Source organism: Dryobates pubescens, chromosome 28 (genome assembly GCF_014839835.1).
Source record: "Dryobates pubescens isolate bDryPub1 chromosome 28, bDryPub1.pri, whole genome shotgun sequence".
Taxonomy (NCBI): domain Eukaryota; kingdom Metazoa; phylum Chordata; class Aves; order Piciformes; family Picidae; genus Dryobates; species Dryobates pubescens.
The window spans coordinates 10,376,202-10,491,965 of NC_071639.1; the positions used below are offsets into that span (position 1 = coordinate 10,376,202).

At 42.8% G+C, this 115,764-nt stretch overlaps 1 protein-coding gene across 1 annotated transcript; it reads left to right on the forward strand.

Moving 5' to 3' along the window:
- The first annotated feature begins 25,068 nt into the window (after positions 1 to 25,068).
- On the forward strand, positions 25,069 to 108,290 carry CDK19 (cyclin dependent kinase 19). Its single transcript, XM_054174006.1, has 13 exons — positions 25,069 to 25,346; positions 39,266 to 39,341; positions 56,593 to 56,703; positions 62,946 to 63,086; positions 85,277 to 85,334; positions 86,277 to 86,408; positions 97,272 to 97,415; positions 97,674 to 97,743; positions 98,810 to 98,882; positions 99,415 to 99,512; positions 100,384 to 100,462; positions 104,419 to 104,685; positions 107,508 to 108,290. Exons 1-13 carry the CDS (start codon positions 25,219 to 25,221, stop codon positions 107,637 to 107,639), a joined length of 1,509 nt encoding a protein of 502 aa, XP_054029981.1. The 5' UTR covers positions 25,069 to 25,218; the 3' UTR covers positions 107,640 to 108,290.
- Positions 108,291 to 115,764: the final 7,474 nt, after the last annotated feature.

The following is a 115,764-nucleotide window of genomic DNA, read 5'->3' on the forward strand; positions in this document are numbered from 1 at the left end:
CTGAAAGCTCTTTTTTGAACTTGACTGACAACTAGACATGAACAAAGTATTGTCTGAGAGACAGGCTGAGGTTTCAGGAAGGACAGAAAGAGATTGTTGTGGGTTGGAGGGAGGTTCTGTGAGTCATAGTTGGAGAGATGGTCTCTGAATTCATGTTTACAACTGAGATTACCCAGAGATAAAGGGCAGAGCAGGAGCTGAAGGACTAGCAGGTTTGAAAACGTCCATTTGAAGGGTTGCATAGGTTTAACTAGAGAAGTTTTAAAATTCATTTAATAATAGAAAGCAGACATTTGAATCTGGAGGCAGGAATGCTTGGGAAGACAGGAAGGCTCACACATCATCATACGACTGCAAGACACAGGACCAAAAATTGTTTATGGTCGCTTTGTAGTAATCTGCTGGCACAACAGGCCATGACCAGCCAGGTACATTACCCTATGTGCAGGAGGAGAGTAAAGAACTGTTGTAGCTGTATCAGTGGTTTGATGTTAGCTGTGTAACAAAGCCCAACAGCCAGAGTAGTTCAGAGTTCCTGCATTCCATAAACAGAGCTTCGAGGCAGTTGGAAAGAGGATGCAAGCCTGTATGGTGCTGAAGCTGCTCCCTGTTTCCATTGCTAAACCATCTGCAGGACACAGAGCTCATGGAACGTGAAACAATCTTTGCTCTTACCCATATTGTTGTACAGGGCAAGCTTGGGGGTCAACAGATAACCAAGTCCAGAAAGAAAGATGGGGAAGTATTAATCTTTTATTGTGTGGAAAGGGCAATAATGAATTCTATATTCTTATCCAGTCTCTTTACACTTGCCCATTAGCACAAAGGGGCTGTAGAGTTCTTAACATCTCTCCCTAGGGAATACTCCTCGTGTAGAGGTTTCCTCACTTTGAACAGCTATTTTGAGCTGCTGCAATGATCCATAGGGGGCTGTGGCAGCAAAGTAATTTAGAGCTGCCAACTTGCATGAGAGGCATTGCCAAGAAAAATGAAGATTCCAATCTGGAATAAAGCTGCCTTTACCAGCCCTCCACCCAACAGGCAGGAAAGAATCCTGCTTGCTCTTTGTGAAGGAGAACGTTCATTGTTAATATTTATGTAAAGGTCATGTTACACTAATTCTATGCACCCCTGGTATGTGACTGTGAGAAGTGAAAACTGTTGTGTGCTGTGAGGAGGAGCACTTTTGCTGTCTTGCTCTGATGATTGCTACTTAAAAGAACAGAAAAGTAAGTTGCTGCAGAGCCAGAGTGGGCACAGCGACTGCATTACTTTCAAGGCATTTTTCCCCCCTTCTTTTAGAACCAAAATCATTCATCTCTAATATGGCCAACCTGGCCCCACTCCTTCATTCCCATTCTGATTTACTTGCCCCACTTCTCAGATTTCTGCTTACAGAGAAGACAGCAACCACAGCCAGCTTCACACATCAGAGAGTCATGGAACAGAATTTCCCAGCAAGTCTAGGCTGTTCTTCCACATGAGAGAAATTCTAAGTTGTGTCATTATAGCAACAAGCAGCAGTGATCTTTCAGTAACTTGAGCTACCTTCAGCTCAAAATAGTGATTGCAAGCACCTCAAATGGTCATTTCCTATTGAATCAATTAATGTATTCAACCAGGAGCAAATACTTGGCAATCAGAATAATCCCTTGGAAAAGGTGACTGAAATAAAAAGGATAGAGTTTCAATTTTGGTCTAAACTACAATTTCTGCTGCTTTGTGTGTGTTCTGCAGGCCTGGATGTGATGGTGGTGGGCTATAACCACCTTCTTGGTCACAGGTGTGAAGGCTGCTCCTCTCCACTCACCTGGCAGTAGCCCCATGAGGTCATGTGTTAGTTCCTATCAGGAATGGGGTGGAGAGGATGTGGTCTCTTGAACAGGCTGCATTCATTTTCTTGAGTTCTGCTACACCTGTGTTCTGAACCATGCTTTTCCCACACACCCCTCACATTATCTAAACTATCTTTGCTCCCATGATCAGTCATTGCACTCATTAAAACCCAAGGCAGAGAATTTGTTTCAGATCAGAAGTGAAGTGCAATTTATCTTTTGCCAAGATTATCTTCCATCTCTCTCCATTTCATATCCCATAGCACTACAGTCCTTTCTTTATTGCCTTTTGTTTATGGGGATGAAGACTCTTTCTTGTTTGCTTTTCATATCTTTTTGGAAGCCTAACTCAGCTTGACTTTTGGCAATTCTCACTTTGCCCTTCCTCTTCTTGATCCCTCAGATAACGTTTCCTTTGTGCTTAATCCTCTTTGCTATTTTGTAAATGTTTTGGGTTTTGCTTGTGGTTATTTATTCAACTAGCTCTCTTCAGCAGAGCTTTCCCCACTTTCTTGAGACACGAAATCCACATGCTTTCATCCCTTTCACTTGAAAAATAACTATATTAGCCTCAATATTTGAAGTCCTTGGTTTTTAAAGCTTGTCCTTTTGAAACTCAGAATATTGTTTACTTTTCATAGAATCATAGAATTGGCAGGGTTGGAAAGGGGCCTCAAGGATCATCCAGTTCCAAACCCCCTGCCATGGGGACACCTCACACTAGATCAGATTGCTCAGAGCTACATCCAGCCTGGCCTTAAAAACCTCCAGGGATGAGGCTTCCGCCACCTCCCTGGGCAACCTGTTCCAGTGTCTCACCACCCTCATGGGGAAGAACTTCTTCCTGACATCCAGTCTGAATCTACCCACTTCTAGTTTTGCTACAAGAAGTCTGCAGCAACAGGACAAGGGACAATGGTTTGAAATTAGAGAAGAGCAGATGTAGATTGGATGTTAGGAACAAGTTCTGCACCATGAGGGTGGTGGAACACTGGAACAGGCTGCCCACAGAGGTAGTTGAGGCCCCATCCCTGGAGATATTGAAGGTCAGGCTCAACAAGGCTCTGAGCAACCTGATGTGGTGGAGGATGTCCCTGCTCACTGCAGGGACGTTGGACTAGATGACCTTTGGAGGTCCCTTCCAACCCAAACCAAATTGACTGTACTGAAGAGAGCCAGCCTGTGTCCTCTTTGTAGTGGTCACTTCTGCAGAGACATCTGATTGTGATTGATTTATAATCAGCCTTCCACAGGGAAAATCTCATCAGATTTATCACAGAAGTAGTGACAAAATACTTACACAGCTTGTAATTGCTTACATTGTTTCTAATTGCTCATTTATATCAAGAAGGGATTTACATTGGTTATATTCTTATCAATTTTAATAAGCCTAAGCATAAAAAATCACTGGTTAGGTCTTAAACTAATGAGATTTGTTCAAAAGTAATGAGATTGCAGGCATTAATAAATTGGGATTTGGCCTCTGGGGGGTATTTGTCAGTGTGTACATTCAAAACTTCAAAACTCTGAAGCCAAAGCCAAGGGAAAACACAAGGCTATCACATGAATAAAACCATAAATCTTAAAATGAGACACTGAGCCACACTGAGATGATGAAACAAAAGAAGTCTTTATGTGGCTTTATCCACACTGCTACATTTCATCCATAGAAGGAAAAAAAATGTTTCTTCTACCAAAGAGGAGCAGATACCAGGTTTAATGGATAATTAGCAAGTTAAGTCTCTCTGTAGTAGCATCCCCACAGGCTGCCCAGAGACGCTGTGGAGTCTCCTTCCCTGGAGACTTTCAAGACCCACCTGGATGCATTCCTGCGCTGGATTCTATGGTCCTGCTCTGGCAGGGGGTTTGGACTCGAAGACCTCCAGAGGTGCCAGCCAATCTCCTCAGTCTCCAGTTTTAGAAGGGAAATGGCCAGATTTGGACAGGTAATCTAAGAATTTATTTACCTATCTTTATATCCAGATCTGTTTTTGTCAGGAAAATTCCGTAGTTTAGCATGCTGACACTGTGTCATCTGACAGGACTGCTGGAGTGAGGAAGCTTGACTACTTTCTCAGTTTAATATTCTAGCCTAGAACAGGATATAGTTCAGTCTGAGAAGCACTCCAGACTGAGGTTTACACAGAAAACTAGAAAATATTCCTTATATGGAAGAGAAGAGAGAAGAGAAGAGAAGAGAAGAGAAGAGAAGAGAAGAGAAGAGAAGAGAAGAGAAGAGAAGAGAAGAGAAGAGAAGAGAAGAGAAGAGAAGAGAAGAGAAGAGAAGAGAGAAGAGAAGAGAAGAGAAGAGAAGAGAGAAGAGAAGAGAAGAGAGAAGAGAAGAGAAGAGAGAAGAGAGAAGAGAGAGAAGAGAATTAACCAGGTTGGAAAAGACCTTCGAGATCATTAAGTCCAACCTATCACCCAGCACCATCTAATCAACTAAACCATGGCACCAAGTGCCTCATCCAGTCTCTTCCTACACACCTCCAGTGATGGTGACTCCACCACCGCCCTGGGCAGCCCATTCCAATGACCAGACCCTCAGTAAGTTCTCTCAAAGTTTTGCCTGTACCCCTGCCTCAGATCATCTGCTCCAGATCTCAGCACCTTCTAAATTCTTCTATATTATTTCTGTGTGCATCTACTTTGTGGACTTTTTTAAGATGTTAATCGCTCTGTGGCAAAAAAAAAGATTCATGAAAAGGCTGATCTACAATTTCTTTTGGTCAAAGAACTTTCAGGTCCTGTCTTGGCTTTCAAAACCCAAGTATCTGAGCTCTCTGGAAGGTGCCATGGTTCATTTTTGCTACGAAATGGCTGAGGCAATGACAGACACCACCAGGGAAATGACTCTTGTGTAAGTTTTACATGTGCAATGCAGATGCTGATAACTGAGATGTGTCACCCAGGGCTTCCCTTGGTGGTCAGTGTAGGAGAACTGGTAGGTTTGGGGCATGAATCACCTGAACTATTTTAAACAAGGATTCATTACATTTTCCAGGTACACCAAAGAGTCTACTTGTTCTACTGGAAGAGTAGGAATATGGGTTGCAGTGAAACTCCATGGCAGGTCTGGGAAGAGTGAGCAGGGAACTGAGCTACCTGTGCAGCAACAGCAACAGTTTCGGGGCACATTCCCAGGAACATCAGAAAGTGTGTTGTGATAAATCATAACCTATGGGATATGAACTTATTCACATAACTTACTTGAACTGCTACGAATTGTGCATGAATGCTGTATGAAATGGCTGCACAAAAGCAGGCCTTTCTCTTTTCAGGGATTGAAAGATTGATGCATCTTTACTGCAGGGAAAATATTCCTAAGTTTCTTAGAAAATTCTTAAAGACTGGCAACAAAGACCCCTGCTGAACACTGAGCTGAGAGCATTTGTCTTCCATCTTCACAGCGTCAGCACTGGAATTTTTATTACCTAACTTCAGATGTCTGCAGCACTGATGTGAAGCATCTGAGCTGGGTCTCTAGGCTTGGAGTCAAAGCAGAGCAACTGACAGGGTTTAAAGATATGACTACCTGAGAAAGCATGCTGGCAGCCTGCAACAGCTGACACTGCAACATCTGTATGGAGCTGCTCAGCCTGACACAACCCAGCTTCACCCAGTGTGGTTCTACTGGGTGGAGCCACACCAAAATGTGAGGAGGTCTCTCTCTGCTAGCTTGCATTGCACTCCTCTGCAGATTTTTCCCCAGTGTCAAGACAGCAGAATCAGTTTCCCACAGTTCTCCATAGCACATTCTAAAATACAGTTCCTTCCGCCCCTTTCTCTCCTTGTAAATCCATTTCTCTCTGCAGAGAGCTGAGAAAGGCAACACACCTTACATTTCTGCTTTACCTCTCTTTCATATATGTGGAACTGAAGCTAAAATGCTGATTAGTATTGGGACAAGAATAATGACATTCTGAGGAGGAGGAAGCAATAACTCCATGCTATGGAATAATGTTTCTGGGGCTAAAAAGCCACATCAGAAGGTGAAACTGTGTGCTGTAGGGTTTGGGTGACTAGCAGCAGATGAAGAAATTCTGAGTGAAGGAAGCCACATAAATGAAACTGCATACTGAAGAGGTACTGGCCCTGGGCTTCTTCAAAGAGACTCCAGAGAGAGAGCCACTCTGATGACAGATAGGCAAATAACTTTCACACTCTGGAAGTGAGCAATGCTGGCCTGCTCACCAGAGAGTGGGCAGTCAGCTGTGCTGGAAAATCCGCAGGGAAAATAGTTGCCATGCAGGTCTGCAAGATCATCAAGCATCTCCTACTTTCTTGAGATTATGAATCAGGGTGGTGCCTGGGGAACAGAGGAATCTGAAGCAGGGGATGACGAGGTTGTGGTAGGGAAATAGGTTGGATGCATCCTGTGTCTGCGTCCTCTGAATACAAATGGGCACATTTGCCCGTGATGTAAATCTCGGCTGCTGAAGGAAGGTGCCTGGCACTCACAGGAAACATTTTTCTCTGGCTGTGTTTTACTGAAGTGTGGATATTGAAATTGAGCTTTTGCTTCCCCAATGCAGAAACCAAAGGGAAGAGGTTCAACATTTGTGTCAGCAAATGCAAGGTGACTTTGGGTAACTTACTTAAAACTCACAAGTAACACATCCTATTAATCCTAGTCTGAGTGAAATAAGCACCCTGTTGTAACTGACTGCTGTGTACTTTAATTCGGGGGTTGTGAGCCCTGCTTTAAGCATTAGGGAAAGCTTAGCAGCAGAGTGGCAGGTTGAGTAGGCAAACATCCAGTTAGTCACAATGCATTGTTTGCTTAAGGGAAGCATTAGGTCCTTCTGGAGCTGTGTTCTCAGGAGGACTGTTTGCTGATAGTCACTTTTCCCATTATTGACCTTAGAAACAATGATCAGTTTCAAATTAACTACATTCATTGCTGAATTCTCCTCGCTTGGAGGTCAGAGTCCAGAAGAGGGGGCAGAGCTTGGAAACATCCAGGAGCACAAGAGCACACTTTGAAACCAAAGAGAACATAGAGCGCTGATGCAGGGTACTTCTGGAAGGTCCTGGTCTCGATTGCCGAGCACACCTCTAGGAACGCATCTCCACAAGGAAAGACCTCCCAAACCGGAATAGTAATGTGGATTCTCCCTGAGGTTCCCTCCCTGAGGTTTATCACTTCAGGCCCCACTGTCCTTGCAAGAACTGCCAGAGGAACATGATGTCAGAGCAGCAAGTGCCAGGAACCACATTGCCTGCTTTAATCCAGAGAGGACAAATGGGCTGCCTGGAATTAGAGATAAGGTGCCTGGATACCTGAGGCAGCTAGGAATACGGAGGGAGCTGGGGACCAGGAGCCAGAAGTGGGGAGCCTAAGGACTGGGGTGTTGTAGGAGGATTTGTGCTCAAGCTTTAAATGCAAATGCTTTTACAGAAACTTTTGCCATTCAGCCAGCATTGTCACTACAAAGCAAACCCACTCTCACGCTAAGGAAACTGCTGGGGTATGATTGCTTTTAGCATTAGCATTGTATATAATCACTCAGTGTATGGTAAGGTAGCCTGCAGTTTCAGAGTCTCGGGGAGAAAAGCTGAATTGGTACTACAGACAACTCTGCAGGGATTTAATCCTGTAATTCCAATATGCTTATTGAAAGCAAACAAACAATGCAAACAAACAAAGGCAAAACATGAATGCCTGAGTACCTCCCTGAGCAGGAACTGAACAGTGCTTTGTGGTTTGGTTAACTTAATAGGCTAAACCTGTTAATGTCCTGCTAAGGTGTGTCCTTTCCTAGCTGGCCAGTATGGTTCTTGTAGAGGTAGTCACATTTTTGCTGGGCTGTCAAGCTGGTGAAGAGGCTGGAAATAGCTTGCTGCTCGCAGGGTGAATCAGGAATTACAGCTCTGCTGCCATGGACATTTGAGAAATTCCAAGGAGGAATTTGAGCCCGAGGGAAGGCTTGTTTCTCTTCCTCCATGACTCCTGAACTTGTTCTCTAAGGAGCTGATTGATAACAGATGCACCTCTCTGCTTTCTGTTTTTCTTGAGGAATATTGGTTTTCAGCAACAGCATTTTCCCTGTGATCTCCCCAGGATGTTGTCCCTCTACTGTGTGTGCTGCTGATCAGCACTCTGTGGAATAAAGAGTCTCTGGAAGTGTGTTACACCTTGTTAAACCCCTTTTCCTACTTAATCTGCATCAGTCCCTCACCAGGCTGTGTTTTCTGGACCCTCTGTGAAAGGACAGATTGTTAGATTGCCTCAGTAACAGGAAGGAGAAGGAATCTGGAGATTCCTAAGATTTCTTTCACTGCAGGAAGATCTTTCAGATACCAGGCAAAGGGGCTGTCTGCTTCCAGACAGCTTGCTCTGGGTAACTGGCATGCCTGCAGCAGTGCTAAATTGCCAGGGATTGCCTGTGAGTCCTATGGAAGGGGAAAATGATAGAGGGGATCTTAAAGTATGAGCAGTGGAACAGAGTGAAACTGAGAACAGGAAGCAGTGGCTATGCCACCATACTGTCTCCAGCAGTGACAAAAGCACGCAGTTGCAGGTTCCCAACCACATATCCTGGAAAGATCCAGGGGCACATCTTCATGGGGTGAAGGTAAGAAAAGCATGGAAACCTAAGAAAATTATGTGGAGTATTACCAGGGAGATAAAACCCCAACATTTTGCTGTGGGGAAAATCTGCATTCGGAGAAAATCCGAATTTTTCCCTTGCCCAAAAGCCAAAGAAAAGCAAGCTACCGTTAAAAGCCTAGTCCTTTGTTATGCTAAGCCACAGGAGAAAAGGCTGTTCCTTTCAAGAGGGGAAAAAAAGGCAAGTTCAAGTATTGCCACAAAGAGAAAAGCATAGCTTTTACAGAAAAATGGAGTAGGACATCCTTCAGCTCCTGTGCCCTTTCCTTGCTGTACTCTTCCACCCTCTTTCAAAGACCCCCTGTATTTCCACACTGCTCGCTGCTTGCTCTTCAGGGGTGGCCCTTTTGTTCCATTGCAAGTGCCAGTTGCTTGGGGAGATTATATTATTCATGCAACACTCAAGCTGAGTTTTTTTTTCACCTCAGCCTGGTGGTAGAAATATGGTTAAACATGACAAAAGCAACCCTTGAATCGGGGCAGGGGATGCACATTTTCTTTACAGGTCCAAGAGAATAAATAAAAAGGAACTCAGTGCTGTGGCATCACTCTGAAGGTGGAGCAGCAGAGCATGCTCTCTGCAGTCTTCTCTTACATGCTGCTCATGATGATACATTAATTGAAAGCAAATAGATTTATGATCAATAGTCAGTCTGCCTGTGGGTCATAGAATGAATGAATAAATAAATAAATAGAAGGTAGGCTCTTCCAAAACCTGCTGCACCAGGAAAATGAGGCACAAAATATCCCTAAACTTGATCAGGGCCTTTGGCTTCTGCAGTTACCTCCAGCTTTAGCAGAAACTGCAGCTACTAATGGCCTCTCACATAATACAACAGAATTGCTGTGAGCAGGATTGGTTATTCCCAATCCTACCAAAAGCTCTGGGTGAGCCCAGTTTAGTCAGGTGTTAAATATGATTAACTGTGGTGGCTTAGGGTGGCTTAACATTTTATTTCCAACACCTAGTTTGGTCTTACAGTGCTGCAACAGATGAGGCAATCTGAAGATTAGACAGCTGTTGATTTTTTCAGATGGCACAAATGCATCTCATGGAAAAAAACAGTAGAAAAAAACCCAGCACACCACCACATTTATGATGATTATTAGTATATAAGACAATGGAATAAACATAATATACAAACAACATCTTTATTGTGAGACTGAAGTGGTTAATTTTGCCATATCATTGCAGCTGATAGCAAGAGACTACACAAAGGTTGAAACCATCCTATTTCTGCCCACATCTTAGGTGCCACGTTGGGTCCAAAATCAACAGAGACAACAAACTCCTCATTCTCTGGATTTCATGCTAAATCTCTGGAGTTCACAGCTGGCTCCCAAATACCTGAAGTGTGTCAGTTTAATGACAATCTACCTGTCACACCCTACGGCCAACAGAGCTTCTTTCAAGGAACAGCAGAGCTTGTGTGCAGATGTGATGCTCTGAGCAGTGGGTTTGTTTAGCTCTTCTGGGGCACGGAGCTCCCTGTGCTGATTTAACACAGTATGTGAGGCTCTATGCAAATGGCTGCAAGGTATTTACGTCTGTCAGGGACACACCTAGGAGCAGCTGCTGAGCATTCCTGCATTTCCTGCATCGATGCAGCAGCAGGAGCAGGCAGGCATCTCACCCAGGCAGTGTGAAGGCGAAGGGTCTGTGGTGCCCGGTGCAGCACAGCCACACATTGATCTGCTTGAAGTCAGGGCAGTGAGAAGCGCAGATGAGACGCTCCGTGCCAGGAGCTGAGATCATCTGTTTTGAAAGAGAGGGATATACCACTCCCTGATTTTCTATCAACAAGGATGATGGTGCAAGGTGGCCTCTCCTACGGAAGCGAGTGAGCAACAATGGGACCTGCTGCAGCCTAACCCAGGCGGGGCACCGAGTGCTCTGGGTGCTTGGAGCTGCAGACCAGCATGGAGATGTGTTTTGTCAAACCCTTTCCGAGTCAGGGTGGATGTCAAGTTGTCTTTGTGTCCTGGCTTCTAACAGGAAGCACTGAGGGTTTGCCTCAGGGATAGTTTGCCTTTGGAGTCCTTCTTGTGGGCTTTGGATCCCTGAGCTGAGAAGATGTGCACATTCCCCATCTGTGGTAGTTTCAGGCTGTGCCTGGAAAATTTTCCACAGATCTTGAGCAGAAAGTGGCAGAATGTAAATAAATCACTCTTGGATGTAAAAGGGAAAATAATACATAGTGAAGCTTTCAGAATGGCTTAAGCTTCAAATCCTCTGACTAAGAAAGTTATCTGAGTTTGCTATTTGCATGCTGAAATTGTCCCACAGGATAAAATGATTTGATTTGGATTTGTTATAAGATTGCAAAGAAGGAACCTCCTACCAGGATCAGAGTGCTGCAAAATATTTGCATTCCTAAGATGTGTATTGTGCCTAGGTGGAGCTTTTGCTAAGTATTAAGTCCCTTCTGCAATCTCTGACACTGCCTTTGGGAAGACTGTCACAGAATCATAGAATGGTTTGTATTGAAAGGGGCCTCCAAAGGTCACCTAGTCCAGCCTGTGTGCACTCAGCAGGGGCATCCTCCACCACATCAGGCTGCTCAGAGCCTCATTGAACCTCACCTTCAGTATCTCCAGGGATGGGGCCCCAACCACCTCCCCGGGCAGCCTGTTGCAGTGTTCCACCATCCTCATGGTGCAGAACTTGTTCCTAACATCCCGTCTAATTCTGCTCTTCTCTCTTTTCAAACCATTGCCTCTCATCCTATCACCACAGGCCTTTGCAAACAGACCCTCTGCAGCCCTCTTGTAGCCCCCTTCAGGTATTGGAAGGGTGCTATTAGGTCTGCCCAGAGCCTTCTATTCTCCAGGCTGAACAACCCCAGCTCTGTTCTGGCTCTGTTAGGGACTTGGGCGTCTGCCTACCACAGTGTGGGATTAGTTGTTCACCATGCAGTCACAGGCATGTTACTTGCCTGCAAGTGTCATTTCAGAGCCTGGTGAGTGTGTTTATAGCTTTACAACCCCCTCCAGGCAGCAGGGTGGTCATTCCTGAGGACTTTGAGATTCAGGTGAAGTGGAAGGGAAGAGCAGAACCTTGTGACAAGTAAGCACATGGAAGGCATGGTGCTAAACTGCACCTGAAGGTTACACTTCAGGCAATAATTCACCAGGTATAAAACTGATAACATGCAATAGTACTGTAAAGCACACCCACAGAGTGAATGCAGAGACAGAAGAATCCAAGCAGGTAAAGCAGCCTTACCCCTGTTAATGCAATGTCACCATTCAAACAAACAAACAAACAAACAGAATTATTGTATATGTTATCTATTTAGGCATTCAATATTTATCCTTCCAAATGCCACAGAAGGGGATTGAGGAGTCCTGGCTCCAGCTGAGGGCTATTAGCATCCCTCAGTGTGACACTCTCCATGCCACACAGCACAGGAACAGCATATCATAACTCACAGCCTGTCCCTCCCAGCTGTGCTGCAGCATCATCTGCCCTGCTCAGGAGGTGTTTTGGTGGTCCTTTTGCTGCACTAAGCTAATAAAGGCCTCCTAGAACTACTTTAAAAATGCTCTATTTTACATTACAGTATAATTAGATAGGAACAAATTAAAATGGTCTAGTGAGATGACAGATAAAGAAAAGATGTAGGTAAAAGATAAATGAAGACATTCATCTTCTTTTGTGCTTCTATACTGGCTCAGGATGCAACACAACTTCCTGCTGTAGATTATGATAAAATGAATTATTGCATTAAAGGTAAATGAATAACCAACTTATTGTATTAGAGATAAAGTAATAAATAGCTTATTATATTACAGATAAAATAATAAATATTTTATTGTGTTTGAGGGGGTTTTTTTTCACTGATGTGAAAAAAACTTTGGAATAGTATAGAAGTTTTTTATACTAGGGGTTAGCAAAATGATTTCCAAATCACTATGAAACAAATAAATAACCACACACATATTTATATTGGGGTTATCTCTGCTTGCTGCAGGGGGATTGGACTAGATGACCTTTAGAGGTGTCCTCCCACCCCGTAGATTCTGATTCCATGATTCTATAGTACACAAGGCTGTGGGCAGTCAAGGTTTTAGCATGGTTTAGATCTGTTTATCCTGGTTTAGCCATCAGCAGGGCAGCAGACTGCTGCTCCTTTCCCAGCATAGCTGGAACAGCTGAAGATGCAACGTTCTCAGTGCCTGTTACCATCCAGCAGCAGGGTTACTGCACCCACATCTGCTGTGTAGGTGCTCCTTGGCCTCTCTGGAGGTTGCTCACCAGCCTCACTGGCACCGAGGGACCCATTCTGGAGCCGGCTGGCAGAACTGTGGGTGGAAGTGGCCTTTTGCTAAAGGTCAGTGATGGAGGGCTGGGGAGTAGCAACAGCTCTGAATGGAGCAATTGTTTGCAATCTTCATTTGTGCTTATGATCTAAAGGGATAGTCATAAACAAAGCATTAAAACGGCTTTAAGTCAATATTAAGAGAAACTACACACAAAAAAATCAAACTTGTTGAGTTAATATTGCTTGGATTAAGTCCATATAGCTTCTGTATGTAGGAAAAGGCTCCTGAAGGGGATTTTATTGGATCTGGCCTGCTTGAAAGCTCGGCAGTGGTCACAGCACAGCACGTCCAGCTGCTTTTTATACATGAGCAGTCTGAGCTGGTAAACAGAATTCCTCAAATTCTAGGGCTTTTCTTCATCTTTTATCTTCATTTTCAGTGTTGTTTCTCACAGAGATGTGCAGAACTTCTCTGCTGGCTCCTTTCTCTGTGGCAGTGTGCCCTGCTGCCTGGCCAATATGAGCTAGAGTCACTGCATAGTTTTGATCAGCCATTTACCAAATCTAATTCTCTGTTTTCACTCCATCCAGGAGTGTTGCTTGCAGGCACTAGGTCCTTCTGGAACATCTTTTTGACACTAGATGGCTTTTTTCTACCATTTTGGTGACCTGACGTGCTTTCAATGAAATCTGAATTAGTGATAGACAGAAAGAAATCAATTTGCAATGCCACTGAGTTCAGCTCATGTCTTTGTCTTCTTTCCATCAAAGTCATGTCAAGGTGAATCCGATGTTTGCCTGCCTCCACCCCCCCGTGCTTTAAATGTGTTCTGGAAGGGATAAGGATGACATGTGGTATCAATATTGAAGTGATAACCAAGAAAAGAGATTACACACAGAAGAAAGCATGCAGTTTTATCAGACTTCAATTTTAAACAGGTATCATGTTACCTGCACTGGTGCCAAAACCAGTTCTTTTTGCATCTGAATTTAAGTTGGATACAGTCTGGGATGTTGGAAATGTGGAAACAAAAAACCCCACCACAAGCCAACAACTTAACACAGGCAGAAAACGCACTCATACATACACAGCATGTGATTCTCATCCGTGGATGCTCAAGGAAAAGATCTTTCATATGCAGGAAGTCCTAAAGGCAATGTAAACCTCTCCCTCAGCAGGGTTGTATAGGATGGACCTAGAAATCCTCTTGTTTTAAAAAAAAATATTTATATATATATATTTCAGTTTACAAATAACACCTCCCAGGTTCTGACAACAAGCTACCATTTAATATGTCTGGGAAATGATGCCTAACTGCTGCAGAAGAGACACAGATTCATACGTTCATAGCATGATTTGGGCTGGAAAGGAACCTTCAAGATCATCTAGTTCCAATCCCCTGCCATGGGCGGGGAAACCTCAGGCTGGACCAGGTCCCTGGCAGGGGACACATGTTCTGACTCCTGAAATGCAGTCCTGCTCTCTACTAATTTCAGTATGAACCCCTGTAAATCAAAACAACTGTCGTTTGTCTGCTGTGATGCCACTCAGTGCCTTCCTCCTCAATGTTGTAAATGGTATGGAACCTCCTGAGACCAATATTTTGCGTGCTTCCAGCCTCAAAACTTGCTTTTAACCTACTGGGAATTGGATCTGTTGTATATTAAAAGGGTATTTCTCTGTGATTATAAGCCCCAGGAAAGCAGGGCTGAGGTGATAGTGCTGTCTGCCTGCCCATCTTGTCAGACCCTCTCTGATAACTTTTGAACTCCTGAGTTCATTTTAGTTGCATTTGACACAGAAATATAGAACTTCAGGCTATGAAATTCTTCCAAGTTTCACGAAATGTAACAGCTCAGTGAGGGAAAGACTGCTTCCTTCAAATCACTGCCATGACTGAGAGGCTGTTGCCCAAGCTAAAAGGTATTTATTATGTTTAGTTTGCTGGCAGCCAGCACATGCCTAGCTCAGAAGCAGCCACATCCCCTTGGTTCTCACCCAGCTGGTAGCTGGGAGGCAGAAGGAAGGAGCTGTGAACACTGGGGGGAAGGGAAGATTTATGATGGGCAGAGAGCTTGAGCTGTGGACACTGGAAAAGGGCAAAGAACAGGATGAGGATCTGAAGAAGTCAGGACTTAATTTCTGCCACTTCTTAACAACATAACTTGATCTCTACCTGGGAATGACTCGAGTCAAAAACAACACATCAAAATTAAACAGACTGAAGGGAGCTTGGCACCCAGAAGGAATTCTTAGTGAAATCAGTACAACAATCACCATTGTAACAAATTTTCTTTGCATTAGTTTGCCTTTGCTTTCCATAAGCACTCCAGTTTCCATCAGCATTCCAAGTCACAGGCATCAGTGTTCAGCATTTCACCACCCAGAACTGTTTGGCAAGGTGATGCCAGCCTGCTGCTCTTGTTTGTTGCCACTGATATCAGAGTTATTTCTCTTTTGAGCATGCTTGCGTCTGTAACAAGCATGCTAAAGTTACAGCTCCTTGTGTTTTATCTCATACCAAAGAGCACACAGCAAGTGATAGACTCAGTCAGCTGTATAAAGAAAGTTTTCTTTGCACTGGCAACATTCATTTTGCAAAATAAAAAACCCCCAATAAAATAATGGTTAATAGTCAGTGTCCAAAGTTACTGATTGGGTTTGACACGGGCCTGTGAAGAGTGTCTAAATATTATTGTCTCTACTTTATAAACACAAGAACTGAAACATGCCAAGTGGGTTTTTCTCACTGTAACAATGAAGTTTGGAACAGACTTTGGGGTAAACATGGCTCCATGAAGTTACTGTTGTAGTTCTGTTTGATTCAGAGAGCATCATCTGTTTCACTCCCTAAAATTTGAGTCTACTTACTCTCAGGTATTACACAACAAGCAACACTTCCCACCACCACCTTTCCATGTGTTTCACTATCAGACAGTCCTGTAAAGCTCTCACCCCCCTAGAATCCAAATTCCTGCAGTTCCTCAGCAGTCACAGGGTTAGCAGAGGAACCTGTTTTGCCATGGGGTTGCCCAATGCTATGGGAACTTCAGTCAGAGATTTTTTTTGTTGTGTTGGCTGTCATGGTATCAGGCTGTGGCTGTGCAGAATCAAACCCAACAGCTTCAGACTGAGGAAAGTGAGAGATGAAAGCTCAAGTTCAACATTCTAAGGAGTGGACAAGCTCTGTAAAATGCCATTGTAGGCTGCTAGTAACCATTCTGCAGGAGAGCAGAGCTAGGTCCAAGGAGACAGGGAAACTTTGGCTTTAGAACTGTTGTCAATTTGTTAGTCCTTTTCAGATCCATACTGCCTTCTTCATCTACTGCCACCAGTTGATGGGAAACAGAAAATGAATGGTGACCTCTTCCACTGAGTTGTAACAATAGGGATTTGGTAGTTTCCACATGCTGAGTAGAGGATGAGAGCCACAGCAAAGCAATTGGCCTGGTAAGATTCATCTTACTTCCTTCTCATTTCCTCCTCAGGGCTTTCTTAAGGGAGGCAGGTTGACCCTGGCCAGCAGCCAAACACCCACCCAGCTGCTTGCTTACTCCCCATAAAGTGGGATGGGGGAAAGAACTGAAAGGGCAAAAGCAAGAAATATGCATGTGTCAAGGTAAAGACATCTTCGTAGGTCAAGCAAAGAAAAGAAAGGAAACAAGAGATGGAAAAGCACTCACTCACCACCTCCCACCAGCAGGATGCCCAACCAGTCTGCAAGCAATGCAGCTTTGCAAACCCTCCCCCCGGTGTTATTGCTGAGCATGATGTTACACAGTGGCTCTTTGGTCAGCTCCTGTCAGCCTACTCACTGTGGGGGCAAAGTGGGAAACAGAGGAGGCCTTGGTGATGCACAACCATTGCTCAGCAGTTACTAAAATGCTGGTGTGCTGTATTGCTGGCACTGTTTCGGTCACAGAGCGAAGCCACAGCACCGCTAGGGCTGCTACACTGAAAATTAACCCCACCCCAAGCAGATGCAATACACTATCAGAGGCCACAGGGAACCAAGGGCACTTTGTCCTTCGAAGAAACATTAACACAGGAGCTGAAAGAACTGCAGCTTAGGGGTATTAATTTAATACCTTTGATGCCTTTATTTTGCTGATTTCCTGTGTGTAAAGTTGGAGTGAGGATAACACAGAAGGTAGTGATAAGATGTCTTAGCAGCAAGGGCAGTATTGAGAGCTGCTAGTGATGGTCTATGGATGCATTATCCCCATGCTTGCCTTGCATCAGCTCTTATCTCTGCATCTCCTGTGAGGCCAAAGCCACACTCACCTTCTAGGTATTTTGATGCACTGTAGAGGTTTGACAACAAAATATCCAAGGTCTGGCAGCACGTGTTTAAGAAGTATTTTTGCTCCAACAGCCAGAGCTTAGCCTTTTCCTCTACGTGGCCTTAACAACGGTGCTTAGCCTTTTCTCTATGTGGGCTTAACAACAAGTACTTATTCTAGGATAATATCTTTGATAATGATGATGATGATGATGATCTTCGAGTTGCAGGGGCAAGATCATAGCCCGAGGTATACAAAGATTTTGGTCAGTTCACTCGTTCAAGCTGACTGAAAGCTTGCAAATTCTTCACTGATGGATGGACATAGCTAGCAGAGCTACCCGATAGGTTTAGCAATACTTTCATCCAAAACTCTTCCTAAAGATGGGGAAATACTCTGCCTCACGTTCCAGAGAGAAAACCTGATCACAAAAGAGACAAATCCATGCAGGACAATGGAACTCCTGGTTCCTGCTCTCGTTAGACCATCTGGCTTTCTTTTAGAATTCAGAGTTGCTCAACTTCTTCAGCATAGTGAGCCAGCAGCTGATGCTGTCATTTCCTATTTGGCTATAAATACAGTTCTGGAATCTAGATAATTTAGGATTTTGCCACTGAGGCACAGATGGAGTTAAGAAATAATAAAATTAGAGTGGAAATAAGAAAACCAGAACTTCAGTAACATATTGAGAGGCTCTCAGCATATTAATTCTTCCTAGGTTTTCCTAAATCTAATTCCTCCATAGTTTCAGGAAGCTCAAAATCATTCACAGGCAGGAGAGATTCAGCTCTTGGACCACTCATTTCTTTTGTTATTACATCTTGTTAGCTTCTAACAGACTGTGTTGTAGTAAATTCCTGAGCTGGAAGTTCCCTCTGGACCATGGTATGCAATTGCCACAAATGACACACAATTAATTCTGTCCTTTGGATCAGTTTATTTCTTATCATTTATCACCCTCCTCATCACTTATTCTCCCAGCCAACAAATCTAAATGTATTTGGCTTCTCCTTGCAGGACCATAAGAATGGCTGTAACAGACGAGACCAGAGGCTCATCCAGCACATAATGAAAAGGGCAGGCTGATAGTAAGGATCCCTTCTGATCCCTTCCCAGCTTCCAGAAAATGAGTCCTGCAGACTTAGTGAGACAGAGGCAATATCCTGTGTTTAATAGCTGCTAATATGTTTGTATCTGTGTACCATTCTTTTCCCATTTCATATTTCTGAGTTTGGATTATCCCAGAACTAGAACCAACAGCGGTGCATGAGTAGTGCACCATAGTCGTGTGCAGCGCTGTGTAAGTGTGGTTTATGCTTTGTTATCTTACCCTTTTCCTACAAAAGTTTACCTTTCTTGGCCTGTTTACTTTGGAGCACTGAACTTCTGTTCAGAGATCTGCTCACAGCGACTTCAAGACATTTTCCTGACTGACACCAGCTTTTAGAGTTCATCGCCGTGCCTGGTTTTACCCTCATGCATTACACTGCGCTTTGGAACACTGCTGTTCAACTACCACTCACGCAGCGTCTTGGGAGCCTCCTGCAGTACTTTTCAGTCAGCTTTAGATCTGAGTCATTAGATATGCTCTTCAAATGTTGTCACATCATCACTCATTCCTTTTCCCAGTTCACTTATGAACTGTGAACAGCTCAGATTTAAGTATGACTCCTTGTGGGATAACCTTCCCGACAGGAAAACTCGTGGCTCACTTCTGTCTTTTTAGGTTTTGACTTCTAATTTTTTTGCCATAGTGCATGAAATGAGGCTCTTTCTTAAGTCATATAGAATAACAGAGCCATAGAAAAATAGGGCTGAAAAGAAAGCAAGAGTTGCCAGCACTCTCCTCATCACATTAATGTGACCTTATCTACAGAATTAGCTAAACTTTACTTCCAAATATCTAATGGCATTTAGTGTAATGATTGCACAGTACCTCCAGACAATTTCACTGTGTAACTGTATCTAGCACTCCAAGGTTTTCCTATACATAAATCTCACTTAAGACTGTTATTCCTTGCCCTATGTGTCCTAGCCAAAACCAATTTATTACAAGCCTTTTGAACATTTGTTGTTGAAAGCACTTGTAATAGGGCATCACAATCTACTGAAGTAGAATAGTTCTGTATGTGAAATACAGTGAAATGTTATGGTGTTATTGTGTTGCCATATGGTGTTATTGTGCAGCCATAACTTGTCTTTAGGATGGATTCTGCCAGTGCAGTGGTATAAAACTTACTATATCCAGTGGGAAACATAACAGTGGAACTTGAGACAGTTCAGGTTACCTGTTGAGCACAGTTTCTCCTGTGGGAATTCATTTTACTTCAGGAAGGTATCAGACAGTGCAGTTTTGCTGTATTCTCCTTTGTATGCATTAAGGACAAATAAATAACCATCCTTCCTTTTCCATTACATACTACCCTTTCCCAGTTCATGGATTCTACAGGGAAGTTCAGAATTATTTTAGCTTCTGAAAACTTTTACAACCAGCAAGGAGAGGTGGTGGAGTCACCATCCCTGGGGGTGTTCAAAAAGGGACTGGATGTGGCACTTGAAGCCATGGTTTAGTAGTCACGAGGTGTTGGGTGACAGGTTGGACTTAATGATCTTTCAGGTCTTTTCTAGTCTTCTTGATTCCATGATTCTATGAAATAGAATAGGTGCAATGCAGTGGTGCTGGAATGAGGATGTCAACAGTGCAGGTAGTCTGAACCCATGTATACCACCAAAGCCAAGGGAACTCAGTCACACTGTGCCTGTGTGGCTCCAGTGTAGGACATTTTGGGCTGCTATATTCAGAATTAGAGTTTATGCTTTCTCCATAATTATGGGCAGCTTCTATATTTTTAGAATTTAAAGCTTTCTGCAAATCTGACTTCTGGAGGTATTGGCTGGTCCTCTAAACCAGCTGTCGTGCTGATGCTCAGATGCGAACACAACGGCATCAGCTCACAGTACCCTCTGGCTTTTTTGGTTTGGTATGTTTTTTCTGACCTACCAAAGCCAGGCCACTACTACACTGCATGCTGTACCCCAAATAAAAATGAAATGAGCTTCACAGTTGGCAGGGAGGAAGTGGCTATAGTAAGAAAGAGACACCCACGGCCACACGTCTGGATCAGCGCTAAGGCTGAGTCGTAGCTGTGCGGGGCTGCACCGAGGCACACACCATGCAATGCAGAATGATTTCACTTTCACTTTGCCATGTCCCATTTTTCTCTAGTTGCTGAATGCTGAATTCTCTTGTGTTTTTTTTCTCTTTCTCTCTCTCTCTCTGTATTTTTTTTTGTGGTCAGGGAACTCTTCAATCTTCCCAGCCTGTAAAGAGAAGGTAGGGAAGAGCTTTTGTGATTTTTGTGAGGGTTTGCTTTTCCTCAAGGAAAAAAACAAAACCATGGTGAAAAGCAGTACAGACTATTCTAAGAGCAGGTTCCTGGATTATACTCAAGAAAAGCAGCAAAAGGCTTCTATTTTAGTGCTATTTGAACTATGGTACTATAAAAATGAATTAAAACAAAACCAGAGCTAACCAAATGATTACACCATGAGAGCAGAAGTCAGAACTCCCATCTTCCACTCCTAGCATGCTCTCTAGTTTCACTGTACAATGTTGAGAGATCCCCTTAGTTATGCACTTCATTTTCTAAGCCTATAAAATAATGTTAATAATTTCATTATAGTCTAAACTTCATTTAGAAGTTAACTGACTTAAGTTAGCTGACATAAAAGACTCCCAAAATTCACAGTTTTACTGGGAATGATAACATATGAGCTAATCAATCCCTATTAGAAATCCTCTGATGTGCTGTCCCACTTTCATGAGGCTCTTCACACTCCCACAATGGTATGTTTAAAATCCCCAAATATATGTCTAGGTTCTTTGGAATAGAGCTATTATTATTTTCTCTGCTTCTGTAGAGCTAATGATACAGTTCATGTGAGACCTCTGTTTATTCTGAATATTCTTTGCTTTAACTCATCAGACTTCTGAGAAGATGCCTCCTTCCCCCCTGAAGTGAAGCAACATCAGCTTAAATGCAACTGACACAAGTAAACACTGTTTGTCTGTGTTTATTAATACTCCACTCAAGAGCGACTGGAAAAAGGCTATCTTGATCCCTAAGAATCCAAAGTTTCCCTCTGTATTAACAAGTAAAAGCTTGCAAAGAGAGGAAGTTTGGAAAAAAGGTGCAACTGCTTCCAGAGGTGGCCTGGAGAAATTAGAAAAAGAAAAAAACCAACCCACAAATATTTTTGGGGTCTCACTAGTACACAAAGAGAGACCTGCGAGGGATTGTCTGTGACAGAGCTTTCCAAGCCAAAGAACAAAGTTAAGACAAGCTGGAAAGAAAACAAACCGGTGTGTTTTACATGCACAGCACTCTGTAAAGAAGAAATATGGTCTGTGTGTATCACTTCCTTGATGTTGAAGTGTTAAAGACCAAATTCTTCCCTTTTACATTAGAAATGCAAGTCTTACCTGTCTTTTAGAGAACCGGTGACTATGTTCTCTTTCAGGCTTGCCTAAAACACCTGTCCTCTCCACCAGCCTGGGCATTATTGAACTGCAGTGACTTGAGATTTAGAAGACATGGTGATTCTAACCAGCAACATCCTGGCACCTTCAGCCAGGCTGGCAGGCTGGAAGAGCCGTGCCTGCAGTCTGCAAGCCTGTCATTTTCTGTTTTCTTTGGTGGGGCTGCTCAGACTTTCTGCATCAGCACAATTAACAAATGATGGAGCATAACATATTAAAAATGCTCCAGTCATTTATCTTCTGATGAGTAGGGAAGAGCAATGGAAATGCCACAGTACTGCCTTTTTCCTCTCATGCCATTTGTCACCACTCAAAGATTCATCCTGGTTCTCCAAATGGCTGCCTGAAACTTCTTCTCTGGGAACCACCTGGAAAGGAGATGCCACGCAGCTGTTCTCCAGCAGGCTTGACACTGTGCGCCCACATAAACAATTTTCTCCATCTTTATGAAGTGGGATCCTGCCAAGTGCTCCAATCCCAAGAAGAGACAAAAGTGTCCATTTCCATCTTTTAACCACAAACTGGAAAATGTTCTTGAGTGAAAGGGTTGCCAGGCATTGGAACAGGCTGTGCAGGGAGGTGGTGAAGTCACCATCTCCGGATGTGTTTAACAGCTGTGTAGATGTGGAGCTTGGGGATACGGCTCAGTGGTGGACTTGGTAGAGTAGGGTTAAAGGTTGGACTTGATGATCTTGAAGGTCTTTTCTGATCTAAATGATTCTATGACTGATAAAACATTTCCATCAAATGAGAAGGTAGCCTCATTCTTAACAGCCTCTGAGCTGGTCTACCCTTGTAGCTGCTTAGCTGTTTCTATGCTTTCAGTGGTTTTATGTAAGGATTCAGAAACGTTAAGTCGGGCAGTGTCACAAGGGAAGAGCCCAGGGCACAGACCACATTCTGTATTTCCCATCACCAGCTTTGTGCCAGTCCAGTTTCCACTGTGGGGGCTCACGAGGGGAACAAGGAGAGCGTGGCTTGTTTAGTTCAGCAAAGTAACGGCCGTGTGGGGATGAGATTGCTCTCTATAAATACTTTTGGCAGGAGATACGCAGAGGAGAGCAGGAAAGGCTACTTCAGGACAGTATTTGCACAGGAAGAAAAGATGGACGCAGGCTGGTCACGGGGAAATGTAACTTTGAGATTTTCAAAAGGCTTCCAGCTGTTAAGAGAGGTTTCTCCCGGACAGCCTCCCAGTAGCAGCAGTGAGGGCCAAAATATTCACTGGCAAAGCACAATCAGTTAATGAAGAAAAGTTAAAATGGCTGCTTGGGGAGTTGGGTACAGTACAGGGTAGAGGAGAATTGCCATGGGCTGCAAATGCCAGGCTAGCTGGGCTTCCATAATGAGGGATGCTGTTAGCCCTCTCTCACCCGTGCTGTGGAGCTCAATGGTTCATGCTGAAAGCTAGACTGGGCATTATATGGTGGAATTGAAATAAAATAAAACAAGAGCTTTGGTGATGAAAATGGACAGTAACAGCTATTTTTTTTTTTTTTCAAAACCAATAATGACAACCACTTGCAGAGTTTATTATTGCCAGCAGCAAGGTAGTCCTTATTGCACGTGCCTTTAGGACTGAGTGGATACATCTGGGCAGCATAACCTTCTACAGCTAGATGCTTACCTTTTTAAGCCTATGTCTCTTTCTTCTTGGTGTTGTCTTTGATTACTAGGTGACCAAAGATGCAAAGCTTTGCAGAACTGAAATGATAGCTCTGATTTTAACATATATCTTTAAGGCTGACACTGAAAGATCAATGATCCTCTCTCTCTCCTGTATTTAGGAAATTTGCCAGCTCATGATCGAGCCTTGTTCACAAAGAGCTGTATCTGTGACTGCGGAGAAAAGCACTTGGAGTCCTCTGGAAAATATTACTTTGGTAAAGGAGTTATGAAGTTCCCTGAGAATTTTGGTTGTTAGCTACCTAGCAGTAGGGAAATTCTGAATCATCTGGTGCCTTCTGGAAGAAATAATCACTTCAAAATGGTTACACTCCTTCTGCCATTACTTGGGAAACAAACTTCTGGTTAGGATCTCATGACTTAGCTATGCACTAGTAATCACATGTAGTACCTTACCTTGTAGTGCAGCGGACCCCTCCCTTTGCTCTGTCAGCAATGACAGCTTGCCATCAGCTCATCTACCCCTCCCACCCAGTGTGTTAGGCAGTGGAAAAACTTTTCCATTTAGGTAACCAAAGCTGGCAGGGCAGGTGATGAACAGAGATGTGCTCAGCATGTGGACAGCCTCTGGCTTTAACTCTTCCCTTCTCTAATTTTGTTCTTTCAATTGCTGCCGACTTGAAAACTCAGGATGAACACACAAAGTGAGGATATTACTTGCTTGTATGACAAGGTATGACCTTAGTGTTTGGTTAGCTCTGTGGGGTCCTTACATAATGCAAATACACTCCAACAGATGCTCTTTACAAAGGAAGCTCTCAATGAGAGATCTCCAAAAGCAGCATCGTGTTTTCCTACAGCTGTGCTTGGAGCCGAACAGAGCTTTGCTGCCATATCGAAGCAGAAAGCCTCAGCGATAAGCCTGGGTCGGTATCTGAATGCAAACGCTGTAATCGGCCGCTGTCGATCTGTGAAAAATTAGTTTATTTAGCAGCGCCTGGCTACATCCAGCCCCTTTCTGAACATTCCCGTTCCAATATAGACCTGCAGCGACACAAAGGTGACACCCGCGTGGTCGCCACCTTCTCCGGCTTCTCGCCGGTTTCTCGCTCGGCGCCTCCGAAGCGGCGCACCCGAAACTGAGTCTCGGCTCCACTGCCGAGCCGTTTGCTCTGGGTGGGCCAGGGCCCGGGTGGTGACAGCATCGGACGCGGCAACCGCCGCTCCCGGGGCTGCACCTCCGCCCTCCAGGCGAGCAGGAGCTCTTCCCTTACGCCGCCAACTCCCGGGTTCGAGCTGCCTCGAATCAGCCGCCCGCCCGAGCTCTGCTGTCGCGCGGGACGCCTCCACGATCCCACCCGAACCCGCCGCCGGCGGCGGCGCCCCGCGGCCCAACCACGGCAGGGCGGGGCGACAGCGGCCAATCAGAGGGCAGCATCCAGCGCAGGGCGGGGCTGAGCCATGAGTGGCAGCTGGCGAGATAAACAAGTTGCCGCACTATTCGGTGCCCCACGGCTTGGGGCTATGCGTGGTGCGGCCCTGGTTGCGGTGAGGCGTGCGGCCTCGCTCCCTCCGCCCCAGCGAGAGTAGGCAAGCCCGGCTACGCTCGCCGCTCCCGTCTCTGCCCGCAATGTGAAGAGTCAGCAAGTTCCCAGCGGCCGCTGAAACACTCAGTGCCTCCGGGGAGCCAAGTGCGCCGACGCCGCCTGGCCGGAGCGGCCCGGGGCATACCGGGAGTTGTAGTTCTGCCGCCACCATGTCCGGCCCATGGTGCCGGGGCTGTCTCCCGCAGCCGCACTACGACTCCCGGCATCCCCCGCGCCGCGCGGCGAGGAGCCGAGTTGAAGCGGGTGGCGGCGGAGCGCACCCCCTCCCCCGCCAAAAAGCCCCAAACCAAAACAAAAACAAACCGCCCCCTCACCCCCCTCTGCTTGCCCGCCCGCCGCCCCCCGCCGAGCCCCGGAAATGGCGGCGCCGGGAGGGGGCTCCGCCAGCCGGGGGTGCTGATCCGGCCGTCGCGTCCCTTGCCCGTCCCTCCCCGCCCATGGGCGAGACATGGACTACGAGTTCAAGTCGAAGCTGGCGGCCGAGCGCGAGCGGGTGGAGGACCTGTTCGAGTATGAGGGCTGCAAAGTGGGCAGAGGCACCTACGGGCACGTCTACAAGGCCCGCCGCAAGGACGGGTAAGGGCCGCGCCGCGCCGCCGGGCCCCGCCGCCAACGGCCGGCTGGGCCCCCCTCCACCCCCCTCCCCCCGCCCTCCTCTCTCCGGAAAGTTTCTGGCAGCCGGCGGGGGCCAGAGCGCGGAGTCCGCCCAGGCAGCCCTCAGCCCGCGCCGGGAGCGGGCCCCGGTGCCTCGGCCCTGCGGCGGGGGCGGTCCGCGGCCCTGCGGTGCGGTGCCTGTGTAAGCGCGGGTCGGTGCTCGGCGAGCCCCGGCGTGGCGTGAGGGGCAGACGAGCCCGACCGCCCGTCTCTGCCCGGTGGCAGCGCCCGCCGCCCTGCTGTGGCGGTCTCCCGCCGTGCCCGCCGTCCTGGCGGCCGTGGGACGCGGCGGCGCTCCGCCGCCGGCGGTGACGATCGCGGCCGAGGCCCCGGTGGCGCGTCCCGCGCTGCCCCCTCCACCGGCGCAGCGGGCGAGGGGTGCTGTGTCAGCAGGCTGTGTCGTTGGGATCGCCTTTGGTTTCCATACCGGGTTTCAGGTCATCGCTTTCACCCTTTGTGTGACTGCAGTCGTGCTTTGACATGCTGCTCCGAGAACTTGCAGAGGATTGGAGACGGAGCGAGTTTGATGCGAGCAGCGCCTGGCTACCGACCGCCTCTCCAGAGCTCTCCCGTTCAGGCCGATGCACCCGAGGGGGCCAGGAAACCCCCGGGGAATGTGGTGGTCCCTGGTTTGGCCCCAACCCCGGTGCCCGGGGGCTGAACACAGAGCCGGGCAGGCTTGGCTTGGTGGCGTGTCCAGCAGGCTCCTCGCTGGCAGGGCTGGCAGCTTCTGTCAGTGCCAGCGCAGGGGTGTGCGGCGGGAGGTGTGTCTGCATCGGGCCTCGTTTTCCATGCGAAAGCTCCATGCCTGACCTTGCCTCCTAATACCTGTCTGCTGGCTACATCCAGAGAGGCCATTCGGCCGTGAAACCCATGTATCTTGCTAAAGCAGGCCTTCTTTCTTTGCCCTGGTGTAAAGACAGCTGGCACCGTGGGATGCGTGTCCTGTGGATGCCGTTGTCACTGTACTGTGGTTGAGAAAGTGATGGCAAACGATTCAGAATTGCTTAGGTGGGATGCAGCTGTTGGAGAGGAGCAGTCCTGAGGCCTGGGTAAGGCTCCAGCATGCAGGTTCCAAATGCAACCCTTTTCTTCTGGAAGAACCATCAAGTGCTTTTTCAGAGTGGTGTGTGAAGAGTGCACAAACACAGACTGCATTTGTAGAACTGTCTTGGAATACTGTAGAGTTAGATTAAAACATACTTGCAGATCAGAGGTGACAGCCTTCTAGCAGAAAGCCAAAGAGTAATAGCCTCCATCCTAGGCAACTGAAACTTTGAAAAAGAAAGAAAACCCCAAAACTGGATAGGGATAAATGGCAATTTTCAAAATACAGTTTTGAAAGTGGTTTATGGAAGGCTGTAGGTTAATGGAGAAGTCCAGGGATTTTTATGTAGGGGTAAATTGCATTCATGTGTGTCTTGAAAAATGTAAAAAGAGTTAAAAGGATGTAGTGTCGAAGTGATGGATAGCAGAGAAGGTAGCACAGTAATTAGGTGGTAGATCAGGTGCTGGGAAGGGAGCTCTGATTCTGACTGGTTTGTTCTGCAACCTTAGAACGCTAGAGCACGGCCAGCTTTGAAAAAGAAGTGTTAAAGCCTCTTGGTGGATTGTTGCTGCCACTGAGCTCTTCTGATATTTGTGGGTTTGGTGGTTTGTAAAAATTGTATGTATTTATTAATTATTTATTAATGCCATATATACATGAGAGGAAGGGGTAGCAAATCCACCCAAAATGCTGGCGAAATGTGGGTTTTGATATGGCAATCTTAAAATTATTGCTTGCAAGAATAGCATGAAAGAGGCAGATCTTTGGAGTTCTCTGTTTTGTGAAAAACAAATGAGCTTTGATGTCTGTTTCTAACTTAACCTCTTCAGTGATCGTCGTTGTCAATGTGATACGAAGGCAAATGAGTGGCAAAGGAAAGGTAAACACAGTAACAGGATAGATAATATGTCTGAGCTGGGAATCATCAGACATTGAGCCTTAAGAAAACTTGGCTGGTAAAAATACATGCAAAGATTGAGTAGGCAGATCGAAATGCAATGTGATAGGGCACAAACATATAAAACTTGTGGGTACATAGTACAGTTACTTCATGAAGCTGGAAAGCTGGGGTTTGGTTTTCCTTCTCGTGGCATTGGAGAGTTCAGTCTCAGTTGCTGTTGTATGACTTCAGGACCTTGGGTGAATGCAAGGTGTGAACAAGTCAGGAAAAAAACCCCAAACCTAAATTATTGAGTGGAGATGAGTTCCTTATGAAAATAGCTGAAATATCTTCATGGGGTGGAGGACATTTAGCATTAGTTCTTAGCTGTAAGGTGTCCTTGAGGAGGGAGAGAAACGTTTCCCAGTGATGGCAACAGAAACCCAGCAGCGATTTGTATTTACAGCGTGCTGATCACAGGGGGATTTTGAGCCTCATGTTGAGGAATTCTTCTTTGGCTGATCGTAGAGACTGCTTCATTCTTCCAGATTTGCAAGGCACTCCTGTATGAGAGAAAAGAAATCTGGCTAGTGGCTTCTTACAGACAATTTACAGTCTCAGGAGGCTGCAGGCAATAAAGAACCTCGTAGCTCTGCAGAAATTGCACTGAGAGCCTGTCACTTCACGTTTCAAAAACTTGGCATATAAACTTTATGAAATAGTAAAATGTGTTTATACGGAGCCTGGCAAGCTCTTGGATAAAATGCTTGTAAAAGAAGTGGCTGCATTGCTTAGATCTCTCTGAATAGCTTGGGCATAAAAGCAGTTCTTGAACAAAGTAGCAGCTTAGTTTGGCTTTTCCCAGCCGTTTGGGCCTGTTTCTAGAGAGCTTGATTGATTTCTGTGAAAGCAAAAAGATTATTATTGATGAGTGAATGAATTCATTTATTTTTAATAGCCATTCAGATTTGAACACAATGTTAGACTCGTAGAATCAGTCAGGGTTGGAAGGGACCACAAGGATCATCTAGTTCCAACCCCCCTGCCATGGGCAGGGACACCCCACACTAGATCAGGCTGGGCGAAGCCTCATCCAGCCTGGTCTTAAACACCTCCAGGGATGGGGCCTCAACCACCTCCCTGGACAACCCATTCCAGGGCTTCACCACTCTCATGGGGAAGAACTTCCTCCTCACATCCGGCCTGAATCTCCCCACCTCCAGCTTCATTCCATTCCCCCTAGTCCTATCACTACCTGGTATCCTAGTTGGTGTGACATTTGCATGCCCTGCCTGAGCACCTGCAGCTTCCATTTGCTTTGGTTGTGTTTGTGTGCTCTGAGCTCTGGTGGTATCACCTGCTTTAGGCATGTACCCAGGCCTCTGAGTTTACAAAACATATTAATATCTTCGTAGTCCTGAAGGGCTAGAAAATAGGGGTCTCTAGACAGGCAATCTAGTGGTGTATTTCAGTGTACACAAACCCAGGATCAGTGTCTGAGAGGGGGAATGCTGATGTAAGCCTCATGATTGCAATTCAGTTGTCCTTGTTGAGTTTTTAGCTCTTTATGTAGCTGGGAAATCTATTGTGATGTTTTTGGTGTGTCTGTAATACCTCAGTGTCATCTTTTGCTAACTTTTTTTGGACCTTTGTTCACATTTATGCAGTTTTTCCAGCCATGGTTAGGGAAGTGAGGTTTTTGTTTTTTATCTTACCTCTCCTTCTTACATTTCTTGCTGCTGCTTTGGTCACAGTTGTGCTTAGTTGTTTCACTTCCTATATCTCCTTATCGTATGGGAGGCAATTTTTAGGATGAAGCAAGGATTGGAAATTCTGTTTATTTGTTGTGTTTGCCTCAATTATTTCACTTTACTCGTCAGGAAAATTCCTCCTGTCAGTCCAAGCCACTACAAAGTGTTTCAGTAGCCTCACCAGGATGTCAGCTCACCTGCAGGAGGATGTTTGGACAAGTCAACAAGCTGAAAAGATAACCTCTGTTGATTAGTCAGGAGCCTGCAAGGAATAATGGGATGCAGGAGTCAAGTAGGAAATAGGCCACTTCATTCTTCATTCTGTAGCAGCCACAGCAAACATAACACTTGCCAAAGCTGAAATCTTGGTGTGAACAATACCTTTCCTAGTTATTGCTGATTCTGCTTACCTTTACACAAACAACTGAGCTGGCTGCTTTCTCTCAAGACATGGCTGTGTTAATTTTAATTTGGCTTTTGGTTATTAAAATAAAGTGACAGCTTTTGTGGTGGTGTTTTTTTCTTCTGGGTAACCAAGTAGATAGCCTTTTTAATCTCCACTATTCAAAATACATTTTAAAAAGCAGATATGTGCTTTTAAGTCTTGTGACAGAGGGAATGACAGGAAAGGAGGGTGAGCAAGATGATGGCAGGGGAAGGACCAGGGGCTGTACTCTGGGCAGCTCCCAGGCTCACTGCTCTGCAGATGGCACTGCCCTGGCAGACCATCCTGCCCTGTTAACCTCTGACAAGTATAAAATGTTTGGCACTGCCCTGAACTGTACAACGTATCAGCTGAGTGAAATGTGTAGATTTGTAGGCTGCTGCAGGGATACACTTTGAAAAACCCAAACAGCTCACTAGTTGTAACTTGTCAGATTACTTAGTTCTTAATTTATCCCTAACTTTCAAACAAGAGGGCTGAACAAGAGAACTGCTATAAACCAGGCTTCTCCTCAGCTGCCAAATATGGAATTCTCTTTTGGAAGAGGGGCAACATTCATGCAAGTGCAAAAAGATCACTGTGAAGTACATGCATAGGAGGGGGGAGACTAATACAATCTTCTGCTCCCTCCCTCCATTTTTGAGTACTGTGAGCTTGTTACTAAAGAGGACAGTCTGTTTTCTTTCTTGGGCTGATACTGGTGTGCAGGAGCATTAATGTAAATTCTTAACACGGATCTGAAGTGCTTACAGCATCCAGGCCCACGCAGGAGTCAGGTGAAAGTTGGGCCATAGGAAGAGGAAAGGAGATGAAGTACACACAGCCAGGGCAAGTGTGTAATGTAATGTGGGAATGCTGGCTGTGGTCCTGGCCACAGAACCTTTTGGTTTTAGTATTTTTTTATTTGATGCATCTTACTTGTTTGCAGCAGATGTAGAAACATCCCAAAATACTGATTAAGAGAGGAAAAAGTAGCCTGCTCTGGGGGAAAAACCACCTTTCTCCTGGGGCCACTCGCTGCAGTTGGGGCTTCTGCTAATATTGTTGTGTTGTTCAGAGGTTGCAGCTGGTCACGCTCATGACTGAGATTACTGTGGTGGTAGAGAGCTGTCAGTGTAGAGGAGGCAAAGGTAATCTGCTTATTTTCTTAAATCAGTATTTGTACAGCAATAATTTGTGTGCTGTTCTCTCCACATTGTTGTTCTGCAGTGTTTTAATTACTGAAGCAGAATAGCAGGAGTGTGTCGGGAGCTGCAGTGTTCTGTACCAATGCTAATTCATACTTGTAAGGTGTTTGAGAGTCTGTAACAATTGATGTATTTGCATATTTCCTCTATCTGACATTGTCTTGAATGTAAGCAATTTGGCTTTTCAGCTGCAGTTGTTGATTACTAATGTAATCCTGTGGCAGGCTAAAGCACAGAAATATTGACCCAAGTAAGGAGGCAATGCATTTGATCCTGAATGCAGAAATTCTGCTGCTGATGGTATCTGAAAAGCTATGTCTTGCTCCTCAATTTAATACTTTTCATTCTTGATGGAACTTATTATCTTGAGGCAGGTAAAATGGCTCAAAGTGTTCATGCCTCACTATGTTCATGCCTCACTATAATCTCCCAATAGCTAAGAAAACTTAAATACTGGATTTACCTGCAAATCCTGAAAATACCTTTTACCACTGAGTGCTCTTAATGTGTGAGAAGGAGCAGCAGAACTAACCCAAACCTGTTTAGCTAGTTGCCTGCAAAGCAGTCTAATAACTCCTCTAATCTAGGCAGGGGCTGTTAGTATTTCGTAACTGTGCCTTACTGCGAGCTGCCAGTGCAGCTACACGGTGGCTTTGCTTCCTGCCCAAGAGCATAGTGCAAGTGGTGAGCAGTCGTTTTTAGTGCTTCTTGCATATGGTCTCTTCCATGGCTATTTTGGCCTTTCTTCTGTTCCTCTCCCTGGAACCAAGTGTAGAAATGAGCTGTACAGCCTGTAGCCTTTCAGAAAGCCAATGGCATTCAGCTTGGTATTTAGTGTGCTGCTGTGGGAAGCACTCAGGTATTGTGGTGGTGATAGGAGCTTGAGAAAGAAAGGAGTTGATGCTGATGAGATGTAGAAGAGGTTGTGTTTGAGAGTGAAACAGATGAAGATTTTTGCCAAGTGTGCAGAAGAAGTCCTGTGCATAAATTAGCCCATAAGAAGCTATGAAGGAAGACCTCTCAAGATTTAGTGGTGCTTTTTTAAAGAGATGAAGAGGATAAGAAGTTTCCTGTTGCAGAGTGAGGGGGTTAAGAATTTTCCAACAGTGATGCAGTAAGAGCTTGAAGGAGAAAAAAAGAGATTCCTTTCTGCCCCCAAGAAGGGTGCAAAGCAAGGCATGACAGGGGTTAGGTTAGAAGCTAAATACTTCTCATGTGAACTGCTGCACATACAGAAGTTTCATATGTTGATGTATTTCTGGGTCATCCAGTCTAATCTGTGTTGTAGGCACAAGTGTTGCACAGTTTCTTTCATAAGCTTACTTTCAAGATGAGTATTTTCACATCATGCATGATGTAAAAACCGACCAGAAAAAAAACCCCCAAGCAAAAACCCCCAATCCCCACAAACTGCAGTGATTGAGAACACTACAGATGTGCTTGCACAAGCACCCAGGTTTTCTGGGCAACCTACTTCAGAGTCTGACCACCCTTGTACTGAAGAAATTCTTCTTAAAATCTAGCCTAAACTTACTCTTCCTCGCCTTACAAAGGCCATTCATTCATGAAGTTCCAGTAGCACGGATTTACTGCTTGACTCCTAAGCAGAGTGTTTTGAGAAAGGCACTTCGTATCTTCTGACTCATGGAATCTGCTAATTCAAAGGTGCTTCAAGAAAATTCTCACTGTTTTAGTACCTCCATGGATTATCACAGATTCCTGCTCAGCTTTGACACCTTCTCACTCAGAACTGCCACGTTCGGTGCTTTGGTTCACTCTCGTTCACACAGCTGAGGCTGGGTTTCAGCCTGTGTCTTTGAGTGTCTATTCCTGCTACAGAGTTCCTATATGAGTGTTTGCTGTGTTCTCAAGGGTCTTGTAGGCTTCAGAAGTTATCTTTATCACAGAATGGTCTGGGTTGGAAGGGACCTCAGAAGGTCATCCAGTCCAACCCCCTCTGCAGTCAGCAGGGGCATCCTCAATTCGATCAGGCTGCCCAGAACCCTGACAAGCTCCGCTTTGAGTATCTCCAGGGATGGGACCTCAGCCACCTCCCTTGGCAGCCCATTCCAGTGTTCCACTACCCTCATAGTAAAGAACCTTTGTACCTTTTGATTAAAACCATTCATTGCACTGCACAGCCAGTTGTTCTTTTGCCCAGTTCTGTCGTGCTCCAAATGAGAAACAGAGGTAGACAAATTACCAAATTCGATTTGACCTTCGGTTCAGAACAACCAAAAAGACCATTATGAATTGAATGCCATTTATTCTACTTTTAGCTTGAGTTCAATGGTGGGAAACAATGTTAGTGCAAAACTTTATCCAAGTGATGATCTTAAGCTACAGGAAGAGCATGAGAGAAGTTCTGTCTGTGGGACATGGCTTTTTAAAGTTCAAAGGAAGCAGGACATGGGTCACGTTCCCCAGGAGCAGATACGGTTGTTGCTGACTAGAGACCTTGTTTGTTGCTGGGAAAGTAGCAAGGCTGAAGAAAAGACATCTGTAACTTTGTGAGATCCTAACTGCCTGACATTAAAGTGAGGAGAAAAAAAAAGGGAGATGCTCTATTACCAGTGATGATTTCCCTTCCCTCCCCCCTGTTTTGGACTGAATTGAATGATCATAGAATCGTTTTGGTTGAAAAAAAACTGTTAAGATCAAGTCCAACTAGCATCTAACTCTACCAAGTCTGGTGCTAAACTGTGTCCATCATCACCCAAGTGAACCATGCTTCAAAGATTCCAACCCAGTGCATTCCATGATTCTGTGCGCTGGGGAACATGCCCAAACCCCACATTGTTCAGCACACAACCTGAGCGAGACCCCAGGAGCTCAGCTGCAAGCAGAACACCTTCTCTGCCTTTCCTACACCCATCCCTGACAACAAGCATAGCAACTAGACCGTGCTCCAAACTGGCATTATCCTTTCAGTGTCCTGGTGCCCCAAGAAGAACCCAGCTGGGGGTTTCAGCAGCGTAAGAAGTTGGATGTGTTGTAGGAGGTGGAGAATTTGTGCTAAAGAAAAGCTGGCTCTTGGTGACTTTGTATCATTTAGTTGCAGCCTTTACACCTTCTTCTGGGGGTGTTTTTTCAACTGGGCAATTTTCCAGCTGTAACAAATGTGTGCAGTGTCTCACTCTGCCCATACGAAATGTTTGGTCTTGCTTCTTACCCATGATTTGGGTGGCAGCTTTTGTACCTAAAGGCTAGTTTAGAGAGAATTACATCCACATAGTGTTAGTGAGCTTTCATGTAGGTCTGGCTATGAGAAGTGGAGATTTCACCTCACATCATTTGAGTTGGCAAGTCTGAAGGAAAAGAACAGAAATTGTGTGGCAGGTCTCTCTGATAAATCTGAGCTTTCTATATGCTGTAGAGGAAGCATTTGTCATGAGCTGGAAAAGGAAAGCTGAGTAACTTTCAAGCTTTAGGCCATTGTCCTTCTGATAGGTGCTACACTGAGCTTTCTTTTCTGTTCTTTCCTCCTCTTCCCCGCTTTTAATTTTTCCCCTGCAGATGAAGCTCATGCATGGTAATGATTTAGGAAGAAAATAACTAGATCTACACTTGGTGTTTGAAACAGGCTCTCACCAAAGAGACTCCAAACAAATGTGGGCTTCCCAACACTTGGTGATTTAATAGTAATTGCCCACTTAACGAGGTTGCACTATTTAGCACTGCAGAGGAGATGTGATGCACATGAAGCTGGGACTGTGGAGTTAACAGCATGCTTTTTACACCGTGGCTTTAGGACCTCTACTTATAAAATTGCCAAACCCAGACAGCTAATGTTCTTGACACTTGTAGTTAGTCACAAACATTCTTCTTCTAAGTGATTTTTACGAAGCACGACACAGATGTATTTTTGTCGTAGTCTAAACAACTTTGTGGCCTTGGTACACAGTTCACTGATAAATACAAGTTTATTTCCTCCTTATTTCAGAAGAATTTTTCTCCTTACTTTAAGGTAGCAAATCTTCACATGGAGTATCCTTTCTGGAAGGGAGGTATTTCCTAGATCTAGTCATTATCTCTCATCAAGCCTGTCTATAAAGAGATAGAGCTCAACCTGATCCTATCTCCTGCAAATGGTAGAAGAAATTACCTGGAGCAGCAGAGTAATTTTGCAGCTTTCATGGTTGGATGTGAACATTTAAATTTTTTACCTTTACAAACAGGCTGCTAAGTCTGCTTATGCCAATCTGTTATAAAAGAAGCCTGCTCACATGAAATTCACAGTTCTCAATCACTCAAGATACTTTGGAGCCTAATTTTAGCAATGGCAACAACCTTGTAGCTGCTTGAGATATCTGTGAATCTTCATCAATAAATTCAGAGAAAGTGTGGCACTGACTGAAGCTGTGCTCTCTTTCCTTACAATTAGGAAATGTTGCACTGTAAAGGTTAAATTCTATTAAGATTGAGGTTAGTAAGATTTCCAGGGGTCTGTTATTACAGAGATCTTAAAAATCTGTCTGTGGTTGTGACTGTGAAATAGTCTGAAGCTGTAGTTAACAGAAGGTATCTATACTTATCTGTTTGCTTGTTGAAGAACATGGACAGCATGTGTAGATTTTGTTGGACTTGTAATTGGTTTGGGCTAGTGGCTGTTTGTGTATGCATGAAAAACACTGAAGGGTAGGAATTCATCGTGGTTTAGTGGGCATGGTGGTGTTGGGGTGATGGTTGGATTTGATGATCCTGGGGTCTTTTCCAACCTTAATGAGTACATGATTAAGTCCTTTTCCCAGTCAATCATAGGGACTTTTACTGGTACTGTTGCATTTGTAAGGGGCTGTGGCTATGTGCAGTGTTACCATGAGGGTAGTGGAACACTGGAACAGGTTGCTCAGGGCCCCATTCCTGGACATATTCAAGGTGAAGCTCAGCAGGGCTCTGAGCAACCTGATCTAGTTGAGGACGCCCCTGCTGACTGCAGAGAGGGTTGGACTAGATGACCTTTGGAGGTGCCTTCCAACCCAGACCATTCTGTGAGCAGCTTGTTCACAGCCCTGAATGTGATCAGTTTTGTGGCTCTGCTGCCAGGCTCCTGATACCATGGAAGGTTTTTCAGTTAAATTCAGGTGCACTTCATTGTCACAGTTTTGCCTTATCTTGCAGGGGAGGGGAAGTTTGTAACTCTGTGGTGTTAATCACTCCTGCTGAGTGATTTAATTTGTGCTGTATGGCAGCAATAAACCAAAATGATTAGAGCATCACACGGTATCTGTGTGAATACTGTGTTGGGGGCAGCACCCTGTCTGGAGGACTCTGAGCTCCACACTCTTTGCAGGCTTTGTCCTACAGTGTCACAAATGTTTGAATTCCATCAGTGGTGCTTTCAAGGAGGAATTGTTGTTGTTTTCTATTAGGTTTTTCTATCTGTATCTTGGAATGCTTTTATGGTGCACTTAATTTAAGAAAATGTGCACTTTCTTTACTTCTGTTCATGATACTGTGCACTTAAGGAAGTTATGCCTGATGTATACTGCAATGGTAATATCAATATTCACTGATGTGATACTCTCAGTTGTAGCTTCGGTGTGACTGCAGTCTTTCAAGCCACTTCCTTGATGTGGATATTCTGAAATTGGGATGTATTTTAAATTTGATAACTGAATTCAAGACAGATCATCATTAAAAGTTTAAACATTTGAATAGTAGAGATAAAACAATACTTTGAACCATGCACTACTTTTGAATCCTCCTGTTCTTCTTATGGTCTTGGGCAAGTTGTTTCTAGTTTTCCATTGGCTTGTTTGTAAAGTAGTTTCTCTTATGATGGGAACACCACGAAGTACAACTGCAGTAGCTGAGACAGTTGAACTCCTTTGAAATGTTTTAATTAGCTTCTGAACTGCACCCTTCTGAAGTGAATTCAGTACTTTGTTCTTTTCAAAGCTTTGGGAAAATGGAAAGTGCTACCTAGAAGCAGCAGTAGTCGTATTTCCATTTTCTGCGTCGAATGTGGCAGTTGGATGCCAGCCAGCTGAGTAAATTTTTGGGGGGCAAGAGGGCAGAAGTTTCCTTTGCACTGTACAAATTAAAATGTTAACATTAACCTTAAAGATTACAGAATGGCATAGTTATTGCTGAGGGGGAAAAGCTTAACCTCAGAGACCAAACTACAGCCTTACGCTGGCATGGATGTTTGTGACGGAGGGATCTTCTCAGTTACTGCTGATAGGTGTGAGGCCCCTTGCATTTGGATGCTGCCTATGGCAATCTGAAATGGAGAGTCAGGAAGCTCTCAGCATGAGGGCATCTCCTATCAGAAGTTTCATTTTTGTAAACAGCTAATAACTTGTAAATTAGCATGAATGGGAGTGCTGCTGGAACGAGAAACAATGTTGATTTTAGCCTTTATCCCCTAGTTTGGAATGAGGGAACTTGAAGCCTGGCAGTGGTGTGATGTGATACTTGTTTTAGCAGGCAAATAAATCCTTCTACACTGGTTTTGAACAGCTTTAATAAAAGTGGTTATCTCACACCCTCTGAGGAAGCAGATTCCCTTTCAGCTCTGTTTTGCTGTGCTTTTCACTTGGATTCAGTGAGCACACTGGCACTGTTAGCCTGGGGTGGTGGCTGTTCAATAGAATCGACTTGATTAAACCTTGGTCTGTGCTGCTTGCTCCCTGCCCTCAGGCAAACCCCCACACAGCAGGACCTTGAAGTTAGTTGGCTTGCTCCCAAGCCACTATTTCTGTGGACCAGATGAAAATGATTACGGACAAAGACCTTGCTTCTGCTTGGCTATCCCTGGCATGGGTGCCTTTTGCCTCATACCAGAGCTGTGCAGTTTGTTGTTGTAAAGGACTGGGGTTTAATCTTAATCACACTTGCTCCACTCTCTAGTGAAAAATGTACTTACACAGGATCTGTCAGAAAAGGATTTATGAAACCTTTCCTGCTATTTAATTCTGCACAAGCTCTTGAAATGTGTTCAGGGTTCACCAGAGTTTTTCTGTGTATTCAACACGAAGTAGAAATACTTCGTCCTGCCTCAAGTGTTTCATAAGAGCACAGGTCTTGAGGGAGTTGAGCAGTATACTTGCCTATTACACACATCATTTGATGTTATTTATTGAGTTCTTACAAGTGGGGAAATAGCTAATAAAGCACCATTTTTTCTTTCCCTTTGGCTACTTAATATTGTTTTATTGAGTATCTAGAATTGCAGATGTCATTAGATTGCATTGACTGACTCAGTGTTGGAGTTTTAAATGCATTTCTCTCTTTCTTCACTATGAAACAGGAAATATTAGTTAAAATACCACTTGGTGGAGATCTTTTGGCTATTATGTTTGCATAAGAAGAACAGTTAACTTTGGAAGAGTAGTCACACAGACCTGCATTTCTGCCAGAGCAAGTAAATGGTATTTATGTCTTTCAGGGGGGTTACGTTTATGATTCCAATGCTGTTGGTAAAAAACATTTTGGGAGGTCTAGAATATGGTATTTGGATCCTTGATACTCATTCATTTTAGGTAGTATTTAATGATCTCCTTTCTTGCTTGATGCTCCCAAAACCCCGTGTCCTAGAAGCATCCTGTTTGCAGCTCGGTAAAGTTGCAGCCTTTTCCTACACGCTCTAGGACCTGAAGTTGTTCTTTGTTTTGTGGCTGGCTAAGTGCTGACAGGCTCTCAGTGATGTGAAGCAATGCTGCTGAAGGCAGTGTGCGCCAGCCGGAATCCCTGGTCTCTGCAGTGACCTTCAGACTGTGAAGGTCTGAGGAGCTGAATGCAGAGCTTGCGTCTGTAGAACTAGTTCAAGGATAGCTGTGCCAGTGGGGTGCTGTGCCTGCTCGAGCAGATGTGCCAAAAGAAGGGTGTACTGCAGTGCTGTAGTGGCTGCACTGTTCTGGATTCAAAGTGATGATGTGTGCACAGGATTGTTCTGTGCCATGTGGTTTAAACATGACCAGAGTTTAAAAGCCATGACCAATCCTTCATGTCCAGAGTTGGTCTTGGTTCTGCAGACAATAGAATTTTGTCTTCACAATCTCACTAAGCAATCTGAGTTAGGGAGTTACTAATTTGCAGTTTGTGTAAGCCTTTGACATAGCAGAACTGTGTATGAGAGGGGATGGACTGCAAATTAATGAAATTTAAAGCAGTTTCTGTGAGACAGGTCTGAGCTTACTGCCTGTACAGTTACACATTGCCTGGTTCTGCATCTGGATGTCGAGCAGAGTTCTTGTAAATGACTGATTCCTGAAAACAAAGGGCTGCTTAGTGGGGAGCTGAGAAGGAACCTGCATTGTGGTGTCAGTAGGTCCTGTTGAGTCCTGCTTAGGAAGCAGACATGTCCACTTCTGAAGTTACTCCTGAAAACATGGATCCTGAACAGCTCTTAGGAGCTTTTGCTGGGAATGTTTGGAGTCTGTTGGAAAGAAACTTGCTTTTAATATCGAAGTGTAGGTTCTGCATGAAAACAGATTGGCTTTTCAGCCTCTTGTTTGTATTGATCCATGCAACAGAACTCAGAGCTAAATGTATTCCTCTCTTTGTTTTGTTTTCCTGTGTGCAGAAAAGATGAGAAGGAGTATGCACTGAAGCAGATTGAAGGTACAGGGATATCCATGTCGGCCTGTAGAGAGATTGCAGTAAGTGTACATCAATGAAAGCATTTTTACTGACTTCTATTTTCTCTGAATTAAGTGACAAAGATTATCTAAATGTTTTCTCTGAAGTATGCAAACATGAAAATTATTCAAACCTGAGCTTCTCTTGAAATGTTTTCTGAATAATGCAGTGTTTTTAAGTGGAGAGAGATGTTCTTGCTCCATAATAGTAATGCCTCTTCCTGGTATAATTCTGTTTTATTTGCTTTTATGTGCTGAGAGGGAAATCTGTGTGAACCTTTTAATGATGATTTATTTCACAAAAGGATGTTTTTAAAATGACTTCAAGGAAAATGGTTCTGAAAGATTACAAGTGCCATTACACATCTGCTTGCTAGTAATGTATTTTACTTCAGACTAATGGTAGCTTAGTCTTTAGTACCTGAAAACAGTTTGTTCTCCTCATTCCTTGTTTGTTTTGCTAAGTACAGGGAAACTGCAAAGCCAAATAAAAACCAGCTTTAATTGCATTTTTATTACAAGTGTCTTAGGAGAAAAAAATGGATTTGGAAATTGCACACTTTTGAGCACTCTAGTGCCCATCATTCCTTCAGTGTTGCTTAAATGCAGTTGTTTGTGTATGAAAGTAGAGTTTAATCTTTCAATGTTTCTTTTATGACTGAAAATGTGCATTACAGTCCAAGGGCTGGATAGCAACTTCAATTTTGTAACCCAAGAATTTCTTGCATTGCAAAGGAAGTGCACTTGGTGATTAAATATTTACCTTGCTTTAATGCTGTCACTTCTGAGAGCTGTTGCAGTGTATGTGAGGATTGTGCCTAAAAGCTTTTGATATAATCCAATAGTGGTGCACTGAAATAAACAGCATTCAGGTGTGCAGTGCAGCGTGAGGCAGGAGAAACTGTTGGTGTTCATGGACTGAACAAACCAGTGTATTGTGTTCAGAGTAGTGCCCACAGTAAGGCTGTATGAAGAGACTTAGCAGATAAAACTGCTGTCCTTTTAAAGTGCTTGTCACTGTAAGGTCAAGGTCACTTGTGGATCTGAGAGGTGGCTGCATTGCTGGCAGTCACTTCACACAAAATCTGCCCAGTGCTAATTTTTCTGCCTCTGGAGGAAATAAGAAATCCTCTTTTGTCACCAGTACCAGATTATGTTCTGGTTACTATGAAGCTGATTTTGACAGCATTGGAATTTATTTTTATTTTAAATCTCTTTGATTCTTGTCCTTTGTCTGTTTCAAATTGTACTATTATGGGGATGATGTGTGGAATAGTATGAAGGAGGCTTCCCTACTGTCACGTTCACATTGTGATATGGAGCTGGTTCTGTCCTATGTGGACATAACATCATAAGGAAATAGAGAGGATCAAATTACATTTATTTCTTTGATATATCACCATTTCAATCTTGATTCTGCTTCTTTGTTAAACTGTTTTATCATTATTGGTGAAGCTTTGTGCAAAGCTTAATACAGCCTGGGAAATTCCTCAGTTGCTGTGTAAGTTGCTTAAATCCTCTCAATGGTTCTTCCTGTAATTGTTCCTCAAATGATATTTTACTCTTCTTGAGACTTCATTGCAAAACCCTGTCACCTGAGGTAATGTAGCAAATCACTGTTTGCCTCAGTGAAATTTGAAATTGGTCTGTGAAAGAGGTGAAGGTGAAATAGTTGAAAAAGAAATAAGAACTTTTTGTCTCACAGAAACAAGCAGAATCAAGTAATCTTATGTTATCTAGTATCCAGACTTACAATGGATGTATTAATAGCTCATCTTGTATTTAAAGGCTTAGATAGGTAACAAAGAGGGTAATGTTTACTGATTAAGTAAAGATTATTAGCCAGAAAGAGGCCACATTAAAATGTCAGAAACAGTTCTCTTGACATTTAAACCCCCTGCCTAAACCAACCCCCCCCAACCCCAGAAAACCCCCAAACCCTACTCATATTTTATGGAAGCCAGGAACATGAAAGAAGCAGCAATGTCCTGGTTGTGTGAGTGATCAGAACATTTTAATAGTTCTGTATCCTGAAGACATTTGACAATATGCTCAAGAAATTTATTGCTGAACTAAAAACTGTTTGGTTTTGCAGTCCAAGACCATTTTGTGTGTCACACTGCCTAGACACTCAGAATAAGACCTAATGGCCAACTTTCCCTAAGAGGGGAAAAAAACCCAAACAACTTCCCCTCTCTTCTGTCATTACAGATCAAATTGGTCTGTTTTTGCTTAGAACTTTGAAAAACATAAAGCCTCTTTTACCATTATTAGTGTGAGCTTTTCCTGGAAGGAGGCTTATGTCAGTGAAAACATCATAAAGGCAGTAATTCCTGGGGCAAGTGATGATTACTTACTTTCAACTTTTCAACTCTAAATATTGTTTCATTTTTCTATATCAGGGTTAGTTTTTGTTTCATTTTATAGCTCAGTAGTCTTTTTCTGTTAGAAAAAATAATTAGCCTAAGCTATTAGAGGTGATTTAAATTGGAGTAGTAGAGCCAGAAACCAGCAGCATTTCTCTCCTAGCCTTGCTTTAAGGAGTGCCCTGGGTGAGTGCTGGGTCTGGGACGCAACCATTTCAGTTGCCACATCCTGTGCCTGTGTGTGCTAGTCCTTAGTGAAGCTGCTAAAGGCTGCTCCTTCTGGGAGACCTTGAAACAATGCCAGCACACTGTGGGACGCTGGTGGGAGCATTAGTTGGCCTTTGTGTTCATAGTTGCATTTATGGGTACAGGCTAAAATAATTCAGACTGTAATGTTAAATGAGTTACTGAAAGCTCTTTTGAACAATGTAGCATGCACAAATTATTCTGAGGCCTTTTGCCTATTAATGCAATGTGTGTTACAAAGAGCTAGAGGGTACAAATATTTTGGCATCCTCAGTTTCTGAGGGTGGGCAAGGTTTTTAGAAGCCTCCCAGGTTAAATGATAGGTTTGTGTAACCTTTTGGTGTTTGTCAGCTGGCTTGAGCAAGGCTGTGGCTCACTATTTATGTTCTCCCCTTCCTTTGTGCACAGGCAACTCTTCTGGGGCTGTGTCTCCCTCCTCCTGTCTTTGGGGATCTGTGGTGGTGTGATGTTGAAGCTGAGCCAGGGAGGTCCAGCTAGACTTACCGTCACTGCCTTGAAACACTTTGTGCCTTTGCTGTGTGCTGCTCAAGCAGTGCTGCTGGCAGCCTGGCACGGGGACGCCCAAGGGGTTGAGCCTTGCTGGTGGAGCTGGAGCAGCTTACTTGCTTTTCCTTCTGTCAGGTGCTGCATGTCACTTCCAATGTCACCTCCCTGGTCGGGAGCTTCTTAGTCAAATCAACTCAGTGTGAAGCTACTTGATTTGAGCCTGTGGACCAGGCTGGCCTTAGAACCTGTTTGACCTGTCTGCATCACTTAGGAGTGCAGGAAAGAGCAGCTCTACAGGAGTAATGATAACTTTTCAGTATTAGTAAAACACTTTGAAGATTTGTAATACCATTGGCTCACTTCAAGTACAGTTACATAGAATTTCATAATAGGTACAGGTCCTCTGCTTTGGATCTATTGATATGTGACCATGGCTGTCACAGCAGCTTGCAGTATTTATTGCTATGTGGAAAAAGAGGTTTCTGACCTTGGCCTCTGGCTTTGCTTAAGGCCAGGTTGGGTAAAACAAGGCTTAATAAAGTCCATGTCCCTGAGTACATTTGCTGTAGGAGATTCCTTTTGAATGTCTGAATTTCTTTTCCCTTGCCAAGATAATACAAATGTGTAGGATATTTGGCAGTGTAAAGTCTGCCCATAAATTTTCTACCACCTAATTAGAAAAGATGGGGAGATTTGTTTTTGGAAACTTTGAAACTCCGCTCCCTCTTTCAATAGCTGCAGGTAGTGAAACAAGCTGGGGGGGTGGAAAAGGTATTTTCTGAAGGGATTTTTATTAGAGAGTTAAGGCATGTGTTGGCTGGAAGTATGTGCAGCATGATTTTTTAAGTGTGAATCAGCTGGAAGGAGGTTGTTTTTTTGATTCAGCTACATGACAACTCATGTTTTGCATGCCATAGGAAGAATAGGAGCGCTCTGTGTTACATGGCCTAATCTTGTATAATCTGTGTAATTTAAATCCTTTTTGTTTAAGGGAGTACTTAAATTCCTACTTGGGTTATTCTTCAAAAGAGTTATGTGGACTTTTTTTTCCCACCCCCCCCCCCCTGCCTTTTTTGTATTTCATGGTATCTGAAAGAACAATCAGCTTCATAAAATAAAACGTACACAAGTTGTAAATCAGTGGAATGAAAAGCAACTTTTGTTTTGATCAATTAAGTTGACTTCTTATCAGCCTGTAAATGCACTGAAATGTTCCTGAAAATAAGTCTCACAGCCTGAAGTATAATTTTTTTGTCAAGTAATTGTAAGGAAAGTAGAGCATCATCTGAAGCAGCTAATCAGTTCTATTGTCTGGCTGCAGCTACCTCCTTCAGATATTTGACAACAACATCAAGGAGCGTGCAGAGGAGGAAGGGAAAGGGGAGCACTGCTTTTACCACACCACTGCTTTCTAAATGCAGAATTTGAAACTTCATCTTTGCACACAGAGCTCATGTACTAAACTGTATGCAAATGCATGTGCTCAGTATTCTTGGCCTTGAGCTTTTTCGTATGCAGCCACCCAAGGATACTGCAGTTAGGGTAGTCCTGACAGACTGTGCTGTGGGAAAAAGTCATCAGTGTTTTGAGTATGTGAACAGCATATTGAAAGGAGCTATCAGTAGAATAATTTTGGTTATAGACAGTTAGGAAATGTGAGATCTGCTGCCAGTTCTTGAAGACATTTGAGGAAGCCTCTGCCTGTTCTTTCTGTGCTAATGAATTTATCCCACCCCACAGCCCCTGCGGAGTTTGTTTCTCAACTCTCATTGTCTTGCCGTGTTTTCACTCCCTCATTAGATTAGTTTCTTTTTCACCTCAGTTGCCTTTTGTATTATTTTCCTTGCTTTCTTCTCCCTTTATCTCCAGATGCTTTTAATATTTACAAGCAGTACAATGGTTTCCTTGCCACTAGCTCTGTCTGAGATCCATTTTGATTTGACTTCTCTGAGTTTCTACTCCAGAAAAGCTTCTTGCTCTGATGAATGATCTGTCTCTGACCAAGCTCCAGTATTTGTTTGGTATCCTCATCTGCCTTAGTATCTTTGCTCTAGTAATTGTTCCTTCTTTTTTGCCATGTGATTGTTTTGTATGAATGACCTTATTCTTGCCCAGGTTTATCTAGTCTGTTTTATTGTGCTGAGGGTGGGTGATCCTCTAGCTTTACATTCTATCACTGAGTATTTATTATGCTTGTGGCCTGTAAAAATATTTTACTGCTACTGAATTGTTTGTTGTAGTGTTCCACATCTGAAATTCACTGATCTTGCTCAAAACCTTGTAGCCTATATAAGGAATTAGACTGTGATTTTAAGTTCTCCTCATTTTCAGCTATTTTCATTGTTCAGCTTTTTTTTGGTCTGGGGCCAGATGGATATTTCCTCCTTCTAGGCATCTCAAATCCAGACCATTTCCAAGCTCTTATTTTCTTTCTTCATTACTTAGAGGATTCATGGATTATTTTTTTTTCCAACACAGATGGGCCTGAAAAACAGATCTATATCCTTGTCCCACTGGGATTATTTCAAATGTTATCTTATTCCTGAGAGACACTGCTCCAGAGGTGCTGCTATAAAGGTGCTGCTATCGAAGCCTTCCTTTAAACAATTCCATTTCTGTCTTACCAAATTAAGTGGCCTTGAAATCCCCTCTGAAAATGCAGACTCTGCAAAGCAAAACAACCCCATGCTTATCTTCTGTGGTTAAATTTAATGGTCCTGGTTACTCCAGTTAGTGCTCAGAATGCCATCTACTCGCTTATCAGTTGTTCATCTAATTATTTCTGTGTTGTTCTGCATGCTAGTGGAAATAGAACTTGTCAGAGCATTCCCAGAGAAGTAGCAGTCATGTTTGCATTAGTGGAGTCCTCAAATGTTCAGTTCTCTTGTGTGGTCTGTGGTGAACTGATTGCTTCTATTTTGGTTTAATAGCCTTTTCTCCTCTTCTTGGTGGCATATTCTGGCGCTATTGACTCACACTGACTGACTTGAAGCACACACCCAGGGCATGGTTGCAATTGCTTGTGCAAGACCAACTGCATAAAAACTACAGGGGTTTTCCTACAGAAGCTTCCCCCCCTAGCAGGGACAGCTAGAGCATATTTGAGGACAGATAGGGCTGCTCCTCTTCTTCCAGCCAAGAAGCGGGGAAGAAAGTGAAGAAGCTAAAGTTGGTTTAGGGTATTGTCACAAAGGAGATGAAGTGAGGTGAATTTAGGGTGATGGCTGAGTGGTGGTGATTGTTTTGTGGCTTATTCTGCCCCACTGAGCTCTGTTTTCCTTTCTGAGTGCTTAATCTACATTTCACACATCAGTTGAGCTTCCATGTTTGTTGGTCCTCCATCCCATGCACACAGGAAAAAAGAAAATAAATCCATGCCACTAAAGCACACAGAGGAATTTGCCATCTAATGCACTTCTTTTTAGTTTATTTGATCACTATTTATAAAAATGTGGCCAATTTACTAAAGCAACAAAGGGCACCTTCTGAAGGTGAAATCTGCTGCTATTCTCCTTACTTTGGCTTGGGAGCACTAGTAAGGGCTGGTGTCCCGTGAGCACTTGAATAGCTCTGCTAATCCAAGGCCTTGGTGGTGAAGGTGACTGTTTCTGCAGCACATTCAGGGGGACTGAGCTGAGATTTCAAGATCTGATAAAACATTGCTCTCAGAGTACTGATAAAGTGCAGCATTCTCTGCTTGGCATCTTGGCAAGTCACAGCAGTGGAAACTGGCCAGATACGAAGGCTCAAAGTGACTGTTGCCTGGCCAAAGGGCAGTAGCACAGCTGTTGCTTTTAATGGATGTGGAAGTGGGTTGAGTTTGTGGTCTTACAAATATGGGCTTAAGAAGTCAAGGCCCTGAGTTGCATTAATGATAAGGGAGCAGTGGGGAGAAGGAAAATGAAGTGTGACTTGGGTTGATATTGCCCTTTTATAGTGCGTGATGCTCAGAAGGATTCTGTTGTCTAGGTAACAGGGTCTGTACTTCATTTCTTAGGAAAGATGGAACAGATGTTCTTGCAAGAAGCAACCAATTATCACCAGTGAGAATATTGGCAGTATTTAAACTAATTGCTCTGTTGTTGCATGCAGTCCAATTCAGATGCTATGAATAGTAAAGAAAATGCAAATGAGGGAATCTTCCTTGCATGGCTTTTCCTGAATGAGGTTTTTAAACAATATTGGGGGGTGGGGGGGTGGGTTATAAAATAGCACTCATCAGTGTGCCTTTTCACACTTCCATTTATCATTGCATTTTGTTCAGTATAATTTAGTCCTTTTATTTGGGCTTTGTAATGTCTCTTTCATGCTCCATCATGCCCCTTGCTCTCTCAAATCTGTGTCATACCGTGTTCATTTATTTTGTTCATTTAAAAGACCTAAAAATCTGAAGGCAATGGGCTAAAAGGGTGCTCCTGGTGGAATGAGAGACTCTGAGGGCTTTTTCCAAATAATGTAAGTCTGTTCTGGGATTTGGTGGATTGAGTCATTGATTTAGGGGGGCAAAATCCAGACACAGCTACTCAGATGGGGGACAGTGCCGTGAAAAGCTGGGGCAAAGGAAAGCCATATGGACACATCTATACCTGAAACCCCACCATGTGCCACTTAAGTGGGGACCTAGCTTATGTGTAGTGGGATAGCAGGTGGTGACAGTGCCAAGAAAAAGAAGAGAGCTGAAGGGGACAGTGTAGAACAAGGAGAGCTGCCCAAGCACTCAGCGGTGTGCTGTGTTTTTATGAAGGATTATGCTGAGGTAACTTCATGTATGAGTTAAAGTGTTTGGGTTTTTTTGCTTATGGATTTGGCTTTGTCTTCCTGGGAGATTGTTGCAGCCTTTACAGCACAGGACAAGGTGGTGGGACTGGAGTAGGTTGCCCTAGGGAGGTTGTGGGTGCCTCCTCCCCGGGAGTGTTCAAAGCCATGTTCAATGAAGCTTTGAGTGTCTGAGTTGAGGTGAGAGGTGTCCCTGCACAAGGTGGGGAGGTTGGACTAGATGATCTTTTAAGGTGCCTTCCAACCTAAGCCATCCTATGATTCTGTGACATGCTCTTGGCTATTATAAGAGATGTTGAGGGAAGTGGCTTTATAAATTCAGGCTAAAATCTGATGTTGAGTATTAAGTAAGAAGAGAGGACATTAGGCCTGGATTCTCAGGCTACTGTTTGTGGGTCCTTAGCAAAGCTAAGCCATACCCTTATGCATTTAACAAAACATCTAGCTTCTTCCCTGAACTTTTCCATGCTTCTTGCCAAATACAAAAGATCTATTCTATGTTTTTAGGTAGGGCATTGCAAAAACATGTTTTTCTGCCTTGGCAATAATAGGATAAAGGAAGAGCCGTTGACCTACTCTCTTTTTATTGACTCCGATAAAGGACACACTGTTTTGATTTTTATCTAACTGTGGAAAATGTCATAATGAGTGGAAACAAAGTGCATGTTGCACTTCTTGGATTATTTGGCTGAATTATCCTATTGTATAGCAGGGACATGTTGATTGGGACAAAATGTCTTACTACATTCAGTTATTTCAATAACCATTGTAAAGCATTCGCTGGTCGAGTAGGGAAAAAATACTATTTGTGGTTGGGGTTTTTTTTTGTTTGGTGGGGGTTTTTTTAATCCTTTTTTTACAAGGCTACTTTGCATGTAACTTCTAATCTTTTGGCTGCTGTTCTTCCTCTGACTGCCTCCTGGCTCTTCTTCTGTGAGCTCTTCCCGTTCATCATTTGTAATTTAGTGCGGTCGATGCACCTTGTCACTTAGCTGTAGGTGTTAGCTTGTCTTTGCCCTCTCAGCCAGGGACAGCACCACTTCAGTGTTTGTGTTCACTAACAGAGCTGCTCATTTGTTGTCCTTCTTAAATGCCCTTGTCTCTAATTCCTATTCTAAGCCTATTTTTTGGTTGTGTAGTTTCTTCATTGTGTAGCATCCTTCGTATTCTGTTGCTTAGACTTCCTTACAATGCCTGGTGTGTAAGTATCTGTGACTTCTCGTACTTTCTTCTTCCTCCTTGCTTTTCTTTCCTTGATACACTTTCTGATTCTCCTGGTGCTTCCCTATTTGACCACAGTCTGTCAGCAGCAATGTTTCCTAATTTTACTTCTTCTTCTGTATGCTGCTTGTAGTGAAATCTGACCATCAGCAGATTTTTCGCCTGCTTTCAGGAGAGTTTTCTGGTTTTACAGTTTAATTGTATCACATGTCACCAGTCCCAGGTTCTTTTTACCACCCTTGACATACTCTTTGAGCTCTCCTCTTTTCCTGCCTTCCTTTTTGATACAAATCTGACTGATTTGATTCCTGAAGGTCGTGCAGAGAGGATAAAAGAATTTGACAGGTACTATGCTTTCCCATTTTCTGTCCTTAGAAGCTCCTTCTTTGTGCCTCTTTTCTCTGCAATGGTTCTGTTTCCTTATGCCTTGTTTTCTGCTTTCTGACCTTCTGCTCATGACACGGACATTACCCTGCTGTCTTAACTGACCTCACTTTCATGGCAACTAAAGCTTAAAGGAGAAGAGGAGGGCACTTTTGCCAGAGAGCTGTCGGGCCTCTGGACCTCTTGCCAAGGTTAGGAGGGGTGTTGGCTGTGTTGGACACTTTTCTCTGCATCTCTTCCTCCTTCACATTTTCTCTATTTGCCTTTTGCTTTGTGTGAACAATCAGATGTTCATCAGTGCTCAGACTGGAAAATCTCAGCCCAAACAATTAGTTTGGCAAAGTTAGGAGCAACAAACTTGCAGGAGGCTTGCTGTAGTCCCAGGGCTTCTTCGAGGTGGGTGATGGCATAAATGTGAAAGAAAATATTGTAGCTTCTTAATAAGGTATTTCTTTTTCTCTAGGCAGTTGTTTTTCCACAAGGGAGATGCATGTAAATGAACTCTGTCATTTTGGCTGGGACTATAAAAATATTACTTGCTACCACTAATTGCATGCTTAATGAGATACACCAAATCTGGAAGAGTTCTGCTGCAGGTCTTGAGAGTGACTTCCAATTACTCAATTCTGCATAATTTGTGGGACAATATCTGCACTTAGTTCTCAGGAAGAAGGTCTAACATGAGTGTATGTAGAGCCACATGGCTTTTGCTGCCTTGGGCAGAAAGTCAGTTCAGTACCCATCTGCTTGCAGTAAAAGTTCTATTCAGTGGAGAATTAAATGCAGAAACACTCTATGCCTAGTCCCTTGTGGTGGTAAATGCTAACAGGTTACTACTTTCTACTAGTCACTGGTTTCTTCATTTTATTACTTACTGTTTGAAAACCTCTCCTACAAAACTGGTGGCATATTTACCATCCCTCCTTTAGAATAGAATAGAATTAACCAGGTTGGAAAAGACCTTTGAGATCATTGAGTCCAACCTATCACCCAACACCATCTCATCAACTAAACCATGGCACCAAGCACCCCATCCAGTCTCTTCCTAAACACCTCCAGTGATGGTGACTCCACCACCTCCCTGGGCAGCACATTCCAATGGCCAATCTCTCTTTCTGTGAAGAACTTCTTCCTAACATCCAGCCTAAACCTCCCCTGGTGCAGCTTGAGACTGTGCCCTCTTGTTGTGGTGCTGGTTGCCTGGGAGAAGGGACCACCCCCCCACCTGGCTACTTCATTTATGTTTCTGTCTCTTTGCTCACCAAATTTTGTGAATTACATCTAACCACTTTTTGAGCCTTCCTGAGCTGCATCAGTCCTTACTGGGGGAAGTGCTGCTTTTGCTACATTCATTGCCTTGTTGAAGGATTTTTTGATATTTAATAGAAGAATGAGGAAACAGCAGCATTTGGAGTACCAACTGACTTTCTTCTTTAAATCCAGTTGCAGCCTGATCCTGAGAGTATGAGAGGAATCTTGTGGTAGGCGTTTAATGACTTGGGAGATGGCCAATGAACATCTTGTTTTAGCTTGCTTCACACATTAGGTTTGTCTAATGTGTGGCTCAAAGGATTGCAGAAAATTGGGGTAAAAAGTGAAAACCTTTGAGCAAAAGCAGAGCAAATTTAACAGGTAATTTTGTAATGAACACTTAAGAACATTCTATCCTTGTGCTTCCAGAGTGAAAGGCTGAATTTGTTGTGAATAGCTGTCAACAGACCAATTACTTCTATAATTCTGGAGTAAAAGCTTTGAGAGAGGAAGATTCTTAAAGGAAACAGTATGCAAGAAACCCAATTGTAAAACTATGTGCAAAATGTTTGCTATTTGAACAGACCCAAGTTAATGAAAGGATGTTAAGAACCCCAAAAGACTCTCATCCTCTTCCCCAGTCTGCAGGCACGTTTCTGACTTCCAGCAAGGTATTGGAATCAGTTTTTACTTGCAGCTATAGGTTTGTCTGTTAGGTTGTTAACTAGAGGGTAAGACATTAAAGCAGATTGGGTGAAGTACATCAAACTTTAATGGATGCTGTCATTCAGAACTAAAGCAGCTCTAACTTGATTCCCATAAGGAACAGAGCTTTAATGTGTTTAATATGTTTTGAGTTCATATCTCTGAATTGATTTAATTTTCCATTTAAAGAAGACTTCAACTATAAATTATGTATCTAAACTCCTGCCTCCCAGTCTGGACTAAGTAGAAAGAGATCATATGAAGGACAGTCACTAGTTTTTGCTTTTTTTCTTTTGCTCTAACTGTATGAGGGATTTATTTATTTTCCCCCTTTTAACTTGGAGATGCTGAAGTATATACCCTTTATGTCCCATGCTAAGGTCACGGAGGATGTGCTGTGTGATCTGCAAGATTGTATTATTCTTTCTGAAAAAGTCTACCATTTCTGTGGTTCAACATCATGGAAATGGGACCTAGCAGAATTGTGTTAGGCTGTTTGTGTTCCTGGGTCAGCCAGTGGTGTCAGGCACAGGCACTTGATTTCATTTCTTTGGAGTTTTGCGGAGTGTGGACTTCCTTCTGGCTTCAGGCTCACTGCAGGGTGGCTGATAGCAGATCCAGCATACAACCAGTGGATACAAAGTGAAGTCATTGTCCTGCTTTGAGTTAGAGCCGAACAAGATCTGTTTGGTGCTTTTGCTTTTCAGCTCAGGCTCTTCTCAGTAACTGCACTTTCCAAAGTAAATGATACATTTCTGCAGACAGGGTCTGCCTCTAGCAGTGATAACCCTGATGTTTGTAGTTAGCACCAAGGGTTGGGGTGCAGACCAAGGTCACTGCTAGGTTATGTGTACTGCATTGGGGATGCAGAGTGAAAGGTCACAGCTACAGGGAGGAGAGGACAGGACAGGTGACCCTAAACTGACCAACAAGGGATTCCAGTCCATACATGTCATACTCAGTACAACACTGAGGAGTCATGAGAGTCAAGTTGTCCTCTTCAGTGGCCAGCATCCAAGAAAGGCTCTGTCCATTCTGCCTGAATTCCTGAACCTAGTTCCTGTGTGTGCTGTTGAGTCCAGTCTAGGACCTCTCCAGTGCCTGCCACAGCATCAGTGGTGATGCTGTAATTGCCATCAGGGGTGTTTGGTTCAATATTGGTTTTGAATCTATTTGTATATATTCTATTTTATTGTTATTGTTTTCATTAAAAGCTTTAGTTTTCTTTTCCAGTTGATGTCTCTCTCCTTTACTCCATTTCTCATCCCTTTGGGGAAGGAGAGAGCTTAATAGAGAGCATCTGCCACTCGTTTAGTGGCCAGCCCAGCCCTAACCCCTGACAGCCATCATTGTTTTTTTCCCAAACAATTTTGAATACCAGGAGAGTGTTGGATTAATACTTTGTATTATGAGAAGAATGCCTTTTCAATATGCTATTGGAAATTCTAAATTATTGTTAGGCTGTTGCCTAATTATAACACTTGATTTATCTTCCTGTGTATTTTTGCATTGGAGAAATAATTATATGCAAGTTGAGGACTTGGATGTGGCACTACTCAGTAGCAGCTTATTTGCTGCCCTTGAATAATACTCCAGGTCCTTTCCAAAGCAGAGGTAGGGCTAAATTCTGTAGATGGATTCATAATAGTCAGCATGCACACTTGAAAAGCTGTGTAGGATTTAAGTTTCATGATGTATGCCATTTCTGGGCTCTTTCCAGGGCTGGGTACCTTCCTTCAGGCTGCAGAGAGTCACCTCTATTTACATGGAATATTGTCATGATATCTTATGTGCTTGAGCTCTGTCCTTTCAGGCACTATGCCCATTCCATTCAGCAGGTCAGAGCAGTGGGAGAAGGCTGAAGCCAGGTTTGCCACTCGGTGGGAGTGCTTTGATTATTGAGCTGTCACACCAATGCTCCCTCCTAGCTTAGCATCATCTGCAGACTTACTGAGAGCGCCCTCGGTCCCCTCACTGGTAAATATATTAGAGAGACCTTGTCCCACAACTGAGCCCTAGTAGGATACAAGAAGTTACTGGATAGAAGTTTTCTCAAGGTCCAGATTTTATTTTCATGGTGGCTGTCAGATACCTTGTATTAAAATTTGTGTTGTGTAGTTTGTAATGTATGGAAGAGAGGCACAGGAATGAGAATGTGACTTGCAACAGTAATCAAAACATTAATTAGAGGAGATAATAAGTAAGCATGATGAACAAGGAGGGGAAAGCAGGTTGTAAAAATCTTTTCTATGGGGATTCTTTTCAGAATAGCTTTGCAGTCACTGCCCAGACCAGTCCCTTGCATAAGCTGGGAATTTATTGCCTCTTGAGAGATGCATCTCTGTGGTGCCGTAATTAATGATGTTGAGGTTGGAGAAGCATACTTTTTGGCCAGTCTCTTGCTAAAACAATCTTCCTCTTCCTTCATATAATATTTATCTTTCTGAATTCTTTGTGATAGGAAAACCTACACTGAGAAATGCACAATAGATGAGAGTGGTTGTCTAGGTTTGGTAGTTTCCTTTCTACAAGGATTTTGGAAAACCTCAGTTGCTGTCACTGTTTATTCCCTGTGAGATACAGTGCAAGAGCAAGGTGGTAACAGTGGCCAGGAAATCAGAAAAAGGCAGAAGTATTAGAATGAGCACTGCAAGAACAAACTAGTTGCAGTTAAGAATCCCAGATGGAATGTGGAGGTTTGTGGAATTCTGTGGTGATGCTTCTGAATTTTTAAGGGATCTAAGCCTAGAGTGTTGTTCCCCCTGCCCCACTGTAAAGACCAGTCTGTTATAGCTTGAGGTTAAGAGTCGCCCAAAAAGTGAATTCAAGGTATCCTGAAGTCTTGAGAAATGACAGACGTTCCATGTTGCTTTTTAGCAGGTTAGTTTCTATAGGCCTCTACAATGTAGTTGGTGTTCTCTGAATGAATGAATGTTGTTTTATTGCAGGCTAAAAAGGAGAAAAATCTCTGGAAGAGACAGAGCTTAAACTTCTCTGTAACTTTCAATTGGAAGGGAAATGGTTTTTGTTAAACCTTGTCAGACTGCCCAAACTGACAGAGCTGTGTTCAACAGAAACACAGAATGGCTTAGGTTGGAATGGAGCTCAGAGATCATCTCCAACCCCACCATGGGCAGGGATGCATCTTAACTCAGCTGCTCAAAGCCTCATCCAGCCTGGCCTTGAACACCCCAGGGAGGAGGCATCCACAACCTCCCTAGGCAGCCTATTCCAGAGTCTCACCACCCTTGTACTGAAGAACTTCCCAAGATCCAGCCTAAACCTGCTCTCCCTCAGCTTCCAACCATTCCCCTTGTCCTTCTTCTAGACACCCAAAAAAGCCCCTCACCAGCCTTCCTGTAGGAGCCTTTCAGGTACTGGAAGGCAGCTGTAACGTTCCCTTGGAGCCTTCTCTAGGTTGCACACCCCCAGCTCCCTCAGCCTATCCTCATAGCAAAGGTGCTCCAGTCCTTGGATCATCTTCGTGGCCTCCTCTGGACTCGCTCCAACAGCTCTGTGTCCTTGTGCTGGGGACACCAGAACTGGATGCACTATTTGAGGTGGGGTCTTACAGAGCAGAATAAAGGAGAAGATGAGAGCATAGGATTTTATCATCCTAGAGCAAATGAGGTTTCAGGTAGGAAGATGCTGGAATTCAATCATAATTCAGATGTATTTTATAGAAAAGGCATGAAAATGAATTACCTATTTAGTATGTGCCCTGGAGTGAAGTTGGTACTGTATGATCTTAACCTTGGCATTTCCTTATGTAGTTGTATTGAAAATCCACAAATTTCTTGGTTTGGAAGTTACTGTACACTAGATCTTTCTTTCTTTCTCTTTAAACATCTGTCCCATGGCGTATACCATGTTGGGAACTAAGAAATGGGGGGAAGAAAACCCAAACCCCAAAGTAATGATTGTGTTTCTGCCTGCATTTGTCAAGAAAAAGGCTAAAGCTGAATTTCCTCTTTGCTCAGAACCTCCAGAATGGAAAATGCAGTTACCCTACTTTCTATTCCTTTATATTGCTTAAAATGTAGCACTTTTGAAAGCTCTTTTTTTGCCAAGCTTTTGTTTCAGCAGAATAATGTTATTTAGAAATGCCAGACCCTTTTCAGCTCCTGAAATGAAAATATTTGTAGAATAAATAGCTTCTTAATCCTTGTCTTAGGAGGAGGGTGGGGCAGGGTTTTGTCCTCTTCCTTTCCTGACATTTGGCAATTCGCTGGCTAGATTCTGTTCAATGTCTTTTATTTATTTAGGTTTTAAAACTTACTTTATCTCTCTCGTGTGGGAACTTGGAGCCCTCACAGTTTGAGGGCTGTGTGCGTTAAAGAGGCGGAAGTGTGAAGAGGAGGGTTGAAGGATGTGTAGTGCAGGCTTGGAGGTGTGTTTCAGTATGAAGGACTGCTTGGGATAAAACTGATGAAAATTCAGTGCTTGTACAGGAGAATTGGAGGGAAGAGGAGAGTCTGCTTGGACTTAGGTTTTAACACATTTTTAGCTTGTTGCAGTATCCCAGAAGGGTAGGGGTTGGGAGGGACTTACTGTTGGAAGTGTCTCTATCTCCTCAGTGATACTTGGGCATGACTGCTGGGCAGTTCATGAGGGAGCTAGAAATGCTTAGCGCTAGGGAAAGAGAGAGGAAGAAACAAAAAGAAGAACCCCCTTCCTGCATGATAGAAAATGAAATCAAAATTGCTTTATTTGCTGGGAAACTGGGATGGATTTAAGCAGTTGTGATATTCCTTAGAAGATTTCTTATCTTGACAGATATCTGTATGATGTAATTTTAAATGGTTCCCCCCCCCCCTCCCCTTTTTTTTTTCTCCCCCAAAATAAATGTCTTGACTCTTTTTCTCTAAGGTGAAACAAAAGGGAAGGTTCATTTCTCTAAAGTGTGCCTTGCATCCTGCTTCATTTACTATTTCACCATTAAATTGATTCTTGGCAATTTATATACTGGTGCTACAGATGCAAGCAATTTTCAGATAAAACAGGAGTGATCAATCATTCTTGTGACTGCAGTTGGAAGGGGAAAAAAAGTGATTCCATGGAAATGGTATTTTTGGGAGTACCACTTCCCAACACCACCTGAGTCTGATTTAGTCTGGCAGAAGGATGACTTCAAACAGCTTTAATGTGCTGTATAATTAGTCATGAGACCTAGTTTTCTTTCTGGCAAGCAGTAAATAAGCTTTGGTTTATTTCTGGATTACAGGACAGCAGTTGAAACAGTCATTAGAAAAATGATTTGGGTCAGCTTCTTTGAAAACACCCTCACATTCTGAGGCAACCACCCCGTGGCCTTTGAGACAGGAATCCAGTGCAAAAGCAAGTTGTTGATAATACAGTAATCATGTGGTGATCAAGAGCTGCTTTGTTCACACAGAGAGCTGGACCAGCTGCACAACCTTCATTCTGACCTCCTTAAATCCTGATGTTCACTTTTCATAAGAGAACTCCTATGTTTATGTGAAATAACTTTATTTTAAGCTAGAAGCTGAGGGCGAGTGAAATGAATAGGTGCGATGGGCAGCTATGTCCTGAGTGTGGGACAGAGGAGGGCAGCTGAAGGCAGGGATGGTCAACTGTGCTGTCAGAAGAGCAACCTGTGCCACAGGGGCTCTGTGTGTGTCCTGATTTTGACAGCTTGAGGACTGTGCTGAATCAGTAGCATCTTTTCTTCTAGGGCCTGTTTTCAGATCACTTACTTGCTATTTGTGCCAAGACCTGTTTCAGGGCTTTTTGCTGTTGTGTTTGCTTTCCTTAACAAGCACAGAAGTGACAAAAGCTTCTCTGTTCCTCTGCAGCTTTTACGAGAGCTGAAGCACCCCAACGTGATTGCATTGCAGAAGGTTTTCCTTTCTCACAGTGACAGGAAGGTTTGGCTGCTGTTTGATTATGCTGAACATGATTTGTGGGTAAGTACAGGTTTCCCTGAGTGTTTTAGTTTAATAGGAGCTTGTTCAAACCAACATCTGTGTGCTGTATACCTTCATCTAGAGCAGAGATGCATCAATCTTTTGCTCTGTATTTAAGGATCAAACTGACAACCTATTCCTTGTACATTGGAGAACCTGCAAAAGGCTATGTAGAAATTAGTTTTTTAAGTCAGATTTCATTTTGTAGCTAAAGTAATTTCCTCACAAGCTTTAATTTGAGACAAAGAAAGCATTCCTAAGTTGAGACCTTCTGAAATAGAGTTTGGAAATGTGTTTAATGTTTTCTTTTTCCTGCAGTTTTACACACATGACACACACCAAAAAGGAGAGGGACTGCTTTACTGAGACCTCTCACTGATCACCTAGTTGATAGTGAAATTGTGACAGTATGAGTGAAAGGAAAATAGGGAAAAGAAGCAAGCATTGCTAATTTGGCCTATTGATGGACTATCTCTGGCTGGAAGAGTAGAGACTTGGCAATCAGGTTGCAAGTTTACAGCAAAATATGATTTAATCTGTTGTAGAGGTGAACAACAATGCCATCATGAATTGGACTCAGAGACAAATACTCAAGTGCCACATCTATTGATAGGATGCGAATTGCTTGGACCAGCATTTGTGTTTCTAACCCAAAAGGTACCAAACACTAATAGGCATCAATATGTTCAGAATTCCTTTGAAAATACCAGCAAGGAGAAGAAGTGGGAATATTAATTCCAAGATTACTTTTTAAGGCTTCAGAAACACGGAAGTTGCTGTTACTGATGGTAGGGTCACATTGCTCTGGTTTTCAGTACTTGGCTCTCGAGCTGACGAATGTGTACTTATAAAATGACACAAAATTGTCATCTGGAAGGAAAGTAAAACTTAGACCATGCAAAAAGATACTTCTGGCTCAGAACATGGTATTTCATTCCCCCCCTCATATGCTTCAAAATATTTAATCTGGTTTCTCTTCTAGGGAGAGCAGCTTTGTGTTTTAGAAGTTTCCTTCGTCAGAGTTCAGTGTGCACTGCGTTTGGGTGTTTCTCACAACTGGTGACAGTGATGATGAGTAGGAATGCAGCAGCTAAAACCCTGTGTAGGCAGAATTTATTTGTGCATCAAATGAGTTCACTCATTCTGTACAACAACCACAGCAACCACATTTTACTGCCATACTTAATGGCACATTTAAACTAGCTTTTTTCCTAAGCTTTTTCCATTTGAATTTATTTTGGGCGTGTGGATTTTACCCTGGACGGAGTTTGGGGGCTTTTTACACTCTCTTAACAGCTGTAGGCAAAGAATCAGTGCAGTCTGATGTTCTTCCCACTCCCCACATCTGGCTGGGTACTGGTCAAAATCTCAGGGAAGTTAATTTTTTTTCTAGTATGTGAGCCTGAAATGTTTGTTACAGTAGTTATTTGGTGTGAACTGCTCTCCCACTCCCTAACTCTCCTTTTTCTATGGGACATGCTGCACAAATCATTTCTCCTTTCCTGTATAACTGCCCATGTTTCCTTGCTTCTTAAACCTTTGCCAGGAATTCTTTTTCCTCCCTTGCATACAGTTAGCCATGTTCAAGGCACTCTTGGTTCTGGCTTAACCTTGGTCCTCATTTCCTTTACTGTCAGCACTTCCCAAGCATCGCTCTTAATTCCCCTTTTGTCTCTTTTGCTCACTCCCAACTTTGTGTCTTTTTCCACGCTGCCTCCTACACATGGAACAGCCTCCCAATTAACGTACGTAAAGATCCTTCACTATCCTCCTTCAAAGAGCTCCTGAAAATCCACTTTTTTGTTTTTGTACTGCATTTCAGTAATAACAACCACTTGTCATTCTGTCTGTGTTGTGTCGTGTTTTGCATTTCCTGTGCTTTACAGCTTGTGCCCTTCCAGCTCCTTGGGGTAGAACCTGTAGTAGGGGATCGGCACATTTTTGTTCCTGCTTAGCACCATGAGCTCCCCAAGCACTACCATAAAGCCAAAATAAGTCTGTTTACTGTGGGTGTCAGTTGAGGAGGATTTGAGTTGTGGAATTCTAGATGTGCTGTCACTAGAGAGATGTAGATTCACAGGGGAGAGTTTTCAGATGTAGGTAGCTTAGAGCTGCTTAGGAAAAATTGTCTGTACGTATGGGAATCATCCTTCTGTTCCAAGCTGCTCAGCTTTAGTAACTCCTATTGGCTTCCATCAGGAGAGTAAATGCTCATCACTTAACAAACATCAGATTAATTAAAACCATTACGTTTTTCAGCTTCTGCACTGGAAATGTTTGGCAAGAGATGAAGAAGCTATATAAGATGCTATCTTATTCTGTTCATTTTGTAATACTGAAAAAAAAGAAGATTGTCCTCTTCTAATGAGGAAAAGTAATGGTGCCAATTAAGCTTATTAAAAAGTTCTTTTATGGTGAGCAAGAGTTTCTTTTTTTCACTTTGCCTTTAATTCTTGAAGATTAGACTGCTCCAATCTGAAATTGGAGTATAGATAGCAGCATACTTTATAATTTGATGTAGCTGTTGATATCATTGCCAAGAGAGGAAGAAAACTATGCTAGTGCAAACCCTTTTGACAGGTATTGATGAAGACTTATTGTATTGTCCTTGCCTGCAAACATATTCACCGATAATAATTTAGCCTACCAAGGGATTTTCCTTCATCACCTCTCAAGTCACGTTTCACAAACCAATGCAAAGCCATTCATCACGTTGCAATAAGGATTGTTTAAGGTACAGGGATTCTTTTTTCCCTTTTTGTATCAGGGGGGTTTTGGGCTGGATGTTAGGAAGAAGATTTTCATGGAAAGAGTGATTGGCCATTGGAATGGGCTGCCCAGGGAGGTGGTAGAGTCACCATCACTGGAGGTGTTTAAAAAGAATCACAGAATCACCAAGGTTGGAAGAGACCTCAAAGATCATCAAGTCCAACCTGTCACCACAGACCTCATGACTAAACCATGGTACTGAGTGCCACGTCCAGTCCCCTCTTGAACACCTCCAGGGATGGGGACTCCGCTGCCTCCCTGGGCAGCACATTCCAATGGCTAACAACTCTCTCAGTGAAGAACTTTCTCCTCACCTCCAGCCTAGACTTCCCCTGGTGCAGCTTGAGACTGTGTCCTCTTGTTCTGGTGCTGGTTGCTTGAGAGAAGAGAACAACTCCCTCCTGGCTTCAGCCATCCTTCAGCTAGTTGTAGACAGCAAAAAGGTCTCCCCTTAGAGACTGCATGAGACACTTAGTGCCATGGTTTAGTTGATTAGATGGTGTTGGGTGATGATAGGTTGGACTTGATGATCTCAAAGGTCTTTTCCAGCCTGGTTAATTCTGTGATTTCTTTTGACCAATTGATTAATAACTCTTGTTTGCTTTCATTACCAAAATTCATAGTAGAATCCACCAATAATTTCCCAATGACTTTTCTAGTCTCTGTCAATTGGTGAAGCTCTTAGACCGCTGGCTGTGCCACATATATTAATCTATAATGTATTGTCTACACTGTCATCACTACTTGTATATGCTCATGCTGTGAGGTAAATGTGAGATTCCTTTGCTTGGACCTCAGTGTCAAAGCATCATCTGATGGAAGGTTAAAAATCTGTGGATGCCATTGAGCATCTCATACACTATAGGCCCCATCCTTTCTTAATTCCTGGTAACTTGCTTCAGTCTCAGAACTTTATATTTCAGTTGCTTGAAACTTTCAGATGTTTATAGCCCCAGAACCAAGCTTCTCCTGTTCCTTCTCTTCAGAGGGACATTGTTTTTTCAGTATCTACTCCTAAGGTCTTGGATGCTTGTAATTTAAATTGTATCCAGGTTTTCTACCTTGATTAATTGAAAAGAAGGTAATACAGTTAGCACATAGCTTGAGCCCATGAGAGGAATGGATGCTATTTTTAAGTTACCTTTTCTAGGACACACTTAGAGCTTCATAGTCTTACAAAACTATGCATGGTTGAAATCTTTCCAAGAGAAGTTGTAATTACTTCAGCCAATGTGTGTATTTCTCTGCTGTGTTAACTTTTGACCTTTAAAAAAAGTGTTTTATATACATGAGTTTCTGCTGTTTAATCACTAAGGAGTAGCTTATTTTCCTATTCAGCTTCCATGTATGTTCTTATTTTACCTTAGTAGAAGTTGTATACTGCTGTCCAGAACTTGTGTAAAGCTTATGCACTTCAAGACATTCAAATTTATATTATAAAGGCATGATGAATATTTAATTGGACTTTAGGAAAAGTTTGATACCAATGGGATGTGAGTTCTATTATTATTTTCTGTCAGTGTAGTTAATTTTAGCCACTGGAGAGGCTGTAACTCACACTCGTACAGCGTGTGTGGAGCTCACACTACCTTCATTCAGTCAGACATGCATCAAGTCTCTCCTTTCTAGCTTCTTACTTCCATGAAAGCATTCCAGGTCTGACTTTGTTTGTTTTAACCTCTGTAATACTTGAAGAGCAATTCTCAGAACTAAGGATGGGATGACATAGACGCAGAGTCTGTTTAAATCAGACTTCCATGGAAGCAGGCTAAAATTAGAATCTTTTGGAGTGCTCGTTTATCTGCTGGCTATCTACTAGGGGTATTTATGAAACAAGCTAAATGAGTTTGCTTTATATTGTCATGCCTGATGTTTGCTTTGTTTATGGTGGGGGATTTAGAACATGCACATAGTTCATCACCAGCCAATTTTCAAACCAATTTCAACACACTAGGTAACACAGGAGGCAGATGAACTAAATAGATTGAATATTGTGTCATGAGTCACCACTGTATTTTCCTTCCAGTGCTTAGCTGTGTTTCACTTCTCTGTCAGTTACAGTTTATATGGTCCTGACTCTTGCAAAAGCTAAAATGGTCTTTCCCTATCAATTTCAACACATTTTTCTGATGTTGAAGATTTGGAGTAAGCAGTTAGCAAATAAAACCAATAGTCCTTGAGGTTGCAAACAGCAAATGATGAAGCTTCCAGAGGCTTGCTGTTACCTTTCTATAGCATTAATAAATGTGTACTTTAATGTTGGTCAGTGAAGTATTAATTCAGTTGAGAATACAGACTTCAAGCCACTGCTGCAAAGGTGATGCCTTCTTTAAGTTCAAACCAAAGTATGTAAAAGCAATAGTAATATTACTACTTTTTATGTTACTTTTCCAAAGTTACCTGATTATCTCACAGCATCTTTGGAATCCAATCAGTGACAGCAGGTCTTTAAGCTTCAGGAAGGTGAAAACACAGAGAGGGAGAGTGACTTGGCTGCTTTTGCTGAATAGATTTGGGATTTCATTTACCTTATGAGACATGTTCTTCCTTTGTTGTGAAGCACTTCAGATACACCAGAAGGAGAGCTTGTGTCTGCAGTGTTCTAATGGACTATTAAAGTGAAATAATGGCTGGATAACATTATTATGAGTGGCTTTCTGCTCCATAGCACCTGACTGGTGTAGGGCACACTGAGAGTTAAGGCTTCCCTAAACATTTACTGAATGGTGTGGATATTCTCCAGCTCTTGTGGTCAGGTGGTCTATCAGAACACAGGAAATAAGTTATCTTTAGAGAATGGCAGTGAAAAAAGGATGTGGAGAATGCTGAAGCCGTTTGACCCACTGTCTGATTATCTTGCTACAAATACGCCCCCCCTGACTTGACTCGATTATGGAAGTCATAGAATCATAGAAACAGAGTGGTTTGAGTTGGAAGGGACCTCCAAAGGTCATCTAGTCCAATCTCCGTGCAGTTAGCAGGGACATCCTCCGCTAGATCTGGTTGCTCAGAGCCTTATCGAGCCTGATCTTGATATCTGCCTAAAGTAGTTGCTAGTGCACTGTCCTCAGTGTTTTGTGAGAGGAGGAGGGAAGATGTGAAAGTGTAGTGTGGTCCTCTTTCTGGTAGATACTGCTGGTTTGGAAGCTTTTGCTGTAGCATCTGAGGATAAGAGGATCTCAAATGGGGAAGTGAGAGGGAGGACAATGACTAAGACCCTTTTCTGGAGGTAAGTAGTCAGCTTTTAGATATTAACAAAAGCTTGACAGCTGTTTGTTTTTTTACAAAAACTACTGGAAGAGTGAATACAACAAGAAAATGGTGAGCACATCATGATTACTTCTGGTTGCAATTTCAACAGATCCTGTATTTCATTCCATTATTTAGTGTTAGTAGTTCAAACAAAGGCAACACCACAAAAGCCCTTCCTACTTATCTAACGTGCGGCCTGTTTCTACTTGTTTTGTTTCTAGCATATTATCAAGTTTCACCGTGCCTCAAAAGCAAATAAAAAGCCCATGCAGTTGCCAAGATCTATGGTTAAATCCCTACTCTACCAGATCCTCGATGGAATCCATTACCTCCATGCAAACTGGGTGCTTCACAGAGATCTGGTAAGCGTCGCACGCGCTCCCTGGTGCGAGTTTCACGCGCGCGTGGTTGGGTGGAAGAGAAGTCCCTGTTAGTAATCTGCGTATCGATCCCTACAGCTCTTCCTGTTATTGTTGCAGGAGGCTGATGGAGACTTAAAGCATGAAAACAAACTCTGTTTTCACATTGTTTTTATCTGAGTCATCAGAGCTCAGACAATGATGCTAGATCCGGTTAAAGGAGCGTAGATATCAATATCTGCGAACAGTACATGGGCCAGCTGACATATGTTGGTTGAATGTTCTGACAAGCCTGTGCATGGCTCTGAGAAGGCATTGAGGTAGGAAAGTGATTGATACTCTTGTGCATTGTTTGGCTTACGTGCAAGTTACCAGAAAAGCTAGTGAAAGAGGTAGGGTTTTTTTCATGGACTATTTCTTTTCCATGTGGTATTTTTTATGACCGTGGGAAGAGAACAGTGAAAGAGTTGTCGTCTTGAGATTTCTCATGACCTGAAGTGGCTCTTCTATGTTGACTGCAGATCTCAAGGGCAGCCAGTTGCCTTGTCTTAGTTACCCTTTTCCCCTTTAAAGTTCCCACCCCTCCTCATACTTCACTGAAGTGCTACCAAGGTTTGCAAAGAGGAATACTGCTAAAGGTGTAGTGCTTGCTGTCACTTCAATCCCAACTGGAATGTTTGGCAGGAGGCAAACAACCTGACGGCTAATAAGTGAGATCTGTTCCAACAGCAATGCCATTGTAACATCACTAGGAACAGTGTAACATCATGGCAGGAAATACATCTGCTTACATGTAATTTGCTTATAGAGCCACTGCTTTGACTTGGGTGTATTTCACGGTTACCCCAGTACATCAAAACAGAGATGTGTCTCCAGAAACTTAGAATCACTCATTAAGTTTTGTGAGTCATGGATTCTTCTGGAGTCTTTAATAATAAAATAGGAGCTTGGGTTGAGATTTGGATGTAGCAAATGGGTTTTTAAAATACATGAACAAACCAAGGCAGGACTGGAAGAGGAGTCACAAGCATCTTCTGAAATAAAAGGATTGATTTTTTTTTTTATTTCATAGTACCTTATAGCAGTGTCCAGAAGTGGGGATTTGGGTGTTATTTTCTGGTTGGGTGGGTGAGTGTTTTTTTGCTTTTAGTTTTGTGTGTGTGTGTTTTTACTTCATTCCTTGGTGTTTATTACCAGTTTTTCTGTTAACTTCCAAATGTTAGTGTGTTTGTAGCTATGAGCAAAAGCAAGAAGCAACTACGACCCTGATGTTCATGTACACGATTATGACTTTCCTAAGGAGACAGCTGTTGTTTAAGCAGAGTGCTGAGATGCAGTTAGAGCTTGAGAAGCAATCCCTGAAGAGTTTATATTCAGCTATGTTTAAGGAAAGCATTATGTATTCCTGGAACTATTAAATGCTTACACGCTTGTGCCATACCTGAGCTTGGTATCTTGATGGGAAATACAAGATATATCTAAGATAATTATAGCAAATACCCTGGAGAATTTTCTTGCTGGTGTTGCTATTTCCAGCCTGCAGCACCAGGTGTTTTGTGTGAGTAGGGCTGCTAATTCACAGGTGGTGTTGTTGAAGAGTTGCAGCAAAGCTCGTGGCTAATGTGTCTTTTTCTGTTGGAACTTGGGGAGGTGATGGTTGTTGGTATGAAAAACATGGCTCTTTTCCTGGCTTTGGAATGATACTGCTTGACTCATGTTGGCAAAATCAAGATGGGAGAACAGAAATTTATTGAGTTTGAATGTGTTTTTGATAAGTGAATAAATCTAAGCTAATGCATTGGGGGATACTTCAGTAAGAGAAAGGAAACCATTACAAATATTACTTTGGTGTGCTGGTGATTTAAAGGTGCATTCAGAATCTTTTGCCTTTTATGAAGTGATTGCAGATTTCTGAAGAGTTCAGGTATTTCAAATAGCTTTTTTGTGTCTTGAGCACGCTAAGAGCAACCTGATGTTTTTCTGGATGTGTCTGGTTTGCCCTTGGGGCTGGCACTTCATGTAATCACTTTGTAACCAGTTCAAATTCTCAGGTAACCAAAAATTTCAATCTATCTCTAATTTTTCTTCAAGTGCCTATACTTGTGATTTTGCTTCTCAGAATGTTACCTCAGGCACGATTTCAATGTCCTGCATAACATGTAAATAAAAACTCTTCTCAAGATGGGGAGCAGTTTGGTGTTTCTCCCTTATCTCTTTTAATTTACATCCACTGGAAAAATATTTCTGGTTTATGTAAACCAACTTTTGCATCAAGACACCTTGTACTTTTCCTGGTTTAATATAACCCTGTTCTTGCTATTTTTAGCATGAATTTGGATGTAGCCCAGAGATGGTGACATCCATAAAAGTCTTGTTTTGCTTATTTCATTGCCTTGTTTTTAAATTAAAAAACCAAAACAGATTCTCCAAGAATATTTATCATGCTATTAGTCAAAACTCTCCTGAGCCATGGAAGTGACCTTTGGAATTTATTTAACAAATGTGAAAAGGAAATAACAGGAACATGGGAGGTCAGGTATTGGCAAGAGTACTTTCTAGGAGGTGGAGATAGTTGAAGAATGTTGTTTAAATCTTAATTTGGTCCTCTCAGATCAAAGAATTTTTAGAGAAGCAGGACTACCAAATGTGCTGTTGAAAACCTCTGGTTGGCAATGGATCCTTATTTGTAGATACCTTAACATTGTTACTCTAAAGTTGTTTTTAAGATCAGCAGCAGCCAGCAACAGTCTGACAGAGTAAACAAAGCTGGGGAGCAATGTGAACTTGCAGACCTGCAGTACATGTCCTGGCCCTGGGCTGAGCTCATGGATAGCTTCTACCACAAGGAGACAGTCTCGTTCCCCTCTTCGCTGCCACCCATTGCAGTGGGCTGGCAGGTGGCAGTCGCCCGGCTCAGGATGAGCTCCTTCAAGGGGTTAAACCCCCAGACAGTGTTCATTCTTCTCCTGCAGAGCTTGGTTTTTGCAGGTCTGGCTCTGAGAGATCTCAGGGGGAGTTGAAATGTACCTGGGGAGTGGTGCACAAGAGTGAGGCTGGAGGTGGTGGCAGAAAGCTCATTCCAGCATCATCTGTCATTAAGTCTGATCATTTTATTGTCAAAATGCACCTTTTTAATTCAGAGATGGAACTGAAGGTGTTTCAAACAGATCAAATTCAGTTGTGGTTATAAATTAGGATAACTTTTATGTTTACCTTGAATCTCTTTTGAGCTAAGAATTATGTCAGCTTAAACTCTCCCACAAGAAGTCCAAATTTAGGGAAGTTTTCAAACCGAGGTAAATTATATGGCCAGATACACTCATAGTCCTAGTAAATAATTTAGTGTTGTGCATCTTTCAATTGCTTAGGATATTTGGGTTATTTTGTTTCTGGCTTTGTTATCCTGAAGATACAAAGTGACTTTGTATAGATGTTTGTTTGCTAAGCTGTGAATTTCTGCCAGTTGCAAGTGGCAGAAGTGGTGCCTCCATGTCTCTGTGTGGTTTTCTCAGAGTAATCCTTTCTATCAAAGTCAACCTCCTCACTCTAATTTCACTACAGGGTGGAAGAGAAGAGGAATCCAACTATGGCAACTGCTGTGCCACTGGTTTCCTATCTCCAGCTTTTTTCTCACCATTCTCTTGTCTCTTAAAGCTGGAGGTCATGTGCGTGTTCTGTAGTTTGCTTCACTACGTTGTCTGTATCAGCAGCAGCTATTTTCATTGTGTCCTGAAACTAATCAGTTTGTGTTTCTTCCTGGAGTGGATGATGGAGTTTCCATCCGCTTCTGCCACCTGCAGAATTTATGGAGTGCTAATCTGGCCATTTTTGGTGGAAGGACATAGCAGACAGCTGAGGTTTGATAGCATTTTGACTCCACATGTCTGTTTATATAGCGAATGTCTATAGACAGCCTTTAGGATGATCAGATGTGAGCTCTTGGATTTAGACTTCTTAACAGGTCCTCTGAATATCCAGACACTGCAGTAACAGTACACTCAGTATCTTTCTGAGGGTAAATCTTTAGCAGAGCCAAGAGACAACTGTGTGGTGAGCAGTGCTGGCTCCAGCTGGCATTGATTGCACTCAAAGCAAGCGGTCTTCTCTGGTGCCCCAGCTCCACATCTATGGTGGAGTGATGTGTAGTGGACAGTGCAGTAGTTCTTTCTCAGGGCTGTCTGGAAACATCTGGAGAGCGTGGATTTTCCCCTGTCAGAGGTAAAGCAGAAAGGGAAAGCCCAACCTGAAAGGGCCAGACACATGACTTCCTGTGGGAACTGACAACTTCTGACTTCCTCAAAGGCACAGCTTATTCAGAAATGAGTAAACTAATTAGTGTTTCATGCTCTAACCCTTATAATTTGTGACTTAAAAGACTCAGTCTATTTAAAATTAATCTATTTAGACTATTTTAAATGATCCATCATGATGTTTGTCAGGAACACCAAGAGGTGAGTAAATCTTCAGTAATTCATTTATAGGAATTCAATAATGCTCCAACAGTTTTCAGATTTTCAGTTGATTGATTGACTTTTAGTTTAGGAGTTAATTAAAACCCCAGTCATTTTCTCATAGTAATCCTCCTGTAGCCGATATGTAAATCTGCAGTCTCTCACCGTGGGCCTGTACCTGGATTCTGCTCTAAAACTTTGCTGCCACATTGCACAGCATCCTCAACCTGTCTCTTCCTCTGCTTCCCAATCTGTTAGCTATTTATGGGTCTCATTTGTAGCTTGCTGTTTTATGTGCTATGAAATCTTTGAGTGAGTGCAGTGTAATCTGTGTAGGTTATGCAGTAAAGTATTTGTTGTTGTTTGAGACTCTTCTTCTAACGAGCTAAGAATTAAAATACATTGTATGTTATATGGAAGCATTAGAAAATGTCTTAAGTGGATACTGACCTTTTATGTCTGTCTTGTCAAAGCCTTAGAGAAATGAGAAAAATCTCTCAGTGCTTATTGCTAGTTTCTACTATTTAACTGTTTTGTCCCTTTCTCCCTGTGCCCTCCCAAGAAGGTTTTCCAGACCCATAAATAATTAGGAAAGTTACCTAAAAAGCATCAGAACTGGCTTGGTTTTCAAATGGTCCCCTTGCATTTTGCTAAGCAAGCAAACTGGGGGTTCAAATGATAAAATGTAACATGATGAGTGTGGGAAACTCCCCTTTCAGCAGCATTCCTATAAAAGGATTTTTATGTGCTGATATCAGAAGTAAATTTAGACGTAGGTCCATGCATCCCTCTCCTGACAGGCAGCTGCTGCAGGGGAGAGCAGAACTGTTGGGTCCTGCCTTCAGCCTGTCATTTCGCACTGGCTTGAAAAGCTTCTTGGCCCTGCTCACCCCTTTGGGCACGCACACAGCTCCTATAAATAAATAACGAGTCGACCTGTCTGCCAGCTTCTTTAGACTTTGTAAGAGTACTCTTAATTGTAATCCCCACCGTCCCCTGCCGTCCTTTGTGTGCGCTACAGCAGGGTGCGCGAATGCCTACAGACACGCACTCCCCACTCACCTCCTGCCCTCGCTGGGTGTGGGTTTGACCCTCCTAATGCTTTATTATTCCACCTGCATGATCCCTTTGGGGTGAAGGGAACGTTCTGTGCTGTCAAAGAACATTATGACCGTATTCAGCTTGCAAGTTTCCCCAAAGAAGGGCAATGTAAGCTAAACCTATGCATTTTGAGGGATTAGGCTCCCTGATGACTTCAGAAAGTTACTTCAGCTAATTAGCTGAAATGTTAACACATTTTTCCTTTTGTGTGTCTGGTTAGAGAGAGGACACACTGGTTTTATTTACTGCTGGGAAACAACACTATATATGTCCCCTATGGGGACGGGCTGAGAGAGTTGGGGCAGTTCAGCCATGAGAGAAGGTGGCTCTGGGGACCCCTTATAAGGTGCCTTCCAGTACCTTAAGGGGGCTACAAGAAAGCTGAGGAGGGACTTTTTACAAGAGCTTGTAGAGACAGGATGAGAGGGAATGGATTGAAGCTCAAGGAGAGCAGATACAGACTGGTTGTTAGAAAGAAATTCCTTACAGTGAGGGTGATAAGACACTGGAACGAGCTGCCCAAGGAGATTGTGGATGCCCCCTCCCTGGAGGTGTTCAAAGCCAGATTCTATGAGGACTTGAGCAACTATGGGCAACATGGTCCCTGCCTCATGGCTGGGGAGTTGGAACTAGGTGATCTTCAAGGTCCCTTCCAACCCAACCCATTCTGTGCATCTCTGTGGCTATATTTATGGTGCTTATAGATGTATCTGGAGGGATCCGTGCTCCCAGATAGATAAGTGAGCCAGAAATTGTACCTGCTGAAGAGCAAACTGTGTTTTATCAGCCTTTGCTTTTCTCTTTTATTTATTTATTTTTTCTATTTAAATATTAAGTGTATATTGAGAGGCACCTACTCAAAAATGGTGCTTTTCTCTTCACTCAGTGCTTTGCTTTTCTCCTTCAGTTGTAAAATCTTCAGATGCTTGAGAAAGGTGTATGGAAACACACTCCCCCGTGAGCCCGTGGAGACAGCAGTTTTTCTGAGACTGACTAATGCATACCTTTTGGTTTGTGGCAAGAGTATTAAGATGTTTATAGATTAATTTTTGCTAATAAAAATAATTACAGTTGAAGAAAAATGTTTTACCTCGGGTTCTGAAACAAGCTTATGCCCATAAAACCCTGACTGGATATAAATTCAGATGAGTCAGAAGAGACAAAGGGACTGATTTAATGTTCTTTTGGCTGTGTTTTGCTGCTAAAGTCAACAGATGACATATGGCTCCTCTGAGCTTCATATCTCTTTTCCTGAGGTGGAAAAAGGGCAAGAAGGAAGGAAAAATATTGAAGTTATTCTAGTATTATTCTCTTTTCCCCCTCCCACCCTGATACAGACTGGGAAGGGAGGATAATTTCTTTCCTAATAGCCCCAGTTCAGTTGCCATCTGCAGTGTGTAGGTTTCTAGTAATCACTTGATGCATTTAGCTTACTGCTGCAGCTGACCCTCTGAAGTGAGCAAACTAGGGGTTGTGTTTTAAGTGAAAAATGCAAAGTTTATGATCTTTCATAAAAGGCTTACTGCTACTTTTTTGCTTTCTGTTGGAGAAAGTGCCCTTGGAATAATGGAATTGGACTCATTGCCCCTTCTGCGTAAGGTTACAAAGGCTGGCCCCACGTTCTTGACCTGGTCTATTACAAGCACAGAAATTAATGAGGGAATATGGGAAAAATAGTGCACACCACTAATATGGCAACACATAATCAAGAAAAAAAATGAAACCACTGCTTTTGTTCTTCGTGTTGCTTGCATCTGGAGCTTCCTCTTCATTTGCAAACTTGCTCTGGTTCTTACTGCTCTACTAAGGCGCTGCAAGAACGTTGCACCTTGTCTTGCATTTAAATTAGGCGTCTTTTGATCAGTGATCCAGGAGGATCCAGGACTAGCAAAGGATGTTAGTTTATGCCTCGGTTTTGTTATGTGTGAACCTTATCACACAAACTGGCTGAGCTGCAGAAAATGCCTGATCAGTTGGTGTTTCACTGGTAGCTTATCTCAGAGCCTCTTTGTCTTCTGATCTGTCTTTTCCATAGCACTTCCCCAGCAGTTCAAGTAACTTTCCTGTGCTGCCTTTTAACATAATAACAGTGTGGAAATTCTTTTACTCTCTTTGAGTAAATCTGATGACATCTGAAAAATGTGGGGTTGTTTTATACTGAGGTGATGGTTTTGCATACTCCACCCCTCCCTCCCACCTTCAAGCTAGCCCCCCTCCAGTGACTTTTGGGTTCCTGTTGCTACAATGAACTCTGAATATAAATTTTGGATACTTTTGTTTGCTTTATTTCTCTTTGACCACTCCTGGCTTTGTTTGGGTTTTGGATTTTATAGTTTGGTTGGGATTTTTTTGTGGTGTTTGTTTTTTTTTTTTTCCCCCCATGTCTTTTATTCTTTTTGTTCTGTTTGTTTCTCTGTTTTTGAACTCTCTGACCTAAAAATACTTTTAAAAAAATTAAAATAAAATTAAAATTGTTATAAAAATGAAGTGGTGCAAAGGTTTTACATTTGTTTATTCTGCTAGCTTAAATATGGAGCCCCCAAGCTTGATGTAATAGTGTTGTGTGTTGCTGGTGTTCTTGACTGTAACTCATGTCTCAGACAACAATTCTGTAGAAAATGTTTTGCATTCCTGAAATTCCACTTGGAATGGGGGATTTTAGCTTCTGGAGCCATTTTGTCTTACACTGTAGTTGTTGCCAAAGAGTGGGTTTCTCACAAGCAGACACATTTCTCTTTAATCCACGAAACGTGCTTGTACGTTTTCACTTCGATTTGCCTTTCGTATAGGTGCTTTGGATGTAAGTTGTGGATGATGATTGTTAGAATGATGAATTAAATGCAAACTCCAGTAGGGTACATTTTAATGAGCTGATGCTGACTTCCAGTGCTATGAAAAGCATTTTGTGGCTGTTGAACAGCAAGTGTGATTAGCTGTTTGCCAGCTCAGTTCAAATTAAGTCTCTTAAATGGGATGTTAAAGCTTGGTTTGCTTCTTGAAATTCAGGATGAGAATTCCAGTCTCAGCCCGAAAACTATTGCTGATCAAATAAATATTGATTTGGATCCTTGACAGTTAAAACCAAGAGAGTTGCAGACCTCTTTAGGGTTTGGGTGATGGGCAAGCTTGAAATTCTGGGTATCTGGATAGTGTAGTAATTTTGCAGTAGCTTCTTATTAATTTTGCTGACAGCAAGTACATATGCTGTAGCTGGCTGACTGCCTCTGTTTGCTAGGACACAGGACTGACTTGGAAGCCAATTTCACTGTGCCTCCATGCTCTACTGGGGAGCTGCTGTTCCTTGGCACCAGCTTGTGTAGTGGGATGGAAAGGGCTTGCAGTAGCAGTGAACCTATTAGGAGACCTGAATGTCATCTTTGCTATGTGACATGAACATAGCTGTCTGTATATTGCAAGTGGTGTGTTAAGTTTGAAAAAATGTGAAACACATGGAGCTGTCTTCCAGTTTCTCTCATTTTCAACTGTTCCAAGCTACTTTTTGTTTCACTGGAAAAATCTTAGGTGCCGATTCCTGTCTGTTTTCCCTCTCTGGGAGGGTGTACACGGGGAGCACTCAGTAAAGTCTGCATGAACTGTTGCAATAGATCAACTGAATCATGTTAAACTTCTTGGTGGCTTTTCTGAGCTGTGCTCATTTCAGCTGTGCCAGTACAAACTGGTGCTGCCTTGGACTGCCAGCTCTGCTGCGCTGGAGGTGATGCTGGACACCATGAGGTCACTGCTGCGAGTCTGCTGCTTCTCTGCTGTGTCTGTCCCAGCCTGTGGTCCCGGTGCTAACTTTTGCCCTTGACATGGGTACATTTATTCCTTATGAAGTGACAAAGTGGTTTGGAAGCTGCAGCAGAGGAGCCTGTCTGCTGTCTGGGTGATTATCTCCAGCGGAGAGACAGCCATGGACTGCTGGAGGCAGTAACGCTTGAAACTGTCCAGCTGTTTTTCTTGGTGCTCACCACTTGGATCCCTGCTTCAGTGTTTAGGGAGTTTTAATTTAGCTGAAAAACTTAAACTAAACAGAGGGTATGGCTACAGGAACAAGTTACAGCAAGGAAGTCTAGGGTGTGGATTTACTCTGCATTAGTTGCTCAGTAGTAACTGCTCATCTTCAGAAAATGCACAGTCCTTTGATATCTAACTCCTGAGTGAGAGCGAGATAAAATTGCCTAATGTACCATTGTTAAACCTGGACAGCCACAGCATGCATTTCCAAGTGCCTTCCTTGCCTTGTTTCTGAGGAGGATTTCATTAAAATGCTGGCAACTCCAATGCTGATATAATGATGACTGTATGGTGTTTGATTTTTCCTGACTGGTACCCAGATGTTGAGCTTGTAGAACAATTCAACCTTTTGGGTACAGTCCTCCTACAGTGGATGTCTGCTTTAGTCTGTAGCATGCAAGAATCACCCCAGTCTTACAAAAAGCTGTGTTCAGAACTGGGGAGCTGGGAATGGGGTGAGTGTGAGTATCACACTCGGGTATCAGATTTCAAGTTGTCAAATCAGTTGATTTTATTATTTTACTTTTAATAGCAAGTACATTGCAGCCTTTAAATCTGTATTAAAGCTATTGCTGCCTCTAATAAAGCTTCCCTGCACTTGCACCCTGCTCCCAGGATTGTATTGTGAGTGTTTTCAAAATGGATCTTGCACCTATGGAGAAAATGACATCTTAATGGACATAGCACATGCAAGACATGGGATGGAGTAACAGGGAGTAGAAGGTGCTCTGGTGGCACTTTGTGAGAGCAAGGGCTTTTGTCTGAGGCATTTCATTGCATAATAGGTTTTTCAAATCTGGATTTGAAGAACAGGAGGTTAGCACCTAACCTGTCCATGCAGTTTGAAAGGAAGAAAACTACCTGTGGGAATTGTTATTGATTTGCATTTTGAGCACTTTGTTTTGTGAGGACACCCAAGGGCTTCTTGGTCACATCCACAGTGATAATAAACCTTGAGCGCTGAACCCAGAGACATTTTCCCATGTAAATTGGGGCAGGTTTGCTGTAGCAAGGACAGCCCTGTCTTTCTTTAGAAGTGGACTGTGTGTTTGGAGTTGTTTAATTTAAAACATAAATAATAATAATAATAAAATAAAAATGAGGGCAACTTGACCTGCCGCGCTTTAACATGCTCGTGGCTTTTGGCATGAATCACAGAGCCTTTCCCAGGAATTGGCAGCAGCTCACAACCACTGCATGTCTATGCAGGTTGCCCTTCATACTTTAAAAAGGGCATAACTGTTGAATGGAAAAATATTCTAATTATTTCTGAAGGATTTCAGGCTCTGTTTTCGGCACGTAGAGCCTTCCTCACAACTCTTCCTCTGTTTTCTTTCTTGACGCAAAGCTTTCATTTGCTTCCAGCTTCCTGCTCCTCTGCCCACTTTCCTGTATCTCTTGATCTGCCTTTTGCCACCTCTTTAACATTACTCATGCAACCTTGACTCAGCTTTGGCTTTCCCGAAATACTCCTCTTTCTTCATCTTTACAACTTTAATTATTGCTCTTCCCTTTGGCCTTTGCAGCTTGGAGCTCTGCAGTGCCTGGTACAAGTAGAGCGCCGCATCTCCATACCTCGACTGACGCAGAGGGCAAAAGCTCGCTCGTTCCAGATAGAGTGACCCTCCTTTATTTTAGGATCTTGTTAAAAATTCACTCAAAAACTTCATGGGCTCATTAAAACCTATGGGTCAGTGGATTCTGAAGTTGATAACAGTCTCTGCTGTGGTGGTTCTGCCTCAGAAAAAATGTTGAGACTGGCTTGCTTAAGGCCTTTGCCTCCCCCAAAACAGCTTTTCTGTGTTTCCCAACTCAAAATTGTGTCTTTCCTTATACTTTCTAGCTCTTAACTTCTATTAGTAGCTTTAAGAATCAATAGTGTGAGAATGGTCATGTGTGTGTAAGCTGCTGAAGTCTGTTGTTCTTCCATGTCTTAGTTTATATATATATAGTGCAGCATTGGGAAAATCCTTTGTGAAATAAAAAGGAGGGGTCATCAGCTTGGAGTTGGGCAGGCTTCTTTTTCTAACAACACATCAGGGGTTATTTTTGTCCTTAAACTTTAAAAAAACCCAAACAAACCCAAACAAACAAAAAAGATCTTTCAAGAAATGTTTGTGTTATTTGTATTATTGGAAGTATATCTATCAATGGCTACAGGGATATTTTGGAGGGCTCAAGCTGATCCCATAGCATGATTAGATAACTTGCAGTTATTTTGCACAGCAGGTTTGTAAATGTGTTTGAAAGTCTTCAGTCACAGACTTCAGTCCAGGATTGGCCCTGGTTGGTGATTAATTGAAAAACCTTTTGAAAGTTGCTGCTGGAAACTACCTGTAGGCATTCTACGTCAATAACTAATTAGCTCTTCCACATTCAGATACGATACAGCAACTTCAACGTGTAAGAGAGGTCTTCTGTATAAATACTATGAAAGTGTAGCAATTAACTCCAGAGACATGAACAAGTTAATAAATATTTGATGAAGTGTTAGGTGAAGTTTTTCTAACATGACTTCATGATTCTTTGGTTTTGTGCTGCATGTGTCATACGGAAAAAGCCTCATCTTCAAAAGCAGTTAGCAATCAGACTCCCACACCTTGTCGTAAGTTGGCTACTTGAAATATTTAAGCACCACCTGTTTATGCCCTGCCAAGAACTGTCTTTTGTTTTGCATTAATGAGAACAAGTAATACTAACACCTAATGTATTTGTTCATGAAAGCCTCTGTTAACAAAATTGTCTTCTGAGCTGTTTGTATTAGGTAGCAAAATAAAACTGAAGGCACCATCTGTATACTAAAGAAACAAACTGAGGTCCCTTCCAACCCTAACAAGTCTATGACTCCATGATTTTGTAGCTGTACATTATACTCAGTAGTGTAAAGTAAATACTTACTGTACCCATTTCCCACCCAAAAATATAAATAATGATCTTGCACACTCCTGAACTTAGGAAAGGAAGAAACTATTTGCTTCTTGTGTAAATTATTTTGGCCTGGTTCCTCTCCTTGCTTGTTCCCATGTCTCTTTTTGTTGTTACAAAAGAAAACCTCAAACAAACAGTTTTCCTTTTGTTTGCATTCACCAACCAAGATACTTGTAGGACAGAAGGTAAACACTGTGCAGCTTTTAATAAATTGTAGTTATTTCTATGGACACTTCAAGTTGCTCTATCAAATGTGTTCAATGCCAACACTCTTTTTTTAATCTTACCTGGGTTATTTTAAATTTGAGGGCAGGTAAAATGCCATAAATATTAGGCAAGGCTTAATGGATTCATCCTGAACTTGCCAAAATGCCATTGCCTCAATCTTGCGTTGATTTTGTAAGAGCTCAAGGCGGACAGATAAGCTCATTGTAACTCTAAAGAGATTTCTCCACTGCTTTGCTATGCTTTGATATACTATGTGTAGTCTCTAAAGTAAGGAACCTCTTCATTTGAGCCTTGTAGGTTAGAGTATAAGCCCATTTCCTTCGTGGAGACAACTTTGAGTGCAAGGGTGATTGTGAACTTGAAATGCTGTGGCTGCACTACTTGCCTGTGGGCAACACTTTCACCAGTGTAGTATCTTGCAGTACATAAGAGATATCTTTATTCTTTCATGAAGAGGAACAAGTTGCTTAGTGCTTGCTGCCAGATCCCACAGGATAAGAGTGTGCCCATGGCAGTTACCCACAATATTAACAGAGATGCTGACAGCTCCCACTTCTGCTTGGCCTAGTTAAATCATTGCACAAATTTCTAAGGCTACTCCAAGTGTGTTACTCTGCACGTGCAAATGCCTGTAGAAAATACTAAGGATGAAACCAGGACTGTTTAACAGATGTAGGTACAAACTTGTTTCTCAAGTGAGATCTCGCACCTCATTTCTGCTGTTGAGAGGTACTAAGCCTACGACACTTGATTGCTCAAGAAGATGTATGAGGGAACCAGGCGTTTCTCAATAGCATCAAAGTGCCTTGTGAGCTCTTTGTGGCCAGGGGCTTCAGGTTCAAGGAGTGGATGCCTAAACTCGTGGAGTTTTTACTTTCAGGCACTAGTAAGAGATTCATAGACGGAAAGGAAGGAGCAGTGGTCACGGGTCTGAAGTGGTGATGTTGTGGAGTTACAGATCTTCCTTAGCTGTGTCCAGCATACTTTGCCTCAGTATCAGCAGAATATTTACTTTGAAGTTTTGGAGGTTGAAGTTTGGAATGAAAAGCTGCAAAGCTTTCTGCAGAAAGAAAAACCTTGGGACAAGGAGATCTTTCTCTGAGTGAAAACCAGGAAATCTAAGAAGCACTTAAGGGTAGGGAAAAATACTTCTTGTGCCCAAGACAGCAGCCTTTACTTTCAGCTTGTCTTAGGCTGTGACTGTTGAAACTAAACCACAAATTACAGATGTCACTCTGCACAGTGAAACTGTTTTATGCAAAAATAAAGGTTATTGAAAAATCAGTATTTATCAGACTGTGTAAATACTATGGGAGCTGAGAAACCAAAGGTAATTTCTCTTTTCCACGCCAAGAAAACTATCTTGGACTATACCCAGAGCTGCTCAGTAACTGAGATAAATGCTTGAGACTCTTAAAAGATAATTTGTGGTCTCCATAACTTTTTAATTGCCATATTAAATCTTAACTTAAAATAGTTTTTCTTTTCTTGAACCAAGTGCAGGTTTTCAGTTTCTGTATTCTGAGCCAAGACTTTTCCCTTTGCCTTTCCCAGCCTCTACCAGCTATGCCTGTGGCTGCAGATGCTTTGCTTGGTCTCTGTCCCTTGCTTCCTGTGTTTGGAATAGCATTTTTCTAGATCTATAACTTTCAGTTATTTATGGTTATTAATGAAAAGATACTGTAGATTCAGATGGCTTATGTCTGTTTCTGTCTGCTCTGTTAGAAAATGATTTAGATTTGATGGGAAATCTGCTTAAACATCCAGGGACTTGAATTTGTCTGAAAAGTTGTCCTGCTGAGAAGGTTTCAAATTGTTTTGAGAAGCTGGTCATTCCAAATTACTGTTGATTTAAGCATTACATCTTCAATTCTTCAGTCAGATCTAGCCCATATAGACCTTGATTGTCTGGCTGGGCTTATGCTGCAGTAAAGGAGTAACATGAAATGGTGACTGCCAGCTGAACATTAGGCTCCTTTCCATGGCAGTTACTGGTGAAAGGAGCAGAACGGGAATGAAGTATTCTGAATTTTACAGAGGGTGCACACATTAAAAGTCCTTGGTGTTGGGAAATGCTATCAAGTCATGATTAACTTAAACACAGGCAGATGTGCCACTTAATATCTCTTAATCTCATTTGTGTGGGGGAGTAAAACTGGCAGGTAATGAATACATCTTTCAGTCTTCAGAAAGCAAGTTGAAATATTATAAGTAGAAATATTATAACTTATGAGTCTGTCTCTAAACATATCCTTTGATATCTTTGCCTAACTTCTTCTTAAACTTGAAAGTAGCCTAAAAAGGGTGTTGGAGTGGTAGTGTAAATTATTTGCACATGAAAGAGAAGTTGGTGCTGTACTGTAACAGACATTTAAACTGATCATAGATTAGATTTTCTATTCTTTAGATTCAGCATGAAAGAAAGGGAGGAGAGCTGGGTCATCTTTTATTAGTATTGTTGTTATTTTCTTCTTACTCTCTTGAGATTAAAGGCATAGGAAAAGATTTTGTATGAAAAGTAGCTAAATAATGTGACCTAATGCTGCAAAATAATGTGTGTAATGAACTGACAAGAGCTATTTAAACAACATGAAATATTTGTGGACATAAAGCTTTGTTAAAAACCTATAAAGCTGAATGTGTTTATTACTTTTCTAAATCTTATCAAAAGCTTATATCCTCAAATAATAAAATGTATTCCATAGTTCTGTTCTGGGTCCCTTAAGCTATATTCTTATGTCTGTGCAGACAAAAAGGGACTCTTAAGACCCACTCAGCATGGAAGTAAGCTCTGTAGATAACCATGCTACCTTTTTTCTTTTCCTCTTTTGAAATTTCCATTAAAGAACTTCTAGTATTTCAACCTAATTCACTCAGTCAAAGCTATCCAAGCAGAAGCTGGCTTGTAATGAAAATGGGTCACATTTATTTCTATTAGTTTGGTGCTATATTGTTTATTGCAGTCAGAAAAGCTTTATTAATTCCTTGACTCTGCCAGGCTCTCAGGGGAATGGAGGTATTGGAGTTTTACTGCCAGAGATACTTTGTGAAAGGCAATTAACAAAATGTTTTATGGCAGTGTCAGCAGTCTCACTTTCAGTCATTTGTCCTTTGTTTGGCTACAGGCTTCATCCTCCTGTCTCAATGACCCACCTAAACCAAGAGTAGTCAAACTATGGTATAAAACAAACACCAGGAGTTGGCAGTGGTGGAATCCAGTCAGACTTTTGTCACAGCTTTTGCTTTTAGATAAACGAAGGCAGTAGTAGTCTTTGTCATGTTTCACATGTGAAAAGTCTTCTTAGTTCATTTGCCTTTGGGTAATTCTGAATAAAGATCATGTGTGAAGAATAACTTCGATGGCCTGGATAGCAGAGATGCATAGACTTGGCTTGACCGCAGTGTCTTGGGGCACTCAGGTTGTTGCCAGGAGCCCCAACAGATGAAGAGTTTGACCATGCTGTTAAGCAATGAAATTTATTCCTCTGTTTCCATTTTGTAATCAATTAAAAAGCAGAACATTCTTCCAAATTATTTGAAGTGAGTCTTCCTTATGTTCTCATGCACCTGCATGGACCTGCACATCCATTGCCAGGCTGGATGGGGCCTTGAGCAACCTGGTCTAGTAGATGTCCTTGCCCATTGGATGATTTTTTTAAGGTCCCTTCCAACCCAAACCATTTTATGGTTCTATGATGTGCACTGCTGAGAAATGAGGTGGCAGAGGCTGAGCAATCTCTCTTGTCCTGTGTTGTGCTTGGTACTCCCGAAGAGCTCAGACAAGGTCTAAACACAAGGTCCTAGATAATTGCTGAGCAGCTTCATGGTCATTTTGCTGGAGTGTGTTGAGAATCCCATGGACAATGTGAACTCAGTGTAGTATTTAAACATGCTTTATGACAATATAGTTTTCATTGATAACTCAGGATCATATTTTTCCCTTTGTTTCCATCTTCCTCCTTTGTCCTCCTCGAGGTTGCATGTGACACAGTAAGTTCGAGTCTGCTATTGCAGTTCTAGCACCAGCAGAATGCTTTGGATAATGTTGCATAGCAACATAAAATTTAATTTCTGTCAAATGTTTGGTATTCTCCTGATTTGAGTGGGATTTTTTTTCATTCTTTTCTTGTTCACTTGAACCACGTTGCTACTGACTGGGGGACAGACCACTGGTACACTGTGTTCTAATAGAAGCAATGCCTGGCACCCAAAGTTGTCTGGAGTTTTCATCTTTGTCTCACAGTAATTTAATGCTCTGCCAGCCATAAGAACCCTGGAAGAAATGATGTGTGAAAAGAAGATTGTTTCATTTCTGAACTTTTATGTAGCTCAGAGTTATATTCTCCTCTTGTGATTACTCTTCTTTCACATTCCCCTTGTGTTTGCAGCCCATTTGCCGTTGACATAACTGCAACTGTATTATGCATTGATTAACCAGGGAATAGAGTTTGGTGAATAGTCTCTGCTTCAACAGTGATCAAACACATTTGGTTTATAAATTAAGTGTAATATTTAGCAATTGCCTAAGAAACCATTGTTTCAAATTGATTTTGAAGCAGAGCATTCTTATGAGGAACACAAATGCTTTGGCATTGCTGGGGAGTGCCACAATAGCACTGAGGAGAGTGAATTGGATGTTGAGATGCATGCTTGTTTACCTCTCAAGAGAATATCCAGCCTGTGAAAAATGAAGTAAAACAGAGCAAGGAATACTTCACCTACCCACTGATTTCATGATCATAAGCATGGTTATATCTGAGTAACTGAAGGCTTGGCATCTTCAACAGAACATGCTGGGTAGCTTGTCTGTGTGTGACTTGCTTAAAATGAAGAGGAGGGGAGAAGCTCTTTTTTTCCCCACAATAAAACATATTTGTAGTGAGTGTGTTCCACCTCAGAGATGTGTCCAGTGTTAAATGTACACATAACTGTTCAGCCAGAGCTGAAATAGAAGCATTACAGGGTGATGGAAATAGCTCTGCCTGCTTCAGCTTTGCTGCCACTGCAACATTTGCAGTGTGGACTTTACTGCCTCCTGGGAGGCTGTAGAGAAGATGAGGCTATTTTGAGAGGTATACAGAGGGAGGGGCACAACACACATTTTCCCAAGAGATGTTTTGCTTGGGTGATGGGAAACAATTTTTCCTTGTGAGAGTGGTGAGATGGTGCAAGGAGTTGCCCACCAGAAAGGCTGAAGAAGCACTGTCCTTGGAGAATTGTCCTTGGCTATGACACTCAGCAACCTGTTAAAGCTTCAAACTCGGCTCTGTCTTTGAAGTTGGCACAGTTTTGAGCAGGATGACCACTCAGTTTTGACAAGCACATGGCATCTAGAAGTCTAGTTCAGCCCAATAGATTCTGTGCTTTTGACTGGTTCACCGAAGAGCATCCGGAGTCAGGGGCAGGTTCTAATCAGTCTGTACTGAAGGCTGCATAGTCACATCTTTGCTGATGCAGTAGGCTAAACAATCTGAAGTTTATTTGAATAAACTTCTTTTTTTACTAAACTTTCTTTTTTCTTTCCATTAAGTGCAAATGTATGGTTGCACTGTAGCTGTAGATTTAGTACTGCTTTCTTTTGCTTTCTCTGTCCAGAGGAGTTTTGTAAGAGCATATGAGCATGAAAAGCTTCCAGTGATGGCTAACTTCAATACGGAAACAAGGCATTTCCCCTCTCGACATGTAACAGGTACAGGCAAGGAATGCTTCAGCAAAGCCTTCATCTAAGGCATTCCAAATGAACATCTCGGGTCTCTTCTGTATAGTTTGTTCCTACTTCTAGCTACTTAGCATCAGTTCCACAGCTTGAGGTAAACTGTACTTCTGGTTGCTATTAGAATATCTGGTACCTGGAATTAATGACTTTTTGTTTTGTTTGACTATATCACTTCAGCAGCTATGAACTCTGTAAGTCCCTGACATAATTTGACACCATGGATTATGGTGGAATATCTAGATTCCATTCTTCTGAATTATGCAAAAGATGTTTTTCCTTCCCAACAGTGTCACACACTTCCATATCTTTATTTTTTTCCCCTGTATATATTTCATTTTAAAATTGCTTTTATAAGAAGCACTTTTGTCTAGTGGTCCAGTACCAGAAAGGTGATTTCCTCAAAAACAAAAGGAAAGTGATAATCAATTTTCTCTGCAGTTTTCAATCTATGGAATTGATGTGAATGGAAGTGATAATGATTTGGAAGCTTGTGGTGCATAATAAAATCTTTAGAGAACCATTTCTTTTTAAGCTCCTGCATTAATCAGATCAATTGTCTTAATACCAGCATGCCAGTATATTGATCTGAAAACAATGTCTGGATTTGAATAGCAGGGACTGGAAGCAGGAAAGTTGCCTGCATTTCCTTGTGGGTGGGGAAAACAAAAGCTCCGTTTGCGAATTTCTGTGAACCATCTGCAGCTCCTCCTTAATCTTGAACTTAAAGGGGCTCAGAGGCCTTTTGGGCAGTGCCCCTGGCGTGGGACACTGTCATCCCATTTAGGACCTTTGTCATTTGTAAAGCAGAGTGCTAAAAGCTAAGACCGAATCAGTACTGCTCTTGGTTTTTTGGCTCATGAATTGAAAGCACATCTATGTATCAACACTCTGCTGTTTACAATTGCTTTGTTAAATAATTGGGGCTTGAAAAGACCTCATGGCAAGCCAGCTTCTTTAATTGCAGGGAAAGCTTTTATCTAAAAGACTTGCAATATCTTTTACAATAGAAGCCTCTTAATTTCATTTTAGTCTTTGTCCAGTGATACATTCCAAAAGGGAAACACATTTGTTTGAGCATAAACAATAAAGAATGGGGTATGGAGAGTGGTGTGTCCCTATGGACCTTTTCTCACAGGAATGTAATTCTACACCACATCTCCTAAGAATTGTGTCACTGCTGTAATTGAGGAGATAACAACAATAACCAGTAACACTAAACTATGGCCATCTATTGTTGGGCTGTTGTTCCTGTTTTGACCCATTATGCTCTTTCAAAACCATAGATGTTTATTTTCTTTCAGTTTTTTATTCTGGTGTATTGTCTCAGTAGTTTGATGGGAAGGGCATTGATTAACACGATATGGATGTCCCTGTGATACTTCTGTTATTTATTGAAACATACTTGTTAGCCCAGCATTTTCATTTCTCCCCCACCAAGATCTGCTAATTGCTTTATTCCTACTCTCCCACTACTCTCCTACATTATCCATACTTACTAATTGTAAGAAATCCATTAAATTATTCCCTCCAACATCCTTTTCTGCAAGTGTTTCAGGGTTTTTTTTTACTCCAGTTGTGTGTTGCAGTTGACCTTGCTCTCTTTGCATATGTTCTTTAGACAGTCAAGCCTCAACTGCATTGCTCAGCAGGGATTTATCTGTTCATTTTTATAGCTGATCTTAAATGTGAGACTCCTAACTCTTACTGTTGCAGTTGTTTCTATAGCAACTAGATAGGTGGAGATGCAGCAGCGTCGCTTCGCTTCCCAGCTGGTGGTTTCTGCTCTCAGCAAGGAGGAAAATAGGATATTAATTGGGGTGTAACTGGCTCAAAAGTGTAGTCTCTGTTGAGTAACCTCACTGTTTATTAAGGAGTAAGCTAATAATTTTAAGCAGGTCTTCTCAAACGTGAAGGCCTGAGCAGCTAAGAGACCAATACCTGGCAGGTACTTAGGAGTAAATCACCTCTCTTTCTGAGAAGACAGACACGTTTGCAGTGCCTAAAATCCAGTCGTTAAGGTAAAGGTCTTTTGAAGTGGTTTTGATTCATACTGAACTCTCAACCAAGGTTGCTGGGCAGGAGTTTAGGGAAGAATTCCAGTAAGGAAACTGGAATTTTGCTGTCATGGATGGGACAATTGTGATTTTTTTAACATGTAAAATGTGTGAACTTGCATGCTTCCCTTGCTGCCTCATCTCTGAGTGTGCAGACTGGAATTGTTCTGTTCTCCAGAAGATTCAGTTCAAGGTAATACATAAATGTAAAACCAGACCAGGTGCCTTGAAATGATGGTTTCATTATCATTAAATATTGCCCAAGAGCAAGCATCATCTTTTATTTTTTCTAGATTTTCAGGTGAGTGTTTACTCAGGATCAATTAACATAGCTGTTGTATTCCTCAAGAAGGGAATGTGAATTAAGCTCTTGAAGGGTTCCAGAAATAGGTTGGGCAGTGAGAAATCAGGGAGGGTGTTGTGAATTGTCCTGAGATATTAAAAAGGAGAAGTAAAAGAGGCAGTGGCACCTGGAAAGAGAGGATGTGGCTGCTGCCAGGGAAGGAGCACTGTTTAGCACTTGGGCACCAAGGTGGGGAAGGGAGAACAGCTTCCTGGGGAAAAGAGAAAGAATAGGTGCACGTTTTTTGTTTGCTTTGCTTTTTCCTAAAAGCTAAGGATTTGCAGTTTTGAGCCAAATTAGTAACCCTAGCTTGAGTGTCTGTTTTTAGCTAAAGAGTGGCAAGAGTTAGGAACTGAGAAATGAAGTGAGATTCTGCTGTTGGCTTTACCAACCTCTCTTTCAGATTCTTCAACAACTCCTGCCCCAGCAGACCTCTTCAGGCATTAGGGATTTTAAATCTACTTAATTTTCAGATGAGCCTTCCAAAAATTCTGCTTTGCAACTTTGTTGTGCATCTCTTCCATTCAATTCACTCCATGTTTTCAATCCTGTTTACTTCTTTACAGCTGTTAACACAATGGGGGCAAAGCTTCCAAGGAATGACTATTGATGGCTGAGGGAACCTAGAGTCTAATTGCAGAACAATTGCCATGATGTCATGTGCAGATTTTATATGATGTTCACGAGCAGCTGGTTATGAATAACTGCAGATTGTATAAAATGGCTATAAAGGTTTTGTTCTACTTGTAAAGCTGTTGTCTCCACTGTCAAAAGCTTGTGGATGTAACTGTCTGGGTATACTCATAGCATAAAATGAGTTTGTGTTGTGGAAAAAAAAAATCATAAGCCTTTGCCAAAGTGATTCTTATCATGCATAGACTGAAGACAAGCACAGCTCTAGCAATGTGATTCTAGATGATGATAACCAAAGCAGCTCTCTTCTCTGCATTTGCATACCGAGATTTGGTGGAATTTTCAACAGCAGCAAAAGTAGTTCTTGCCAGACTGTTGATGTGCAGCATGACTGCGAGGCTGGTAGAAAATTTCCCCGTGGAGGAAAATCTTGCCAGTGAACGTGATCAGTCTGGTAAAAAGGGAAATGCAAATTTAATGCAAGATGGCATTTCTCCCTGTGGAAGTGCCAAAGTCTTTCTCTAATTGTGAAAACTGGTCAGGAGGAATTAAAACCACATGCAGCAAAACACAAAGGTATGGGAACACTCACCTTGTGAGAGTATTTATGGACATGTTTTCATTATGGCACAGATGTACATATTTCTGAAGATAATAATCCAAGGCTGCTCAACTAAATATTCTGCTGTTTCTTCTTCTTTTCTTTTCTCTTTTTCTTCCAGAAACCAGCAAACATTCTGGTAATGGGTGAAGGGCCTGAAAGAGGAAGAGTCAAAATAGGTAAACATTCTGAGGAAATGTCATTGCACAGCTAAGAAATGATTTCAATATTGCACCTTCAGCATGATAGGAAAATAAATCATGGAATCATAGAATGGCTTAGGTTGGAAAGCACCTCGGAGATCATCTGCTCCAACCTCCCCACCATGGGCAGGGACACCTCTCAACTAGACTCAGCTGCTCAAGGTCTCATCCAGCCTGGCCTTGAACACCCCCAGGGAGGAGGCATCCTCTGGGCAACCTGCTCTGGAGTCTCACCACCCTCATACTGAAGAACTTCTTCCTAAAATCCGGTCTAAACCTCTTCTCCCTCAGCTTCAAACCATCCTCCTTGTCTTATTGCCAGGCATCCTTATGAAAAGTCCCTCTGCAGCCTTCCTGTAGGATCCCTTCAGGTATTGGAAGGCAGCTCTGAAGTCCCCTTGGAGTCTTCTCTAACTTGAACACCCCCAGCTCCCTCAGCCTATCCTCATAGCAAAGGTGCTCCAGCCCTTGGGTCATCTTTGTGGCCCTCCTCTGGACTCACTCCAACATTTTTGTGTCCCTCTTATGCTGGGAAAACTAGAACTGGATTCATTATTCGAGTTGGGGTCCCACAAGAGCAGAGTAAAGGAGCAGAATCACCTCTCTTGCCTTGTTGGCCACACTCCTCTTGATACAGCCCAGGATACAGTTTGCCTTCTGGGCTGCATGAGAGCACTGCTGGACAGTGGCTGTGGCCAGGATTCTTCTGACTTCTGCTGTGATTAGTTAGTATAACTTTGTCTTATAAATGAAGTAACTGGAATTTAGCCACAGATAAATTTGGCACACTGTTATGAATATCTTGTTGCTTACTTAAACCCTTTGATTTTTACCTTTCAATGGTTTTTTGCAATACTGTTACATTTTGATTAAATGTATTCAAATGTTAATTGTTAATTATTTTTTTTTCCCCTCCAGCTGATATGGGTTTTGCAAGATTGTTCAACTCACCTTTGAAGCCATTGGCAGACTTGGATCCAGTTGTGGTTACATTCTGGTACAGAGCTCCAGAGCTGTTACTTGGAGCCAGGCATTACACAAAGGCCATTGGTAAGTTCTATGTAAGAAAGAGTTTTGCCTTTACCTTTGGTGAAGGGGGGTTGCCTTGCAAAAGATATGAGGATGGCAGTTGCAGCTAAGGCTGACATTGATCTTCCTATCTTCCTTCTTCCTGAGTTGCAGATCTGAAAGGTAACACATGAGTATCTGAAGAAACTTACCCAAATGTCCTCCAGAAACCTTTGCAGTGGCTCTGAGGGGACCCTATTTGTGTCCTGTTTATTCTCCATGACGCTATGCAGTCTGTTTGCCTCCTTCCACTGGTGACTTGGTGCCCCAACCAGAGTGTATCTTCCCCTCTGAGGCCAGTGTCACCCTGCAGACTGAGTGCTGGGTGGCAGCACCCTCCCCCTGGAGCTGTGTCTCAGTTGAAGCCTCTGATTTCTCAGGGTATCTTTTCCAGTGGGTGCTGGGATGGAGCCTTGCAGTACTGTCCCCGTGGTTGTGGCACAGTCTGCGGTAGTTCAAAGCAAACTCAGGGACTGCTTCACATCTGGCACTGTGCAAACTGGGATGCTGACACCTGAAGGCTCTGTTTGCTTCACCCTGTAGTGGGTGAAAACAGTTACAGGAAATTATTAAAGACAATACCATCAGGATTGCCTTGAACACCTGTAAGTTAGGTGCTTAAACTGCCCTGACTGTGGTGAGTTTGTGAAACGTGGCTACGAGAGGACCAGGTGACTGAGTGACCTGCCTGTATGGTGCTGGAAAATTACCTTAGCTGACAGTTACCTGGTTCTGAGATACTGTTTTGTTTGCAGATTGAGGTGCAAGATAGGTGCCGTTATCTCAGGATATCTATTTAAGAATGAATGAGTGTAGTGCTGTTGGGTTTTTTTAATTATGTCATAAATTACTTGGCTTTAGCCCTGAGGGAGCTGTAGTCTATACTGAAACACAGACAGGGAGTCCCTATGAAACTTCCAAGGCTGCTGCTGCTTCAGAGAGAGCTGGGTTTGCTAGTGGTGTATTGTTCCTGAGGCTTTTATTTCTTATAGCAGACTCTCGCCAATGAATCTCCAGAAGGGATGCGAGTAGGTTGTCTGGTACCTGATGTGCAGTGTGAGCAGCCAGAGTGGTTTGGGCAGCAAAATAAAAAAGATGGAAAGGGGGGAAAAAAAAAGGGAAGTTGCAAGGTGAGGTTTGACAGCTGACTGAAGAATTTGGAGGAGCACATGACTGAAAAGAATAAAGGCACCTGGAGGTGATCTGTGTGCAGCTTTAAGGCAAAGGGAAGAAGGGATAACACAACGGCAGGGATGATGTTCATGCAGTTTGAGTCCAGACTTGTGTTTTGCTTCTAGCATTATGTGCACTTAAATAAAAGGTAATCTTAATGAGCTAAGCACTCTAGTGAGGGTTTAGCTTCGGTGCTAATGGTTTTGGCAAAGGGCATAACTCTTAAAGCTCTCTCTTAAATCTCTGTGCAAGAAATGCAATTTTTACATCTCGTAATATTACATAATTATCATTCTGTCCTGTAATTCTCAGGAGGTCTGATGTATTGCTTTTAGTAATAACTCACAAATTATGTAAGAGTTTCAGTTAACTGCTCTTCAGTTGGAAATAATAATTTAGAAGAAAGGTGATTAAATATGGCAATTTATGAACAAGGAAATGACAGCCTAGTTGGTGTAGCTGCTTATTTGCCATAGCTATTTTCCTAGGCCTTTTATATAATACACAATTTTGTGTAATTACTAAATACCAATAAAATCAGGCTAAAAGCAATGTCATGGCAGCTCTACTCTGTTCTCTTCCAATTTTGTCATTGTGAGAAGTATTTTTGTTTGAATTTGCTGGGAGTGCACTGTCATCAGTTGCCTGCTGCAACACACCGAACATTGTCCAATGGCTGCTACATAATTCAGATGCTTGCTTAGGATTTTACTGCTTTATCCTTGATTTTATTTTACTCTCTTCCTTATCTCAACTTCTCATATAATGTAAAATACTAGAAATACAGAGGGACCTCGACAGGCTGCACAGATGGGCAGAATCCAACGGTATGAGACTGAACACATCCAAGTGCCGGGTTCTGCACATTGGCCACAACAACCCCAGGCAGTGCTACAGGCTGGGGTCAGAGTGGCTGGAGAGCGGCCAGGCAGAGAGGGACCTGGGGGTACTGGTTGATGGTAGGCTGAACATGAGCCTGCAGTGTGCCCAGGCAGCTAAGAGAGCCAATGGCATCCTGGCCTGCATCAGGAACGGTGTGGCCAGCAGGAGCAGGGAGGTCATTCTGCCCCTGTACACTGCACTGGTTAGGCCACACCTTGAGTACTGTGTCCAGTTCTGGGCCCCTAGGTTTAGGAAAGATGCTGACTTGCTGGAACGAGTCCAGAGAAGGGCAACAAAGCTGGGGAGGGATTTGGAACACAGCCCTGTGAGGAGAGACTGAGGGAGCTGGGGTTGCTTAGCCTGGAGAGGAGGAGGCTCAGGGGTGACCTTATTGCTTTCTACAACTACCTGAAGGGAGGCTGTAGCCAGGTGGAGGTTGGTCTCTTCTCCTAGGCAACCAGCACCAGAACAAGAGGACACAGTCTCAAGCTGTGCCAGGGAAGGTTCAGACTGGATGTTAGGAAGAAGTTCTACACAGAGAGAGTGAATGCCCATTGGAATGTGCTGCCCAGGGAGGTGGTGGAGTCCCCATCACTGGAGGTGTTCAGGAGGAGACTTGATGGGGTGCTTGGTTGCATGGTTTAGTTGATTAGGTGGTGTTGGGTGATAGGTTGGACACAATGATCTTGAAGGTCTCTTCCAACCTGGTCTGGTCTATTCTATATTCTTATTATCCTGGATATTGTCTGCTCTGGTGACCAGTTCAGTTTTGTTCTTGGCATAAAGCCTGTAGGCTTGCATGTAAATAATTCTCATACATGATCAAAGAATGAAATTAGAATTTGACTTTTGTCTCACTCAGGATTTTTGTCTTTGTTTTCTGGACATAATTGTAGTTGCTTTGGGGAAAACTGGAGGAAAATTGGGCTGAATACTGCTTAAAAAATCCTTTGTATTGCAAGCCAGTATAAAAGCATGTTTCATTATTTAGAGGTAGTTGTTCAGTGACATCTTTCTCCTTTATTTAATTTGTTCCTTCATAGTAGTGTAATCTACTTTGCATTTATTTGCTTGCAGAGCAAGTAGTTGCTCAGCACATTTACAACCTCATGTTTTAAGGAGGTACAAGAGTCAGAAAAATACTGCAGCTGAAAAACAGGAACAGCTTTTGCTTCCTGCATGTTAAAAGGATAGTAAAAAGCCCATGTTAGGGTTTCATGGGGAATAATATTCAGTTTCCTGAACTGTGAACATTTGTAATCTAAGGCCTACTTGTTAGTAAAATTACTTATATAATCTGCTGCCATAGTTACAAGCAGCTAACTTACCAGCTGAATACAAATTGGGTAAACAGTGGTGTAGAAGCCAAAGGTCACTTTCTGTTCTGTTACCACAATATAAGTCTGTACTGAATTTATTGTAGGCTGTGGAAGTTGCTCTGCATTTTCAGCACCACAATTTAACAGCAGAATGTGTTCCCACATCTTCACCAGATCCTAACACTGTAGCAAAGAAGCAAAGCATGTAAACAAAAGAAACTTCAGCAAGCTTCAGGTGAAATGAAGTAACTGAAAATGTAGAATGCTTGTGTTCATGGAAGCAGTAATCCAGTTACTGAACTTTTAGAAGGTCTCCAGCACAACAGAAAATGCCTTGATACTCAAAATACTAAAGAGACAAGGCTGAAGTGGGAGTCAAAGTACAATGTTCCTTCCATTAATGGGCAAAGACTTCTGCACTGTAATTTGAAGGAAACTGGAGGAAAACAACTGAGGCAAAATGAAGGAAAAGGTGAGCTCGTTTTTGGTTTGAAAGGAGACATTAATCAGATTATTTTTCACTCTGGAAACATCAAAATGGGAAAGAATGTTTTAGTAAGCAGAGTAAGTAGTAAGAACTCATCACAGACTTTTAATAAAGCATGTGGCAGTCTCTATTATGATTCATTCTGGGGCATCTTGTAGCATAGTAACAAGGAAATAGTATGATTAAGACTTGAGTTTATCAAGTTGCAGCTTGTATAGTTAGCAGTGTTATCAAACAGGAGCATGCTGTCTTACCTCTCTTTACCACTTGCCTTACTGAAAGCAGTAGTGTGTGATAAATGCCATCAGATGACTTACAGTATTTTAGATGCAGTGGATTTTGTTGGCAAAAGAATTCTTTAGAGTGATCATTCAATCACATGTTAAACAAGACTAAAAGGCTGTCCTGCACCAAAAGGGATGCTACTGTTTGTTGTGACAACAATATATCTGAGAACCTGAGAAATCACTATTGCTTAGTTACCTTTCCCCCCCTTGTCTAGCTGATAGGTCAGCAGGAATGTCAGAACTGGCCATGTGGCAACTTCATTTACCAGCCTGAACAAGGGTTAAGCACAGAAGAACTGTAATGCAAAGCTTGGGCAGTGCACTGTCGCCTCATCCTGTTTCCAGGCTGACACATGGTTATGGAAGCTGGAAATGTGTGAAGGGTATAAGCAGATATCAAAATGCCTTCAGAAGCAAATGTGACAGGAAAGTATTAGGTGTATCAGAGGGTATGAGTTTATAAGGAATGCTTGGATCTGTCAGTTTCAGCAACTCCATTTGACTTCATGCAGGGAAAAAAAGAGAGGGAAATGTCTGGGGTGTATTATGTGGGATTTAGGCTGGAAATCTGTGCATGTGCATTCCATACTGCCTGTGCAGCGAGCCCCAGACGTTCCGAGCGCATCAGATGTCCTTACTCTGTGTGCACAGATTGTTGGCACGCTGGCCAGGCTGTGGGGCCTCTGGAAATCTTGGCCTGATGCCTAAAGCTCTTTTGGTCTCTTGTTCTGAGAGGGTTGGGAGGAAGGCAGGAAAGAATAGGACCTATCTGGAAAGGCTGGTAAACCAGAAATTACAGACTGGGCCAAGCAGAGGTTGGAATGTTTTCAGGACAGATGTACAGGGGAGGTTCCTGCCTGTGGTCTGCGGAGCCATGGCAGATTGAGGACTGCTTTGAAACATCCATGACAGGGGAGTAAGAAGAGCAAATCCACAGCCTTCTGTGGGCTGCATAGGGGTCCAGATTCCTGTTTGTGAGAGGTGGTGATCTGGGGGGATGGGGTTGTGGCAAAACTAGAAAAGTAAAGTAGAGAAGTTGGGGGGGAAAAAAACCCTTCATTTATGCATTCTGAAAAGGCAAACCCTGGCTACACCGGGAAGGGAGCCTTGTTCCTGCCCTGGGCAATGTTCTACGACATGGGAAGTAATTGGATTCAGATGATATTTTGTGGTAAACTTGTTTTGGCATGTGGTAAACTTTCTTCATTTTGATTATCACAGTTGTTCTCATGCTTTTTCTGAGAGGCAAAATATTTTAATACCAAAGATTAATTGTTGCTCTCTTATCTAGTTATTGCAGGTTACTGGATGATTTACTGCTGCTTTTCCCTCTTGCTTGACAGTGATCTTTAAAATACTATACATGTTTGGGTCTTATTTTTCCCCCTCCTTTCTTTTAAAGACAACAAAACATTTTCTGTGCTCTGCAGTCTCATAACTGCAATCACCTAAACACTGAAGAGTTTTGTAAAGGATTATTAGGTCACTTAAATAGAATATTTTAAAGCTACATGAATTAGCGTTTTGGGAAACTTGAGGTGCTGACAGCAGCTCGAGGAATATCATCCCCAGAATTGTTGCCCACTTTAAACCATTCACAGCTTTGAATGTGTACTAATTCCTGTATACTTCTAACTGCTTTATTGCTCTTGTGTTGATGTCCAGAAATCATCTAGGAAACTGGTGGTCCTTGTCAACTCTGAAAAGTCTTGAGAGGTGTGTTGGAGTGTGTGCTAGCTTAATTAAGTCAAGAGAGTGAGCACAGTACAGTGGGTCAGACCTGTCTCTGCTGTTGTAAAATCGATGGAGGTACTCTAATATGGGGCAGACAGTACAGTTTTATCTCTTAGAACAGTAAGCTGGGTCTCGGGAGACTTGGATTTAAATACTGGTCCAGTCCCAAGTGTTTTATGTAGCTTGCAGCATGTAATTTAATCCAGCCTATGTGCTGTTTCATTATGTGTAAAGTAGGAGTGCTACTTGGTAGTATTGTCCTGAAGACAAAAATCAGTTAATGATATTAGGGAGCTTCAGCAGAAGTGTGTGAGGGTTTATTCTTGTTAACTCAGTGAGGGGATGAACCTGAGAAGCTGGGATGTCACTTAGCATCTGCACAGTCTGGACAGTGAAAAAAGAAAAGAGAGCTACCAAATCTTCTCCTAATGTAGAAAGGGAACATGAATGATTGCATGAAAAAGCAGGACTCAGCATCTGGAGAGGGTTGGGAGATTAATTTTACCCACTTTCTCTTTATACTCCATTCCATACATGTCAGCTGGGAGACAGTTGTGGTTCTTTGGGGTGCACTGCAAATACCTGTTCCTCTTACATGCAAGCAGGTGAAGGGTTTGGTGCAGAGCTGAACTTCCAGCTTAGAGGTGCTTGATCTGCATTTATTTTTCTAAGGCTTCCTTTGCAAAGCAATTGGCTGAAGGCTGATTTCATTTATTTAAATGAAACATCAGGTTGCCATTGAAAGATCCAAAAGATGATCTGTTACAAAACCTGATCCTGTACACAGTTTACACTAGCTAATTAGTGCAGTAATGAAGGCTTTTGGAATGCTCTGTTTATTACTGTATCTAAAATGTTCACTTGCAAGAGTTGCTTTTGGTTGAAAACCAAGTATCTACTATTATAACAAGGTGCATACTGCTGGTGCAGAGGCATTTCTTTAGCTAATCCAATCAGTTTGACCTTCAGGCATGATAATTTCAGCAGCATCAGCTGAAGCTTTCAGCACTACAGCACTGATTCAGTAGAATGACTTGTTCTCAAGACAGGTGGGATTGCTTCCCATGTAGGCTTCTTGGCAATAGCTGTGACTGACAGCAGAATTCATTTCACAGCAGTTTATTTTGTTGCCTATCCAGTCAATAGATTTGCTTAGAATTATGTAAAAGTGCCTTATTAGAAATCAGCCTGGATCCCTTAGTAAAAAGCAAAGTTAAGCTGTTGTAAAGCACTGTTTGGAAGGACAAATAAGCCTCTGTGTGCTGAGATGTAAGATTTCTTCATGTGCATTCCCCTCTGTGGACTGAAGTAGGGTAGGAATCAAAAGCTTCAGTAACTCCCAGAGAAGCCTGTCATGGGTTGTGGATTGGAATAGGCCAGGAATTACTCTTCACACATGTTCCTTGTTATAACTGCAGTCTACCAGATAGCAGGCCTCTTGCCCACCTGATGTTAGCTCTGAAGGTGTTGACATGCTGGACCTAGTAAAAAGTAGTAATGGTTAATGACACAAGCCAACTGAGAGCACACAACAGATTATGCACTCACTGTCCCTCTTCATTTAGCATGGAGAGGTCACCTGCAAAGAGCTCCACTGGGTACAGAAAAACTGGTTTGTTCTGCATTTAATTAGGAAAAATGTATTTCCTTTCCAAAGAATATGCACTGCTCTCTTCTCATTCACTACAGTTCAGAAGAGCACAGAAAATGCCAACAATTTGCTAATGTGCTGTGCTCTGTGTACAATATAGATGATATGATATTGGACACCTGCAGTGGTGGAATAAGATGGGTGTGGGGGGGGAAATGGAAGAGGAGAGAGTGAATTAATGCTGAAGCACCACAGTTAGGAATCAGGAGTTCCAGACCTTGCAGATCAGATTATATCATCAGTCAATTTTTTTCATAAGATCAGTTCAAATGCCAAGCTGTGGATGTCCCCTGAAAAGCTCTGTGAATACTGTGTCACCAAGCAGCAGCTTATCTTGCCTGCTCTTAATTCTTTCATCATTACAGGTTGGCAACCATTTCAGTATCAGACCTGCCTAATACTTTGCAGTGACCTCTGCAGTGTACCTTTCATACTTTGTTTTCTTGCTGCAGTTGCTGGATACTTGGGAAGGGGGAGTAGCCCTGAAGCTACAAAGCTGCCTTTTGTGTCACCCATTACATTCCTGGTGGTTTTGATGAGTTGCCACTGAAAGAAGATTTTTCTTTCTGCTTTTGTTTCTGTGAAAAGCTTTGGCAGCCTGCCAGAGTACCTCTTGGGCCCTCTGAGGTATAAGCAGTGCTGGAACAAAAGCAGCAGTATGTTCTTTACTGCATCTTGGAGATACTGGAGCTGGCATAAAAATAATAGTTCTCTGCCATCTCTGACGCATGTGAAGGCTTAGGACTGGGAAGAAAATGGGGCTGTAACACACTTTCCCTTGCCAGAATGCAGCACTTGTCCAACTGACCCAGTTCCCTGCCATGGAGTGGCATTCTGGAAGATGAACTGAAGGAAGATGGAACCATCACTCTATTCTGTCTCTCAAGGTTATAACCTGCTCTACTGCCAGCTAATGTGCTGCTTCTGTACTACATGAAGCAGCAGTTTTTGGAGACACAAGTGAAGAGCTAAAGAATTCCTGATGAAAATGTGGTATATAGGATTTGGGGAGGTCAGGGGAGGAGTGCACTCTCTGTATTAACTACAGAGACCAGCAGTGGGGACTCAGTGCCAGCATGGCTCTGCTCTCATGTACTTCACCTCATGGAGGAGCAGAGTTTTGCATTTTGCTGTGTCACATCAAGGAGGTTTCTCAGTTTGGCTTTGCTGTTAACCAGAATACTAGAATTTTTGTTCTTTAAGAGAGAAAGGTGAGTCTGGATGGAGCACTACAGACAGTGAGGGAGAGGCTGGGCAAGTCCTCATTAGTCTGTTAATCCCAGTGAGCATTGAAGAAAGCCATGAAAACCAAGAGGGCTGCAGCTCCTTTGACCTCTGTATAAACCATCTGCAAAAGGATTTGGCTATCTATTATGAAAATGAATTAATAAATACTGGTAAATGAAAATGCTGTTCTTGAAGTAATAAGTAATTTCCCTTCTAAAGTAGATAATTTATGCCTACTACCCGGGCAGGATTTGTGATTAATAAGCTGCATTAGCTGCCTCAGCAGATAAAATCTGGAGAGGTAAAGATCTTGTTTTCATGCAGATAAGACTAATAAGAAAATCAAAGGGAGATAAAACCCTGAGAAAGTAATGCCATACACAGAGCAAGTTATGCCCTGGCAAAGCTGTAAACTCTGAATGAAGTGTTACCAGGTTTTCCTTTAAAGGAAGTAGGGTGAAAGACTTACACATTGAGACATCCTAAGCTCCACACCTGCAACATGATGGAGATGGAACTGCCCCATTTTGGCAAAGAGAGTGTGATGGCTCTTTTTTCATTCCCTATATAGAGAGCAGTGCTTTTGTCTTTATTCAGGAGACCATGTGTCTCACAGGCAGCATGGGCTAGACACCACACTGACAGCAGGTAGGGGTTTGAGTCTCAGATTACTTGCAATAAGCAAGGGACTTCTCTTGGTGTTCTCATTCATCTGAATCTAATGAACCAAACTTCAGTTAGTTTTGTGTTCTTGTTGGGTTTTGGGGCTCTGTGTGTGTTTTGTTGTTGTTGCTTTTGTTTGTTTTATCTCCTGGATGTATAAATTAAGGGTAAATAGTTTTCTATATTTATATTACTAAATTTGATAAGATTCCAACATCAACTACCAGGCAAGTCTCCACACTCTTCTGTTCAGCAGTCTATGCTCATTATTCATCTGATCTCAACATCTTTTTCCATAGTACTATCCCAGACATGCATTTGGAATGGGCTGCCCAGGGAAGTGGTGAAGTCACCATCCCTGGAGGTGTTCAAGAGGGGACTGGACATGGAACTTGGTGCCGTGGTTTAGAAGTCATGAGGTCTTGGGTGACAGGTTGGACTTGATGATCTTTGAGGTCTCTTCCAACCTTATTGATTCTATGATCCTATGTATATGTCAAAGGAGCAAATCCATTTCTTTTCTGCTAGTAACCTTCTGCTCACTGACAAATTGACACTTCCATGTCGGGATACATAACAAAGCATTTGGGTACTACAGAACACTAAGCTGGTAGTGATAGTAACTTGACCAAATATTTGTAGTCTAGACATTTCTTCTCCTGTCAATGATACCAATCTTCTTGTGTACAATAGAGTTAATTTTGAGTATACAATTAATGAGGCAAATATGAAATGAAGATTGTTACTTCCATTAAAGCATCACCTTACTGTGCTGCCTTTGCTCTTTCTCCTTCTGTATGCATGAAATGTAGATGAGAGTTTCAGTGTTGTTCCAGTGGGAGTCAGTTGTCAAGCAGGGGGTTTATTATTTATTTATTTTTTAAAGTATGTTGATCCCTCTCTTGATTAAAATGAAGACCTTGGGTTTCCATTTTACCTCTCACTGTTTGGCTACACATATCAGCCGTTAGTCTTTTCCTTCTCAGTATTGATTTAATCACCAATCATCCATTTGGAATGGTCCTGAAATGTGCTAGAACTTCAATTTCCCTCTATTTTCATGGTGGATTTGTGGTTTGGGTTTAATGGTCAGCTGAGTGCCCTTGAAGTTGTGATGTCAGCAAATGTTATGTAGACTCCTGGCATAACTGTGAATATGTTGAGCGCTGGACTGCCAGGGTACAACTGGAAACACAATTTGGAGACTCTCATTTTGGGTTGGGGAGGAAAACAAAAACCTGCACATTTTACCTTTTTTAATGTTTCCTGTTCATGCATTCTTTTTACAGTCCTGTGTGTAATTATACTGTGAGGCACTTTTCCTTGCTGTGCTTGTACAGAGTGTTGAGAAACTGTGCAGAAACAAGCAGCAGAGTGATGAAGCACGGTAAATTTGCATGAATTATCCCCCTTCTTCCTCAGATATTTGGGCAATTGGCTGCATATTTGCTGAACTGTTGACTTCAGAACCTATATTTCACTGTCGTCAGGAGGACATCAAAACAAGTAATCCCTTTCATCACGATCAGCTGGATCGCATTTTCAGCGTAATGGGATTCCCTGCAGGTAATTTACTTTTGCTAAAGCAGCAGACACAGTGCTCCTGAGTTGATGTCTTTTCTAAAGGAAACGACTGGCTGTTTGCATAGGTAGAAGGAGCTGCCAGCCTGATGGATTTGACGTGCTGACAATCACAGAACAATGGCACTGGCCGGCAAAGTCAAACAACTGCTGTTATTTCTTCTTGTGTAATTACTTTAACCTAAACTTGCAGAATTGTAAATGCTTCTCCTTTCCCCCCACCCCCTTCCCCTCACCCCAAAGATAAAGACTGGGAAGACATAAGGAAGATGCCAGAATATCCAACTCTTCAGAAAGACTTTAGGAGAACAACGTAAGTGACGATAACGCAACAGCAGTCAGATAAGCAGAAACTGGCTCCATCCTCTCACTGTTTGGGGAGGGGATGTTGGAGTGTTTGGGTTTAATGCTGTGGCAGCTGCCCTGGTTTTGGTAGCTGTTTTGGTTGATATTCTCTCCCTCAGCTGCTTATTAAAAGCATCACCTGAGTGGCCACCTCACTTCTCTAGAAGGGTTGCCATAAGTGCAATTTAATCTATGGCAGGCACAGACAAATCAGCTTACTTAGACCACTTGTGTTAGCTGTTGAAGATGACTTCATTCATTTTGGGTGAGCAAGAATGAGGAAGCACCTTCCTGGTCCTTTTGACCAGCAGATAGGTGAAAACAGTGGAACTGGACAGAAATTTCCATCGAAGGTGACATGCTGCCATGCAAAGCCTGTCTGAGGATTTTCCTCTTTTAGCTTCCTGGTGCTCTGATAGATCAGAGGGTGTAAGGAGCAACACAGCCTCTTGCAAGGCAGAGGATTGGATTTGGATTCTGTTTCCAGCTCTGCCATAGATTCATTATGCTGGCTTTAGAAAAGATATGAGGCTTATCTGTGCATGGAGCCTCTTTCTTTTGACAGTGACTATAGATAGCCACTGGATTTGTAGATTAAAGGCAAGGCACATGGCATACATATCATGTTGGGTGGGAGACAGAATGGCAAATTAACCCCTCTACCAAACTGCACCTCAGCTGTTGTGCTGTTAGGAGCTGCTGTGTGCTTTCTGTGGCAGAGTTGCTGTGGCAAACTGGAGTGTAAACTTCAAGCTGAGTTTCTCTGCCATATATCCATGTCAAAGGCTTATCCATGGTCCGTGAAAATACTCTGTGGACAGTTGTTGATAGTCCTGTTAGTGCAAACCACATTTTGTCTGCAGCTGCTAGATAAATGCCTGATCTATCTTCTGATAGCAGTTCTTTTTGCAATTCACTTAAGGACTGGGCAATATTTTGTGGTTGGTTTTGGTTTTCAATATTCACTTGGTACAATTCCATGTTCTTAATGCTGCATGATTTCAGAAATGTCTTTGTTCAACTGTATTTTTCAGATATGCCAATAGTAGCCTCATAAAATACATGGAGAAACACAAAGTCAAGCCTGACAGCAAAGTTTTTCTTTTGGTAGGTACTTGGAAGTCAGTGTGGTGCTAGGTATGGAATGCATTGCTGTTCTTCAGTCTCATTGTAATGAACACCGATGTTAAAGTCTGAGAAGTGAAGATTCATTGTTTCCGTCCTTAAAGTCATAGGGAGAGTTCTGGTCATGTTCAGTCTCTTCTGACACAGTTTTCCTGTTGTGTCAGCAGCACAGAACAGTATAAAAGCTATACACAAGCCATAGCCAAGCATCATTATGTAAAAATCATGCTTTATGAAAGCTGAATTCAGTCTTGCTACAGCACAGGGGTTCAGCCCTAGCAAGTCATGCTGCCTGACACGGTATTTCTTAGGGGAGAAGTGCTTCACAGCCTTAGTGCTTTGATGGATGTGCATTCTGGTTCTGGGGATCTTCACTGAACAAGCAATGCCAATTTAGGCTTGTGTGGACAAGCCACAAATAATTTAACAGTCCACAGTCCAAGACATATAAGTCATAGATTGAAAAATGATAGTTTGATAAGCTTTTTGTTGTTTTGAATGTTCTGCTTTGCAGCTCCAGAAGCTTCTTACTATGGACCCTACAAAGAGAATTACCTCAGAGCAGGCTTTGCAGGACCCCTACTTTCAAGAGGATCCTCTGCCTACATCAGAGTATGTATTCCTTCTTCCATGCTCTTCAGGGGTGCTCTTCAGGGGTGTCTTCTCTTTGCTAAATGCTAATCCCTGAAATGAGACAACAGCTGAAAAATTCACAAATACCTATCTGTATCCACAGGAAGCAGTAGCACAGGAATGCTCAGTAGAAACTGTTAGTGTGGTACTGAAGGGTCTGTATCTACTGGTGCCAGAACCAAGTGGTCATGGACAATAACCCAGTACCACACTAATGTTGTAATTCTGAATGTACTATTAAAGCTTGTATGACATGATTTCAGTATTTAGAGAATGAATCTGTTCCCTGTTCTGTTCTGGTCAAGATCCATTGGTCATTTTGTTATTATGGTATCATCAATCCATGGGGAGCTATGGCTGCCATAAGCATTAAAGAATGTTCCAAATCCCATTAGTCAGCTGAACTGAAAAGCTTTTTTTCCCCTCCTTCTCTAAACAAGACCTGAGAAGCTCTGTAGTTGTGGTTGGCAGATATGTTTCAGCCCACTGTAAGCCAAGGCAGGCTCCTAAGACATTAATACTCTTTGGATCAGGTCCTCTGTGCAGTGCATGTTGCAACTAGGTGTTGTAGAACCTCTGACACTCTGTTTGTTCGTTTTGCCATCTGGATCAACAAGTGGTCGTTCTGGCATTCAGGCATGCTCAGCCATGCCATGATTTCTAAATGATGGCCTCATGCCAACAGCACAGGGAGCTGACATTACAATCAGCACAGTGCTACTCACTTACGGCATCAGGGCTCATGAGGCACAAGGAATTGCGTTACAGTCACTTGGGTCTAATACAGCATTAAGCAAATGTATGTCATATGTAGCTGTTTGTGGAGTGTTTGCTGTTTACTGTGTTTCAGTGTATTTGCTGGCTGTCAGATTCCGTATCCTAAAAGAGAATTCCTCAATGAAGATGAACCTGAAGAGAAAGGGGATAAGGTATAAATACACTTTGCTTTCTTCCTTTCTTTTAAGCATGTCATAAGAGTGAGTCATGGTGCTGCCATACAAAAATGTGTGAAAGGGGAAGAGTTAATAAAAAAATATGTTTTCCAGGCAAGGCTCTCATAAAACTGCTTCCCAGAGAGGTGGAAAGTATCAGATGGCTTTGGGGTGTCTCAGGCAGTATCACCAGCATGGTTTGTCCTGACCTGTGGAGCGTGAGCTGGATGGGTTGTTCTGCAGCAGGAGCCTGCTTTCAGCTGCTGTCATTCCAGGAGGACCTTGCTATCTCCTCCTGCACTGCAGGATGAAAGTACATTGTGACCAGAAGACAGGAATGGCATTTCCATTGTATGAGTGGCATACATCCAGCCATTTGAAAATAGATGGCTGTCAGGGTCTCAAATAAATAGTGGCAGCCTGCTTCTGGCGCTGCGTCAGACCATTGCATCCATCTGCATGCAGTTTCCTGATGATGTTTTAAGGGCTCTCAGACAAAGGAGTAATAAGGAGCATGAACTGCTCTGGAGGTGACAGTCTGCTCTGAATACTCTTGCCCATAGCTCCATAGACACGAGCAAGAGCTTACTTGTGTGCACAGTGAATTTTGGTGTGTGCAGCATAATGTGACCTGCTTTGTACGCGTAGCTCAGCTGTGCTGCGTGACCCTGGTGCTTGTCCCTTCGTGCTGTGAAGGCTGGACAATGGTGCTGTAGTATTTGGAAACAGCTTGTTGTTCTCACTTCACAGTGTATCATGAGACACCAGCAGCTTCAAACTGTGATTGTCTGAGGACTAGATGAGCACTGTTAGTCTTTAGGAGAAGGCACTCAACTACATGCATCTTCTGTCTGCAGACCTTCTGTGCAACATGAGAAACTGGCTGAGTTTGCAAGTGTGCCCCTCACAGTAGATTTCAGGCAGCACATTTTAGATTTGGAGCAGATAGTTTGTATTCTTCTGTACTAGGAACCTGGTAAGATCCTGGCCTCTTGGATCTAGGTAGTTTTTGCAAAGAGAAGAAGCAGACCCCTAAGCAAAAATTCAGTGAAAGTCATGATACTGATTGGTTGTAATTATTTACTAGCTTTGCTTCAACTCTCAGAGCTTCCAAACCAGGAACACACCTTGTGATTTAAAAGGTCTCTGCCTTTTCTTATGTCAGGGTGCTTAAAAGTAAATATCTGTCTTTTTCCTGGGAGTGCTGGGGGGAAACAGTGACCTGTTTATATTCAAAACAGCCATTATAGAAATGGCCTTTGAGGTCGTTGTGGACAGTCAGGGATTTATGCACACTCCCAACTGAACTTGTTTCAGACCATTTAGGTAATCTGTCAGCCACTGACCCATTGACTGTGTTCCCACAGTGTAGAAACGTGAAGGTAAAGGATATTTTGAGCCTTGATTCTGTGCCACATTTTGTTTCTTTACGATGTTGTTGCAAGTGAAAGGATTTGTTTGTTTATTTTTTCTGGTTTGTTTTTAAACCCATAAATATCTGCATGGTCCTTTGGAAACCTACAGGAGCTGTCCATGTTTGTTTATCTGGAGCTTGCCTCTAAGTTTGAAGAACCTTTAACATAAGCATCTGGTTCTTCAAAGTGGTTAACAGGGGTAGTCAGCAAAGCTCCAGCGAGTGAAAAGATTATTTCTCATGCAGGTTCTGTTAGGCAAGTTTCTGCTGGGTTGGTTTCTAGGGAGGACTGGAATTTCCTTTTGGTAATTCATGCCCAAGAGGTGCCATGTAGCAATATGTTGCTACCTGTAGAGCTTATACAAGTTTCTTCATTTAGGAGCCACCACGAACGAGGGTGATCTGAGGACAGTGTTTTTTGCAGGTGTGAACTGGTTGTGTGTGCTATGGTGGTGCAGCTAGACCTCAGCCAGATCTCAGTCTCTACCCAGGTGATAGCAGTAGTAGCTGCACAGAGGAGCAAGCTCAGACTAGTCAGGTAAATTCTGTGCTAATATCCAGAGCACAAAACATGGAACCTGTGACAAACTCTTGTCTGTAATGGTGAGAGGTCCTGCAGTTCTTGTTTATGCTTAACAGAGTTGCTGGTTTTCAGCTCTCACAGTAGCCACCACCTCACTTGCATCCCAGCACCCCTATGAGGAACACACATTGTGGAATTCTAGCGCAAATGCTGCCTTGGTTATTGGTGTTTGTTTGTGTCAGTGAAGCTCAAACCATTCTGAAAAGATAAATTTGTTCTTTTTTTTTTAACAAGCCATCTTGATTAATTTTTAATATTACTGACATTTCAATCTCCTGGGAAACCAAATCTGACTGAGAGAGGATTTGAGGGCTAGAAGCAGGAGGCTGCATTATTGGGCTTGCTAAATGTAGAAAGGAAATGCAAGCTGCCTCTTCAGACTTTGAACACACCAGGCTTCTTTGTGATCTTAAATGAGCACATCATTGCAAATTTCACCTGAATGTGTCTTGGGAGACTGTTGTGGCTTAGATGCAGATCGTTTATGTCACTTACCCCTGGTAACTAAATGCCTTTTGGCGATTTGGGCATCAAGAAATTTCTGCTAGTGGCAACTGATTGCCATGATTTCTGAGAAACTGATAAAGGGAAGCTTTTATAAAAGGCTGCCCTGCTGAAGCTTTGATGCTTATGTAACAGACCATCCTGAAATACTCCATGCAGTGTGTTGGAGGGGAGGCTTTTTAGTTCAAGCCATGATAATTGTAGGGTTTTTCCGTGATGCTCTATCTTGTATTTGGAGCAAAATTGCTTTTCTTTGCAATTCTCTTCTGTGTTTTAGAGCTCTGGTGGAGGAGCCATCCCTGGTGTTCAAAGCAGACAAATGGATGGACTTTCTAGCTCTCTAACCGTGGAGGGCAGAGTTGCACTCTGCTGGTTTTATAACCTTCCCTCCAGTTCCCTAAGGCTCTTTTCAGTCTGTAGCCATCTGAAGCCAGAAAAGTACAATGTATTTTGCTCTCATGTTCCAATTCTTACGTTTTTTCTCCCTTTTCTGACACTGTCTCTTTGTCTCTCTTCCTGCTAGGTCCCAGTGTCATATTAATAACCTGGCTTCTCTTCCTTTGCCAGTCTTCTCCTTCCCTTGCCAGATTCTTCCTTCAGCTGTTTCCTTTTCTTTTGTCTTCAGCTATTACTCTCTGGCCAACTTTCACTTTTCTGCTATTTCAGTAAGATTTTCTGACCCTGTATCCAGTATCATGCTGGACTGTATCCCCAGGATACCACTCCTTACAAGGTACTTAAAAGCACAGGAGAGCAAAACAGTAATGAAACCTGGTTCTGGTTCTGCCATGGAATTTCCTCACAGCCTGGGAGAAATGATACCATTCCTGCAGTCTCAGTTTGTGTAACTGTCTGGCAGTGATCATAGAATCATAGAATCAACAAGGTTGGAAAAGACCTCAGAGATCATCAAGTCCAACCTATCACCCAACACCTCATGACTGACTAAACCATGGCTTCAAGATGCCAACCTCCTTTGTCTTAATGTAATCTGTCATCTGTGAAAGTTTCAAAAGTGAGTTTGATTCTGCCTGACCAAGGCCATTGAATCCCTTAAAATAATTTGCTGTGGTTCACCACATCTGCCACTGAGTGCTGGTAGAATTTTGAGGGGGTTAGATTGAGTTTGTTAGTTAATTACTGCTTGATCAGTTGTCCCTTTTAGCCTCCTCAGTGAGTGCTTAGCTGGCTGGAGGAGGCACTGGGCTGTCCTTCCAGTGTCACTATGGGCTGCTTTGTTCACAAGCCCAAAGCAAGCACAAGGCATGCAGCAGTGCTCTGAGGACACCTTCCTCCCAAGGCACAGCCTTGCCATGCGTTCCCACAGAGCAGGCGAATTGCCGCCGCCGCCTCCTCCTCTTCAGGCATGGTGGTGCTGGGGTTGGCAACTCCATCAAGCTGAGAGGCGAGTGGAGAGAGCAAGTGACCATATTGTGTTGCTTCCACCCCTAGAATCAACAGCAGCAGAATCAGCATCAGCAGCAAACAGCACCTCAGCAGCAGGCGCAGGCCGGGGCGCAGCAGGCGCAGCCGCAGCAGCAGAACAGTGCCCAGACCAACGGGACGGCCGGCGGCGCCGGCACCGGCGGCACGGGCACGGGCGCGGGGCTGCAGCACAGCCAGGACTCCAGCCTCAACCAGGTGCCTCCCAACAAGAAACCACGCATAGGGCCTTCAGGCACTAACTCAGGCGGGCCTGTCATGCCTTCGGATTATCAGGTACCTCTGGATCTCCTCCTGCTTCTGGCACCCTGGGGCCGTGTGGTAGTTTTAGGCAAGCAAACTCCGACTCTCAACCTCAGCCTCATGGGTTCGAGCCCCACGTTGGACAACAATTAATTGTAACGTGGTGGGTTGAAAATTCCCTCCCCCAAACATAAAATTGCCAGACTGGCTCAGTTAGAGAGCAAGGGAAGCTGTATTTACAAGCTGAACTACAATCTAAAATCTGGAATGCAGTGAATGTGTACAAAGCACACAATATTTACATGTATTTACAATTTATAAACAGCACAAGAACCCCCCTGGATAAACCAGGGGGCTACTAATAGCTTCCCCATCCCTGCTCCCTTCCCTCCCCCTGTACATGGGACGAGAGAAAGAGCAGAGAGTTGCTGTTAGTTACTTAACCACAGCAAGAATGCATTCAAGGTCAGCAAAGCCAGCAGAAGCACAAGTTAGTATCTACCAGAGCAAGGAAGCTGAAAAGAGAGAAAGTTAACTTATACAAAGTAACTTTATAGATATTAAGATGTTTAGGGCTTATCATTATTTTCCTTTTTACACCCCATGGTGATTTATTTGTATTCTATCGCTTGCTGCCCAAGATCTGTGGAAATTTTTCAAGGCACAGCCTAAAACTACCACAGGCCAAAATGTTGTTGTTCCTCCCCCACCTGCTTCCCCACCTTTAATAAATCTTTCAGGTAACCTGAGCGAGTGTGCTGTGATGTGTTGGATTAAAATGTGGGTTTAAAGTAAGAAGATTTTTGTTCTGTGGTTAGGACTTTTCAATAGAACAGCAGCATGAGTCATCTCTGCTGCACCTTGTAAAGTGTTGAGAACCAGTCCACTCCAGGAGAGCCCTTAAATGTATACTGAACTTTATGTTTGAGAGTAATCTTAGTGGAGCTAGTGAAACTATTCTGTGCACATAAGTGCTGCTTTAGATCAAGTTCAGGATACTCTGCTTTTGGCAATATTTAATCCTGTATGAGAAGCAGATCTGAGAAGATCCCAAGAAGCAGAGGCAAAACTGAAACCAGGCTCTCTCTCCTTTGATTCCTGCTTCGTTTTACCTTATATCATCACATGTATGGAGTGGGTCTGTAGTTTGCTCTAGTACCTTTCCAAGCCTGCTTCTAAACTTGAAGAAGAATGCATTTTAGCACAAGAATGATGCTTTGGTTTGTCAGTATGATTCATGCTGAAGTAGGGCACAAAGACAGGCATTGCTTCTAATGTGACCCACGTGGAAGAGATTTCATGTTTTCCAGTACAGCAGCATTCAGAAGTAAAAGCAATATCACTGCACTGTTGCTGAGGTTTGCATACTTGTGTGTGCTTGCTAGAATTCTATTTTCCACTGAAAATGTGACTTGCACTCATTATGGAAAGCATTGAACTTGCCAGATCCTTCAGTACTTGTGAGTTTGTGTTTCCTGGGACAGCAATGAGGTGAAAGCAGAACACCTTGGAGAATCACACAGAATCATAGAATGGTAGGGGTTGGAAGAGGCCTTTGAGGATCATCTAGTCCACCCCCTCTGCTAGGGCAGAATCACCTGGAGAATGAAGAGAGAATGATCTTTTCAGGCTGCTTTAAGCTCAAAAGAAGTGGCTTTGGAAAAACCCAGCTGCCCTTCTTCTCAGACAATTGATTTCTCAGTGCCAGACATTATTCTCTCATTTCTGTTTTACTCTTTTAATTACCAATGAACATGAAGGCATTGAGGTTATTTTAAAGGTAAAGACAGAGAAGTTTCTTTTCTGAAAAGTTCCAGCCAGGCTTGAGGGCCCTGCAGCTGTCTGACTGCACAGGATTTATGGCTGCCCTGGTTTGGTCTGTATTTTGAGGGCTAGTGTGATGCATTTGATGATATCCAGTATAGAATCCTTACACAGCTCCCTGAATCGTTGGCAGACTTCTCCCTTACAAGTTGCTAGCAGGCTAAATATTGATGATTTTTTTTTTCTCAGATAAGAATGAATGTTTTGTTTCACCCATCCTTCTAAACTGTAACAGCACAGGCATCAAAATGATGATCTGCATGTGTTTCCTTTACATCACTCCCGAAACTATGCTCTGATAATCCATTTTTACATTTAGATTTGGCTATCTGCCCTTAAGTTCTAGCTGACTGTCTTCTGTTCCAGAAAGGAATGCCTGCAATTTGTCCAAGTCTGACTGTTAAATTCTCTTCTGTGAAACAAAAATAAGCATGGGCAAGTTAATGCATTCCTCTAGTCTTATGGCATTAATTTTGCTCTGTTGTATTGTACCCAGAAGCAGGAAGAGGATTCCCTTTACTTTTGAGTTTCATTTAGTTTGTGATCTATTGCCATTTGTTGGTGGTGGTGGTAGCTCACCAACCTCAACCTCTGTTGCTTCCACAAATGACAGTGCAAATTCCTTGCTGGGTTTTACCGAGCATTCCTTATGTGACCTTGGGTGTTCTGCTTAGCATGGCAAGCTGATGCTTTTCATCCAGAATGAGTTCCTGTAGCGTCACAACATTCATCACATAGACATACACTGAAGAAACAGCTGCATTTTGAAATGGAGTCTGCTCTCTCTCCTGTGTTTTTCCTGCAGAAATGGGTGTGGACATGCTGTATTCCTAGGTGTCTCCTAGGTGTGTTGTGTGCTGGGTCAAGGCTGATTGCAGATCAGATTGATTGCTTGGTTTATGGGACCTTAAAACAGTAACACTGTTTAGTCAGCTTCTCCAAGAGTCCCATTTGAGTGAGTTTCAGAGTGGGTAAAAGTTTCCTGAACAGGCAGGTTTTCATTCCCCTGATCCTGCTCTCTTTTCCTGCAGCACTCCAGCTCACGCCTGAGTTACCAAAGCAACATTCAGGGATCTTCTCAGTCCCAGAGTACAATGGGCTATTCCACGTCGTCTCAGCAGAGCTCCCAGTATCACCAATCTCATCAGTCTCACAGGTACTGAGAGGGCTAGCAGGCTGCACTCAGAAAGGAATGGACTAAAAGCCAGAAGACTCCAGCAATATGAAGTTCATAACGATGAGAAGAACCAAAAATAACAAACTATGATGCAGAGTTAAAATTCATGATGACAAAAGGAAAACTTCACTCACTGAAGACTTCCCTCCGCCCACCCCCTGTCCCTTTATTGCCATAAAGGAGATTCTCGTGAAGTTTTCCTTCCACCCTGCCCTTGCATGTGTTCCATTGTGGTTACTCTAATGAACCCTTCTGATCTGAACCCAGCACTTAACTTCTTTAACCTTTGGAATTTTGAAGGATTCCTGGTGCACCTTCCTTATGCTGTAGTGATTGCCATAAATCTGTCTTTTCGAGTCTCTTTGATGGGATTTTAAAGTTTTCAGATCTTGGAACTCCCAGGCTTTCAAGCTTGTATATAGTTAGTTTTATACTAGGCAAACCAGTTTAGCTATACAGGTATATTGCACCTTTTTAAAGCACTATGTTATTTTCCACAGGATATTACTGTTTTGCTCATGGATGTCAAGAACAGCAAGATTTTACTGTTCCAGAGTATTTTACTATTCTGTTTTTATTAGTCTAGTTTTCAGGCGAGGTCTTAAAAAATTAAAAGGCAAAAAAAAAAAAAAGCAAAAACAAAACCTTTAAGAAATAAATAAAATTTTAAAAAAAAAAAAAAAAAAAAGGAAAAGAGAAAGAGAGAGAAAAAGAAACAAACCAACCACCCACTCAAAAGTCTCTGCAGCAACAAATATGCTTCATGCTACCGGACCGAACACCGAGCAGAAGATTGCTGATGTTTCTTAACTCGTTCACATTGAATTCTGGAAATCACAGTGATCATGCCCTGAGTAGTTTTACATGAAGCATTGTTTGAAATGAAACCAGGACAGTCACATTAAAAAACAAAACAAAAACAAAAAAAAAAGGAGATGCTTTCAGGATCTGTTGGAGCAGAAGAATGGAATGTCTTCCCAGGCTGGACACCAAAATAGTCAGGAAAATGTATTTACTGCCCTTGAGTCTCAGTAGGAATGTGGACAGTGGGCTCTGTTTTTTCTGTTAAGCAGCTGATTGGTGTGTGTGAGAGTTCTGTACCTTTAGCTTTCTTTCACATTCCTGAGTCAGTTTTCTAAATAGAAAGGTGAGAAGGGGACAGAAACACTAAGACTTGTGAAAGCAAAATCATTTTATGTTAGGGTTAATAATGAAGAGGAATTACTGTGCGATTTGCAAAGCATGTTGAAAACTGTTCCTTTTTCCCCCCACGTTTCTGATGATGCATTTTCTGTGTCCCTCACATTGCTGTGATTAACCCAGATTAGTTTCACCAGATGCTCCTGATTGCACTGAAATGTTTCTTTTTCCCTGGAGCAAACATGTCCCTAAGGACTCTAAGTGGATGGGTAGCTGGCAGAAAATCCCCAGTAAATAAGCAAGAGTTCAGAAGGGATAATCAGAGGATTATTGTCCAACTTCTGCAAGCACAGTTATTTGGAGAGACACAACGTGTAATTTGGGACAGCTTCATCTTTCCTTCAGCCTTCAGAAATCAGGCAGGCTCTTGTTGCAGGCAACCTGGAAACATGCATTTAAGAAAGCTGCTAACAATGGAACATCAGTGAGTATCAAGACGGAGATTGGAGTCAGTACAGACGACCAATATGATCGAGTATTGTTCCTTTGTTGTTCCAGTATTGCAGGCCTATGGTGCGAGTATAGCACAGTAAAGTAAAGCATAGAAGAAGAAGGGAAAGGAAAGGCAGAAGTGCATAGCAAGGGAACTTCTACAACTTCTATAAACTCGGAGAGCCTCGTTGGCATGGCTTCATTGGTTCCCTCTCAGTGACCACACATCGCACTAGTATAGGTTATTGGTCCAGCTACTAATGACACGCGAGGTGGTTGATGCAGGTGCATGTCCTGTTGTCCCAAGATAACTTTCTGTGTTTATAGCTACCAGTGTCCTGGTTTAGCTACATGCTGCAGGCACAGCTCTGTTTTGGTGCACTGCTAGCTGGCTCTGCACTTATGCTGAGCATGGCCTACCACCATGTCAGGCTCTAGGCCTGCACTGCCAGATTGCTCACACTGCTCGTCGCTGGCATTGCCACAATGAGCTTCTACAGGTGGTGTCCAGAAAAGAGGTGAAGAGTTGATATGCAAATGGTTCACGTTCCAGGCCTTTGTACCACCCTGTGTTCTCTTCTGGCCTGTGTCCATACCAAAGGGTGTATGCTCAGGGCTAGGGTGCTCAGACCTAGCAAGAGGAGTCAACCTGTTTGCACTGGAGAGAATGCTTTTCATCACAGCTAGACATATACATGTTTCTACTGGATTTGAGCCCCAAATCACCCTTAGTGCCCCTTCCAGCTCAAACACATGCTGTTTTCATACCTTTAGTGAACAGTTGGCTTGCTTTGGCTGTGTCTACCCTGGTGTGGTTTTGACAACACCCAGCTTCTCCGGGAAAGCAACTAAAAGCTGCTTGTGCCATCAAATAGCTAAGGAAAGGGTGAAAATGAAATCATTTGAGGGAAAAAAATTATCTCTGGGGAAAAATAATCTCCCAAAGGATGCTTTCAGTGTGTAACCTTCAAAATGTGTGAAAGAACAGATTGTCCTTATTCCTTTATTTCAGTGAGTCTGGGGTTGCATTCCTTCTGTAAGTGGAATGTCTCACCTCTTACTGGTGCTGGCTGGGCTAATGGATATTGGGCCAGTGCCACAAGGTAACATTTATTTTATGTTTTTGTGACTTGAATGTCACATTTCTGGAAATTAACCTTTGGCAGAGTAACTTTTTTGTCCCTTCCTGCTCTCTCAAATTCCTTTTGTCTTTTCCATTCTATTTGTCTAACATTTCTTCTTCCTACTGTCACTTGCAGCTGATCATCAGAGTTCATATAGCAGCAGGAGGTGACAGGGAGATGCTGAATCAAAGCAGGCTCTTGTGTGCCAAAAGGCAAAACCCGTGGTGTAGGTTAATCTGTGTGTAGAGTGTGAAACTGCACAGCAATGTGAGGTGCTTGAATTAAGTGAGCTTCCAGCTTCTAGAGCGACTGCCATGCCCTCTCTCTAAGCTGAACTGGCGCTGGTTAGGTTTGATGGGTGACCACACACCACTCCTCCCTGGCTCTCCTTGTGTGTGCACATACCAAGCTGAGCTGTTTTTCCTCTGCTGCCTTCAAACTCTCAACTGGAAGGAGAGCAAATAAAAACATCTGCTGTGAAATGCGGGCTGTGCACACTCTTGCAGTTCCTTCTGGTGGTGAAGTATCTCACCCCTTCCCGGGAGCTTGATGTGCATTGCTGGCATGGGTGGCAGTTGTAGTGGAAAGAAGCCTTGTTGTCCTGGTGTCATCCTGAGAGGTAAAACCGAATCATGCAGTGTGTCATGGGAAGCCAGGACCATGTCAATTTTATCTGTTTTCTTACCTGTGCAGTTTTATTAGTTCTTGTAGCTCTGTCTCTGCCCATAACGTTCAACACCCTCATCAAAACGTTCCACACGGATACAAAGAGAGGCAGGTGACACCAGCAGAGCTGTCTTCTCCATCCTGGCCAGCTGGTGGGAGAGCAGGTACAGCTTTTCCCATCGTGGCTCAAAGGAAACAGACACATGGGACAAGAATGGGGTGAGCAGCCTGGGCCACACTGGTGAAGCTTCTGTAGCACAAACTGCACAATGAAGGAAGAGTAGCAGGAAAGCTGCGAGTCCTGCACTGATCTGCGACACTGTATGTGGGGAGGGGTGGCAGGAAGCTAGAAGTGCTCCAATGTGTATGATACTTTATAAACATAGTCAACTTAGTTGCCCTCCATAATCTTCAGGAATGGTACTTTTAACACCATCAAGCAAAGACTTGTTTTAGGGTTAAATAAATGTATTGTACATAAGGCCATACTTAATCTTCTACAGCCGTCGCCGGGCAGGAGCGACGTGTATTGCTATACGGAAAAGAGAGAGAGAGAAAAAGAAGTCCTTAATGCACTGTTATCTCCTAAATATTTAGTAGTAAATTAATACTATTTAATTTTTTTAAAAATTTTGTCTGGTGTAGACACTAAAGAAAAAAAAAAAATTAAAAAAAATAAAAAGGTAAGAAAAGAAAGGAAAAAAAAAAGTCTGACACAAAACCTGGACAGAAGGTGTCCTTTTTAACAGCAATTTAAAGAACTTTTTATATATGTAAGGTAGGAACTTTTCAAATGGTTCTAGTTGTATTTTCCCATGTTTACTATTTGTGGAAGTGTGCCTGTCTCTATCCAGGGGTTGGGTTTTTTTTTTGGGGGGGGGGGAGGAGGGGGTGTTCTCTCTTTGTGTTTTGGTTTTTTTTTTTTTGTTGCTGTTGTTGTTTGGGTCTTTTTTTTCCCCCCTCCCCTGATAAGTTCCTGTTTTCATTAGAAGCTGTTGTGTACGCTCCTCGTGCCGCCCCGCATCCGCGGCGGCCGCCTTTGGGCAGCGCCTGTGCCGAAGGGCCGGCGTAAACCGCCAAGCAAAACAACTCGTTCCTCATTCTAGAGTTGAGAGTTTACTGCTTTTAAGTTGTCCCTGATGTCACTCTTGAAATGACTGTTAAAAAAAACAAAACAAAAACAAAACACAAAACAAACCAACAAAAACACAACCCTAAACTTCTGAGTTTGTTGCATTTATTTTGTATTCTCGGTTGTAATGAAATGGAATTGACTTTGCTTCAGTGTGAATTTTTTTAATGAAATAATATACATTTGTAATAATAATAATAATAATAATAATAAAAAAGCTCAAATCAAACCAGGGGTGCCGAAAAGTTCTTGAAAACTATTGGCCCTGGGCTGCCAAGAGGGGAAAATAGAGCCCACAAAATTGCAGTTGTAATTAACGTTCACGGTTGTCGTAATTACGCTCAGGATGTTTATGATATCATACACCACACAAAACACAGCTTGCAAAACCTCAAAGAGTTGAAATTGCAGCCTTTTAAAATGCCCAGGAGGATCTTCAGGGGTATGTGTCTATTAAAATAGAATGGAGCCTCATGGAAAACAGAATGGATGCAGTGGTTCTCTTAGGTTTTGCTCTCTGCGTGCACGGATTCAGGCTTGCCACGCTGATGCCAGTTGTTGAGAGTCGTTGTTACTTGCGTGGCAATCCTGTAGATGTGTCTTCTGAAAACAAGCATTCTAAAGATAAATCACAGAAAACATCTGATTGGAAGAGACCTCAAAAATATCCAGTCCAGCCTTGGACCCAGTTTAGGATCAATCCTAAACCATGTCCCCAGGCACCATGTCCACACATGGCTTGAACGCCTCCAGGGATGGCAACTCCAGCACTGCCCTGAATAGACCATTGCAGTGTTTGAGAACCATCTCTGTAAGAAGTACTTCCTGGCATCCAGCCTGAGCCTCCCCTGGTGCAGCTTGAAATACTCTCTTTCTTTTCCTCCTGCTGGACCTTGGAGGATTTTAAGTGTTTCAGGTAACAACATAAGAAGCAGGAGCTGGAGGTTGTGGATGCCTCCTCCTTGTGGGTGTTCAAGGCCAGATTAGATGATACCTTGAGCAGCTGAGTCGAGCTGAGAGGCATCTCAGCCCATGGTAGCAAGGTTGGAGTAGGTAATCTCTTGAGTTCCCTTCCAACCTAAGCCATTCTATGATACTGGTACCAAGTATCTGATCTGGCTGAGCATGGAGCTTGCACAGGGCCATTAAGCAGGGCCCTGGCTTCCAATACCCAGCAAAGGTTAATGGTGGCTTACCTGCAATGTTTTCTTTGCAGGTAGGTGTTGCTGCTGCTTTTTTTAGTTTCCACAGAACTTCATGCCTTCATTTAAGACTACTGGCAAAAAACAACAATCAGAATCTTTGGGGTTTTGGGGGTATTTTTATTGTAATGTAGAAAATGTTATTGTATGATTATTGCAAGGATTTTTTTTTCCCCCCATTTGCAAGAAGTATTTATTAGAACAATAATTGTTGGAGGTAGAGTAAAACCACCAAGGAGATGGTGAAAGATGTGTGTGCAGTCAGAGCTGAGCTGCTGGAATTGCTGTGGGAGGACCACAGTTGTTATGTAACAGATCTCCAAGATAATCCAGAGTAGGTGTTTTAAAAAGGTAATGATTGTTATCATTATTATTACTTGAAGTCTGAAAGCCTACCTGTGTGTGTGCCCTGGAATGCTGCTGCAGAATCCCTTTTCCCAGCTTTGTCTACTGGTAAATGGATTGCATGGGCTACAAGAAGCCATTCCTGTGGCTGGTTTGTAAGTGTGCTCTTTGAAGTGTCTTGCAGAGGACAGAGACCTTGAGAGCACGTAACCTTCACTTGAACATTGTATGCATTGGACACGTGGCTGAAGGAAATATTCATCAACAGGCTCCTTCATGTCCCTGCCCGTGGTGGGGAGGTTGGAGAAGATGATCTCTAGGGTGCCTTCCAACCTAAGCTATTCAGTGATTTAGCTTCAGTGTTCAGTAAGGAGTCCAACTGGTGTTTGAAGTCATTGAAGGTCAATAAGGTCATTTGACCTTACTGCTGTCTACAACTACCTGAAGGGTGGTTGTAGCCAGAGCGGGGTTGGTCTCTTCTTCCAGGCAACCAGCACCAGAACAAGAGGACACAGTCTCAAACAGGGGAAGTTTGGGCTGGAGGTGAGGAGAAAGTTCTTCACAGAGAGAGTTGTTAGCCATTGGAATGTGCTGCCCAAGGAGATGGTGGAGTCACCCTTCCTGGAGGTGATCAAGAGGGGATTGGACGTGGCACTTGGTGCCATGGTTTAGTTAGTCATGAGGTGTTGGGTGACAGGTTGGACTTGATGATCTCTGAGGTATTTTCCAACCTTATTGGTTCTATGATTCTAGTGGGCCCCAGCCCACTGTTGGAAAGGGGTTTTGCTTTGTTCAGCAGTAAATGTTATCAATAAATCAGTAATGGAGAATCTGCATTACTTTTACAATGTTAAAATAAGGAACCAAAAGAAAAAATCAGAGATTTGTTACTGAGCCTTGGATGCAGCATGGTGCCAGCAACAATGCATTTTATGCAGTCTCCATAAGGCTAATCATGTGTCCTAAGTAATAAAAAGCCCAGCATGTGAAGCGCTGAAGAAAGGAATCCTTAATACCTGTCATCAGCAGATGAAGTTTTAATTATGAAGCAGGTCCTGCTGAATGATGTATGGCTCAGTTGTCCTTTCCTTGGCCTGCATTTGAACCTACATTGGTAAGATTCTTCCCTCCATCCATAAATAGGAATTCCTTGGAATGATAAAAAAGGCAGGGGGGGGGGGAAAGAGTGGAGCTGTAGAGCCTTTTGATTTTGTAACAAAGTTTTAATGCTATCGAGTTTAGGTGGCTGAAGTTCTCCAGATCACTATGAACTTACATTCAAATGTGTATTCTTGACACGTGCCTTGTTAAAAATAGTTTCTGCCCTTATCTGGGCAATGTCCCACAGCCCTGCTCTGGAAAGACAACCTCTAACTCTGCGTGCTTGACCTGGTCAGGGGCACGGTTGTCAGTCTGGAGCCTTGCAGACAATTGGCACAAGGGGACACTGAACTCCAAACTTGTGAGCTTAGGTCACACAGGTCTGGGGAAGAGCAGTCAGCTTGGAAAGACTTAGCTGGAAGATGAGCTGGAGAATTGCAGAATTCAAGGCTTGCTACAGAAGGCTCCTGCAGTCCTTCAGCATGACAGAGAGAGTGCTCTGAGATAGTTGTCAGTTTGCATTGTTGTTGCTGGGCTGTACAGTTCAAACACATCTGTTCTAGGTCTTGCCATTATCTGCTGCGACATCGAATGAGTTGTTTGTGACATCCTGAGTTTCTGCTTTCAGACTGTTTTAATTGTATGGACTCGTTCTTGCAGTGCTGCAGAAGAAAGAAGGACGGTTTCCAGTCGTTTGGTTTTGGCAGTAAACTCCAGAACGCTGGCTTGCTGTCAAAGAGGAGCCAAAGGAGATCAGGCTTCCCCCTTGCTGGTGTCCTCCTTTCACAGCAGGAGAGGAGACTGAAGCAGACGGATCATATTGTGGTGCTGTGTAGTAACTGCAGTGCTTGGGAAGCGTTGGAGTGTGAAACGTCTGTCTCCTAAGCTCAGCATCACACCTGTAGCAGG

Bases quoted from the DNA above. Each gene is read 5' to 3' on its own strand.
- CDK19 (XM_054174006.1), top strand. From the start codon at position 25,219: ATGGACTACGAGTTCAAGTCGAAGCTGGCGGCCGAGCGCGAGCGGGTG. The intron at 97,744-98,809 runs GTAAGTGACGAT...TGTATTTTTCAG, and splicing joins AAAGACTTTAGGAGAACAAC to ATATGCCAATAGTAGCCTCA. The intron at 99,513-100,383 runs GTATGTATTCCT...ACTGTGTTTCAG, and splicing joins GATCCTCTGCCTACATCAGA to TGTATTTGCTGGCTGTCAGA.